Source organism: Leucoraja erinacea, chromosome 26 (assembly GCF_028641065.1).
Source record: "Leucoraja erinacea ecotype New England chromosome 26, Leri_hhj_1, whole genome shotgun sequence".
NCBI lineage: Eukaryota > Metazoa > Chordata > Chondrichthyes > Rajiformes > Rajidae > Leucoraja > Leucoraja erinaceus.
The window spans coordinates 28,119,059-28,263,237 of record NC_073402.1 but is presented as its reverse complement, the minus strand read 5'-3'; the positions used below and the strand labels follow the sequence as shown (position 1 = coordinate 28,263,237).

The 144,179-nt window shown below is 39.3% G+C and overlaps 2 protein-coding genes across 14 annotated transcripts in view; one reads left to right on the top strand and one right to left on the bottom strand.

The window, feature by feature from the left end:
• Positions 1 to 16,117, top strand: part of LOC129709886 (transmembrane protein 200A-like) — a 17,638-nt gene extending 1,521 nt beyond the window's left edge. Inside the window, exon 2 of the mRNA XM_055656552.1 lies at positions 14,276 to 16,117. Coding sequence (XP_055512527.1) covers positions 14,294 to 15,601 — 1,308 coding nt within the window. The 5' untranslated portion in view covers positions 14,276 to 14,293 and the 3' untranslated portion in view covers positions 15,602 to 16,117. The remainder of the gene's footprint in view (positions 1 to 14,275) is intronic.
• Positions 16,118 to 27,152: 11,035 nt separating this feature from the next.
• LOC129709885 (protein 4.1-like) lies at positions 27,153 to 126,362 on the bottom strand. 13 transcript variants are annotated; one of them, XM_055656539.1, is made up of 23 exons: positions 126,244 to 126,362; positions 121,022 to 121,101; positions 82,083 to 82,575; positions 79,982 to 80,194; positions 78,377 to 78,481; positions 74,833 to 74,875; positions 74,069 to 74,144; positions 70,619 to 70,837; positions 69,176 to 69,263; positions 67,305 to 67,457; positions 63,917 to 64,011; positions 63,040 to 63,215; positions 59,288 to 59,502; positions 57,076 to 57,135; positions 56,922 to 56,960; positions 56,571 to 56,633; positions 52,497 to 52,676; positions 33,508 to 33,921; positions 31,926 to 32,051; positions 30,206 to 30,307; positions 29,848 to 29,928; positions 28,433 to 28,538; positions 27,154 to 27,447 (listed from the first exon to the last, which is right to left on the bottom strand). In XM_055656539.1, the coding sequence occupies exons 3-22, from the start codon at positions 82,566 to 82,568 to the stop codon at positions 28,440 to 28,442; spliced, it is 3,033 nt and encodes a 1,010-aa protein (XP_055512514.1). In that variant the 5' UTR covers positions 82,569 to 82,575; positions 121,022 to 121,101; positions 126,244 to 126,362; the 3' UTR covers positions 27,154 to 27,447; positions 28,433 to 28,439. The 13 variants fall into 13 exon arrangements, with proteins under 13 accessions (XP_055512519.1, XP_055512514.1, XP_055512515.1 ...); XM_055656540.1 differs by lacking the exons at positions 121,022 to 121,101; positions 126,244 to 126,362 and adding an exon at positions 110,536 to 110,816; XM_055656538.1 differs by lacking the exons at positions 121,022 to 121,101; positions 126,244 to 126,362 and adding an exon at positions 110,338 to 110,493.
• Positions 126,363 to 144,179: the final 17,817 nt, after the last annotated feature.

Here is a 144,179-nt window from a genome sequence, read left to right as displayed (position 1 = left end):
ATCGTTCCCAGATGTAGTTTCCAAAGCTCTGGTTCACTTCTCTCTCAAACCCACTCTCTGTGCAAAGTGACTTTGTGGAATTGCAAAGTCTCTCCTCTGGCAACACAATTTGGAATCACCTTATCACTCTTGGCAACTTTTCTAAACTCTGATCAGCGTTGATACTGTCCTTTTAAACAAATGTCCTTGTACACAACTGTGAGCCGAGAAAGTGGTGCAAACAGAACTTGAAAATAAGCAATGTAGGAAGGAACTGCAGATGCTGGTTTACACCGAAATACTGGGAGTGACTCAGCGGGTCAGGCAGCATCTATGGGGAGAAGGAATAGGTGATTTTTAGTCGAGACCCTTCTTCAGAAGTAGGGACAAGTAGAGCTTGTAGATTTCTTCTACAGCTGTACAATTTCTTCCCGGCTATGATATTAGACATCTGGACCACCCTATCACCAAATAGAGAGCCGTCCTGACCTACCATCGACCTCATTGGAGACCCTCGGACTATCTTTTATCGGACTTCACTGGACTTTATTTTGCCCTAAACGTTATTCCCTTTACCCTATCTCCGTACAGTGCAGACGGCTTGAATGTACTCCTATAATCTTCGCACTGACTAAATAGCACGCAGCAAAAAATATTTTCACTGTACCTCGGTACACGTGACAATAATACACTAAACAAAGATTGAATAGAAATGTAAAAAGGATAATGTTGGAGATATTAAGATTTAACGATAGATAAATCCACCGGGCGTGATGATATTGAAATAAATACATATCTTGCAATGTATTAGTCGAGAATTGGACCTGGATTTTTAAAAAAAATGACCACTGTTATATGGGAAGAGAAGAAAGGTGAAACTGGGAATCCATATACCTTTGGGGTGAGGATGTTTGGGGTGAGGGCTGGGATAGATTCTTTATATGTGCATGAAAATGCAGAGATCATGATATATCACCAGAGATGAGAAACAGCTAACATTTCTCACAAAGATGCTCTCGGTGTCCAAAGGTCTGTTCATCTCTTTCTTAAATAATCTCAAAGAGAAGCATTTTTAAGGCACGCTGGGGTGGAATATTTTAACTACCCAAATGAAAGAATGTCTCCTCATTTCAGTCACGGGTAGCTGAGCCCATAACTGAGGTTTAGATGGCTCCTAGTTCCACACCCCCAACTCAAGTGAAAACTACCTTTCAGCAAATTCCTTGTTGTGCACCAATAACCTTTGTTTCAATAACATTAAACACCTTGAGAAACTCAGCGGGTGAGGCAGCATCTTTGACTGGGTCTCGACCCAAAACATTGCCAATTCCTTCTCTCCATAGATGCTGCCTCACCCGCTGAGTTTCTCCAGCATTTTGTGTCTACCCTTCGATTTTATCAGCATCTGCAGTTCTTTCTTAAACGTGGAACACCTTCCTCTTTATAATGTACTGTATAACCAATCTCCTCAATATCTCCTCTTTGAAACCACACTCTCATTCTGGGACCTCACATCGCGTAAAATTCTGCTCTGCTCCATCTCTTCTACAATTCGTGTTGTGAAGTAACTGTTTTTTTTAATAAATCTGTACGGACAATGTAGGGATGACCATGCTGTATTAATGATTGATGCAGAATGCTGGCACAGCTCAGTGGGTCAGGCAGCATCTCGGGAGAAAAAGAATGGGTGACATTTTGGGTCGGGACCCAAATTAAATTTCAAGATCCTCCTCTATGTCTACAAAGCCCTCAATGGGCTTGCCCCCACCTACATCGAAAGTGCCTACCCACCTCACCACCTCCAGGTCCCTCAGATCGGCCGACATGGGGTTGCTGAACATCCCGCGGTCTAGGCATAAGCTCAGGGGCGACCGTGCCTTTGCGGTTGCAGCTCCTAGACTGTGGAACAGCATCCCCCTTCCCATCAGAAATGCCCCCTCCATCGACTCCTTTAAGTCGAGACTTAAAACTCATCTCTACTACCAAGCCTTTCTTGATGTCCTCGGAGTGAGGGCTATATGTATGTATTTGTGTATGCACTTAATCCATGAATCACTGTTGTATAACGTTAGTACCTCCACCAATGTAAAGCATTTTGGCCAACGAGAGCTGTCTTTTAAATGTGCCACATCAATAAAAGTGACTTGACCTGACTTGACTTGCTTCAGTAGTCCTGTATTAATGTTGGATGACATCGCACAGAATGAATCCCAGATCATCCCACCATGGTGGCCGATTGGGAAAGGGGGAGATGCAGCGAGACCTGGGTGTCATGGTACACCAGTCATTGAAGGTAGGCATGCAGGTGCAGCAGGCAGTAAATAAAGCGAATGGTATGTTAGCTTTCATTGCAAAAGGATTTGAGTATAGGAGCAGGGAGGTTCTACTGCAGTTGTACAGGGTCTTGATGAGACCACACCTGGAGTATTGCGTACAGTTTTGGTCTCCAAATCTGAGGAAGGACATTATTGCCATAGAGGGAGTGCAGAGACGGTTCATCAGACTGATTCCTGGGATGTCAGGACTGTCTTATGAAGAAAGACTGGATAGACTTGGTTTATACTCTCTAGAATTTAGGAGATTGAGAGGGGATCTTATAGAAACTTACAAAATTCTTAAGGGGTTGGACAGGCTAGATGCAGGAAGATTGTTCCCGATGTTGGGGAAGTCCAGGACAAGGGGTCACAGCTTAAGGATAAGGGGGAAATCCTTTAAAACCGAGATGAGAAGAACTTTTTTTTTCACACAGAGAGTGGTGAATCTCTGGAACTCTCTGCCACAGAGGGTAGTTGAGGCCAGTTCATTGGCTATATTTAAGAGGGAGTTAGATGTGGCCCTTGTGGCTAAGGGGATCAGGGGGTATGGAGAGAAGGCAGGTACGGGATACTGAGTTGGATGATCAGCCATGATCATATTGAATGGCGGTGCAGGCTCGAAGGGCCGAATGGCCTACTCCTGCACCTAATTTCTATGTTTCTATGTTTAGGAATTGACTGAACTTTGGGTCTTTGAGGACGTCTCTCTTTGATTCTCATCCTGTTCTCGAGTTGCGAGTGGAACTGGGCCAGCGAAGTGGTGAGATTTTTTAATATGAGTGCAGGAAGATGGGGTTATTTTTGATGGGTAATCATTTAATATGCACACCTTGTGGCTACAGCAATTGAAATGATAACACCTTGCGGGAGGATGGGTAGCATATGCCTGGCTCTGCAGGGAACAAAGCAGAAATGGTCCGGTTCCCTGCTACTTGTGCAGAAACAAATCAGTGGCACAACATGCTTTATATAAGCAACATTTCACATGCCGTCAGCTTACTGGGCAGGCTACACCCACTCAAAGGTATTTCTGCAATTTCCGGTCTTGAGCAAGTGCAGGAATTTGCTTTCCGAACTTTACATGAGTTCAGTGATAAGGGACCAGTGCTCATCGCTGCCTCTTTTACTCTGCCTGTCTCTGCCTCTGTCTCCAACCCACCATTGACTCCATCTACACTTCATGTTGCCTCGGAAATGCAGCCAACATAATCGAGGACTTGTCCCACCCCGATCATTTCTCCGTCACCCCACTGCCATCCAGCGGAAGGTAGAGAGGATTGAAAGCTCGCACCACCAGATTCAGGAGCAGCTTCTTCCCCTCTGTTTTTAATCAGGCTTCTGAATGGTTCTTCCATAAGCTGGGGTACTGTACAATCTAAGGTAGACAAAAATGTTGGAGAAACTCAGCGAGTGCAGCAGCATCTATGGAGCGAAAGAGATAGGCAACGTTTCGGGACGAAACCCTTCAGGAAGGAAATAGGTAACGTTTCGGGCCGAAACCCGGAAGGGTTTCGTCCCGAAACGTTGCCTATTTCCTTCGCTCCATAGATGCTGCTGCACCCGCTGAGTTTCTCCAGCATTTTTGTGTACCTTCGATTTTCCAGCATCTGCAGTTCCTTCTTAAACACTGTACAATCCACCTCTACCCTATTGAGGAAATTGGTCTTTGTCTATGGAACTGATGAGAACTATATACAATACAATACCTTTTATTTGTCATTTGAACCTCACATGAGGTTCAAACGAAATTTGGTTTCTGCAGCTGTACAAGAAAAGAACCAAGACACACACCAACACAATTTACACAAACATCCATCACAGTGAGTCTCCTGCTCACTGTGATGGAAGGCAAAGTCTTATCTCTCCCCTGCACTCTGTGTCTTCCCCCTTGCTCTATCTCTCTACGAGACTTGGACTTGATTGTGTGTGTATATATAGTCCACATGATCTATTTGGATTGCATGCAAAACTGAGTTTTTCACTTCCCTTAGTACATGTTACAATAATATTAAAGCTAAATAACATAGTGTCAATTTCAGACTGTGCCATAGTTGCCCTTGAGGGGAAACAATGTCTCAGCAGATCTTTGACAAGCCCCATTAGATTCTTATGTTACCTTTTTGTTTTTCCAAATTCCCCTGCTGGAGGGAAGGCAGGAGAATGAGGTTGAGAAGGAATGGCTTGATTGAATGGCGCATTAGACTTATAACCATATAATAACCATATAACAATTACAGCACGGAAACAGGCCATCTCGACCCTTCTAGTCCGTGCCGAACACATAATCTCCCCTAGTCCCATATACCTGCGCTCAGACCATAACCCTCCATTCCCTTCCCATCCATATAACTATCCATTTTTATTTTTAAATGATAAAAACGAACCTGCCTCCACCACCTTCACTGGAAGCTCATTCCACACAGCTACCACTCTCTGAGTAAAGAAGTTCCCCCTCATGTTACCCCTAAACTTCAGTCCCTTAATTCTCATGTCATGTCCCCTTGTTTGAATCTTCCCTACTCTCAGTGGGAAAAGCTTTTCCACGTCAACTCTGTCTATCCCTCTCATCATTTTAAAAACCTCTATCAAGTCCCCCCTTAACCTTCTGCGCTCCAAAGAATAAAGCCCTAACTTGTTCAACCTTTCTCTGTAACTTAGTTGCTGAAACTTGATGGGCTGAATGGCCTAATTCTGCTCCTTGAACTTCTGCTACTTATGAAGAACCAACCTTGGGCATCTTCTCTGGATTGTAATCGTTGAAGAATATTCTTCTTTAAAATGATAGCAAACCTGTAGGTTGTCCTCCTGGTGTGGTCTTGCCAATAGCTATTTACTACAATTCTCAAATTATTTCCTATTGCTGAGCATTAACTTCTTATGGTTCATGTATAAGGACCTCCAGCTCTTGGTATCTGTAGACATCCTTCATTTAAACAACCGACCGCTTTCTATTCTTCCCACCACAGTGGATCACCTCACATTTCCTTACATTAGATTTAATTTGTCACATGTCTTCCCCCTCACTTTACCCACCGGTATTCTTTAGCAGAGTTTGTGTCATCATGGCCAAATACAGGCCAGTGGGACTAGTGTAACCGGGATATGTTCGCTGGTGTGGGCAAGTTGGGCCGAAGGACCTAGTTCCGCACTGTGTGAAATCTATGACTCACAAATTGCTTGACTTGCCTAATGTTGCAGCATCAGCAAATCTGGAAATCAACAAAGGTTTTAAAGAAAGCATTTTTTCCTAAATTTTCTGGCTGATTAATTAAGATCACCGATCTCTGAAAGAGGAGCTTAATTACATATGCTAAGTTCAAAAGCAGGATCTATTATTAATGTCGACTTGGGAACTTATTAGCGAGGAAGTTGAAGTATAGACACATTTTGAATTACATCAAATTCATAATCACAGCTAGATAGTTTTCACAGAATCTGTGGAGTTCGCTCACAGAAATGACGTAAATCACAATGGGTTTGCTATGTAGAAAAAAGTTAGTGCAATAAACATTTATACAGCAATAGAATGTGCCGGAAAGAACAGTAGAATGTGTAGGAAGGAACTGCAAATGCTGGTTTAAATCGTAGACACAAAACGCTGGAGTAACTCAGCGGGACAGGCAGCATCTCTGGGGAGAAGGAATGGGTGAAGTTTCAGGTCGACACCCTTAGAAACTAGAAACATAGAAATTAGGTGCAGGAGTAGGCCATTCGGCCCTTCGAGCCTGCACCGCCATTCAATATGATCATGGCTGATCATCCAACTCAGTATCCCGTACCTGCCTTCTCTCCATACCCCCTGATCCCCTTAGCCACAAGGGCCACATCTAACTCCCTCTTAAATATAGCAAATGAACTGGCCTCAACTACCCTCTGTGGCAGAGAGTTCCAGAGATTCACCACAGAGATTTCACACCTTACACTTGCTTATCTATCTACCGCCCACCCCCCTGACACCAGTCTTCAGACTGGTGTCAGGGGGGTGGGCGGTAGATAGATAAGCAAGTGTAAGGTGTGAAAACAGGACAAAGGGAATGGATTAGACTTGATTTTCCCTATTTTGCATATCTTCAGCCATAATGCACAGGGTGACATGCTACTGATTACAGGTATATTATTGGAAATGGGAACAAGTATTTGACAAATTTTAAAGTGAAAGTCTGATTTTCCACTGACCACAGTTTGAGCAGATTGGGCGAACTTTATAGTTTCCGAGAATTCTCGTAAGATTCTTGCCAACAGCAACAATTACAGTTTTTACATAATTAATCCATCCCAGCCTTGCGCGGAGTTTTGTGGGAAATAACCAGGGAAAGAAAGATCAAAGATGTTGGAAGAAAGTCACTTGGGTGGTGCAGCTGCTGCCTCACCGCCCGCGCTAGAGACCCGGATTTGATTCTGACCTTGTGCACTGCCTGTGTGGAGTTTGCACGTTCTTCCTTGGGTCTCCATCTTGGTGGTCTGGTGTCATCCCACATCACAAAGACATGCGGGTTTGTAGATTAACTGGCCTCTGTGAAATTGCCCCCAGTGTGTAGTTTGTATGGATGTGACATAGAGCCAGTAGTGTGAATGGGTAACCGATGGTCGGTGTAGACTAGATGGGCCGAAGGGCCCCTTTCCATGCTGTATCTCTGACCACTAAACACCAAACATGAAGAAGTTTTCAAAAGGTTTTCAAAACAGTTTGAAGGCAGGGTGCATGAGGAAATGGAGGAAATTCAAGAGTGAACATAGCGGGCAGCTACAGGTACCAGTAACAATGGTAGACTGAGGTGACAAGCGTGTCACTGGCATCAGATGAGAACTTGTACACTCTGGAGTTTAGAAGGATGAGAGGGGATCTCATTGAAACATATAAGATTGTTAAGGGCTTGGACACACTAGAGGCAGGAAACATGTTCCCGATGTTGGGGGAGTCCACAACTAGGGGCCACAGTTTAAGAATAAGGGGGAAGCCATTTAGAACAGAGATGAGGAAACACTTTTTCTCACAGAGAGTGGTGAGTCTGTGGAATTCTCTGCCTCAGAGGGCGGTGGAGGTCGGTTCTCTGGGTGCTTTCAAGAGAGAGCTAGATAGGGCTCTTAACAATAGCAGAATCAGGGGATATGGGGAGAAGGTAGGAACGGGGTACTGATTGGGGATGATCAGCCATGATCACATTGAATGGCGGTGCTGGCTCGAAGGGCCAAATGGCCTACTCCTGTACCTATTGTCTACTGTCTATTGAAACTGTTCGTATGGAGATTGATGAGGGTGGCGAATGTAGAGTTGAGGTTGCAGAGTGGAAGATAATGAAAGGGAGTGTGATTTTGTGAAGAAACAGGATCTGTATAATCTGATGATAATCTGCTTTTCATTTAGGTATCCAAAAGAAATGTAGGTGAAAGGATTGGACTTTATTCCGTGGAGCGCAGGCAGATGATGGGTGATCTTATAGAGGTGTACAAAATCATGAAAGGAATAGATTTGGAAAACACACTGTCTTTTGCCCAGAGTAGGGGAATTGAGAACCAGAGGACACAAGTTGAAGGTGAGGGGGGAACGATTTGATAGGAACCTGAGGGGTCATTTTCATGCACAAAGGTGCGTGGAATGAGCTGCCGGAGGAGGTAGTTCCACCAGATTCCCTCTAAACCTCTCGCTCCTCGCCTAAAACCATTGCCCTCGGGTCTTAGACACATCTGCTAACATAAAACATGGAGCATAGAACAGTACAGCACAGGAAACGGGCCATTCGGCCCACAATGTTTGTACTGTACGTGATGTCAAGTTAAACTGATCTCATCTGCCTGTACATGATCCATATCTATCCATTCCGTGCACTTCCATGTGTCTATCTAAAAACCTCTTTGACACCACTATCGTATCTGCCTCCAATACAGTATCCACCATAACCACCACCCCTGGCAATACGTTCCAGGCCCCAACTACTCTGCATTAACAAAACGCCCGCCCATATCCATTCAACTTTCCCCCTCTCACCTTATAGCTGTGCCCTCTAGTGTTGGACACCTCCACCCTGGGGGAAAGGTTCTGACTGTTCACCCTGTCTACGCCTCTCATCGTTTCATAGACTTCTATTGTCTCCTCTCAACTTCCGACGTTCCAGAGAAAACAATCCAACCTTTAAGTTGAAACCCTCTAATCCAGGCAGCATTCGAGAAAAGTACAAGGGTGAAAAAATTCTCACAGTCTATTCCATCGATGCCTCTGCTGACGTTGTATTCCTATTTCATGTTGCTCGCAGTCTCCTCTGCTCCAAGGCAAACAAACCCATCTAATCTGATCTCTCATAAAGGAAGCATTATGTTCCAGGCATCCTCTCAAGTGCAATCACATCCTTCAAGCTCCATTATAGTCTTACAACATGATTAAAAACATATTTAATACCTACATTTAATCACTACATTAATTAGAATTGTTTCTTTAAACCTCTGGCTATTCGATGCTATGATACATCGTTAACAATATCATTCTCAGCTGCCCAGCGTAGTTCCGTTTTCCACAGTGTACATTTCTATGACCATATAATAATATAACCATATAACAATTACAGCACGGAAACAGGCCATCTCGACCCTTCTAGTCCGTGCCGAACACATAATCTCCCCTAGTCCCATATACCTGCGCTCAGACCATAACCCTCCATTCCCTTCCCATCCATATAACTATCCAATTTATTTTTAAATTATAAAAAACGAACCTGCCTCCACCACCTTCACTGGAAGCTCATTCCACACAGCTACCACTCTCTGAGTAAAGAAGTTCCCCCTCATGTTACCCCTAAACTTCAGTCCCTTAATTCTCATGTCATGTCCCCTTGTTTGAATCTTCCCTACTCTCAGTGGGAAAAGCTTTTCCACGTCAACTCTGTCTATCCCTCTCATCATTTTAAAAAAACCTCTATCAAGTCCCCCCTTAACCTTCTGCGCTCCAAAGAATAAAGCCCTAACTTGTTCAACCTTTCTCTGTAACTTAGTTGCTGAAACCCAGGCAACATTCTAGTAAATCTCCTCTGTACTCTCTCTATTTTGTTGACATCCTTCCTATAATTAGGCGACCAAAATTGTACACCATACTCCAGAATTGGCCTCACCAATGCCTTGTACAATTTTAACATTACAACCCAACTTCTATACTCATATGAGTCCGCTTGTTGGCTCCCTCCTAGTGTTGGGTCCATCACTGCCTGTTGCCGTCTCGGTCACGGTTATTTACCGAGCTGTTCTTCACGATGTCCTCACCTAGAATGCATCGCCAGTTGTCCTCAGAACCTCTACCCAGCAGGGCTAATTTGATTGAAAATTACAGCATGGAAACGGGTCCTTCGACCCACTGAGCCCATGTCCCCCATTGATCATCCATTTGCACCAGTTCACATCCACTCTCTACACACTCGGGGCAATTTACAGAGCGCCAATTAACCTACAAACCCGGGTGACTAAGTAAGTTTATTGGCCAAGCATTCACATACAAGGAATTTGCCTTGGTGCTCCACCCACAAGTAACAACATGACATACAGTGACAGTTACGGATGACTCAGAAAACACTAAACATTAATAATAATAAAACATTAATGATAAAACACCATTGATCAAGCATGGGAACCAACAAAATACCAGATCAAATGGAGGCTACAGATTTTTGGCTGTTGAGTAGAGCAACTACTCGTGGATAAAAACCGCAGTACCTAGAGAAGCCCACAAGGTCACTTCGCACAGACAGCACCCGAGGTCAGGATCGAAACCGGGTCTCTGCCGCTGTGAGGCAGCAGCTCTACCTGCCGCGCCAGTGTACAGTAATTGATGAGTTGCTGGAAGGGGATGGATGGTATCGGAAAGGCTTTCCTTCCCTGGACTGACTGAGTAGAAGCAGGGTCCTGGCCCAGCTAACATCTGGCCCTCCTAATATTACTGTTTCAATTTTCGCTAAGGAACAGGATTTCATTCCAAAACACGTTTCCTTGGGCAGAGTTGTACCATTGGGCTCTCAAATACATCTGCAGTCACTTTTCCTTTCACAGTCTAACTGGAGTCATTATTAATGATTACTTTTGGCCGTGCTTTTGTTATGAAGCCTGTCCCCTAACTTGTGATCTGTGTACAATGATTTCCTCGTTTCCAACTGGGCAACATGAACAATGATGTTGGTGAGGCCTCGCTTGGAACACTGCCTATGGTTTTGGTCCTGTTACCTAATAAAATATGTAGTGGTATCGGCCTGCTGAATCTCCCAGTTGCTAACCACTTGAACTCCCATTCCCATTCCCAAGCCAATCTTACTGTCCTGGGCCTCCTCCATTTCTAGAGTGATGCCACAAACTGGAGGACCAGCATCTCGTATTCAGCCTGGGTAGCTTACAACCTAATTGACTTCTCCAATTTTGGGTAACACCCCCACTCCCTCCTTTCTCTTACCTGTGCCCCACCTGGTGTGTATACATTCCATCCAAAATCCTACCCCTCTTTTCAGCAGGACAGGCAGCATCTCTGGAGAAAAGGAATGGATGATGTTTCAGGTCAATACCGTTCTTCAGATGATGCTGCCTAACCTGCTGAGTTGTTCTAGCCCTCTTTTGTGTTTTAAAAATAAATAGGAACATTGGTGACAATGTGAAGGAGATTCGCAGGTAAACAAGTGCAAAGTCACTTGAGTTGCTCTGTTGGCCTGTTCCACAAGTCGTATCATAGAAACATAGAAACAAAGAAATTAGGTGCAGGAGTAGGCCATTCGGCCCTTCGAGCCTGCACCGCCATTCAATATGATAATGGCTCATCATCCAACTCAGTATCCCGTACCTGCCTTCTCTCCATACCCCCCGATCCCCTTAGCCACCAGGGCCACATCTAACTCCCCCTCTAAATATAGCCAATGAACTGGCCTCAACTACCCTCTGTGGCAGAGAGTTCCAGAGATTCACCACTCTCTGTGTGAAAAAAGTTCTTCTCATCTCGGTTTTAAAGGATTTCCCCCTTATCCTTAAGCTGTGACCCCTTGTCCTGGACTTCCCTAACATCGGGAACAATCTTCCTGCATCTAGCCTGTCCAACCCCTTAAGAATTTTGTAAGTTTCTATAAGATCCCCTCTCAGTCTTCTAAATTCTAGCGAGTACAAGCCGAGTCTATCCAGTCTTTCTTCATATGAAAGTCCTGACATCCCAGGAAACAGGAATCAGTCTAGTGAACCGTCTCTGCACTCCCTCTATGGCAATAATGTCCTTCCTCAGATTTGGAGACCAAAACTGTACGCAATACTCCAGGTGTGGTCTCACCAAGACCCTGTACAACTGCAGTAGAACCTCCCTGCTCCTATACTCAAATCCTTTTGCAATGAAAGCTAATATACCATTCGCTTTCTTTACTGCCTGCTGCACCTGCATGCCTACCTTCAATGACTGGTGTACCATGACACCCAGGTCTCGCTGCATCTCCCCCTTTCCCAATCAGCCACCATTTAGATAATAGTCTGCTTTCCCGTTTTTGCCACCAAAATGGATAACCTCACATTTATCCACATTATACTGCATCTGCCCAACATTTGCCCACTCACCCAGCCTATCCAAGTCACCTTGCAGTCTCCTAGCATCCTCCTCACAGCTAACACTGCCCCCCAGCTTAGTGTCATCCGCAAACTTGGAGATATATCTCTAAATCTCTAAACAGTTTCTATAAGATCCCCCCTCAATCTTCTAAATTCTAGCGAGTACAAACCGAGTCTATGCAGTCTATCTTCATATGAAAGTCCTGACATCCCAGGAATCAGTCTTGAACTTGAACTTTTGTCATTTGTATGGGGAAGCTATATCTGAACACACCATATATTGTATTTTAATGTTGCTGTTTTTACCTGCACTTTTTTAAAAACTATTCGCACTGTTTTATCAGGGACTGGATTGTTTTTATAATAGTTTTTATTTTACGCGTGAAATGTTTAAGTTTCATGTGCGATGTTCAAGTATTCCCTGAGAAACGTCTTCTCATTTTGCACTGTACAACTGTTGCTTTGCAAGAATGACAATAAAGGACGATGATGATGAACCACTCCCTGTAGATGGGAGATTCACATTCTCATTGCCGTAAAGATAAGCCATGATTTCCATCACTTGATTATTGTGCATTGAATCTCTTTCCCAGAGTAGGTGAATCGAGGACCAGAGGACATAGGTTTAAGATGAAGGGGGGAAAATGTAATGGGAATCAGAGGGGTAACTTTTTCACACAAAGGGTGGTGGGTGTATGGAACAAGCTGCCAGAGGAGGTAGTGGAGGCAGGGATTATCCCAACGTTTAAGGAACAGTTAGACAGGTACGTGGATAGGACAGGTTTGGAGGGATATGGACCAAATGCAGGTAGGTGGGCCAAGTGTAGCTGGGACATGTTGGCCAATGTGGGCAACTTAGGCTGAAGGGCCTGTTTCCACACTGTATCACTGACTCTTTGTGGCTGAGACATTACTAACCTGGTGCTAAACTCTCCCATCTGTTCTCTTTGCCTCTTGCATTTTAAAATGTTTGTTTAAACTTTCCAGCAATGAAACAGGCCATTCAGCCCATCAGGTCTGTGCCAACCATCAAGCCACCTACATTGGTGTTTTTTTTAATTCTCCCCCATGTTCCCATGGATGACTCCTATCAGATTCCACCACTCGTTAAGACACATTTACAGTGGCATTAACCGACTGGCCTGCACATCTTTGTCACTTGGGAGGAATCGGGGGCTTCTGAGGCAAACCAACATGGCCACAGGAAGTACATGCAAACTCCACAGAAACAAAATCCGAGGTTGGGATTGAACTAGGATCACTGCAGCTGTACAGCAGCAGTACCACTGCACCGCCCAAGTTTGAGATATCTTTGTGTAGGATGGAACTGCAGATGCTGCTTTAAATCGAAGATAGACACAAAAAGCCGGAGCAAAGGGCCTGTCACACTTGGGCGTTATTCAGGTGGCGCATGAAGATTTGGACAGACCCTTAACTCGTGGGACAGGCAGCATCTCTGGAGAGAAGGAATGGGTGATGTTTCGGGTCGAGATCCTGCTTCAGACTGGATCTCTTTTGCGGTTTCATGGCAAATTCTGTATGGTAACTTTTTAGTGAAGCATTTGGGAACGTTAACTGTATTAAAGCTGCCAAACAAATTGAAGTTATAAATGAAATGTTTCTGAGTTTTCAATATTCACTAAGACGTCACAGGTACATTTCTGAGTCTGTTCCGTCAGATCATTTTCACTTGATATTTATATTCAGTGGAATTTTCACTGTTCCGACCCCCTTTCATGTGCTGTGTCCTTTATTTTTATTGTATGGCTGTACGGGAATTTCATTTCACTGCCATCTGGCACATGTGACGAATAAATGTATCTTGTATCTTGTATCTTTCATAGAAAATAGGTGCAGGAGTAGGCCATTCGGCCTTTCGAACCTGCACCGCCATTCAATATGATCATGGCTGATCATCCAACTCAGTATCCCATCCCTGCCTTCTCTCCATACCCCCTGATCCCTTTAGCCACAAGGGCCACATCTAACTCCCTCTTAAATATAGCCAATGAACTGTGGCCTCAACTACCTTCTGTGGCTGAGAATTCCAGAGATTCACCACTCTCTGTGTGAAAAATGTTTTCCTCATCTCGGTCCTAAAAGATTTCCCCCTTATCCTTAAATTGTGACTTTCCCCTCCCTTCCCCATTTTAATCTTGTACTAAATTGTATATTTGATAGTAACTTTCCTCAGATTGTTACTGTATGGATGATGCTTCTCAATTTTTAGATTGCAATGGGTAAGATAAAGATTAATGTTACCCTCTCACCCCCCCCCCCCACCTTCTGCCTTAATACATACTTAATACTTAATAGATGGCACTTTATTGAAGTGCAGAACTTAATAGCAAAAATGGGAAAGAATTGAAAAGGTAATATTTGTAAATATGTGACATTTTTCTCTTTAAAGTAACTTTATCCCCTTTTATTTTAAGTGAACTATAGGCTCCAGAATGACGAGCACAGAAAATAAACCAGCCACAAAGACCCAGAAAAGCATTGGCCAACCCGCTCTTCACTCCCGTGGTAAAGCATCAAGATCAAATTATATTTCCAGAGATGATAAGAGTGTCAAAGGAAAAATTAATATGCGCTCGCCCGCTGGGCTCTTCGTTATACTGGGCCTGTTGATTGTCTTGGTGGGGATCGCTATAGCAGTTGCTGGCTACTGGCCTTATAAACAGTATATAACAGTACAGGCGCCAGGGAATCGGCAGCCAACAAACAACAGTGAATTGGCCGTCAACATTCAACTTGCCAGATCAAGGCTCCATCCTCGACCGGGGCAAAGGAACGAGAAGCTGAAACTAATTGGCCCACTGATCATGGGCATCGGGTTATTCGTGTTCATCTGCGCGAACACGGTCTTGCATGAAAATCGGGACAGGGAAACCAGACTCCTGGCCCAGGGAAAGATCTATTCCATCGCGGGCCAGGCTGCCAATGGGGATGACAGTGAAGCGGAGAGGACTCTGCAGGATCCCATTCCGTCTTCCACTGAGACCAGCGCCATTGAAGAGACCAGCAGCGCCATCTACGACCCCGAGCGCTCCTGTGACAACTCTGCAAATCATAAAATGACGGCCCAGTTCGAGCTCCATCACAAAAGACCGTCCCCGTCCGTCTCCCTTTGTAGCGTGGCCTCCGAGTCTGGCAACTCCAGCGAAGGGAACCTCAACGTCCCTTTAAATTACGGCAGTGAGTCAGTCTCCACCGCGGTCTTGTTGCCGGTCATTAAACTCAACAACTGTGTGATTGATACTCCAGTGGTCGCTGATGTGGTGGAAGATACTGAGCTCGGACAGTCGGTGACCATGTTATTGTCCACAGAGGAGCTGAGCAGGTTACAGAACCACGGATACATCCGCTCCGGCAGCATCCGCAGCGCCGATGATGCTCCTCGCATCGTGGACACGGACCAGCCCTCGCCTCGCCGGTCCTTCCCCAACAGGTTTATTGGGAGGTTGTTCTTCTCGGGGGCCACCAGGAAGACGTACTGCTCGGACATGCAACTCCACACATCCTGCGGCCACCCCGGGGCCCGGGACCTCGGGATTAACGCCAGCGAGCTCAGCCAACAGCAGCAACATACAGAGAGGCAGCAGCACAGGAGTTGGCCACGTTTGGATTGCAGCTACATAAAGAAGTATCTGAAGCTGGAAAACCGAGAGGACAGCGTGGACAAGTTACTAGAACAGGCCGAACGCGAGTATGCAGGCGAGGAGCAGAATGTTAAGGAGCTAAGGAATGAAAGACTCTGAACATTAAACGCATTTGCAGATGGGTTAAGATATTTATCCAGGCAGCAATTTCTGAAAAGAAAACCTTCCGATGTGGTCTACTGAAAATATGGATTGCGGATTGGAAGCGATTCGCAAAAACATTGCTCCTTTTTGACTGAACTGTACCAAGCAGTGTTAGTCTTCCCACACAAGTCTAACTCTCCTAACCTGGTGGACAATCAGCTGGGGAGGACAGAATTGGATCGTTTTCACTGGAATGTTGGAAATTGAGGGGAAACCCAACAGAAGTGTATAAAAATGATGGGAGGCCCAGATAGGCTAGACACTCAGACCTTTTCCCCAGGATGGACATATCACATACTAGAAGGCTTAGCCTTAGGGGGCAAAGTTTCAAGGAGATGGTTGTGGAGGCAGATACGGTTTAAGAGACTTATGGATAGGTACATGGATACGCAGGGAAATAGATTATGTGTAGGCTGATATCAGTTGATTTTTGCTATAATGTTCTGCATTGACCTTGTCTCTCTCTCCCCCCCCCCCCCCCCCCCCCCCCCCCAACCAACCGCGCGTTGAGGGGATGGGACCCAACGGGTCCCCCTTGGTCTAGTGTTCTATAAAAGTTTTCTAATACTCAATTTGTCCCTAACTAGTCCCCGGTTGTCTTGCAGTGAATTCTTCACATCCCACATGGTTGGCTCCTCTTGTTATCTCTAGGCTTCCTCTTGTTAACATGGCGTCAATGCAAGTCAGAATTTATCGACGACTCATTTCCAACGCATAGGCTCGTCTTCATTTACCTGATCATGTGGTCTCTCCCCCCCCAGCCTCCGTAATCCCCAGCAGTGCTGTGTTCCAACATGCATCCTCTGTTCTTCTAACACTCACTTTTTCAGCAGCAACTTTCTTTCGTTCCATTTCTTCAGTCAGCTCTTTCCTTCGTCTTGGCACCTCATCCTGGAAACCACTGAATTAGATAGTCCTTCCTTGCCAACTTGCCCACATTCAAAAGCCTCCTCAAAACCCACGTGCAACTATGTCGAGGGCACTGGATAAATGCTTGTGGTTAATGTAGGAACAAGAATGTCTTGTTATTGCTACTAGATTAATGAACACATGCAAGAAGATAGACACAAAATGCTGGAGTAACTCAGTGGGTCAGGCAGCATCCCAGAAGAAAAAGGAATAGGGTTGTTTTGGATCCAGATCTTCTTCAGGCACATGCATTAGTGTTTTTCATTGTTGAATGTTATTCGGTATGAATGGATGCATCAACAAGAGACGATCAGATTTCACTGTCTTAAGCATCAATGCTAATTGAAGCTTCTCAGAATTTTGAGAAAATGGTTTTGTGTTTCTTCTAAAGTTTGATATAAGTGGGGGTGTAAAGATATGGCAGGCGCCTGTGGAATGTTTGACATAAAGGCTCCATTGAATAATGTGACAGCATTTTCCAAGGAACTCACCCCAATGTCCATAACTTGGCTGAGGAAGTCTGGCTGTAGAGTACACATCCCAACATCAACTTACAATGTATTTTTTTTTCTCCAGAAAAACACTTTAACTGTAACTTTGGGTGTATGCATATGGTTACATTTATCGACCCATTGGCTGAACTGTCAACTGGTTGAATGCCAAGTCTGGTGTTGTTATTTGAGACCATGTTAAATGCTTGTAAATCCTCATTAAATTGTCTTTTTCTATGCCTTTCATTTTCTATCACATAACATATTTGCATTATTATTATTATTATACATAGCTATTTACATGATGACATATTCAGTAATGTAGTTCAGCCCACCAAAGTCAACCATTCGGAGTAATACCAAATTCATCTAGAATACAGGGTGAAATTAAATCGATTCTATATCAAATCCTATGATTTGACCTCTACTCACTTGGTATTTAAAAAAAAATCACTTCAGTAAAAGAACCTCACTGTTTTCGACATTTGTTAAAATTTGAAGCAATCCTATCTGCTTCAAATTATTGCCAGACAACACTGTTTAAGGGCCTGGCCCACTTATGCGATTTTTTTTGCGACTTGCCGGCACCCGTCATAGTCGCGGTGGGTCGCCGATAATTTCCACCAGAAAAAGGTTCGACTCTTTGGGCGACTACTCACGACCAAACAGGCGTTATGTGTCGACATGTTGCGGCTCGCGGGGTGACACTTTGGCGGTGAGTAGTCGCCCAAAGAGTCGTACCTTTTTCTTGTAAGTCTTTGAAATGTGGAAGGAAATTGGAGCACCAGAAAAAAATCCACACATTCACAGGGTCAACGTACAGATAGCATCTGTAATCAGGATTGAACCTGGGTCTCTGGCACTGTCAGGCAGCAACTCTACCGCTGCACCACCTAAGGTTAAAATGAAGGTCCCTTGTAGCTTTAGACATGGGGCTCATTTTCATTTTATGCTGGTGAAAACAGTCCCACCTCTATTTTCCTCGTTGATTTTAGTAGATTGATTGGAGATGGGCTCGGCAGTGCCAAAGTAGCAATACTAATGCTAACTTAAGCAACAGGAAGCTTGACATGGTCTATCCAACCAGATTCTCATGAGCCAACTATCTCGGTGAGCAACCTCCTCAAGTGTTGTATTAAACCAGGCAGTTGCAAATAGGTAAACTAGAAGTGTGGGATGCCCAAAAAGCAAGATACTTCATCATATTTCTGGCTGGAAAATAGTGGGGTAGTCACGTATAAGCAAAGACCGCAAGTAATAAAATAAGAATTATCACTAATAAATGTAAGAAATGTTTAATTTCTCATCATTGAATCAAATAATTGTCCTGACACGATGCCATTTGGCCCATCAATTCCACTGTGGCTCCTGGAAGGGTGAGCGAATCAGTTCCATTCCTCTTCTTTCTCCCATATATTATTGTCTCTAATTAACTGCCTTTCAAACGTACTGAATAATGCTCTTTCCACCATCCCTACAGTTAATGAATTACAAATCAAGACAAGTCTGAGTTAAGTCTGAGATTTTTTTCCATCTGCAGGATTTCATGAGTAATTTTCATAGCTCTAAATTAATTTTTGTTACTGCAAGCTAAAGCTACTAATGGCTGTGCATTACATTGTTTCATAATCACTTGACAAGTGTCAAGAGAAAGGAAGAGCTTGTCAGTTATAATCCCATCATCAGTGAAACTGATAAAAACTGTTCTCTAGCGACGATGGTGTCTGATTACTGTAGGGAGGTTACATTCAACCCCCCCCACCCCCCCCAACACAGACTATTTTCTTGCAAGACAGCTTTCTTCTGCTAGTCAATTATCAAAGTATTCTTTAATTGGCTCTCTAGTGTCTGCAGAAAATTACAACATATCCAATTCAGACTAGATTAAAAAATGGTGTGTCCCCATCTATTCATCCATCGGGTTTAGAACCAACTCGTGGTATGTTATAGCAGAACTGTTTGTTCAGGTTTCCTCAAATTCCTGTCCTATGAACCATTCCAAGGATAACATGCACTATTTTAAAAAAAAGATAAAAATACCGTAACTTAAATTTGATGCCAAAATGGCTTTGGCTATTTTCTCAGAACAGTGCCTAAATAGGTTTTAAACACTCAGTCGGTTCATTGCCAACTAACAAGTAGACAAAACAAGATTTCCCTTTTTAAATTTTCACAAGGGTTTACCTACCTTCTGCCTATACAGATGCAGGCAGGCCTGCTGAGCATTTTATTTTATCATTTCAAATTTGTACCATTGAACTTTTTATTTCTCCTTTCCTTGGGAATACAATAGAATTGCAACAACAAATGCCATTACACTCTCCCTCAACTCCACAGTTCCATTCGATTCTTGTTCAGTGCCTCATGTGGTGAAGATTCAATTTACATTAAAGGTTGAACAAAATATCCTTACATTTACATTCCACGGGCTTTTAATGAAAGAGATGAGCTGTGGGCACTTTTGAAGAAATCAGCTGGAGATCTTTGATTGTTTAGAAGCAGTATAACAACAGTAATGTTGATTTGCATAGAACTTCAAAAGATTTCAGAAAGGCAAGCTGGCTGCAATTAAAAATGACCAGATCCACTTAGAACTTGAAGTAACACTGTACTGGAGGAGGCCCATTTGCTTCCGTTTGCCTTTGGTTGCTTTTTGAAACTGCTTTGCAATTGGGATTAATCCTCTCCTCTCTCCATGGGTGTGGGTTTTCCACTCCCTTTTTAAATAATTATCTCATTTTTCAAGAATGTTTTCCAAAGTTTAGTTTAGAGATACAGCGCGGAAACAGGCTCTTCGGGCAACCGAGGCTGCACCGACTGGCAATCCCCGAACACTGACACTATCCTACACACAGACACTAGCGACAATTTACATTTATACCAAGCCAATAAACCTACCAACTGGTACATCTTTGGAGTGTGGGAGGAAGCCGAAGATCTCTGAGAAAATCCTCGCAGGTCATGGGGAGAAGGTACAAACTCCATACAAGCAAGCACCTGCAGTCAGGATCGAACCCGGGTCTCTGGCACTGTAAGGCAGTAGCTCTACCTTACACCATTGTGCCGCCGCTCAGAAAACAAAAGTGTTTTCCAAAGCAAACCACTGTTGCTCTTACAACTGGTTTCAACAATAAGACCGAATCAATACCAACATGACCTGCTCATTCATGTGGGGTTTGCATTAGAATTTTCCCTGGATGTTTCTTTGCTACTCAGTTGGAAATGTAGGTGAACATAATGTTCCTAACTCTTGGATTACTTGCTTGGTCACGGCCATACCTGGGGTTTTACAAATGGTTTTGGAATAATTTGTGACTTAAGAGAAAGACCCTACAGTGCGAGTGAGTGAGTGAGTGGGCTGCACAGTGCAGCTGGGCCCGATCTCATCCCCACCCAGTGTCAGACAAATAGTCTGAGACAATTGCTTTCTGTAAATAAACATCCACTGGGGCAAAGGAATTGCAGAGTTGGCATCGCACAGACGGCTACATCTGGGAATCGGTTCAAGAGAGGAGAGAAATTTTAATTTAAAAAATTCATTTGGGAACTTGAATTCTGAGTTTTCCCACCAGAAAATAAAAGCGTCATAAATCAGAATATAGTTAATCATGGCCAAAACATGTTTATCTACCCCATATACAAGATGACGCACAGCAGACAGCTGTTTTGTAAAAACATGTCGAAATAAGAAACTGCAGATGCGGGTTTACACAAAAGGACACAAAAGCTGCTGGAGGATCTCAGTGGGTGAGGCAGCATCACTGGACAATATGGATTGCTGATGTTTTGAATTGAGACAATTCTTCAATTTGAAGGGTCCCGGCGCAAAACGTCACCTATCCACGTTCCCCAGAGATGTTGCTTGACCCACTGAATAACTCCAGCACTTTGTGCCCTGCTCTCATGCAAGAGTTCATTCTTGAAGCATGAGAAAGACACGAGAAACTTCAGATGCTGGAATCTAAAGCAAATAGACTACTGGAGGAACTCAGTGGGTCAGGCAACATATGTGGAGGGAACTGGACAGATTGGGGTTGGGGTGGATTGAGATGGAGCAAGGACGGGGTAGAGAAAGTTGGAGAAGAGAATTAGGGGTAGGGGAAAAGCCCGGCAAGTGATAGGTGGATACAGGTGAAGGATTATTGCATCTTATTAGGTGTACAGAACATGACTTCTCTCCTGTCCTGCTGAGTTACTCCAGCATTTTGTGTCTATCTTTGATTTAAACCAGCATCTGCAGTTCCTTCCTACACATGATAATTTGGTTACAGCCTTGAATTACAAGTATAGAGCAAATACACAACAGATATAGATGACATCTGTTGTTTGTACCATAACTATATCCCCTGAACTGTCGCAGGAGATCCACAAACTATCCAAGTACTGAAAACCTCTGCCACCAATTTTATTCCTTGAACAGCAGACTTAACACCTCTCTATGTTTGCAGCTCGGGCAAGGGAGGCACGTGGTGCTGAAGTGAATCAGATGGCTTGTTACAATTGGGAGAAATCCACAGCAAGGCACCTGAAGCAGGTTAGATCTGGAATGGAACCGCTCCCATCCAAATGAGCCATCACCGTGTTCATTAGTAATCGGCCATTATTGCGTTTTTAAGGAAGGCGCATTAGACCATAAAATTCCCAACAAGTAATTATGCACCTCAGCTGGAGCAGTGAGAACCCTGTCTCGACTGTCCCTTTTAATCATATCAGGGGCTGTGCGGCAGAGCTAGGCTGCATGTTGCTTTATATCAACTTTTCCGCCTCGTTGTGGCAACTAGTTTAAATCGCAAATTCAAAATAGTGGAAGTTATAGAACCAAAAGTCAGGAGTTTACTGCCATGTCATGGATGTGAAATACAATACTCTCCATAGCAGGCTGGTGCAATAGGATGATGTTTCCAGATGCATAAAAGAGGAGTATTTACTCTAAAGAAAAACTGCTTCATTAATGTCCATCGGGGGAGGACATTTCCCAGCTGACCCTGACCCACATGTTCATCGATTAATATCCATCAATTACCTTGTCGGAGGTGATAGACACCACTTGTCACCCATAGACAAGACCAAATAAATAAAGCATATATACTTGTATTGGAGAGTTACAAGTTCTCAAATGTAACAGTAACAATTTGCCTCCTTGCACCATGCAGATATTGGCAAGACGTACAATGCTCTGTCCACACCATGTTGCCTCTTGTACAAATCAGTCACTGACTGGCAAAGAACGAAGAGAATACATCTAAACAGACCATTTGGGCCTGTAGTCTGCACTCTGCAGGAATTTCTTTCCACACTCGTTTTTCCCTTAACCTTTAAAGACCGATTTTCTGTTCTTAATTCTCCTTCGTTTCCAGAAAGGGTCCAAAAACAATTCACGAGGATGTTACTGGGTTTGGACGGTATGAGTTATAAGGATAGGTTGAGTTTTTTCTAGGAAAAAAAGCGGTTAAGGGGTCCACAGATTATAGCAGTGGAATTAGAGGGCTCTTAAAAATAGTGGAGTCAGGGGATATGGGGAGAAGGCAGGAACGGGGTACTGATTGGGGATGATCAGCCATGATCACATTGAATGGCGGTGCTGGCTCGAAGGGCCGAATGGCCTACTCCTGCACCTATTGTCTATGATTAGGCTGTTCGGCCATAACGAGTCTTCTCCGCTATTCAATCATGGCTGATCTCTGCCTCCTAATACCATTTTCTTTCCTTCTCCCCACAACCCTTGACACCCATTCTAATCATCGACCTTATAGGAGGTGTACAAAATCATGAGGGCAATACAAGGTGAACAGTCACAGTATTTCCCCCCCTGGGGTAGGTTATTCAAAAACTACAGGATATTATGCTTTAGGAGAGAGGGGAAATGTATAATATTTTATAATTTGAGTAATTGACAAGGATGCAGAGGTGCTCGAACGGATTCTAGATGAACTGAATGAGTGGCAACTACATGGCAGATGAAGAGTAAGTGAGAGGTCATCTGTTGTGGCACATAAGAGCAAAATCAGAATTTCTTCTTAACGTTGACAGATTGGGAAATATTGATGGTTATAGGAACCTCGTTGCACTTGTACACGTCGCCAGTCTGTTATTGTGAGGAGGTTTGAATACTCACCATGTGTCCACTTGTTCTGCAAGAATAAATGTACATTTGACAGCTATATATGGGCTAAAGCTAGTGCAGAAAAATGAAAATAACGAGTACAGTACGTGAGTAATGGAATCTATTTATTGTAATAATTAGATTTACTGTTCTAAATAGATCCACTGTGGGAATTGCAGTTTTCAGAGAGTCACAGCAGATGATGCACAGGAGATGACTCACTGTAGACTTTAAAGATACAGAGTGGAGACAGTTCTTCGGACCAGCGAGTCTGCGCCAACCAACAATCACCCCATACTCTAGCACTACCCTGCACACTAGGGACAATTTACAATTTCACCGAAGCCAATTAACCTACAAACCTGTACGACTCACCTGGAAATTGTCTTAACCACTTGGTACAGAATAAGCAATGAAAATTTTCAAAGTTAACCTCTGGCAATGATTTATATAATAGTTGTATATGCCCGTCGTCCAATTGAAATTGCTGCTTATTAATTTAAAACACACTCAAAATCTATAAATACCTTGCACACAATACGTCAACATTTCGCACATTTACTTAACGGATATCTATATTTGTTTCTCTATTCACCCAAGTTGGAATTTTGGTACGAGATATATTAATGCAGCTTCTAAGATTTTGCAAGGCATTCCTCAATGAATCACTGACTACAGTACAATCTCTGGCACAAACTGATGGTCTTGTCATGCACTCCATCCAGCCACAATGCGGTTGAGTGTTACTTGACTTGTGTTACATCAATGTGTGTGTAGCTGCTCATTATTTGCTGGTAAGTAGTTATTTTGATAACAGTCGTGACACGGTCGTTTGGTAATTCATTTTTCACCCACCATTATGCAACTGAAGACTGCTCTTCACTGGAATGAAAGATGTTGCTAAGGACAAACTGCACCCCCTCCACATACACCTGGATCTCCTGCCATCAGGCAAGAGATATCGAAGCATCAAAGCCCGGACTACAAGACTGCTAAACAGCTTCCTACCACAGGCTGTGAGGCTGCTAAACAGTCACTCTGTACTCACAGTCACTTGATTCTGCGGCTGGCACGGACACTTTAATAACTGGCACTGGCCACTCAAATCAGCTGCCCCGGACATTTTTATGATTGGTTTACTGTATTTTAACGTTGTGTTTTACCTGCTTTTAACTATTTATACTGTTCCATCAGGGACTGGATTGTTTTTAGTGTTATTATGTGTGAAATGTTTTAAATTTCATGTGCGATGCTCCGCTATGCCCTGGGAAACGTCTTTTCATTTTGCACTGTACAACTGTTGCTTGCAAGATGACAATAAAGGTTGATTGATTGATTGGTTGATTACTAAATCCTTTCACATCACTACAGAAATTTACCTGCATACTTTATGGAGCTCCAAGAAATTTCCACAAAATAGGTGCACAAGGAGAGGATGAAGCATTACACATTGTCTTTCAATAGATGCTGCCTGACCTGCAATGTCTCCAGTATTTTTACTTTTTATTTCAGATTTCTGGCATTTCCATTAAAAAAAAAAATTCAATGTGCATCATAACTGGCTAGTATTTGATGACAAATCTGCAACGTGTGATGCAACTCAATTTTGCTCTCTGCATTTGCTGCCTGCCCTGCTAGATATTTACTTTAGATGTACAAAGGCAACTGGTGTGAATGGGTGATTGATGGTCGGCCTGGGCACAATGGGCCGAAGGGCCTGTTTCCATGCTGTGGCTCTAAACTAAACTATAAAAAACTATCATCGTACAAATCATTGGTCATTGTCAAATTGTCAAAATGACAGTGGTCATTGACAAATCCACAACTGACTCCTGAAGAGTGTTTCTGATCTGTCGGATAGGTGTTTGGGGATTTTTCTTTATTATAGAGAGAATTCTTCTGTCATCAGCTAGGGTGGTCTTCCTTGACCTGCCAGTCCCTTTGCGATTAGTAAGCTCACCAGTGCTCTCTTTTTAATGATGTTCGAAACAGTTGATTTTGGTAAGCTTAATGTTTGGCTGATGTCTCTAACAGTTTTACTTTTGTTTCTCAGTCTCATAATGGCTTTTTTGACTTTCGTTAGCACATCTTTGCTCCTCATGTTGATAAACAGCAACACAAGTTTCCAAAGGTGATGGAAAAATTGGAGGAAAGTTTAGGTGCCGAGAGCACTCTTATACCTGCATTAAGGAGGCAATTAAACACACCTGAGCAATTACAAGCGCCTGTGAGGCCATGTGTCCCAAACATTATGGTGCCCTGAAATGGGGGGACTATGTATAAACACAGCTGTAATTTCTACATGGTGAAGCCAAAATGCATAAAAATGCCCTTTAATGAAATCTGACAATGTGCACTTTAACCACATGTGATTTTTTTCTATTACAAATCTCAAATTATGGAGTACAGAGGGAAATAAATAAATGATGGGTCTTTGTCCCAAACATTATGGAGGGCACTGTACATGCAATGAATTATAAATTGCAACAACGTTTCTGCAAATTAACAATGATTACATGGAAACGGTATTGAACATTTCTCTGAATTCCTTTGGGATCATTAAAGGTGCCATATTAACACAATTCTTCTTTTGAAAAGGAAGAATTAAGGCAAACAAACAGTCACAAATAATACAAAAGTTCGGCAGTTCAGTTTATGATCAAAAAGGTTTATTTCTTTAAAATTTGTATTCAAAAGCCATAGAAGGATGATTTCATTTCAACACTTTCAGCTACCAAATGCTACAACTGAAGTTTCCTATCACATCATCAATATGATCATGGTTTAACTGAAGTCCCACAGTAGTGTGATTATTCCCACTAATTCATATCTACAAAGACTCCTCGATTCATTTTCATGATTACATGTTCTAAAAGTAAAACCTAATGGAGTAAAAGTTTGAGTTGCTAATTCTATACAATATAAAGAACTGTACAAAAATCCTTCAAATCAGTAGAGCCCACATCTAAAAAATGGAATTTAAAGTACTGAGCTGATTTTCATAGTAGGATTGGGATCATAAATTTAAATGACTTCTTTTTTCCCCCAATACTTCATGTGGCTCACAGATCAACTTTTGACAATACAAATCTATGTGCATGATAAATTAAGGTTTTCTTCCCCTTCGGATTATAAAACTACTAAAAGGTATTCCAGTGCCTCGATATTGTTTCGATATCTAAATCTACAAGCACAGTTTTGGCGAGGCACATGAAATTTACCAGCAAAAGTCCAGGCTGGATATACTTCACTTTACATGACACATTAAAACACAGATGATCAACAGTGCGAAAAGGTATTAAAGATTATATTATCCAGCCAAGACCATGCAATGCATATTGAGAATTTTCCCCATATAGTAAACAAAATCTGGAACATAAATAAGATAGCAATTCTCAATAATTTACTCCATATTACTTAATTTAGAACTTGATGACCACAATTCTACAAAGGCCATACCTTTTTTTTTGGCTGTTCATTTAAGCCCGATACAACTTCCGGATAATATCAAAGCTGTAATATCCCTTTTCCAAAGTTGTTAAAAAGATTTTCTTTAAAAGTAGAATGAAAAATTAAAAGATTTCCTGAACATTAGCCTTAAACATTGGAGTTTCATTTTAACTTCAGCGATTCAATCGCCGCTTATAATCAAAAACCCCACCAGAATCGACCAAATTTTAAGAAATGCCAGCTGGTTTCTACTGCTTTCAGAAGGAAAATGTGGAAGGCTCCTCCTGATAAGTAAAAATTAAGACTCCCTTTGCTAAAACATTTGAAAAATTAAATGCCAAGTTCACAACTATTCACAGCTCCTTTAATTCACAGTATAAAATGGTTCATGATTAAAACTGTGCTGCGATTTTATTTCTCCACCCTATCCAAATTACTTAATTTCCCTTTCTATGCATTGAAAATTCATTCTGATATCTTCTGCACTAAAACAGGCTGTGGGATCCCACAACTCCCCCAAATACAAAGCACCCCCCCCCCCCCCCTCCCCCCCCCCACCACCAATCTGTGTTTTTAGGTTCTGAAATATGTAAAAATCTATGGATCTAAAACTGTATCAAATAGGATGTTTCCATGTAATAATAAAAAACAAAAAAAGTCCAGGATTATTCCTTGGCTTAGATATCTCTTCTAGTCATAGGTTCTTTGTCTAGTTGGTAATTATTGAAGGGCTGCAAAGCAAACACAAATGGCAGTGAGCAGATCCTAAAAAGAGGTATAAAAATCTTCTAATGAACGGCCAAGTAGCAGGACTTGGAAAGCTGCTCCCCGCTGTATTTTCTTTACCGCTGTAAAACAAAAAGGGGAAGTTATTATCACCCTGATGCCAAAGGGAATACTAAATATAGGCATTTTATTGCCAATGCAATCCAAGATTTCAATCTGCCGTAACTGCAATTCAGTTTGTCTACAAATCATCTTAGTTTAATCCCCCCCCTCCCCACAAAAAGTGGCAGACAGTTAAATGTGGGGTGATCTTCCAGAGGTGTACAAGATCATGAGGGAAACAGGTGAACACACAGAATCTTTTACCCAAAGGAGGGGAATCAAGAAATAGAGAGTATAGGTTTAAGCTGAGAGGGGAAAGATTTAATAGGAACCTGAACAGTAACTTTTTCCACTCGGAGGGTCCACTCGGAGGGTGTATGGAACGAGCTGCCAGAAAAGGTGGCATTATAATAGCCAACATCCAAAATGGCACCTTCCGATTCTAGACATCCAAGGCATTATTGCACTGTGTTAATTATTTATAGGTTTAGTTCAGTTTAGAGATGCAGCGCGGAAACAGGCTCCTCAGCTCTACCGAGTCCGTGCCAACCAGCGATCCACAGCACTAGGGACAATTTACAATTTTATTGAAGCCAATTAATCTACAAACCTATAGGTCTTTGGAATGTTGCAAGGGAGGAAACCGGAGCACACAATTATCTTAACATGAGGATGTACCATTGGACAATTTTTGACGCTGCAATGAGGCAGTATTGTGTAATCGATTGGATCCGAATTGGCAATTTTCTGCTTGCTATTCAATATTATTGATTGATCTGTAACAAAACCTACCTGCAGTTTATAATCTTTGCTACAGTGCAGTACACTGTATTATCAGCTCAAAACTACACCCACATAAAATTAGAGGGATATTGATTTCAATTCATCACATAACGTGTAATCTTGCCAGAAAATCCATTAATTTAATAATGTTTGCAAATACGGTTGCCATTTTTTCACAATCCCAATGCCAAAGGCAGTGGAATCTCTGATTAAATGCTTTACCTGGGTTTTATTCCTTCTCCACCTCTGTTTCCTGATGCACCACCACCTTGGTCACGGACATATCCGGATGTTGCTCTTTGGCTTCTTTGATGGCTTGTGCCAAAGCCTGCCAAAGTACACAAATGTGAAAAAAACATCTCCAAATATTTAATCAAACATGTTCCTTGGAATGCTTCAGTATGTTAATTACACATGGTTTACATTTTAGAAACATAGAAAATAGGTGGAGTAGACCATTCGGCCCTTCGAGCCTGCACCACCACTCATCCAACTTGGCTGATCATCCAACTCAGTATCCCATACCTGCCTTCTCTCCATACCCCCTGATCCCATTAGCCACAAGGGCCCCATCTAACTCCCTCCTAAATATAGCCAATGAACTGGCCTCAACTACCTTCTGTGGCAGAGAATTCCACAGATTCACCACTCTCTGTGTGAAAAATGTTTTTCTCATCTCCGTCCTAAAAGATTTCCCCCTTATCCTTAAACTGTGACCCCTTGTTCTCGACTTCCCCAACATCGGGAACAATCTTCCTGCATCTAGCCTGTCCAACCCCTTAAGAATTTTGTAAGTTTCTATAAGACCCCCCCCCTCAATCTTCTAAATTCTAGCGAGTACAAGCCAAGTCTATCAGTTTTTTCTGATCCAGTCATTTTCTATTTCTTCAGAGTGTCAACGGAATATTTCCCTAAAAAGAGCAGATTGCTAACCCACCAAAATATTTGTCGAATAACAAAAATGAAGTACTAAGGAGCAATCTTGGTATACACTGACAATATATTGCATCCTAATCAGGCTTCAGTGGTAGGATGGTTGTCGCAGGTGCAGCATACTGTGCTCCAGCCTCCTGCACCACAGGATACAAGGATCATGATTCTATACTAGGAAATCTCATGACTGAGACTAATTCTGGGACCTAGGAAGCCGAGTGTTTACTTGGATGACCTCCTTAAAGCTGGGGGGAAAAACAATTTCATACACCTGGTTGCAATAAGAATCTTGCGATCGGAAAACTAGAGACCAGGCTAAAGCATATGTTGTCCAGAAATATGATAATAATTTATCATTTCAGTGTGATAAAATTCTCTGGAACTAATTAATAACATTATCTAAGTCAGTCTGAAAAAGGGTCTCGACCCGAAACGCCAACCATTCCTTCTTTCCCTAGATGCTGCCTGTCCCTCTGAGTTACTCCAGCATTTTGTGTCTATCTTCGGTGTTTATCCAAGTACCTTGTTATTTATGAAACTAATCACTCGCGGACAGTACCAGGTGTATTGAGAAATACTACCACTATTAATTGAGAGATAAATACTATTTGCATTCATACGAGGATTGATATCTTTATCCAAAACATAGTTTTATAAATATAATCTATCAACTCACGGCACAGGGAACAAAAAAGGGCTTTCACCTGATCATGGTCAACATTTGCATCTCCTGTGATTACAATTCGTTTCTCAATTCTGGTTTCTGAAATTCCTCCTTTAATAGTCTGGAACAAAAAAAAATGAAAGCACATTATAAATGTTACTGCATTGAATATAGCGATGTCAAACTAACTGGGATGTGCACACTCACTGGTGTCATTACCGAATACTTCCTATAACTGACTGGGAAACAACATTGACAAATACCACTGCGCATCTTTTTACACATTGTAAATTCATTCATCTTATAAATGTATTATATTAGAAAAGTTACATGCAACATTTTTGAATCAGCAAAATATTCAATGGAAATCTTTTGGAATTTGGATACGTTACCCTTACCTTTGTGATCTGTGTGGTTGTGGTGGTGGACACAGTCTCAGCTGTGATAGTTTGAGCAGACATCAATACCCCAGGCTCACCATCACTATTACAATCACCTGTCTGCACCAAATTACAACAAACCAGAATGGAGATTTATTAAAATGGGTGTTCAGTAGTTTAATGGCAATTTATAACCAGCACAAGAAGAAGGCAGGCAGTGGGATTTAAGAAATACATTTCAGAGCTTTGGGCCCAGATGTTTAACGCCTAGCTGCCTCTGCTCGATAGGAGACAGCGGGCACATAGGCCACAACTGGAAGAACACCAAGTTCTCAAAGTTTTAATACTGGAAAGGATTGCAGAGCTGTGGAGGGAGGGCTGTCTATAAAAAGGATCTGAAAACCAGGATGGGGATTGTAATACTGAGGGGCTGGTGGATATGAAGGCCAGAAAGCATAGCAGTGAAGAATAAACAGGATTTGGCATTTGTTAGGATACTGGCAACTGAATTAAGAACAAACTCAAGTTTATGGATTGTGAAAGATGTGTGGCTGGCCAATTGTGCATTATATTAGCTGACTTTGCAGACAATGTTATTCTAGAGCCAACAGATCCCATCTAAAACACTCAAAAAACCAATTTAAGATTACAGAAATTGAACAGGTGACATAACTAAAAGTTAAACAGTGACAAGTCTCCAATACTATGTCAAATTAATTAGTTTTGTGGGAGGAAAGCTTTTACTCCTCAAAATGTCAAGGGAATCAAGTTAAGACAGTTTAATTGTCATATGTACAAGCAACGGAATAATGAAATTATGTCTTGCTGTAGCTTTACAGGCCCAGTAACACACAATAAAATGTCAGGCAGTTGAACTGAAAAGTTGGTGTACATAATGCAACATGTCACAGTTCTTAATATTCTATGTGGGGCTTTCATGGAGTTGAATCCTACAGAATGGCACATTCAGAGGTAAATTAAAATAAATGTCCCTTGCTCTCCTGCAATCCGTGGTATTTGCTAGTTACCCACACCCTTATTATATGCCATACCGGTAAGAGTAATGCAAGCAGGTACGATATTTATCCCAGGAGGGAAATTGATCTGCCAACAGTCGTGAAAACACAAAAATACATGAGACAGGTAATTAAAGTGAGGAGTAGAAAGGATTGGGGATGTGCAAAGATGGGGGGGGGGATGTGAAAGGGGGGGGGGGGGGGGGGGGGGGGGGGGGGGGGGTAGCCACAGGGAAAGAAGGGGATTGGGGGGGGGGGGGGGGGGGGGGGGGGGGGGGGGGGAAAGAAGGAAGTCTCAGTCTATCCCACGACAGAAGGGGGAGGAGTTGCACAGTTTGATAGCCACAGGGAAGAAGGATCTCCTGTGGCGTTCTGTCCTGCATCTTGGTAGCAGGTATTTGAGGTCACAATGTCCCCAAAATACAAAGTCCTCAATTTAAGACCACAGAATCACAATCCAATACAGATAATTTACTGGTGAAGACAAACAGAACTGTGACCAAATTTTAACACTTTAACCCAGAGGCATTAAAACCAGCTGCTTGACATTAATAAATAGCAAAGACGGCAAGATCAGACCTGAGAGCTTCCCCAAGTTGTAAGGCTCAACCTGTTCACTGAATAAGCTTTGTGTGGTGACGCCTTCCCCAAGAGGTGCCACAAAATTCTAATCGAATGCTCAAGCTGCGACGAAACAAATTAATCTCAGAATAATTGCAAACCTGTGCTGCTTCATAGGTGATGGTCTTTGTTTCTGTGTGAACAACAGGAACTTCATTGGTAGCAATTTCATTTTCAGAGGGTGGCACGTCAGGGATGGTCACAGTTTGAGTCTTCACAAGTGGCGGCTGTTCCAAGTGGAAAAAGAAAGTCAGATTTGCTGAATTTTCCCCAAAGGACATTATATAACTGGCCACAGTAAGCAACTTTTACCAATGACATAACAAATATCAGTGCTGCATCAGTATTGTAGAGCACAACAGTGGGAGCTCTTCCAAATCGTCTTTCACTGCATACCTAAAATAACTTAGGGATTGTCCAGCAGTAACACAAAACAGCAGTAATTAATGCTGTGATTGAATCCAAATTGACTTATTAATGCAGCCTGCATTTTATTTTGCCATTGAAGTCAGTTCAGGCTTTACACAGCAATCCCCCAACACAAACTGCAATATTCATGTCAAAGGAGCATTTCTGACACAGGCCTTTAATTTCACCATTGGTATCAATAACTGTCAGCGCTTATCTCTCCAAATGTAAAAAGAAAAAAATCAGATGCTAGTGATATGTGTAAGTATTCATGAATAAGTACATTTAACAAACCCAAGTGATAAGATTCCAAAGGGTGCATCAATTATATTGTTCAATATTAATAAAACCAGAAATTGCTGGGATCACTCAGCAAGTGAGGCAGCATTCGGTGGAGAGAGAAACAGAGCCAGCATCTCAGGCCAATAGCCCCGCCTGTTTCCACAGTATGCTGGCCGATTTGGTGAGTGTTTCCAGCACATCGTTTTCATTTCAGATTTCCAGCATCTGCATATTTTTGACATTCAATATTTATGGGGGGGTTTTTTTTAGGAGCAATTTAATAGTAGCTGTTGTATTAAGCTGTCCAAGCAAGGTTCGTGAGGAAATAAAACTGAAGGTAAACATGAAAACACAAATTTGTTTTTCATTCATTAACTGCTGGCAATGCAGTGTAATCACCACATTGCACAACCTGTGGGAACAATCTTCTTATAGTTCAACTCTGGCCAAAGCCAATGATACCGTACAGTTAAACTTGAACAAATTGAAAAAAAATGCATGGCCTACAAATCAGTTGTGTCAGATACTGCTGCCCACTGACATTCATGAGATGAGGATCAATCTTTGATAGCTCTTTTACTTGGATAAATGAAGTGTTAATCATCATAACTGCCACCATTTATAACCACCATTAATAAATCACCGTGCAAAAGCCAACATTAGTATCAGAACTGGTCAGAGTTTAGAGAGGACAGAGATCAGGCAAAAGGCAATATTTGTTGCAGTTTTCAAATTGGATTGACAAGTACTTTACCGACATCTCCCATGTCCAGAAACCATCAACACTGAAGCAAGTAAACACCAAGAAACCCTTTGCTTTCTGTAAAATCGATATAGAAAGCAAATTGCATTTTGAAGGTAGCTAAAATTAGTCAGATTCACTTGGAGGTTAACGTTAAATCAACATGCTGCAGTGTCTTGCTTTAATGGTGGAAAGCAAATCCGTTTGATGGAAGTTGAAAAGACCCAGTGGTTTCCTGATTTCAGTTTTACCTGAAAGCAGCGGATTAGCCGAGGAGGTTCATTGTAATGAAAGGCATTTATCTTTAAAGGTCGTTCTTTCTGTTCACCTTCCTGCAGATGGTGGTTTAGTTGAGGAGAAGCAGAGCTCATGAGGGCCTTTGCTTCAATCTCCTCTGAAACCTCAGGCTGCATGTCCAGGCCTATATCTGCCCTGCTCTGCCACTTCAGCTCCTTGTTCTGAAGGAGGCAGAATTCTTCCTCCTCCTTGCTGTTACTCAGAAAGGAAGGGTCAGAGTCATGTCTCAGTGGAGACTCCAACGGGCCAGTCACTTGGCTCATGCTGAAGCCATTTTCAAGCTTCAGTCCCTCTATTTCTGCCTTGTGATCAATCTTTACACACTCTGACAGCTCTTCAAATTCTGATTTCAGGTCGTCATCCATATTCTATAAGAAAACGGGCAAATGTAAGGCCTAAAGAAAATTATTATTAAGCAGAGTTGTAGTTGAAATTAAATATCAAGTTGGCAACCTTGCATTTAAAAAAATGTTCTGGCTACACTGAGGAGACTCATGTTGTGTAAATGAAGGACTGATTACAATTTGGATTCAAATATTGTCCGTGCTTTTGCAATAATGAGGCAACACTAAAACCTTTAATTTAATGAAATTTAAGGAATAATTAACGTAAAAACATTAGCAATTTTATCTAATTTATAAAGGGGAAAATACGCTCCATGCCGTTCTATAATAGCATTTTTATGGGTAAGTAATATTATAGCAAGGCTCAGTGATATCTTATAAGAGGTTTCAGTCTTGGCATAATTTGTTCCAATATCAATAGTACCCTTCACAGATGAAACATTCATTGGAAAAATACCTCCAACAAATAATAGCACATTTTCTTTCATCAACTTATAAAACCTAATTAATATCAATTGGCATAAAAATCAAGCTATCAATCAACGTGTTTGGATAGACCCCTCCTCCATCCCAATTTTATCTTCACAAGTTGTGTCCAGATTCTGGTGCTAATCATGAGTGAAGATTCAATCTAATAAAAGTAAATTGAAAGCAGCATTAAGTGCAAGACCTCGCAGTAAATATCAAAAGAATTAACACATTAAAATGTCCCTATTTTATAAAGGACTGCTGGAGTAAAAAGTTGCTCAGTTTTGCACTGTAAAAGTCACTGCATTTTTGAAAATTTATGCTATGTGGGTAGAACTTAGTGGGCACATGGCCAAAGAGGAAACATACCCTCAGCTACATTATTGGCAAAAATCCAATGCAAGCAACAAGAACATGAATGCTGCAATTTGATGTCCACGTGCTAAAAACATATCTCTGGGTTAAATGGTAGTTGTATTTGATAAACATGAACTAATTTTGGTCTTTAGGAAAATAAATCTTGTATATTATTTCACATTGTGTTGGTGCGGAAAGTGGAGTCTAGCCTAGATTTGAACATTTTGCAGAGGGGAGAAGATCTCATTTACATTTTTTAGCTTAAAGATTGACCAGCTTTTAAAAAAAAGTGTGAAAGCATATGCCCTTATAAAATAAATTGTGTTTATGAATACAAGTAGAACAAGTAAGTTGAGAATAAAAAACATATATATATATATAGCACCTGAGCATGAAAAATAGAGGAAGGCAAAGCAGTTTTATTTGGAGTCTGCACTTGTCCTTCCCTGGCAGTCTTTTCTGGTGTTGCATAAAAGAAGCAGGTTGCCTGGAATACTGCTGGCTTTTCATTGGCACGCAAATGTCCATATAGGCCTTCTATTAATTTCTAGACAGTTAATAGGAAAGAATAGAGAAAAGGAAAGAAAGAGAAGAGAGAGTAATAAGGTAAGTTAGACATCAGACAAAGATTGAATTTAAGGATTAAAATGATAGTAAAACATAAACAAGGCGTGCGTTCGAATTGCTTTCCTTCATTTGCAAGACATAGTTGCTTCATGCAATAAGGGAATGTTTTAAAACAGATAATGGAATCAGAATGCTACTTTGTTAATACAGAGCATTGTCTTTAGCTTAAACCAATACTTAATTTATAGTCGCAAATTGTGAAACGTTAAACAAATTAATAGATATTTAAGAACATGCTACCTAGAAGTCCTTTAATCTAACCCTTCTCCAAAGCTCTATTCTTTAAAAATAAGATTCAAAAACAGATGGATAAACCTGTCAAAATATTTAAACTTCATTATCCCTTTTTCCCCCCCAAGATTTCCAGACTTAACAAGGTGTGTGAATGTTAAGTATTTAATTTGCTGAACTAACCCATTTACCAAGGTCCTATTCTTAAATCAGTTTGTCTGAAGTGGTTACAATTTTGTTGATCTTAAACATTAGAGATACAGAAGTGATATTTACTGATAGAGGGATATTGCAGCCTTGTTATGTACATCCATGTGACAAGCAGCATGCTCTGAAATATGAACCAATTACAAACCTGTTGCAGAAAATAAAATAAACTGCATAATTAAGTAATCAACTGGGCAAAGAGACACCTTAACAGGGTTTAAAATACTTGGGTGCCCATCAAATCTATTTTTGAAAGACCAGGAAGATGAATATGTCATGACTCCATTGATCACACTGTAGGCAACAAAATATCAAACACAAAAATTCATCGTCAATTTTCAAACCCATGAGGTAGGTCTGTACGTCTTTACGGCAATAAAGAAGGCAATTGCAAAATAACAAGTAGCAACCTAACATAGCTACTGTTAGTTTCAAATACTATGAGGTAGATTGTGTGGGGCTTATTCAAATGAGATCTTGAATGATCGTGAGGGACGAGAACAAAAACAAAGTCGAGAGATAATAGATGTTCTTAACCTATAAAATAAGATGAATTTTAGGTATCACGATTATTCATTTCAGGATATCGGACCCTGATTGTAATCAATGTTAAGTGAAGTATTCTTTAAGAAAACAGAGTGTGTTTTGACATCAAATTAATCTCAAATAAAAAGATAGGAACCAATTACAAAGTTATGAACCATCCATGAATAAAAGTGGAATATTTGGCATCCAAAAGACAAAAATGCATTATTAGCCTTAATGGTTTATCAAAAATATTATCCTGCAATGACCTGAGATTAATTGGTTCTCCAATACTGTTATAATAGATTCAACAGCAGTGTTTAAGTCAACAGTAAAATGGAAAATGACCAATAAAACAAGTAGCAGATGGGCATTTCCATCTGTTTCAAATTCACTGTTCCAGAGTAAAAGCTTCTCACATCTCACAGAAACCTTTAACTTGTTTCAGTTTTTAAAAAAAATATATAAATAACTGTAAAGCTAATATTTGATGAATAAAATACCTTAAATAGTAGATTTCACAATATTATACTATTAACAGAGGGTAAAAGATAGTTTGTGAATTTTAAAAATTATTCATTTCCTACTTTTAAAAATGTGTGTATAACAGCTTACAGCAATTATTTTTTTGCCTCGCGTTCACCTAGGCCTTTCTTGTTCCCAATATAGTGCTGTGTCTTAGATATAATTTAAAAGGGTTGCATCTGCTCAGACCAGCTGTACAAAATCTCTCATCCAACAGGTCAAGGAAAGTGATTATGACATTATGACATTATTTTGGCCTGGAAAATAAACTTGTTTTACATTATACACAGATGCTCAGAACTTGGACAGTGGGTTTTGGGCCAATGTTTAATGTAAAAGTCTTCCAAAGTATTACCAAAGAGCCATAATGTTCCATGAATTCATCATTCAGATGGACACTCTCCATTTTTCACAAGTATTTTAACCCCTCTTGGAATAAGTTCTTCGTCGATCTTGTAAACAATTATAAATGCTTCAACCAAAGTAAAGGCCTCAAAATAAGATTAGCGTGTGCACCAGCTATTTGGTCAGCAGAAAACAAGCAAAAGGTGATGCCGCATGACATTACTTTGTCATTTTGTTTAAATTCAGTGGGAAAGGAAAATAAATTGTACCAAAGCAAATTAGAGGCTCTTCCTTGACCTACGTAGACTGCAGTTTTGCTAAAGTAACTACGTGCTATTTCTAGCCCCACTAAAATCTGATGGTGAAAGGAAACAGAGGTTATCTGATGCCCTCGAGTAACTGCTCCAGACCACAGTTACTTTAAATTGTACTGCTAACATAATATTGCCAAATCCCAAACTAAATTTTAAAATGATAGTGAACCGCAATCTAATCTACCATTAAAAATTCAGTAAAATGCATTTGCATAGAAGTTCACGCTGCCAACGAAAACTTTGCCATATAGTTTTCCACAAGTTAATGAATAAGTAAAATTTAAACAATGTAGAAGAGCTGCCTAAGTAGGTCAAGACAAGGATATTGTTCATCAACTCCATTCCAAGCAAACACGAATCATTGGCTATAACAGATACAAATAAGCAATGTGTCGGGGAAAGCCATCAAAATAAAAAGTAAACTGCGTTGCGCATAGTATTACGATTCACTCACCAGTAACTATTGTAGTTTCACCTGTTGGTTGTGCAACACAGTGAATGTACAGAGTAGGAATGACTGAAGTGCTTAATTAGATATCATTAAGTAGAATGGTGATGAAACTCACCTTTTGTCCAAAAAAGGAAGACCAACCACAAAGACAATTAACTTAATCAACAAGACGCCATTCACATTAGCAATGCAATCTGGACATTCCTTATACAACACAAACAACCTCCTTCTTTCTCTTCAATGTTTTAATTATTAAAAGTCACGGCAAGAATGTTGCACCTCTTCAGTCTGAATCACCATTAGTGTCACAAAATATGAGCGCCATTTGCAGAAGCTACAAAACCAATGCTCTCAAGCACTGGGGTTCCAAAATTCACTGACCATCAACTTCTAATGTGCAGAACAATGCACACATTACTATATCACAGGAGCAAGGGGAGACAGCAGATTTCTACCTCGTCAATTCCATAATCATGTGATTTTAATAAATGTTAATAATAAATGTTATATACTGAACAATAAATACGCAATATGAATTACAGACCTGATTTGTAGACTAAAGCAGTCTCCAACCCCATACATAAACAAATCACTTTGCGACTATGTCAATCATTTTATATAACACACAGAGGGTATTTTTTCGTAATAGTGGGTATAATTCCAGGAGAGGAGAAATCATCTGAAATGGTCAACATTGATCATGTGAAATCAGGGGTCCAGGGAACCAAATTCAATTTCACTTCCAAAATGATCATTGTAGATGGTCCAGGTACTGTTATATTGTAAAATACTTTTAGACACTAAGGACATTTCAGAATGAAACTGTTAAGTTTATTCATGAAATGTTCCTAAGTTTAAATAAGGTTTTAATTAGGAGCAGGGATAAATCCTACTTCATGAACAATTTTTAAGATAAACTATTTTGAGCTTATCCTTTACAGTAACAAGCAAATTTGAAGTACAAGCAAATATGGCTAACATAAGATAGCAGATCATAATTTTGCATTAGTTTTTGTACCAGAATGATGTTTGGCAGCAGAGCCTTTTTAGCACAACCAGGATCAAAATATCAGCAACATTTTATTGCAAGAAAGATAGTAAATAATTTAACACGTTGCAGCTGAGTGCAAAAAAGTTGTATTCAATGCCTCCTAATGCAAAGTAAATAAGGATTGTATGAGAAAAGCTTTTAATCATGCTCACACATTATAGAACTTGTTTTACATTATACACAAATGCTCTGAAACTTGACAGTATGTCTCGTTGTAAATGGGCCAAAGTTTAATGTAAAGTCTTCCAAAGTATTATTATAAGAGCAACATCAATATTTAATGCATTTAATGTTGGCAAACTTGACCAAAATTAAAAGTTAAAATAATCAAAACAACAATCCATATTTTAGATTTTAATGCTGCAGCGGACTTTGGCAGATCTAAGGTTCATATCCATGGCAACCAATTTCTATGGAACTAAACTGGCTATTGCAAAAGTTGGCTTGACATTATTAGCAACACAAAGAATATTCAAAATAAATACTCTCAAAACTAATTTGGCTTTGATAATTGGCATTAACAAATTCTTCATTAGAGAATGTGATCACATTATTCAGAGCTTAAAGATTCAAGTTAACTACTGTATGTGCACCATTCCAGGGGAACAAGTACAGTAAAACGCAAAATCGTAATCAGGAATGAACAAGCATACACATGTAAACAAAAACACAATTTGTTTAGTGTGCCATTTTTAATTAAATTATTAAATCTCATTTAATATAGGTCTTTCACTATATTAAAGATAGACACAAAATGCTGCAGTAACTCAGCAGGCCAGGCAGCATCTCCGGAGAGAAAGAATGGGTGACTTTTCGGGTCGAGACCCTTCTTCAGACTTTCACTACACTAATCCCCTTTTTCTAAAACCTAGCTTTCAATCTCCAAAGTCACTTTTTTGATTTTTATATCATGAATAAGCATTCATTTTACACTAGGAACTACTAAACAAAGTAATGGTTTAAAGAAAAAGTGCTTAACAAACACAGATGCTGCACAGGCAGCATCTATGGACGACAACAGACAGACGATGTTTCAGACTGAAGGAGGGTACCGACACAAAATGTCTGTCCATTTCCCTCCACATATGCTGCCTGACCCACTGTGTTCCTCCAGCACATTTTTTTTGTTTGCTCAAGATTCCGGCATCTGCAGTTTACAGTGCCTTTAAAATAATAAATCATTGGCCAACAACACAAAGAAAAAGCTCTTTCACATTCAAAATGTGAACTGCAGCCTTCTGTGTCCTCCGTTGCATGTACTTCCCTCCATTGCCTACACTGCAGCTATTACCAACTTTACGTTGCTTTGCCAATCTGGTTGTGTACAAGTTAAAATTAATAAAATTGTAATCAGGAAGGCTTACTACCATATTTTCTGTGCACCTCAAATTTCTTTAATCCAACATAATTATTTATTTTAAGTGTAGACCATCTTCGGATACAGGGCTATACACAAATACTCTGCATCTCTTTTCATTAAAGCATTCATATCATCGCACCCTTCAGTTTAAAGAACAAGGTTTGAGTAACTCAATATCAAATTGCAATCATCTTAACTAATGTGCAGATGCTTGCCGAATGTACAATCCTCAACTAACCACAAAACACCCGAACATAATAAGGCAAATTAACACAATAAATAGAATATTCATTAAAATTAGAAAATATTTGACGTATTCAAACTTCACAATTCACTGGTAGTTTATATTAAGTCCAAATCCCTTGTTGATTTTTTAATAATCAAAGTCCAATCATCTAATATTACACTAATCAAAGTCCAAACATCTAATATTACACTATACTTTCTATTCAATTTCCTTGCAACCAATTTTTGGATTAGTCTTAAAATAAAAGCATAAAATTGACTAAACTTCCATTTGCAAAATAAAATACCAACTCTATCTCATCATGTCCTTCTAAATTATAGTGATTACACAACACATAATCCGAGGAAATCTGTAGATTTTCTGACGGTTGAGGTCATTTGAATCACACAATTCGTTAAAGTATTTACATTATTCTCTCAATATATTGGTTTGCCAATTTTAATACATTTCTGTAATGCATTATGGTTAACATGCAACAATTTGAAAGCAAAGTGCTGATCTATTAGCACAGTTCAAAATAAAACAATAAGTCGGCAGATCTAGTTTTAACAACGTGTTTATTTTCCTTACACATGTACAAGAGAGATTCAGGAATATACAAAGTTCTACTGCAAGGGTTCATTATATTTAGTTCTTGTTCTGAGAGATAATATGTACTGCCAATGATTTAAATCAATTTGATAGATTCTGGAAAGTTGTTTACAGGAACTACTTGAGGGAAGAATTCCACTGTGGTAACCTCAATTATTCACATCTAGATCATCGCCTCAGTACAATTTACAGTTACTCTGTATTTATCATTTGATTTCATCAGGTAAGCAAAAACAACAAGTTATACCAAATGGAATTTTTAAATCAATCTAATTTACAATGAAGATAACTTCATTAAAAAAAATTGGAAGTTTTTAATGTCCTATCATTTTACAATGCTGTCAGCTAGACTCAGAACTCTCTCAAACTTTGAGGAAGCACTACAACTCATTAAAGGAACACATGCTATCTACACTATCTGACGATACTCAGTTAAAGTTCAAACTATGTGTATAAAAATAAATTATTAAACTAAACTTTAGATTGAACCTTTGATTTTCTTTCAGATTGACAATTGAAGTATCTGGTTTAGTTACAATTTGTTTCCAAAAGTTGCTTTTACAGTTCACGATTGCCTCCTAATATAATTTTCCCCACAAACCAATTGCTCTCCCCCACCCCAGTGCAAAAACCTTCCCCTGTACGTTACAACAGCTAAAAATATTTATACACAGCTGCCTGTTTTACACCACCACACTCACAACAATTCTATTTGCAATCTGTATTTCACAGCCACCTGAGATGCAACTGTGAAGCACCTGCTCATCAACGTGAAAGTCCAAAGGAACACCTTTATTTGAATAACTTTTCTGCAGACGAGTATCATCAGAGAGCTTCCAGTTTCCATCCTGAACATTGCACACCCAATTCTGACTTGGGACTTCCAATAATCTGACCAAACTTCAATGACTGCTGATGTGAACTTATCAGCTGGGTTCTTTTAAGATAACTTACTCAGTCTTACATATTATTTACATGCTATTTGTTTAGATGCTACATACATTTACCTTTGGCACATCAGTTCGCCATTTGAAGACAAAGCTATCCCAAATTTGTGCCTCTTCTTACAGATGCTATTTATGTAAGCTATATTAATATCAACCTTTTAGTTTCAAGTAACAAATTCTAATCCATCATCTTGCACAAGATATTTCCAAAATCAAGTACCATAATATTTGCAGTTACTGCTGCTACGGAGTAAAATGGTATCTTCACTTTTGATCGACGTAGGTGCTTAGCAGGAAGAGCAACTTCTGTGACTTCAATTAAAAGGCTGAAGTACATAAACTAGTGCTACTTCACTACAATATTGCTGTAGGAATATTGCCACAATTATAGATTATTTCCTTTCTTAGCTTCATTTTACTTATTAGAAGAAATGTTATACTGGCTTACTGCACTCGTATGTTTTGTTGACGGTTGTGGGTTTTATAAATAATTAACCCCTCTGTTTAGGTTTCTCTCCCATCTCATCCAAGAAAAAGTTTAAGCATGGATCCAAGTGAAAAATTATCATGGCAGGATGTAATTGAACTGTGTATTGGAAGGGGAGATTTGTTTTCTCTCCATTTCTAAGAATTCTGTGATGCTGCTGAAATAATATGGGCAGTTTATCATTGCAAAGGAATAGAGGAACTCGAGCATGTTGGATTTTTAACGGACAGGCCTTTTGTTTAATTTATTACGTCTTATCTTTTAGTTTTATCATTATGTCCAATTTGTGATCTGGTTGTGTTCTGCAACACTTATTTAACTATATATATCATTTTAACTGATGCAGACAAAGTTAAGGAAAAAATATGAGGGACAGTGCCCTCCATAATGTTTGGGACAAAGACCCATCATTTATTTATTTGCCTCTGAATTCCACAATTTGAGATTTGCAATAGAAAAAAAAAAAAAAATCAAATGTGGTTACCGTGCACAGATCCTAAAAAGTGAATAAACAAGATGACAATACACTTGACATTCTATAAGAGCCAAACAGATTTCATACGAACCATTAGGCATTTACATTATCACTAAATACTTTTGGAATAATCCTATTACAAATTTGCAGCCCTTTTCCTGGAATTTCACTTTGTATTACTTAGAGGAGGAAAATGCAAGCTATTGATTGACTGGTAGAATTTACAATTTATCGGGAAACATCGCAGCTTGGTTTGGGAACAACTCCATCCACGACCACAAGAAATATCAGCAAATTGTGGATGCTGCCCAGACCATCACACAAACTAACCTCCCTTCCATTTGACTCCATTTACACCTCACGCTGCCTTGGCAACGACGAGTCGCACCCTGGCCACTCCCTCTTCTCCCATGAGGAAAAATATATAGAAGTGTGAAAATGCACACCTCCAGGTTCAGGGACAGTTTCTTTCCAGCTGTTATCAGGAAACTGAACCATCCTACCAAAACTAGAGAGCAATCCTAAACTACTATCTGCCGCTCGGACTATCTTTGATTGGACGTTGCTGACTTTATCTTGCACAAAACGTTCTGCCTTATCATGTATCTGCACACTGTGAATGGCTCGATTGTAATCACGCATTGTCTTTCCGCTGACTAGTTCACACACAAAGGCTTTTCACTGTACCTCGGTACATTTGACAATAAATGAAACTGAACTGAGTTTAAGAGATTCAGCAGGTATTTTTCTAAGTTGTACAGCTCCAAGTTCCTCAATTACATACCTTTAATCTATTGCCTACTTTGCACAAAATCCTCCTACATTTTACAAAGGAAAAATCTTTTGCTGAAACAAGATTCCAGTTGGACATATATTCTTTTAACAACCTCCCAACTTTAATCTTGATACTATATTCACCCCTTACCAATTTTTCCAACAAAATAGAAATAATAACTTTGTATAACTTAAGATTTAATTTTAACTTAATTTTTTCAGATGAAAAAAACAAATCAATTTAATCTTTTCCCTCAAAACTATGATTTCTAATTTCTGGCATTGTTTTCCTGAACTCTTACAGAACATGGTTCTAATATATTTTGAAATTCCTAGAAGTGCTGATGAATGCAACCAAGGCACATTTTTTTTCTATTAATAGAAAATTAATTGCCCATACATTAAACAAAATTCTATTCACCATTTTTTCTGGCCCTTCTTGCTTTTTAAAATCTATCTAGATTCCCGATAGTTCTATTCTTTCATTTGTAATAATTTCAACATTATATAAGCCTACATATTAATTCAGATTTTGTCCAAAAAACTCTGATAACGGGTAAAAGATCAGTCTCCTTTTCATTTTATTCAGGACTTGTTATGCACTTGACCTTGATAGTAGCAAACACTGATCTCACTCCTTTCATACCAAGGCTAAATCGTTTGGATAAATGAACATAAATATAGCCTTGAATTCCTCAGGCATGCCATTACCCATGTTATGCTAATTCACAAAAGCATCAAATTGCTGATATCATGGTGCATGTATCATAGCTTTATACTTGCAGGCAGAAACAACATCCTAGCTTAGACATTTTCTGCATCTCAAGAGGCAACTTACACAGGCCGTATGCAGGTAGTCTCGTCCATACACACAAAGCTCCTCTCACAATAATACTTATGCCTAATAACAATGATCATATGAAGATCAAGGCAATGGCTATATTAGATATACACCATGGGTCTTGCACGCTGTTTAATCATTGCACGTGACTACTGGTCTTTGTGTACATATTATATACCTGAAACAAACTTGCCACACATGATATACACACAAAGAGTTTTAGACTGATTTCTTCTGCCTAGAGTACAAACTTGAGGTATGCCAGAAAAAGAAAAAAATAGGCCCTGGCGATTCATCAATCTAAAATGGCAACTGAGGTCTCATTACATTTTCTTGGGTTTACCACGAAATGCACAGCAAACTTTATAACAAAATTAAACTGCTTTAATCGTGAACTCCTTTACTTAAAATTATAAGAAAATTTACACCTGACTGAATAATACTCTTACTGTATCTGTCTTAGTGCACTTGGCTATCCACTCACAATTAAATGTAAACTCTTGCAATTAAAATTTTGTTTTAAATTTGAATATGTCTTAATACTATCTTTATTCCTAATGGAAACTGTAGTATTTTTGAAATATTGATGTGCTGCAAATACTAATATAGTAATTTATCAACTATTCTGTCCTTAAATACAACATTCTAGATAGAGATGTTAGAATATTTTTGCAGTTCACCTGTCCTTAATTAACTGAAGCTGAAAGTAGTATCTTTCTGCCATTAATGCTAAATATTATACTTTGCTATAGACATTTTTAATATACAATCATTGGTTCACAGCATAGCACCAGTAGATAAGTGTCAATTTCAAAACCAGATCAAAGAAAAACATTCAAAATTGGCTGTATTTCTTAAAGAAATACAGAAAATGTGAGTGCCACCTTTCAAATTATTTTACTTCAGTAACAAGAGTTTGGTTAAATCCACCTTTGAAAGGGATTTAAAGTGTGAAATGTAAATGGCAACATCTTCATTAATGTTGTATTGAAACTGGTTACAAATGACATGGCATCCCATAGCACAAACATAAATAGATATCTTCACAGGAAAGAGAGGAGAACATTGATGATTTCATTCAATTCAGCGTAACAGAAATAAACATGTCAGTACAGTTTAGTAAATGACAAACAAGAAAAACAATTTGGACAAGGATTTTGTTAAAAAGAGAGGAATTTCAGAACAATGTAGAATTTTTAAAAAGTACAGCTCAAAAAAGAACAAGTTTTGAAAGGTTTCAGCTACAGCACCATTTCTTGGTCATATAAAGATAAGCCACCAGACTGCCATCATAAATATTATTAGGAGTGACATTATGAAGGAAACACCAGGGCGATGAAGTGCAATTGAATAGGGGTGACAAGGTTTTGTTTTACTTTTGTCATCAGGCATCTGAATGGAAACCTTTTGAGAAGTGTCTTCATTGCTTTCTTGTGCAAGCGCAGTCCCTGTGGTTTCCTGCTCTTCTTTTACCTCATCTTCTTCCTGTACTAACAGAGGCATTTTCTTTGTCTGCTTTTATGACAGGAGACCAAGAGAAAGAAAAGAATTGAACAAATGCAAGATGGGAAAGTAAGTATGAAATTTAAAGAAAAGGTGTGCAAAGAGAAAATAGAACAAAGGTGGCAAATGAGGGAAAAATATCAAAAGAATGTGGTGAAGACTTGGGTTTCGGGGATTTTCCTAGGTGGATATTTAAATTTGATCTTCAAAATTGAAAAAAAAAAAATGATAGCAAGAGTGACATTTTAGAAAAAAAAGGAGGAAAGGAAAAACAAGAATAAAATGTAAAATATTATAAACACTTGCATTCACTTGCATTTTGGTAGCTTTTATTTTGGAAAAAGTATGGTCATTACTTCATGCAACCTTTAACCAGCCATGCACTGTTTAATAGGCATTCATAAAGCTGTAGCATTGGGAAATCTTCAGAGTTAGTTTTTGGAACTGCAAGAATAGAAAAACCGATGTCTCTTGTCTAGCAACTAAAATAGAACTCAGCGCTGATGGGATCTGCTTGAGCAAATAAAATATCAGCATTCATAGGACAATTGTAACCACTTTACCTCTGGCCCACCAAGCTTCTTTTCAGGATGCAATCCTGAAATTACCATGGCCTGTACGTGGATAAAGTTATTAGTTTTAGATACTATAAGATACAATTACCACATGTACTTTTGCTTTAGCAGCAACAAAGAGATGGGTTACTTATCATACACCCAATTAAAAGACAAATCCAAGATTAGTTTCTTAAATCTAACAGAGGAAACTACCAAGTTATAAGCAGCATTGTGATTGAGGTTGTTTGGAAAGTTCCTTAAAAAAAAAAAGCAGGAGACAGATAATTGAGAGCATTTAATTTTTTTTTGGCAAATCCAGATATTCTTTCAATGCACAAAACCCCAACAGGAAATGTCTGTGGCCAACAGGAGAAATTAAAGATAGTATTGTCGCAGGAAAGGGCTTGTACATTTGCCAGGAATAGCAGTAGGCCTAGAGATTGGAAGCATTTTAGAACTCAAAGGTTGGCCAGTAAACTGATAAGGTAGATAATGTAAACTACTGAGAAACATCTAAACTGACAGCAAGAACTTCAGTAGCTATGCAAAACCGAAAAGGCTAGAAAGTAAAAATGTGTGTTCCTAACAGAGAGAACTTATAATGTGAAACAAACAGTTTCTGCCTTCACAGCATATGCAAACCTAATTGTTAGAAAGAATCAAGGGACTGATTCAAATTGCCATTAGTTAAAACAAAAGTACTAGAGAAGTTGATGGTAAATGAAAGCCGAGAAGCCACAAGGATGATCTATATTCCATGGTTTTGAAAACCATAACTATAGAGTTTTCCGATGCATTGGCTATCATCATTCAAAATTCTACAGGTTCTGGAAGGGCCCCCATGGATTGGAGAGCAGCAAATGCGACTACACTAGTTGAGGAAGGAGAGAAAAACTGGGAACTAATGACCAGTTAGCCTAAATGTCAGTTGTTGGAAAACTGGAATCAAAATGAAGCCAGTAATAATAGAACACTGAGAAAGAAGAGCAAGATTGAGAAGAGTCAAAATTGATTTATGATAGGAAAATCATTTGTGGCTAATCTACTGGTTAATCTAAGGGGGATGATGTCGAATAATATGGGAATAATATACTTAGATTTTTGGTTGGCTTTTAAGATGGTCCAGAGAAAGTTGGACTACAAGCAGATGGAATTGGGAGTAATGTAACATTAATGAATGAGATTGGTTAATGCACAGGAAGCAAAGAATGGGAATCAATTGGCCTTTAACAGGTTGGCAGGGTGTGATCAGTGGCTTTCTGCAGGGAACCAAACATCATAACTCCAAACTAGATGATGGTACAAATATAGGTGCAGGATTATAGACGGGTTGAATGAGAGCATAGCTGATTAAAAACAACGTGGAATTTATTTTTAGGTAATTCACGTTACTTATACAAAACCAAAAAAGGTGACTGAATGACAGATGTTGATGTTCAGAAAAGAGTTGAGAACACAAGTCATGAAATGCCAACATGTAGATGAGGCATACAATTAGGAAAGCAAATGGCATATGACCCTTTTTTACTAAATGGCTTTGAGTATAGGATTACAGTGGTATCACTGCAAACATATAGAAAACGAGTAAAACTAAACCTGGATTACTAGGTACACTACTCCAGTTCTAGCAATGATGAATTGGCCCATGATGCCCAGTCTATTAAGTTGTGACCTTTTAAAATTGGAATTCTTATAGGGCACAACAGGCTAGATCTTTCCCCACGGTAGTGGAATCTAGAACCAAGGGTCACAATCTCACAATTATGGGTGGGTTAACCAGGACTGAGATGAGAAGGAGTTTATTCACTCAGAAGATGGTGATTTTTTTTTGAATTGTCCATTTGGGATGGTTGCAGAGATTCAGCCATTACTTTCATTTAAAAGTGTTATTTATGGATATTAAGTAATCAAAGGACATGGGCACAATGCAGCCATGATCTTAATGAACTGTAGAGCAGGATCAAATGGCTGAAAGCTCCTAATATTTATGTCCTTATCTACATCAAATGTCAGTTATACAGCATGGAAACATCCACGTTCCCATCAACTGCCCTCACCCACCCCAGATTAATTTACTAAAGTACAATTTATAGTGACCGAACAACCTGCACGTCTTTGGAATGCGCTAAGAAAATATAACACACTAAGGAAATCAAGGAGGGAAAATGCAAATGGTAGAGGCACCAGAGGTGGAGCTGCGAAGTAGTAACTCTATTACCTGCACCACTGTTCCGCATGTTCTTAAATTCTTACAAAATTCTTAAGGGGTTGGACAGGCTAGATGCAGGAAGATTGTTCCCGATGTTGGGGAAGTCCAGAACAAGGGGTCACAGTTTAAGGATAAAGGGGAAATCTTTTAGGACTGAGATGAGAAAAACATTTTTTACACATAGTAAATATTACGGGTGAATCTCTGGAATTCTCTGCCACAGAATGTAATTGAGGCCAGTTCATTGGCTATATTTAAGAGGGAGTTACATGTGGCCCTTGTGGCTAAAGGAATCAGGGGATATGGAGAGAAGGCAGGTACAGGATACAGAATTGGATGATCAGCCAGGATCATATTGAATGGCGGTGCAGGCTCGAAGGGCCGAATGGCCTACTCCTGCACCTATTTTCTATGTTTCTATGTCTATGTATTATGTGGTCAATGATCTTAAATCAGAAAATAATTACATCACACCAATTGTTATTTTGGCATGAATTTTGTAATTTAGATAGTTACGAAATGTCTACCTCACAGCTTACAATGGTTGTACATATTTTAAACAACGTATTAATTGAATAAGTTACAAAATAAATTCAACCTAATTAATAATGCTCTGTTATTGCTCCTTTTTATCTTGCGGCGATTTTCACTCAAAAAGCAATTCCTGAGATGAACAAATCTAGTTAATTTTCAACTGCAGCCAAAGTGAAAGAAGCCATACTCAGGAAATAAGAGATTAGTTACTATGGGATTTCCTGAATAATGATGATGGCAGCAAAAGTTACAGGATCTTTTTTGGGTTGGTTTCTAAGCAGGCAAGCCTTTTCAAAACATTTTATCGGATTAGGCTTTCAAATGATTAAAGGAAAACACTCTTGGCGAAAGATCACTGCATGAAGTTCTAGTTCCAAATCAGGTCCTCCCACAAAGAGAATGGAAAATGTGTTAAGAACAAGCACGTAACTGCGTGGGCCTGGTTTCTGATTCAGAATACATTCAATTGTGACTAGTGGGTCCATAAAGGAGTAACGTTAGTTAACACTTTGCCTTGCAAACTCTCAGAAAATATCAGCAGCAGTAAAGGCACTATCCCCAGACAACCAAGCATGACTGGCACACAAGATACCGAGGGGAAAGAGGGAGGCTGCACAGAAGACGCGTCTTAACCATTCTGCATTTTTATACCCCCTCACTGAGAGTCAGTTGGGTTCCTACATTGTCTGCCACAGCTAGTCTGATCCTTGTGTTGCCTGCAAACAGGATGATCATAGATGTAAATTTTCTCACGAGTTACCTTTTCCAACAATCTCTTTATGCGAACACAGAGGAGCACCTTGGACTGCCTCCAGCAAGTATTGGAGTTGCCTTGCAAATTGTCCTGATGTCAGCAGGGTGACTCTTTAAATGGCAAATAAATGAAGAACGCAACACATTGTGCTCTGCATTTTCTTTTCCCCCAGTGATAATTCAATGATGGCTGTTTTCTGGATCTGGGACTTCCAAGCAGTTAAAACATATGCTGCACATCATTGGTGCACGTCTGATAATGGAAAACATTGATTGTGCTACTGGAAGTGCCCACATCGATTTAAGAATTGACAGAATTTTAACCTGAAAACGATCACTAACATGATTTACTCTTGCTTTGGATCACACTGTGCCAAAATAAAACAATAACCAATCCAATTTCTGAGCAGATACATACGAATTAAAAGCACATTTCAAACTGGTAAAGGATAAGATTTCAAACATTGTAAATATTACGGGGGTAAATGTGGAACAAGCTACACAAAAGAATATCTTAAAAGGTTAAACGTTCAACAAGATTGTACAAGGACCTCGATTTTTATTACCATCCATTCTTTCAAGCACCACTCAGTTCTAATTAATCACTGATGTAATATCTTAATCCCATCTGAATCAATTTAACAAGATCATTTGTTACTGCAGGCCCCTCACTCGAGAGGTTAAAAAACAAGATATGCAATGTAAGCTGACTTACACGCACTGAGATTTGAACATTTCTTGGAATTCAAAGTTCGATTTAAAATAACTTGGAAATACATCAAACAGGAATTTGTATCACACCAGCATTTTGTGTTTATCTTAAGAATTTATATAAAAATATACATGCCATTAAAGGACCTGCGAGAATACAGGTGGCCACTGTGTTATATTGGGAGAGGGGAGAGGGTTGCACTCCTAGAAAACAATCAATATCGTGATTCTCCATAAAATCAAAGTCTTTTATCTGCACATGCGTCAAGAAACCAGAATTGAAAAAAAAAAAATTACATTTACCTACTTTTTTTCTCCCCACATAAATTCAAAGAGAGCGAATTTTTGGATTTATGAATTGAGGGAAGCCTGTATGTGTTTTCATTATAAATACATTAAAACTGGTCAAGTAAGAACGGTGGATACATTTTTTGGCCGGATTAAATGTGATATAGCTATGGTGGCAGGCACTTTAGATAAGAGCTTCTAGAGGCAGCTGTGGAAATTATTTCAATTTCTAACTCCGGCAGTTTTCACCTCAAGTTCAGCCTGTCTTGTTTTGCTCCTGAACTATGAAATTTGTTTTCCAAATCTCTGCAAAAAGTTTGCTGTATGATCAGGAACTCTACAGCCACTGGCCTACTGTACCATTTACTGAGATCATGACTGATTGGTGTTTCAACATATTCCAAGCCTCTAGTCAATTCTCAACTATCCAGTTCTGCTATAATGTGAGCTTACATAAAGCAATTGATGAATTAGGGAATACTGTTTGTATTACAAGGGCTGAAATGGTTATAATGCAATTTTGATTGGGAACTAGACAGCCACTTAAAAGTTACTTTGGACATAATGAGCAGAAAAACCCCATAATGGAAAAAAGAGTTGCAGCCAAGACCTTTACATATAATCTCACCACAGCATTCAGGCGCCACCATTTCATAAAAACACAGCTACTAGATTCACCATGGGGAAGCCATTTAAATTGACAACGATCACTTCTATTGATACTTATGCAATGATACTCCATTTAACAATGTAATACACAGCCTTTAGTATTTTTACAGTAAAATACACAGCCTTTAGTATTTGTATTTTATAGCAACAAAAATAAACTTAACTACTTTAAAAAAACCCTACTTTTGAAAATGCTGCAGGAAAAAATGTTGTTAGTGAATCTGAAACTCTCTAGCCCCCTAACCCCACTTTCCCCCATTGATACAACTGGTACGCTAATGCAATTTTCTATAACACAAGATTTGTTCGTAATACAACTATGATATAGCAGAACTACCTGTATACTTCCAATAAGTCCGTCTTAATTGACCCTGCACCCAGATCTTTTGGCAGAAAGAGTCATACATTTCCAAGGCATTTGGAATTGAAAGAAAGTCGAAAGAGTTGTTTTCTGCATCTGGCTCTGTGATGTATTATTGCAAGAAAACTATATTTTAATGAAGGAACAAAATATCATACATACTTGGCTAATAATTACAATTACAAACTTACTTCTTCTGTGCCGGCTTGAATTGGTCCGTTGACATTCGTGGTCCTAAAAGGCGAGTGTGCCGAGAGGCGTTTATCCCATTCACTGGGGCGAGGATCAGGTACAGACTCCATAAAGTTCCGCTTTAGTTCACTGATACTAGCATGATGTTTCATTATTTCATCCTGGGTTTTGTCGAGATCCTATTACAAAACAATTAAGCAAAGGAGAAAGATATTTTAAATTTCACTCATTTTTATTAAAAGTTGAAAGGCCTGCACCATTCTCAAAGGACCATCATAAAATTAATTTGTTAATCGCCATGTTTTAGAGAAAGCAAGCGAATACTAGATATTTTACAAATAAATTTAAAGATACATTTCTGTATCATTAGCTTTGTTATTCAAATTTAGTGCAGAATTTTATTGGAGCATAGTAGATGCATTCTATTTTTAACCACTTTTTTCCTTCTTCCCAAGGAGGATAGTCCCCTTAATGAGGTTGGGCCTTGTGGTGACCCTCTAGTATCTTACCCAACTGGTCAATCTTCATGCATGAAGTTGAAAAATGGCTGTTGACAGACTATGTGTTTTGCTCAGGTATTCTAAACTGATCCCAAATCTATTCTCAGCCAATCCACCCACTTTCTAGTCAGGGTCATGGGTTGAATATTTTCCTGGCTCAGGGAGGTATTAAGGAATTTAAATTCTTTCCTCCCCCCTCCCCCCTCCACCACTGCCAAAAAAAGCAAATAAAAATTTGACTGACCATTTCAGTGTATACCTCTGCACAACGTCAAAGTCTTCAAGTAAACTGCTCACTAGTGAACACTCTGAAAATCAATGAATCAATATGGAAAGGAGAAAGCAACAAATCTTCCAAGATGTATGGTGGGGTCATTAAGCAGCTGTACCACAAATCCTACTTCTCTTTCAGCTGCCCTACTAACTTACCACAATGTTTGAACACAGGCACAGATGAAATGGAACACACACAATGCCAGAAGCAACAAAAAAAACGTTCTGTTTTCTTTATAAGCTTATGGATAGGAAGTTGGCAAAATAGTACATTGCAGCATAAAGAGACAGTGAAGAAGGAGCATTACATTTGTGTTTGATATGTCCAAAAATTATAAATCATTGATTCTTTGCACTTTACTCTCCTGTTTTTGTGCAATAAGCAGCATTCTGCTGGTCCATAAGTAAATTTTGCTGCTATTTGTGCGAGAACACAAGAAACAAAAGTGGGAGGAGACCATTGAACCTTTCAGGCCTACTCCAACTTTTAAGTCGGTCATGGCCGAATTTTTTCATCTCTCAGTGACTTTTCTGCACTTTTCACCACTCGATTCCCTTTATGTAGAGGAGAACCCAAAATAAGCTGCTGAATGTTTAAAAGGAAGCCCGATCTGAGAGTAATATTTTACCATTTAAAATATTATTTAATATTTTAACATTTAAAAGTAAAACAAAGGTAATGGGAACATTGCTAAATACCAAGATCCAGAATCAATCCCAATTAGACCATAGGTGCAGGAGTAGGCCATTCGGCCCTTCGAGCCAGCACCACCATTCAATGTGATCATGGCTGATCTATGGTTGATTCTATGGTTGATGCTGAAACTGACGTGAGAATAGATTATTTATTGTGTAATTTTTCAATGTAATGATCCATGATGAATCGACCGATCTTTATCAGACTGCATCAAGAAATCCTGTCTTATGGGAACTTAGATGCAAATCAGGTGATTAGATTTAGAAAGTCCAGCTTTCATGATTAAGTCTGAAATATACGGGGAAAAAATGATGAGGTAATAAAACACCACAATTCCAGTTCCTATTCCCAGTTTGTAGTGAATTGACAGAATTCAGCACAATTTGCAGTTTAAAAAAAAATAATCAAAAGGTCTCCAATATTTTATCACTATTCATAATACCTCCTGCAAAGAGCCCATCTGAACACTAAATAAAAAGATCTAGGTATAGCTGCCCTGATGTGGAATATAGAGTAGCTAACCCCACACATTTAAAAAGCACAATCTGCGGGAGAATGGCTCAAGGAAAATATTATCAGGGTGTTATTGTCATGTGTCGAGATACAATGAAAAATATTGTTATTGTTACTGAATGTAAGTGAATGTCATCAGGAGAATGAATGTTTATAAGGAGGTATATAAAAGGTATATATAAAAACCTTGTTATTCTGTTGATGGAAAAATACACCAGTTAAGAATACACATAATTGATGAATTTACCTTGGTGCACAAAAGAGGGTGCTGTTCTGCATATTTTCTTTCAGCTTTCTCACACTACATTGCCATTGTACAATTATTACACATTTTTTCTGTGTCTTAGTTGCCTCACTAAAGTACTTTTCTGTGAAACTTCAGAACAGGTAACATCTATTCATCTATTTTCTAAAATAATTAGTCTACCTATACGGTACAGCTGTCTTACAGCTTCCTCACAGCTCCAGTAACCCAAGACTGAATCTGAGCTCTGATGTGGTCTGTGTGGAGTTTGCTTGGCTTTGTCTGTGACCACACGGGTTTCCTCCGGTACTTTGGTTTCCTCCCATATCACAAAGATGTGCTGATTGGGGGTTAATTGTCTGGTGTATGTGGCTGGTGGAAAATTGAGGGGGTGTCAATGGCCCCATGTGAAAATACTTGCATGTGGAGGAATTGATTGGTTTCTCTGAGGGATAAAGTAGACTCAATGAGCCAAATGGCATCTTCTGTGATATAATGAGATGTGAAATATGAAGCTCAAAGCCTCATTAGCATTTACAATTTCTAGGAAATAACTTGCGAGATGTTGAATTTCAAATTCATCTTCTTTAAATATAAATTCAAGATATCTTCATTCTCATCTTCAGAAGCCTTTTCCCAAGGTGGAGATGTGAAAGGCTAGATGGCATAGCTTTAAGATGAGATGGATAAAGTTTAAAGAAGGGACAAAGTTTAAAGATGCGTGGGGGCTAGTTTTTATACACAGAGAGTGATGGGTGTCTGGAGTGAGCTGTCAGGGTTGGCGATGGAGGCAGATACCATAGTGGCATTTAAGAGGCCTTTGGATAGGTACATGGATATACAGGGAATGAAAAGATATAGATCACATGCAGGCGGAGAAAATTAATTTAACTTGCCCTCATGTTCAACTGTACTGTTATATGTTCTCTACATGGCAAGAGAGGAGAACAACAACCATGGAATAAAATGCACAGGTCAAACATAAGTGATAGTCTTCTGTAGATACCATACATTTTATGTAGTTAGCAAAAAAAGTTTAAACTCAAAAGGAGATAAGGTCATATTATGTTTCTGATGTTTTCTCCTCATTCATTTGTTCAGGGTACAAATACACCACTGACAATGCTGGCAATTATTATCCTTCCTTAATTGCTCCTGTATGGAGGAAGTAGTTGAGTCAGCTGCACTGCTGGATCTGGGGGTCACATAGAGGGCAAATAGGGTAATGATGCCAGGTTTCCTTTCCTGAAGGACATTATGATATTCCAGTAGATCCATTTCTTTAAAAATAATTCTAGATTCATTTCCTGAATATACATTTCTCAGCTGCAATGGTAGGATTCAAATTTGTGTCACTTGATCAGGAGTCCAGAACTATGACAGCTCATTCAGTAACGGATGTAAATTACCCAAATGGAACACTGTCTCTTTAAGCCAAAATGCATCATTGTGGTTTCAAGAATCACCAAAATGTGAGCAGTGAATCTTACTTTAATTTATTCACGGAAATACATTGCGTGCAACATCACCAGAACAGCGTTGCACAGGTTCCAAAATAGTTCTCATTTTGTTCAATTGATCTAACTACACACTTACAAAATGGATCATCTTAATAGACCACTTTCCCATCCATAATTTCAAGCAGCTTAAAGGAAAAAAAAGCACAAACATGCCCATGCTTGCTTATAAAGAAAGAAGCAGGGCTTTTATTAACAAAAACATAATAATGTATGTGTCTTGTTTCACATGCAGCACATGCAAAATTGTGTTAATGCAGCCAAAGAATGAATGCAGAACTGTAGGCTAAAGACAACTTGATGATAACAAGCTTTCAGTTCATACAAACCTCCAACATTAAATTGCTATGCCTGACATAAATGTTTTCACCCTCAATTTTCTTTGATCTCTTCTGCGAAATGAAAGAAGGGAAAAAAGAAAAGCACAAAAATTAAAATGTTGTTCTTGTGGCATTGCAAAGTAGCAAATAAAAAGTGTCCAAAAAAACTTCCATTAGCGCAGCAGAATCTATACGGGATGATCATGGAACCACAAGAACACTCCCAGATTTGATCAAAAAAGAAAAAAAGCAGAATGTGGCAATTCATTATTGATGAACAAACATAATGCTATAAACCAAAGGAAACAATTGTGGAAACAAGGACAAAGACCGAGCTACAAAAACGCCAATAATGCTAACCTTGCGCATTTTAACGACTTCTTCTCCTTCAGGCTTTTGCTGTATAAATGTTGTGGAAAGAGATGAAATTTAGTGAGCCATGTCCTCATGACTTCCAAAAAATTTAAAATGATCTAATACTTGAACTGGTTTTCATTCCAATTCGGAAACAAACCTGTAATTTATCATTTGCTGTGGTAGGAATTGGAGTGGTTTCAGTTTGCTGCGCAGGGGCCTAGGTCATCAGAAATAAAAAAGGAAATACTCAAAATTAATTTTATTTTCAGGAATCTAATTTTACATATTAAAATGTTTCAAATCTGGGTTGAGTAAAATTTTGCATTTTGAAACTTTCATTGTAACTTTCATTCAATAGCAGGTTAATTGTTCCATTTTCAATTGATCTAATTTGATCTGTTGACAATAGATATGTTTTAACTAACTTTTCAAATTAAACTGACAGTTTTCAATAGAAAGGAATTAACTTCTGCACATACAAGAGACTGCGGGAATCAGAGTTAAAGGGCCTGTCCCACTGTACAAGGTAATTCAAGAGATCTCCCGAGTTTCCCCCGATTCGAACTCGGAGAATTATGGTAATAGCCGCTCCTAGGTACTCGGGGCTCTCGTGGACATTTTTCAACATGTTGAAAAAACTTCACGAGCTTACCGCGTTTCCCGAGTACCTGCCGTTAGCGTTACGAGCCGCTAAGAGACGTCCCGAGCTCCGACGTACCTGCTACGTACATTCTACATACTTACCACGAGTTAGATTTTTGTTTAAACTCGGGAGAGCTCTTGGGTAAACTCGTATAGTGGGACAGGCCCTTTACAAACCATCTACTGGAAGAACTCGGCATGTAGAGCAGGATTCATGGAGAGAAGTGGATGGTTAACTTTTCAGATTGGAACCCTTTATCTGGACAATCCAGGTGAAGGTTTCTGACCTGAAATGTCGACTGTTCATTTCCTTCCACGGATGCCACTCAACGCCTCCACTCCAAACCGAGTTCCTCCAGCAGATTGGTTCCTTCTGTTTATCCTTCATAAATATATGTAAACCTTGATGTACACAACTGCATCCGATATCAATAAGCTTCAACAAATCAAAACAAAAACCCTCATGTATTACTGTGAATACACTGCAGTAAAAAGGTAGCATCTGCTGTTTCTTTAATAAAGGCAAAAGAATTAAGCGATACATTGAGCAAATGTGGCTCTTCCCGCAAATCAGTTGCTGCTCCATTTCAAAGGCAGTACATGTTCAAACAGGTAAAGCACGTTATCAGTTTGACACTCAACTACCAATAATGAATAAATAATTAGAAAAAATATTTGCACATAACCATTAAAAATCTGGTGGAGGCTTGTGTACCATTTTGACCATAAAAGAAAGGAACAGAATTAGGCTATTTGGCCCATTGTGCCCCACCATTCGATCTTTTATACTCTCCTCGTAACCTTTTATACTCTTGCTAATTGAGAACAATTAATTGGGCTTCACTAAAAATACCCAATGACGGCTTCCACAGTAGTCTGCGGCAATGAATTCCACAGATTCACCACCCTCTGGCTAAAGAAATTCCTCCTCATCATTCTGGGTGGCGCATTAGCGCAGTGATAGAGCTGCAGCCATACAACAGCGGAGAACCTGGTTCGATCCTGACTGCGGGTGCTGCCTGTACAGAGTTTGCACATTCTCCCTATGACCTTATGGGTTTTCTTTGGGTGTTCTGAGGCCATGCCCTCTGGTCTCAGACCCTCCCACTACAGGAAACATCCGCTCCACACCCATTCTACCTAAGCCTTTCATTATTCCATGGATCTCAACAAAATCCCCCCCCATCCTACCAAACTGCAGTGAGTTCAGGCTCAGAGTTATCAAATGCTCTTCAAATGTTAACCCAATCAACCCTGGAATTTTCAAACAGATTGCTAGGTTTATTTTTAGGATGCACTTCCAATTCTTCCTTGACAGGTTTATATCGCAAAGTGAATAATAAAGTTGATCTGTTAACAGTAATCATTCAGCTCACATTTTCAGTCCTTTCATTTGGCAAAGAAAACATGAATTATTCTTTCTTAAGTAAAAACACACATCTAGAATGCAAATTGCTTAAAATACCACAGAAGGCTGCTAAACCGTACCAGATAATAAAACCTGTGCTCGGACTAGATTCTGGATGATTTAATTACTAAAAAGGTTTGACATATAGATTTGTAGGCTAATTGGCTTGGTACAAGTGCAAAATTTGTCCCTAATGTTTGTGTGTGTAGGATAGTTTCAACGTGTGGGGATCACTGGATGGTGCGGACTCAGTGGGCCCGTTTCCACGCTGTATCTAAACTAAACTAGACTAAAAACATAAAATCAGTTCAGGGCATACCTTGACTTCTTGGGCTGGTTCAGATCTTCTGTCAACCAGACGTTCTTCTTGTTTTATTTTACCCTTTGCTTCCTGTTCAACTGCATTCGATTCAGTCACTCTTGTTGTATCAATTGTGGGGGGGCTACTGACTTCCACCGAATGACTCTGAGATATTGTTGGCACAGAAGTGGTAACTGGTCTTGGACTTTTGTCCGGAGTCACAACTACTGCAGCTGTAATGAAATGCATCAAAGTCACTCACTGGTAATATGAAACATTATTTTAATAAAGTATTTGGTACTTATTTCCATTCGCTAATTGCTTTGTTTCCTGCTCCACTGATGCTGCCTGACCTGCTGAGTGCTTCCAGCACTTCCCGTTTTGGTGACTTGACTCGTGTACATTTTTTAAATATTTGAATATTTAAAAATATAGAGACAACATCTGAGTAAACATAGTGAGGTTCCACCGCAGCTAACTGATCAATGCCTTCTTTGGAAACGTTGGGACAGACTCTACAATTCCTTAAGGAGGGCAATGATATGTGGCAGCATCTTGCACTAAACATGTAGTGACTAAACCCCTGAGTGGACTCTCATACAGATATGCTGAAACTGTGGCTGTGTACATTTATCTTCATGTCAAGAGCTTTGCCAAAAGATATGAGACTCCTCCTTGCAGGCAAAGCAGACCACTTCCAAAAGACGTGGTCTGCATTTATTGATTTACCACAAGTATAAGGTGCAACAGTAATTAAAAAAATAAATGGTGCCAGGATCTGGTAATGGAGGATGAAAAATATGAAGTTGGTATATCCCTTTTTGCGTGTTTTTTTAAATAATAGAGCAATTGTTTCTCTTTCTTTCTTTCTTTCCTAGGGTCTATTTCTTAACTTTCTTCGCTAACTCTTCCTCTAATGGGCTTTTTTCTTTCAACACTTTCTTGCACTATCACGACTCTTTCTCACTTTCTTTACTTCCTTTATTTCTATCTTTCTTAAAGCTCAAAACATGAAGGGGTACAACAAATGTAATAAGATATATGTGGCTTGTACTACTGTAACTTATTGTACTTCTAATTTAAAAAAAAAAAAAAAAAGCTTTGCCATTCATTCAAAACTACAAAAGTAATTACTCTGCATTTTAGAAACCAGCACAAATTTAAGCATGCACATTTATTATGTCAAAGGCTTTGTTAATCATTCAAAACTACCACAAAAGTACTCATTACCTTGTATTGAAGAAAACAGCTGCTATTGATAAATCATTCTTATAAGAGCATTTGATTTGGATGACTATTTAATCCACACTTTGTGTTTACTTGATTGCAAAATCTTTCACAGCACCAAAAGCGAGTGGTTAAAAATAATAATTTATCTCCAGTTTAAGTTCTAATCATCATGTTTAGAAAAAAAAAATTACTACATCAACAGAAGAACTTCAGATGGCGAGTGCAACCAATTTCTTGTTGAGAAGGATAGGATGAAGAAACAGGAGCACCACAGAGCTTCAAGCCAACAAACCAGTACCTGGCTGCTCTTTGGGTGCTTCAATGCATCTGTGCTCAGGATCCTCGTCCACTGGTAATTCAATGCAAGTTTTTGGAAGCTTACGTTTAGCTGGAGAGAATGTGTACATTTTACCATTTTACATGCACACATGGTTAGCAGAAATATACCATTTACAGTTCCTTTTATTCGAAAATCATGTTTTGTCTTAATTAAGACAATAGACAATAGGTGCAGGAGTAGGCCATTCGGCCCTTCGAGCCAGCACCTCCATTCAAAGTGATCATGGCTGATCATCCCCAATCAGTACCGCGTTCCTGCCTTCTCCCCATAACCCCAGACTCCACTATTTTTAAGAGCTCTATCTAGCTCTCTCTTGAAAGCATCCAGAGAACCCGCCTTCTGAGGCAGAGAATTCCACAGACTCACCACTCTCTGTGAGAAAAAGTGTTTTCTCGTCTCCATTCTAAATGGCTTACTGCTTATTCTTAAACTGTGGCCCCTGGTTCTGGACTCTCCCAAAATCGGGAACATGTTTCCTGCCTCTAGCGTGTCCAAACCCTTAACAATCTCATATGTTTCAATGAGAAGAAAAACGTTTTAAAATAATTTAAACTTTATTAGCATATCGTGGATTTGAAAAGTTCCAAGGGAAATCATTAATTTCTGGAAAGGAAAATGCTGCTTTCGGATTGTAATTGCAAATGTCCAAAAACACAAAATATATTGCAAATGCTAAAAAACAGAAACTTCTCAGCAGATCAGTCAGCATCCGAGGGCGAGGGATGCGATACGTTTCAGGTGAATAATGAAAGGATGCAACAAACTATCACACAGCTTGAGCTTGCTCTGCCATTCATCAAGATCATGTTTGATCTTCTACCTCGGCACCTTTTTCCAGTACTTTTCCCCTATTCTCGTCATGCCCAGTGATCTGTTTTCAATGAACACGATTAGTGAGCTCCACCGCTGTCCCAGGTAGAGAATTCCAAAGATTCACCATTCTGGAAGTAGAAATGTCTTCTCATCTGTCTTAAACTGCCAATTCTTATTCTGACACGGCACCCCCTGAACTTCCACTCCTCAGCACGAGAAACATTCCTCCTCCATTAAGCCAGTCAAAGCCTTTAATCATTTACTCCAATTTCCTCCAATTCCTCTGCATTCGATAGAATGAATTCCAATCTACTCAATCATACAGCAAACCTGCCAACCCTGCAAACAGGTTGGTTGGTGCTGTGCCTCTTTAATGGCAAGTAAAATCTCCCTTGGGTGACCTCAATACTTCAAGAGTGGGTTCATGAAGGCCCAAGACAATTGGAATAAAACACCTTTACTTCCATAATTAAACCATTGTGTGATAATGGCTACCATAACATTTACTATCTTAGTCACTTGCTATAAGGGTAACCCTATAGAGATACAAAATCTTGAAGGATGTTGATCAGGTGAATATTCATTGTCACTTCTGCAGGATGGAAAGAGACTAATACCTCAAAGCAAAGGTTTAAGGTGAGAAGGAAAAGATTTAAAAAGGGATCCGTGGGGCAACTTTTTCCATACAATCTGCCAGAGGAAGTGGTAGCTGCATTTAAAAGTCACTAACAGGTACATGGACAGAACAGGTTTGGGAGCATGTGGGGCAGATGCAGACAAATGGGACTACCTTGGATCGACATCTTGCTCGGCACGAACAAGTTGTGCCAAAGAGCCTGTTTTGGTGCCGAATAGCTCTGATTGCCAGAACCACTTGCAATTTCTAATGTCAAGGGAAACGGAATCAAATCAACTATATGTATTTAATATCCCAAAGAGATAGTTTCATTTTAGAATGCAAAAAGGCTGGTAAGAACATCATGAGTGGAATTTTCCCAATTAAAGAAAAAAATAATGTAATAACCAGCAAATAAAACAAGATTTTAGCACCAGCCACTTCCTAGGTTTCAACAAGCTGTTGGACAACTACATTTTCACACATAGTACTTATTACATATGTTAAAAAGTCAATTGCTATCCTTATCTAATAGATACTGTAGCTTTCTGGGAAACTTAGTAACTGCAGAAACGATTTGAATGTGTGATTTCTATTGAAAGCAATATAATTTGATAAAATAAACTAGCCATCAACTTGCTCTGGCTATCTTCAGTAGTTTCAATTAAAAAACCCACTGAACATTACATTGGTAATAGGTGGTGTTACCCTATAGTTTCAAAGATACTGTGCAAGTAAGGATGTTTTATTTATAATCCCAGATAAAGTTACCTCCATCAAGGCTTCTGGATGCCCGCTTGCTTGCAGTACGTTCAAAACGGGGCGCTGGTCTGTCAATTAGGGCACTTGCTTCCCTGGTCTGCGCTTGTGTTCGACCACTGTAACGAAATTTGGAACCCAGGGACAAGAACTTGCTTTTTGCCGAGGATTCTGGAGTTGTTAGCCTACTGGGGAAAACGTCAAGTTAAATAGCATATGGAGGCAAAGCATACAAGAATATTCTAATATTTTTCTCTTTACTGTGAAGGCAAAAAAAAAAAATCAAAATGTTGTCAAATAAATCTTTATGGGTACTTTAGGCTTAAAGTTTGTTTTTGTTTTCCTGGCCATGCAAAGAATTCATACACACAACTAAGGAACTTTAGTTCATGGTAGTACAGCGGTTGAGTTGCTGTCTTACAGCACTTGCAGCGCTGGAGACCCGGGTTCGATCCCGGCTACGGGTGCTGTCTGTACGGAGTTTGTACGTTCTCCCCGTGACCGCGTGGGTTTTCTCCGAGATCTTCAGTTTCCTCCCACGCTCCAAAGACGTACAAGTATGTAGGTTAATTGGCTTGGTGTATGTGTTAATTGTACCTAGTGTATTGGGTGGTGTTAATGTGCGGGGATCGCCGGTCGATGCGGACTTGGTGGGCCAAAGGGCCTGATTCTGCGCTGTATCTCTAAACTAAACTATATTAATTATTCAATTAAAGTCTTTTATGGGATAGCTTTTAGGTTTTTCAACTTGAATTACCGACAGGCTGAACTTATAGGCGATTGCAAATGGGAAGATCATAATATTAATGTTAAATATTTGAATCAATAAACATTTACATTCTCTGCAAATTATTCTTTACTCCTCCAGCTGTGTGTTGTAGATACATACCTGAAAAATGTATGATTTTCCACGCATACTTTCCACAATTTTTTGGCAGCACGGTAATTGGCCAGCTTAAACCCAATAGTACTTTCACACTGATCCTGATAAATGAATGCAGAACAGATAAATAATTCCATCATCACTAACTTGCACAAAGAGTTGGAGTAACTCAGCAGGTCAGGCAGCATGCCTGGAGAACATGGATAGGAGACATTTCGGGTTGGGACCCTACTTCAGGTCTGAGGAAGGTCCCCGACACCAAACGTGGTCCGAAAAAAGTTCTGAACCGAAGCATCGCCTAGCCACGTTAGAAACATAGAATATAGGTGTAGGAGTAGGCTATTCGGTCCTTCGAGCCAGCACCACCATTCAACATGATAATGGCTGATCATCCAGAATGAGTTCACTAGGGATGCTGCCCAACACGCTGATTACTCCAGACTCCAGCACTGCCTTTTTTGTAAAGTTCCTGGTTTCAACACAAACTTGCAGCTATTTTTTTTAAAGCGTTACAAGAATCGCCACAGCTTGAAGTACTGACAATAGACGTCACACGGTTGCTAAAGCACTGAGAATATGACCCATCTTTTGTATTTTTACACATTTGCTGTGTAAACATGTGCTTAATTAGTACTACAGAAATATAATGGATCACATTCCATAGTCAATGACAAAGATACCCTACTTGTCAATGACACCTGACGAATACCCTTTAAGTTACAAACTATTCGGATTTGGGAATATATCTCCATAAATCCTCAAACCTCATACTCAGCAGCATTGTGGCTTGCAGTTCTGCTTCATACTTTTGTGCAATTAAAAAAAAATCTATCTCCTTTCTACAGAAGGCCTTACTCCAAATTTGGCCTCACCCATAATTGATTGATTAAAAGATACAGTATGGAAACGGGCCCTTTGGCCCAATGAGTCTGCTCTGACCAGTGATCACCTGTTCACACTAGTTCTATTTTATCCCACACAATAAGGGAAATATACACCAGGGCCAATTCTAACCTACAAACCCGCACTACTTTGGGATGTGGGAGGAAGCCGGAGCACCCGGAGGAAATCCATGCGTTCTTGGGAAGAACAGTCCACCTCCAAACAAACATCGGAGGTCAGGACCAAACCCAGGTCTCAGACACTGAGACATCTGCTTTACCATCTGCACCACTGTGCCATCCTCTACAGGAGATATTTGTTTTATTCTAACTAACCAACTAGTTTTCTTATTTTTCTATTTCTAAACAAGTCTTCAAACTGAAACATTAAGTCTTTCTACCAAGGAGGTCTGACCTGCATTTTTTACTTTTATTTTACCCAAGAATAATATCCTAAAACAGGAAGGATTTAAAAAGTAGGTGGCACTGGGTTAAACACAATACCAGAGATATTACTGCTTTCACGAAAACATAGTATAGGGCAGAGCAGAAAAGAAAAAAATCTTAATGAGATCTAACAACAATTTATTCTGCCCACAGATGGCGCTACATCTATTTTTTTAAACTCAAACATTTATAGTCTGGTTCATGTTTACTGGGATTATTCTCTTAGGGCCCTGTCCCACTGTACGAGGTAATTCAAGAGTTTTTCCGGGTTTCCCCTGTTACGAACTCGGAGAATTACGGTAATAGCCACTCGGGGCTCTCGTGGACATTTTTCGACATGTTGAAAAAACTTCACGAGCTTACCGCGTTTCCCCCGAGTACCTGCCGTTTGCGTTACGAACCACTAAGAGACGTCCCGAGCTCCAACGTACCCGCTACGGACTTACCACGAGTTTGATTTTTTTTAAACTCGGGAGAGCTCTTGGGTAAACTCGTGTAGTGGATCAGGCCATTTAGTTTCACATCACACAACTACACAACTATGGGCACTTATATGGACAACAATAAATTGTCCATATAAGTTCTATAAACAACAATACTTCCAAACACCCACTATGTCCTGAGGAATTGAGAAAGACACAAGAAAACCTTGTGCATCAAACACAACATTGTACATGACGACCATGAGGTAAAACAGCTTTTTTGGCTATTTATCACATTATTATTTCCACTTTGCTAGCTGTAGAATTCTTGTTGATTTTACTTGCATCAGAACAATGATATCTCAAAAGCACTCAATTGACTGTCGGTAACATCAGAAAGCCCAGATGTTATAAAAATAAAACATGATACGAATTGAAACTTCATTATTTCAAACACCAAATTAAATATAATTAGTTTGCTTGGATAACTTCTGAAATGTTTTCCCAACTCTACTCTGTTTTCCAGTCTCTTCCCATTAAAACAAATCAAAATATTGTGCAATGGCAATTTCTCTCTTTTCCAATGTCCAATTTTCCCTTGCCATTACTACACAGGTGAGTAGGAGTGATCGTATGCAGATTAAAAAGAACAGAATGACTAACATTTAACCAAATACAACTAACAACAAGTATGTATCTCTTTATAAGAGCTATGGAGACTTGGTGACTGAATATATTCAAGATAGGGATTGTTAAAATTTTGGATATCATAGGAAACAAGCAGGAAACTGGCAGCCATAATGACAAACAATTAGCTACAATCTTCTTTAAATGCAGACCAGGCACAAGGGTGCAAATGACCGAACCCTGATTCTATTTTCTATGTTAAACTAATGTTTAACATTGTCAAATAAAGAATATCTATAATCCTTGTTTTCCTATTTCAAACTAGCTAATGGGTAGTTATTTTCTAGGAATTCAATAAATGAATGTGTGATATACAGCTAACATCGCAGAATATAGAATTCATAAACAGTGCAGGAGTGTGATACATTTTGAATATAGCTATGGCAGTGTCATGATTATGCTACTGAACTAGAGTATTTGAATTCCACTTTCAACACTGTAGCATTAGAACTTCAATTCGCTGTAAAATAAATCAAGGGATATGAAGCCACCTATAGAAATGGATCAAGACAGTGTGCTTGTAGAACTGATTCACTGCCATGTCCAAGCATTCGTCTTCCTGATCTGATCTGGTTTACGTGCAACTCCAAGAGGCTATGTTGTTCATGCGTAAATGCCTTTTCAAGTGGTCGACCAAGTAACTCAGCTGTATGAAACTATAGAACAGCAGTTCAAATACAAAGATTCACCCACAGCTCCTCAGGACCGCAAGGCTCGGGCAATTAATGCTTTTATTGTGCTTAAGTACCCAAATGTGAGCATTAGCAAAACTCACAAATGGATATTTAAGCACAACAAAATATGCTTAGAACAAAAATCTTTTCAGAAAATTCTTAATACAGAACATCATGATGGAAAGTACTTGCTTAAAGTATGTAGATGCAAGAGTTAATTAATATTTTAAACCAAAATATGAATAATTTCACATTGTAAACTTGTATTAAACTGGAGACATACCTCTCCCGGACGAATTTTAACGAAGAAACTGCTGCGTTTATATGAAATTTTCAGAACCTTAGGCCAGGCAAAGCGATTTATTCGGAGTCGGTCTTTATACACAAGGAGGCCACCAGACGATACCCCAAGCATGATGTCCACTCCTTCCAAGTCCTAAAAGCCAAAGTAATTAAGGGTAGTGAATACAAAGAGCTGTAGTTTGCACCAAGGAAATATATTTTTTGTTTATCCTCTTATGCTAAAAGATTATGTATTTGTGGAATTAAAAAGGTCAAAAAAAGTTTTAAGTCTTCTCATTGTGCACTTAACAATGATTGGTAAAATCTGTTCAACAGATGCAAGAATGAGAGTCATTTCTTCATTCAAACTTTGCTTATAACTATCATTTTTAAATTATACATCTCCCCAATTACAAAACTCTAGACCCAAGGCACTCTGAATAGGTCTTGCATATTTCATGTGTCGAAGGAATTTCATCTGCTGGGGGATGAAAAATGGGTAGTTTATAAAGGGGACAAACTGCTTCATCTCTACACAAATTGACAGTTTCTGACATTGCCTGGGTAACCTATAAATTTCACCAAAGCTTGGTAATTCATAACATAAATGACCTTCCACCACGCCTTCACCGTATTTATCTGGTTTCAATTAATTTAAGTGGTTAATAAAATTATACAAGTTACGTACAGTATATAGCACATTTATAAATTAATGTCATGGGGGTCAAAGGATAAAAGCTTTTTGTGGGTAAGAAGGATTAATAAATCACTTGAAACAACATGCTGCAATGCAAGCAAAAAAAAAAAAAAACTTGTATTTTTCCTTATTTTGGTAATATTTGAAAATGCAGAAATAGACAAAGATTCACGGGTGACATTACCAGAATTGAACAATTATAAATAAGAGTTCAACTGTGGTAAACAGACAAAAAAAAAAAAGATAATGTGACTGAAAATGCAACAACTATAGCACTGAAATGCTTTCTGCAGAATTAAGACTTGTTGAACTGGGATGCTATTTTAATTGTTCCAATTAGCATTGATACAAGCAGTCATTCAGCTCTACTAATTTTGAGATAATTATTACAGCACAGGAGGCCACCATTTGGGCAAGCTCCTGGAAGAGCAATCCCATGGTCCCCCCCCCCCCCCCCCCCCCCCCATCTAATTTCTTTGTAGCCCAACAATGATATTGAGATTCTGCATTCCTACTATTTGCAAATGTTACCTGTAACCAAAATGGTTAAAATATTTGCATTTTTAACTATTGCATTCAACTATCTATTCTAATTGAAAAACCAAATGATACATTAATACACACTGGTCTTCAAACTATTCAACAGTGCCTAACATTATGAATCGTATCCCACAGACGTTTAAACATTGGGAAGCGTTATAAGCTGCATATAAAATTACATTTCAACCATTGGACTATCTTTTGCACACATGCACTATTGGTTTCTGTATTTCACTTTTCATAAGCAAGGTTGGGCTACATCGCCCTCAACCATTGCAATACTGGTTTCTGGATCTTAGTATGTTTCCTCTCTTGTGACACCCACCAATGTTTAATTGTGCATTTCTCCTAATAGCTAAATCACTGCTTTGCTAACAATGGTTTAGAAATTGGAACATTTAAACCGCAGTCATTAACAAGATTGAATTATACTGCTAGCTCCAAATATTTACGTTAAGCAGACACAAAAGGCATAGACAGACATTATGAAATTAAACATTCTGCACCAGTTTCTTGCATTAGTTCCTACAGATAAAAGAGACAAGCAAATGTTTACAATTTGACCTGCAATGTTTTTGATGAGGAAAACTGAATATTTAGTGTTTTGTAAAAGAATTAATGAACAGATAGTGTACCTTTGCAGGATGAAAATCTACACCATACATTGAAAGCTTCTTAGCATTCTCCAAGAATTGCAGATCTGCTTGTGCAGGTGTCATGGCCCTAGGAAGAAATAGTTTAAAATACTTAAGCACTTTGATAATCGAATGTCTCAATATCATAAGAGATTAATATTTCCTTTGTCTTTGAAGGAGAGCGTCTGCTTTTTTAAATATAAACAATGTGACAAGTTACCCAACCAGTGTAATGGAGACCCAGTCCATAACAGTCACCACTGACAAATATCCAGTAGCTATCATAATGGTATTATGTCTGTATGATCAGTTCTCCCGACAAAGAAAATACGATTATATCCATGGTCTATGCTGTTAGCTCATTTGAAATGCTTCAATTGATGCTTGGATTAGATACGAGCAAACTAATCACAATTTTCAATGTCCTTCACCACAGATACACATCAATGCAGTCTGGCTTTGCCTCGTCATCAAAAATCACAGATGTCGCCCATCCACAGAATATATACAGCAATAATGAGAGCAAGCAAATTTTGGAAGTTGGAAGGAAAGGCATAATATGGCCACTTTCATTATTTCACTTTTCAGAAGTGAAGGGTCTAGTGGGTTACATAGACCTCACCATTCAGTGAGACCTGCTGCGGAGCTCACTGGCTCCAACCTTTGACCCAGCTTGTTATTGGGACCTGGTCAAAGGCCTCACTGAAGGCCACAAAGGCAACATCAATTGCAATGGCCTTGTCAACAAATATTGTTCTCTTCGAAAAATTCATTTGTGTTGGTCAGACAGCATTTCCTCCTAACAAGGCCATGCTAATTATCTTTGATTAGTCCCTGCCTCGGTAAACTAAAACTAAACTTAGATGAATTGATCAATAATTAAATACAGAGCAGTTTCCTACTGTCTACCCACACAGAAAACCATTGTCTTTCATCCTCCAGTCTACTTTCAAGTTCCTGTATATTCAATGACAGACCCTTCAAATCTTGAGGTATCAATTTTGTAAACAAACATTTGGTGTAAGGCTTTATTGAATGCCTCTGAAAATCCATCTTCCATGCTCAGTTTATCAACATTCTCTAGTATTTCAGCAGAAGAATTCAAATCAGGTTAATGAAACACAATTTGTCTTTAAATATATGTTTTTACAAATCTTTTATCAACTCAACCTTGTCCATGTGCCTGTTTTTGTTTGCTTTTTGTTTACCACTTTGAAAAGCTTCCCCTTAACCATTAGTATGCTAATATCTATAGTGCAACTAAGATACTGTTAATTTCCAAAGTGCACCATGAACAATAGGTATAACCATATTTAAAAAATGACTGACCAATTTCCAAGATGGCACCAGAGATATTTATCGAGGAAAATAGAATTATGGTCACATGAGCATTTCAACCAGCAAACTTCCAAGTTAAAAGGTTTTTAATTTAAGAATGAATACCTGTGGGTTTTATGAAGCTCCTTTATTTTTTCTTCCAGTTCTTTTGTTTGATTTGGAGCCAACCTTAACTCTGTGAGATAATCTGTTCCATGTAGCTCTGGATCATATTCGCCCAGCTCTGACTGAACTGTATACGATCCCAAAAGGGCAAGAGTAACAAATGAACAAGGCAAACATCCAGTAATTATGTCCTGACGCAGCTGAAGACATAAGTAATATCTGAAAGAACACATTTGTAATCAATTGTATTTTAATAAGCTATTGGAAAGAGTAAATTTAAAGCACAAGTAAATTCCACGTAAACAACCCTAAATCATTTTGAATAAAGGTTAAATAAACATATAATAGATAACTTGGGTAATGACATGTGTTGCAGCTTAACTGTGTAGCCAATCGTATTGGCAATGGTTTGATAATGTATTATAAAGAATACATCCCACTTCCAGTGGAATAACACTAACTGCATGTTCCACTCCAAGCCACAATAAATCCCAATTTAGGAATACATAACTATTCTATCATCCTCACTGGGTCTAACTACCATGAGTAGATGAGCGCTACTTGATCAGTCACATACTGTGGGAGAACCGCAGCAGTCAAGTAGCTCATTAGTACTTTCTCAAGGACAATACGTGTGGGCTTCTCTACATAACATAAATGAATGAAAAAGAACAATGAAAAATAAGGAAGTAACAGGTGTTTGGAAATTCACAGGTTAAGGTACAGAGCTTGATCGTGTTCAAAGCAGCAAGTGAGTAGCATTATAACAAAAGCATGCTGCCTGTACAGTGCATGCACAGGGTGACTGGTAACAGATGAAAGAAAAGCAGTTATCCAATGAGGGTAGAATATAGTTTGCAATAATTGTAGGGAACATAAAAGGAAAACGACATATAAATGCAAAACAGTCCAGAATAATCAATAAACAAATATAAAAAAGTCTGACAAAATATCACAAATTATAATAAAGTTGCAGCTGTGTCCTTGGAAGAATTAGTCACAAAGTTGTACAACATGGAAACAAGCCCTTTGGCCCAACTCATCCATGCCGACCAAGTTGCCAAATCAAGCTGGTCCGATTAGCCAGTACCTGGACCATTTCCCTCCACATTTTCCTATATATACACCTTTCTGTGTCTTTTATGTGTTCTAATTTTCCCATGCCTATCACTCCCTTCAGCATGGATAAAGGACTCCTATTGTTTACCCTTCATCAACAAAACATATTTCCCATCCACCTATTTTCAGGCTTAGCAGATGGCTCATTTTCTGAAAAAAAATGACCACTCATTAAATATCTACACTGAGATCTAGTGTTTAGTACTGCATCCAATTTGCTTTCAAATCTGTCAGGAAAAATACCCAAAAGGAAACTGGTCAAAGTAAAGATTCCAGAAACATACAATTTGGATATTAAAAGGATTAACTTGCATAATATGATTCTTAGTTTAACACATTAAAAAAAATGTGAACCCTCAAAATCAAAACAAAAAAGGCCCAAGGATGCCGACTGATTAAATATAAGCAAAAAGGGGTTTGAAGATTATATGCAAATTAAAAGAAAAACATACAAAAATTACAAATACTTTGCAGAATTAGTGAAAATTAGCAACATTTTCGAATCAACTAAGTTTTAGACTATTGGGAACGAGAAGAGATTTTTTAGCCAGTTGGTGTCAGAGAGGCATTAAATATTTTATGGATCCACCAAATGATGCTCAAGGACATGTCATAACGGAATATAACCTAAATAAAGATTCTGCACTGGTCTTAGCTCTTAAATATGATCCTCAACTATCAGTATTATGTGATGGGAATACTGTTAATGTTATAATAGAAGGGGGCAAATGGTTTAGAAAAAGAAACTAAAATAGATCAAGCTGCTTACTTGGACCTGAATACAGTGCCTGAAAAAATGGGCAACATGCTTAAAAATGCAGTAACATTCCAGGCAATTCTTTGAATTATTTAGAGAGTCAATTATCCAGGGGGTAAGCAGCTCAATTTCAACAAACAATTTAAATGTTTTTTTCAGAACATGAATTAAGAAGTGCAAAGTACACAAAATTTGGCATTTCAGCTTCCTACTGCTATCATAGTGCATTCTGTTTTTGTAATATTTGACTGAGGGAATTATAATACACATGGATATGATTAGTTTATTTATGGGATAAAGAGTTCTCAAAGCCATAATCGTGACTCATTAGCCACATGGGGAATGGAGTGGCACAGTAAGTAGAGCTGCTGCCTCTCAAAACTAGTGACGAGTGTGCAGATTTACTGGCTATTGCAAGTTGAACACAATCTGTAGATGAATGGTAGAGTTTGGAGGGGTGGGGGCAGAGAGAAATATGGGGAGAGTAATGGACACAAGAGACTGCAGAAGCTGTAGTTATTAACAAAAAACTTAGTTGTGGAGGATAGTAAATCAGGCAGCATCTGTGAAGGGAATGGACAGATAACATTTCAGGATGGGACCCTTCAGACTTATTGTTGTTCATCCCCTTTACAGATGCTCCCTGATCCTCTGAATTCTTACAGTACTTTTTTTTTTTTTTGGGGGGGGGGGGGGGGGGGGGGGGGGAAAGAATAAAATAGGTTAGGTTAGGATGGGTGTGAAAAAGCATGGGTAATTTTCAGTCCTCACTTGGTGTGCTGAAGATGTTTCGCTTATTGTGTTGTGTCTTTCTAGGATTCTATGATGCTTAAACGCTTAGCCTCATGTAACTGGAATGAAATATATGCAGGGTTTAACCATTACATTACTTTTTTTTTTTTTTTCAGGAGTAAAGTCTAATGTTTTCAGGGTACTTTGGAGCACCAATATTTGATAAATACATGAGGTCTGCATCAACTGATTGTTGGAGAATATCATGGGGGTGAATTGCAAAACAGTGCTCTCTGTCGGGAACAATAAATCACCAAAATATTTATGGGATTTTCTCAACTATCTAAATATGTATCCTAGTAACTGCAGTCAATTTCACTCTAATGACTGTGAATACCAACAATTTTGCTGGCGTTATTACCACAAAATCCAGATCTTTCATGAAACAGATCTGGAAATAGTCGAATCAACTACAAATGCCCGTTTCATTAGTTTTAAATAATCCGCTTTCAGTACGCTATGGAATATTGTAAACAATAGTCTTCTAAATAATATTTTGAGCTACCTATAAATAGTTGTTAAAATCCTAACCAAATTACAATCCAGCCCAGCACGTTTTTTATATTTAACCATCTTAAAATTATTCTATTTTCTACTGCCGTGAAATGAGTGTACTTGCACAAGATTTCAAAATTTACATTATTATTTTACACACATTTGTAATTACATGGTAATTATATTTAGTACCCATGCATACCCAAGCAAAGCACTTAACATTTTCAAAAACATTATGATCAAATATATGATTGATTAAAAAAAATTAAGAGAACACAGCTGTACACCTTGTTATATCTTCAGTCAGCTGTGCAGGGTCTGGAGGGTAAAACTTCACATTGAAAGTAAAATCCCATGGACCACCTGAAGCAGAAAGAAACAATGTGTTGTCATTAAACCCGGACCGTCTACGATCCACCAAACCTCAACTCACTTTCTAACTTAAGTCCACAACCCCCAGCCCACCCACCCCCCCAAATCGTGACCCTGGCCCATGGATCACAGCACCACTACACTTCCCATTGACTCCACCCTACCTGCTCCATATTTTAGCTCTGATCACCAAGTTCCCAATTGCTCTACTGCAGCTTTGGCCCTGTATTACCTAGATTCCCTTCTCCGAGTCATTGCTTACTTCCAACTCTGGCTGTGATCCCCATCATCCCCCATCAGTTGCAAGTTCAGGATCTAGACCTGGCCTTCAATGATAATTTATTTTGCAAATATTCAAGGCATTAAAGTCAGAGAGACCATTGAGAGAATGCGTCCAAGTGCAAAACAGAATTTCAAAAAAATCCAAGCCATCATGAAATCCCTAATGTGTACAAAATAAAAGTACTGCTTATGCCAATGTTACATTACCAACATGTTCAGATTTATTTGGTGAGGAATTTATAAACAAGTAGCTGTGGGCAATCCTTCAAGGATCATTTAAGATCTATGTTGCACAGACAAACTATTAGAAGCTTTGGAATACATCAGACAATAGAATCCTGCTATTGCGTAAACCAGATAAGTGATTTTAGATGGATTGGATGAGAAAATATCTTACCCTGCATTTGCTTCTTAATCTCTTTGGTAAGATCCAGCCAACTCTGAAATCATAAAAAATTGTTACATGAACTGCTTGTTTGACAAATATAAATCACATTGTGGACCAAATCCTGAACAATAGGTTCAACATATGAGTGTAGTCGCCACAACTATAATCATAAAAGAAAGCTCCTTTAGCATATTCAAAAGGAAGAAAAAAAATAAAAATAACCTGTAGCCAATACCTCCTAATCCAGGCATCATTCTGGTAAACAACCTCTGCAGGCTTTCCAAAGCCTCCACATCATTCCTGTATTGGGGCGACCTGATCTACACGCAATACATAGAAACGTAGAAAATAGGTGCAGGAGTAGGCCATTCGGCCCTTCGAGCCTGCACCGCCATTCAATATGATCATGGCTGATCATCCAACTCAGTATCCTGTACCTGCCTTCTCTCCATACCCCCAAATACTCCAAATGCAGCCTAACCAAAGTCCTATAAAGCTGCATCATGACTTCCTGACTCTTATACTCAATGCCCCAACCTATATACACAAGCGTACCATTTACTTTCTTTACCACTATCTACTAGTGTTGCCACTTTCAAGGAGTTATGGACTTGGGACCCAAAATCCCTTTGTACATCAATGCTGTTAAGGGTCATTCCATTAATTGTGTATTTTCCACTTACATTTGACCATCCAAAGTTCAACACCTCACATTTGGTCGGATTAAACTCCATCTGCCATTTCTCTGCCCATTTTTGTAGCTGATCTATATCCTGCTGTATACTTCGATAGCCTTCCTTACTATCCACAATCCCAGCATCTTGGCGTAATCTGCAAACTTACTAATCAAGCCGCCTACACTTGTGTCCAGTTCATTTATATGCATCACAAAGATCAGGGATCCTTGCGGAGCCTCACTGGTCACAGATATACAGCCTGAATATTGTCCTTCCACCACAACCCTCTGTATTTTATCAATAGGCCAGTTCAGAATCCATAGGACCAAGTTACTGATAATCTGCAGTTCACAACTTTTCATACAATATTTTTATAACCTCCTGATAATTTTACATATCAATCAACCTTTAAACCAATACCTCTTTAGGGCAACTCTGACATAAAACTTTATTTGTAAACCCAGAGTCCCCAATTTACCATCATGAAATATTATGAGCTGAATTGCCCACATGGAGTTCAGAGTGCTAAAAATGCCAGATTATCAAATGGATTATAAAATTAATTTCAAATGCACAAGATATTCCGTTTTGGTGCCAAAAATCAATATGTTTTATTTTCCATAAACATGTTCAATATATGGAACTAATAAATAAAGATCAGGTATACCTGGTGTTCTGATGCTATGAGATTCTCATTAATGACAAATAATGTGCACTACAACTCTGGCTCACAATTGACTTCATGTTCAGTTATTCAGATCACATTCAGCTCTCAAAAGCCAGGGATAATGACAAGTGTTTGATAGCACTATTTAACCTTACTCATCAAATAAACCAAAGCCATTCAAATGGTTCTAAATAGAAATTAAATTATCTCTGAGGGTTCATTCATCCATTATTCTTTCCCAACTGTGATGGAAAGTGATAACTGAACTCCTTATATAATCAAAATCACCGTGCAGACCATTTAACCAGTGAACAAAATACTTTGGATAAAAAGTATGATTTCTCAAATTGCACAGCAATCACATCTCAATAGGAAGCAAAATTAATGTGATGCTTCAAATGACACAACATGCATAAAGTGCTCAGTATTTATGTTATGTGTATAATCCAAATGCAGACCAATCACGACTTCTTTGAAATACACAGCAGGCTCAGTCACATACATCACCGACTACTGGAGGAGCAAATAGGAAAAATAGTCTAAATACTAGTTCGCCAGCACTTTATCTTTCACAATGCTCTGTTCTGCTTTTACAAGTCTGATAGCATCTCACAGGTATCTACCAACTTGATATTGCCATGCAATTTCCTTCATCATGGGAATATACTGAGCCCCATTCTATAAAACCGGCAACAGTACTTTAAATGGTAAACTGTGCCTCATTTAGTTGAAAGCCAATATAAATCCTGAATATAAAAGCACTAAAGTAACAGAATACCGGCACCATTATTGTTTGTTGATAAATAATATAAACTACCAATCTATCCATTTATTCACCTTCAGGAACATTTTCCAGATACACCTTTCCTGCCAAATCTTATTAAATATTTGCTCAACTTTCTTAACATCTTCATCATTTAATACCAACACAAATTTTCAGAGCAGATTTGTTTAATACAAGGGGCAAAGGACTTTCTTTACACAGAACATCTTAAAAACAAAGTTGTCCTTTGCTGGCACACAAAAGATTACAGGGAGATTTAATAGAGACAGATGTTCAGAATAAGAGAGTGTTTTGATGAGGTAAACAGATAGATGTAAGCGACACAAGGGTCATAGGTACAATTTTGGAAGCTGACTGGTAGAAGGACCAGAGATAAGATAACTTTTGTTTTTAGTTAGTGAGTTACTCTGATCTATAATGAGTTAACTGTAATGCAAGTGCAGTGAGAACAGATTTAATAATTATTTTCAAAAGGAAATTGGATACATTCTTGAAGGAAAAAAATGCTAGACTATGGGGAGAAGAGTTAGTGAATAATAATTGGTTGGGTCTTCACAAGACTTGGCTTCCTTATGTGTGGTTTGATTCTGTGAAATGTAGGAAAGGAACAGCTTGCAAGAATATATAAATTCTGGCACTTTCCTACTATACCATTCACATCCAGAAAAGTGATACAAATAATCCATTATTCCATTATGTCATAGTTTTCTTTATATTCAAGAAGTTCTACTATAATACGATAGTTGCATTCATAAGAAATTTTATGTTATAGGAAAATCACACTGTAAAAACTATTGTGTTAGTGGGGAAAGGAGATTAGCAGTAACATAAGTTATTTCTCTCATAGGGTTTCAAAAATAAATATCCTTTTAATAGCTATAACTTTTTTTGTTGCTGCAGGTTAAAAACATTAATGGGTGTACATTACATTGTTTCATAGAGTATCATTGCACCCATGTCAAAATAAGTGATTAGTTGTCAGTTACAAGGGCCACCTGTAGTGAAACTGACAGACTGTTTTCAAGGGACAATGTCCGATTACAGGGAGATTACATGGAAACAGTTTTTCCCCCCCCTAAGGGTTTTTTCTCCTCCAATTCAGTTTTTCTTTCTACTTTTCAATTTTTGAAATAACTTAAGTGTTTCCCTTAGTCGGAATAGAAATTGCTTCATAGCCAATTTGGCCTGCATAATACAAATAGTGCTGCCTGATTTATCAATATTCAATTTGTGGTATGAAAATACACATCATAGCAGAACTTCCCGCATTTACAATTCAAAGATGAACATTGCTTGCTTACATCTGACAGGTTATTAAGCTGAATTATCAAATCAAATTTTGAATGCCTCAATAAGACAGAAAAAGGATAGCTAGATTTTGACATGAACATTGCCTGATTTTGAAAATAAAATAAAGTTTCTTACTCTCTGATTTGTTGAATCCCAAAAGGCCAGTCCAAAATAGTCCTTCTCCAGAAGATTAAGATGTTGACACACTTTAGTGAACAGCTCATGCCCCTTGGAATGTCTCTGTATCAACAAGGATATATTACAGTATTTTAATATGTATCAGTTTGCGGTACCACGATTTAAGAGGCGGAATACTTTTAATGCTCAATATTAAAGCCAATTCATACAACATCATCAAGTATTGCACATGCATTATTGCTGTGTAATTACACATGTTGTCACTAGGTTTTGGAGAAGCATAATTTATAGTGCAATTTCTATTACAGCGCCCATTTAAACTGTGAACAACAATTGGCGGTGCAAGTAAAGATTTTGTTCCAGCAACAGTACCTTGAGTAATACAATACTGAAATAAAGACTTGTTTGTTGTAGCATCTGAGAAAACAGCACTTATGTAATCTGCAACTTGCCAATATACAATTAAGCCTGGTGACAACAATGATTGGGGTGACTTTGTCAATGATTACTATCATCCCTTTGTCAAGTCAGATTTTTTTTTAAATAGAATGACATTTAGCTTTTGTATTTAAACAGAGGCTCCCGTCAACTGGCAAAATTAATGCATCTCCCTGGATATTACGATTAGATAGGACCCACTGTTCGGCCATGCTAAGAGCACTTCAAGCAGCTATAATGCACTGTGTGGGCAGTTCAGCTCTGGGGTTTTGCATCCACTGACAATCAAAGGAAGGTTAGGCTCAGACGTCTAGTTCACGAAAAAACTAACATGCTCTAGAAAAACCAAACTATCTATATTGGATAGAAATTCATTCTTGCTATTTTTGAAAATTGCTTACCTGCATTTGATGCAAAATAACCAACTTGTGTGTAACAACACTGAAAAATTATTTTTCGAGACAAGTGACTTTACCACTGAAAGCCTACAGATTCTTTCCCAGAAATATAAAGATAAGACAAAATTGCCATAAACAAAATCAGTATTTTTCTCCTGCTCCCAGCCTTATAGTTAGTTCATCCATGGCAGGTTAAGCTATTCTGCTCTCAAACCTTTTTCAAACCCGCCAGTTTATTACAGTGTAGGTCTTGGCAGTTCATTTGTGGTTCTCTGCTAAAATAAGGTGGCTAGACTCATGATAGTGAGCTGGTGTCCCACCACACTGCAGAACCTCTCTCATATAACTCATCAAATAGTGATTAAGCATTTAAGTTTACAACAGAGAAATTGCAAACCAATGGTGCAGAAGATTTTGTGAAGAGAAGATTAGAAAAAGAGTGGAACACCCCAGAGCATTCTTGCACACCTAGTGGCTAGTTAAATGGTGCAAATACCTGGAGGCAGGTTATCGTCCCATCCTCTCAGTTGGAGAACAGTGCAGTACGACCAAAGAGTAGGCGGGAAAACAAATGAAAATTTGTTTCACACATATTGCTTTGAAGTTTATCTTCAATGCAGACTATTACTGGGCAGACCCCCTTTTGGTTACAAGGTTTTAGAAGTATCTATGAACCTCCCTGGCCAAGTTGACACCTAAAATCTTAGTCATCAGTTGAAAGCCACAGAGAAAATATTAAATGCAAGAAAGAGTGCATTATTCTTACCTCAACATCACACTGAAATTCAGTTTCATCCAAAAGAGTCACCTTACAGTGCATGGTTTTTGATTTTTTGGCAACCTTGAGTGGTGGTTTTAAATCCTTACTGGTTTTTAACTCTGTACTTTCAGTTTTTTCCTCAGTAACATCTAGCTTTACTTCATCCTTAACTTCAGAATCCTTTTCTGGGCCAATATCTTCTTTTTCCTCTTGGGCTGGCTGTAACATCTAGCTTTACTTCATCCTTAACTTCTGAGATCACATTTCCTTTTCTTGGGCAATAATTGACAAATTCTTCAGATTTTAAGACAACACCTCTAGAATCAATGGCTGTGGGGAAAAAACATCCAAACAAAAAAATCTATTTCTTGGGATTAACAGTGGAACTGTTACAAATTATCCACGTTTCAGCATTTTTTTTCAGTGAACTCTAGTTCAATAATCAAAATAAAAAGGTAGCCCTGAGAAACCGATCACATTTTTTCTTTTTACAGTTAAATTACATCTGTAAATCATTGCTTAAATGTTAGTCAGTTAGTTTGGAGGGCTTTTATGTGAAGGGGGTATACTTTAGTCCCAAAATTTTGGAGGGCTTTTATTTGAAGAGCAGGGGTAAAATTGACAAATTACCTTCAGATTTAAATAAGCCAACACCACTGCAGTAAGCTCCGCATCAATCGCAACTCTGCTGCGGGGCTCCAAATCCAGCGCGGCCCGCGGCCCGCGGCCGGAAAAGCTCCGCACCAGCGGGGTGCGGGCAAATATGAGCTCCGGAGCGCTGTGGCCGCCGACAAAAAGGAATCTAGTTTCTTGAGATTCACAGCCCCCAGCTCCGCGGCTCCAAATCCAGCGACGCTCCGCGATGTTTTGAGCTTAACGGCACCCGGTAAGGCATTGCCCGCAACGCTGGTGCGGAGCGTCCGGCCGCGGGCCGCGGGCTGCGCATTGTCGCAGCCAGGGGTAGAGTTGCGGGGTCGGATAACGGAGCCCCCAGCTCCGCGAGGTTTCACTGCAGGGTTGAATTAAAGTTTTTGACCCCTCAGGTAAAAATCCCTCCTACTGACTAACATTTATGCAATGACGGTCTCCGGGGAGGAAACTTTTCAAGCCGCCCGCGCTACCTACCTAATATACGCTATCTTCCATTCTGAAATCCGAAAATGTCCGAAATCCGACAAGTGTCTGGTCCCAAGGCTTTCGGATAAAAGGTTGTGCACCTGTATTCTATTTCTAAATATTTATTTTCCACATTTATCAGTAAATCATCAGTAAAGCTCTCATCCACAGGTAAAACTTTACAAGCTGTGCACTAAAATAAACACAATTATTCTGATAAATGGATGGAGAAACTAGTATCCATCCAAAACCATTCTTGAAATGGAAAAAAAACCCTCCTTATCCCAATCATTAAGCCCTGTAGCTATGCGTATGATCTTGGTTTAATCATCATTTATCAAGGACCTATAGCCCACCTATGGGTGTATTTATTTAAAATGAGTAGCAATTTTTTAAAAGATGTACGAAAAGGTTCATTCCTCTCTCAAGTCTTATTGATTTTGCACCATTTTATGAGGTTTATTTTCAATCAAACTTCTGATTGCATAGAGGACAAATATTAGTCTTGCAAACTTGCAAAACAGAAGCAACTGTCTAAAAGTGACTTGCAATGTTAACATACATTACATCTATTCAAGAGTAAAATGGTAAACAAAAATGGCAGCAGGTGAGAAAATTCAAGAATACTTTTAAATTATAATTTTAACTAACATTGACAACGAGTTAAATGTTTGATATGTAATGAAAGCTTTTCCCCCAGTAGCTTGGCTACAATGCATATGGTATTTATTTCACCATTATAGAGCTTGAGCCAAAGTTTCATTCAATTCAAAGAAAGCAATTGCTCCACACGGAGGAACATTCCACCGATTTGGATTTCTTTTGCACGATATTGCTATTGCAGAGTAGTTAGTGCAATTGTGGATGAAGCATTGCTATGTTGCAACAAAAAGTTCCCACTGCATCCACGACCAGACTTAAAACAATCAAATACATTTTTACATCATGTGGCTATTAAGCACAAACGTATTCTAATAAAAGTATCAATTACCTGAGTTTCAGCACTGCTAACAGAATGCAAATCTAATGTTGCTTCTTCGTCAATGTTATCATCCAGCTCCTGATCTGCGATAGGTGCTCCTTGCTCAACTAATTCGCTTTCTTCTGTTTGCTTTATCGAATCTAGTGGTTGCTCTGGTATTGCGTTGCTGGGTTCAGAAGCAACACCAACCTCCTTTCCACTTTCCTCTTCTGAAATCTGAGACTTGGGTCTTTTAAACCAGCCAGGCAAGAAACGAGACAAGCCTTTGCTACCGGATGACTGCTCCTTCGCTGCCTCCTCTTTGTTGGTAGGAATACCATTGACTGGTGTTGTTGGCGTGTTCTGGTCTCCACCCGCTTGCTTGTCCACCACCTCTTCCAACTGCTGATTCTCCTTTGGCTGACTTTCCGGTTTGTCAAACTTGGGAGGCTCTTGTTCAGAACTTGGCTGCTGTGGATTTCCTGTGGCAGCACTCAAGCTAATTTCTGTTGTCATGATGAGCCTTAAAATGAAACAAAATAAACACTTAGATACATGTCTTTTCTAAAAGTTGCGCTGCAACACATTATATTTTTCAGCGTCAGTACAGCAGTTCCAAAAGAATTATGTGAAAATAAATTTGTGAATTGAAGGAGGAATGGTGTTCAATAAACGAGACATTCAAATCAGACTGTACAATGGTGTAACTAGAATGAGTGCTGTCTTCCTCCAGTGACTCAGGTTCAGAATCCAAGTCAAGTCAAGTCATGTTTATTTGTCACATACACATACGAGATGTGCAGTGAAATGAAAGATCCTAATCTCCAGTGCCGTCTGCATAGAATTAACAGATTCTCCCTGCAATTAACTGGGAAAAGGGATTTCCCACTGAGCCAGAAGTGACCGATGGGCCAAATATCACAAAGAAATATGAAAACACAATAGCTCCCAGGAACAACTTTTAAGCACTATTTTTAAATGAACAAAATAAACCGCAAGATTTCAGGATCATCTGATTTCCCAATGTCAGATTAATGTTTTCCTTATGTGCAATGTAGTTGGAAAGCAAATAGTAGAAGCTGAGAGAACAGTTTAAAAAAGTTTAGACCTTAGGCATTTAACACCAAAGGCACATAATGCAAAAAAAAGTTATGATGAATATTTGTAAAACATTAGTTTAGACACTACCGTAAGAAAGATGTAATGGCCTTTGAGAGGTTGTAGGAGAGATTTATTAAAATTATGCTAGGATGATAGAGACTCTAATTACAGGAAGGGACAAGAGAAGCTTGAGCTGTTCTACTTCCAATGGGAAAGAATGAGATGGAACCCTGAGAGAAGTAAAAGAAATTCTGCTATAATGCACATTTCCAGAACATTGAAGGGTGTGAAAAAGGGTCTCGACTGGAAACAACACCCATTCTTTCTCTCCAGAGATGCTGCCTGTCCCGCTGAGTTACTGCAGCTTTTTGTGTCCATTTTCAGTAACATTAACTGGATAGAAAGTGCGTGATGATTTAGGAAACACTATATGCATTATGCAAGCAAAGTTGGTTATACCGCAATTTTGATTGAGAACTAGAGAACCACTTAAAAGCTATTTTGTGAATTAACAGGCGGAAAGAAAATAACCTAACCCAAAACTTGTTTTCATGCAACCTTCCTGTAGTAATCAAGGCACCATTGTCTCTTAAGACAGCTACCAATGTAACCATGGCATGTTATTGAAAGTGACATGCTAATCGCTTCTATTGACACTTGTGCAATGAACAATGTTACATTAAACAATGTAACATGCAGCCTTAAGTATTTTTAGCTTGCAGTAATAAATATAAGGTTACACAAAAAAGCTGGAGAAACTCAGCGGGTGCAGCAGCATCGGGCCCTTGGGTTTCGGCCCGAAACGTTGCCTATTTCCTTTGCTCCATAGATGCTGCTGCACCCGCTGAGTTTCTCCAGCTTTTTTGTGTAACCTTCGATTCTCCAGCATCTGCAGTTCCCTCTTAAACACAGTAATAAATATAAATTTAGCTATTAAAAAACCCTTTACTTTTGATAATCCTGCAGGGAAAATAACTGCAGGACCCCCCCCCCATAGACACAATGGTCTTTATTAAGCAATTTTCTATAACAAGGTTTCTTAGGAACACAACTATCACATTAAAGCAGAACTATCCGTTTATTAAATGTAGCGTAGTTGGAGAGAAGCCGCTCTGACCAGTAGAAGAATCAAGAGCTAGAAGTCACAGTATGAAGGTGATCTTTTAAAAGAACCCAAATTGATGCAAGGATCAATAGCTTTTCTTTAAAAGGTTATGGTGAAAATCTGGAGTCTGCTGGTGTTGAGCAAGGGAGGCAAGTTCAACCATGGCATTCAAAAGGAAACTGCAAAAGTATTTTAAAAGAGAACATTTGCAGGGGTATGGAGGGAGAGCAGGAAGAGAGCAGTTAGATTGCTCTTGCATGGACCCAGCAAGCACGCGATAGCCTCTTGCATCTGTGCGAGTGTGTGAAATTGTATAGCACATAAAACTAAACCTAAAGGAATGCTTTAATAATTATATAACAAAGCTGTTTTTTGCAGCAAAGAGGGTGGTGTTATCAAGAGAAAAAAAACATTTCAAAATACGCACATTTGCAGAAATGCAGTTACACCCCAGTTCTATGGAAACCAGTAACAAAACAAGTCCACAGTATGTCCAAGGAGACCCATCACTTGGTCATTCATTACCTCCCTGCACATCAATTTAACACCCTTAAGAGAACTCCCCAAATTATCAAACATAATTGTATCCGACACATACTTGGACACTGCACTCCAATAAATACCAAAATATTTTATGTAACACTCATGTCAGTACATCTGGAACAGTCACTGCACTGCTGGAAACTAATTTTGACTGCCTTATAAAAGCCACAATATACGCCACTTGGGGCACCAATGGTTCATTTAGATGATTGATATATTTGAGCCAAATCTCGCTGAAGTAGCACATGGCACACCCCATCAGCTTTTGGGTTCCTGCATTTTCTCCAATTACAAGATTCGGTGTCATAAAAAAGTACAAGTTGAGAAGGGCATGCAAGCACAACAGTGCATCTGAGATTATACAGAGTAATATGACTATGGACTAACCAATGCAATTTGAGAATTAAGTCGTAAAAACAGAAACCAATCAAATCAGGTACAAAAAAAGAAATTAGATGAATGAAATGGATTGAGAAACAAAACAGTAATATTCACATAAAATTTATTTACATTATGCAGAAATACGATTAAACATCTAAAATAATTTTCTTTCAAGGTTGAAGAGGTTGAATAGTACTTGACTAAATCAATATACTGTGGCAAATGCAACTGCCCAAAATCTAAGCCCAAGAGGAGAGAATGAGGCACAAGAGATTACAGATGTTGGAATCTTGAAAACAAAAGTACAGGAGGAACTTGGCGTGTCAGGCAGCATCTGGGGAGAAAATGGACAGGCGAAGTTTTGGAGAGTTCAGCAGGAATATGAAAGACTATTCCTCCAGTTTACGTGCGGCCAAGCACTGAAAGATTGGTATGGGAATGGGAAGAGAAGTTAAAATGGTTAACAAGTAATTACTTAAAATTCCGTACATTCCCACCCCAGATGCTGCCTGAGTTCCGCTAGCATTTTGCATTTTGCCCGAGAGAAGAAAACATGGCTATATGCCTTTAATTTAATCTAATTTAGATTCTGCCAAAAATAAGTTGAAATTATATTTTGTGGCAACTGTCCCAGAGTAAATCAATTTTAAGAAAAGTCACTACTTTTAAAGTTGGTATTCCAAGAACCAAATTTAACTTTGTCAAATTGGTAAGTTTGTGATTTTACCAGTAGCATTTTCTTAATAATTCTCATAATGAATGATTTATAAATGTGTGTGGCTGATTGATCAGCAAACCTGTTTCGTGGTTTTATGTGCTTCCCCAGCACCTTTACAAAGTGGGATCAGGAAAGTGCAGGGATGTATTTTTATAGTAACGGAATGTGCAAAGTTAGAATGCTATTGGGGAATGGTATTCCTTCAACATTAGCTCCAAGCAATTCAAAGTCAACATTTTATAGCATAGGACTCTCCTGCTAGAAATACAAAGGGGAGGTTTATTATTCTGATCTGACAACACTCACTTTTGGTTGGCAAAGGTTCAACAACCCTCTTGTACACTTGAGTATTCAGAATGTTTGCAACTGTTAATCTACATGAGTAAATACGTCTGGGTCCACAAGAAAATTATGAGCAATCAATAGTTTGTTTCAAAGTCGACAGTTATCATAAATTTCGCAAACCAATCAAGGTTAACTGTCAAAACTCTGAATCAATTTATACAATAATGTTAAGCTGCTCGCTGAACTTTATTGTTGTCGGATGCATAATGAACCACTATATCCAACTTCAATCTTAATAAGTACTTCTATAGGCAAAGGCTGCCAGAAATTTGAAACTCTTCTGCAAATTGAAATCTATGTTGAAACATTTGTTAATTTTAAATCTACAATTGACAAATTCCTTTAACCAAAACATATGCCAAGCATTGGTAGGTTTGTGAGTTGGGTCAAAGATTAACCATGATCTCATCGAATGCCCTAAACAAACTATTTTTGTTTCAACTGCATCATCACAATGCAATAACACAAGGAACATTGAAATGCTATTATTTTTAATCATTTTGTTGGCATATAGAAATTTTTTCATATAATTTTATTAGGAAAATAAAACAGAATAAGATTGTCATCTTTTCAAAGTACTACAATTTAGTAATGGTTTCATAGTATTGTGTGTTTCCCCAAATGCCATTACAAATTTGGATCAGGAAAGTGCGGTGGTATGTTTTTCATTGGCAGTATATTCTGAGAACTCCATAACCTGGCGATGTTAGAGTCCTATTTTTATGTACATGCAAAACCTGGCACTAACTTCTCCTGGGAACTCATTCCATATATCCACCATTCTGGTTAAAAAGCCTGTCGTTCTGTTCTGACTTAAATCTCTCCCTTCTTACCTGACTATATCGTCTAGGTTTAGACTGCCCTCCTCTGGGCAAACAGACGTAATCATCTACCCTATCTATGCCCCTCATAATTTTGACAACCTCTACACAGATATCCCTTAGCCCTATCGGCTCCAGGGAAAACGGTCTATTCAACACTAGCCCTCCTGTCCAAACAACATCCTTGCGCATCTTTTCTGCACCTTCTGAGACAATGACAATTCAGCTAGTCATCGCAAAATACAGGAAGGAAACAATATTGCCTGCAACAAAGATCCAAATCCACAAAGAAGATCCACATCTCTCCCAGGCCAACATTCCCATCACTAAGATCCTGATTATACTTCAACTTCCAGCACATCACATTATCCCCAGAAATCTTCCAGGCGTGATAGACGTTGATGTGCACCTGATCTAACCTCTCAACCATATCTATTGTTCCCAGTTTGGCTTCCTGTACATCGGTGAGACTAAGCGTAGGCTTGGCGACTATTTCGCCAAAACCTGCGTTCGATCCATCAAGGTCGACCAGATCTCCCTGTTTCTAACCATTTTATCTTTTCTTCCTAATTCCATGCTGACCTCTCTGGCCTGGACTACCAGGGAACCCATTCACAAACTGGAGGAATAGAACCTCATATTTCACAAATATTCACAATATTTCAACAAAGTATGAACAACTAATTCTCCAAATTTAGGTAACTACCAAATTTTGGTAACCCCCCCCCCCGTGCCCAACCTGGGCACACATCTATTTCTCCTCTTCTACCTACATTTCTTCCCCCAGTTTCATAATATGCAGTATTCAATCCTTTTCTCTCACATCTTCTGGCTTTTCACCTCTGGCCTTTATCCAATCACCTGTCCATCAACGCCCTCACCTGTATCCATCCACCTGTTACTTGCCTTTATCTTGCACTAAATGTTATTCACATTATTCCCTTTATCATGTATCTGTACACTGTGAATGGCTCGATTGGAATCATTTGTAGTCTTTACGCTGACTGGTTAGCACACAACAAAAGCTTTTCACTGTTCCTCGGTGACAATAAACTATACTAACCGAGGTTTCAAATTAAATACTCTTCAGTGCATGCAGCTGAACTTACTCTAATGTGTACCCCAATGAGTGAGCAACCTGTCATGTCAGTACACCTATTAATGCACCCAGATCAAGTGGGGTCAAGGGCGTTCACGTCGCGGCCCTGTTTCCACCACCACGTATAAGAGCGCAAGAGGTGCAAGGCAGACACCATTGTATGTAGATGCCGAGAAGTGTATTCAGCTCTGGCTGAACAACTTCTAATCTTGTATGTGGACTCGATAAGAAGAAGACCCAGATCAAGTAACACCCATGAGCCTACCAAACTGGATCAGAAAAAAATCATCATATTGGTGGAGGACACACCTAGAAGACAATAGACAATAGGCACAGGAGTAGGCCGAGCCAACACCGCCATTCAATGTGATCATGGCTGATCATCCCCAATCTGTACTCCGTTCCTGCCTTCTCCCCATATCCCCTGACTCCACTATCTTTAAGAGCCCTATCTAGCTGTCTCTTGAAAGTATCCAGAGAAACATGTTGGTTGGAAACCTACCAGGACGGCCCCTGGAGACAACAAAACCACACTAGTTTACCTTCAGCTAAATGAGCAACAACCTCCAATACAAAGTCAGAAGTGGGTTTCTTCACGGATACATTAAATGCCATTGACAGAGTGAGGCCACACGCAAACTGGAGGAACAGCACCTCGCATTTCACCTATGTGGCTTACAACTCAACGATATGAACAATTCTTCAATTTTAGGTAACCAAACCACCCCCCCTACCGCCTACTGTAGTGTTTAATAGCCTGCTGGCTGTAGGGAAGAAGCAGTTCCTGAACCTGGACGTTAGAGTTTTCATGTACCTTCTTCCCGATGGCAGGGGTGAAATGAGTTTGTGGCTAGGGTGCTGTGGGTCTCTGATGATGCTGTCTGCCTTTGAGGCATCAACTCTGATAAATCCCTTCGATGGTGTGGAGGTCAGAGCCGATGATGGACTGGCAGTGTTCACAATTTTGAGGTTCTTCCATCTTAACTAAACTTTGTCCTTTCCAGAAACACCCATATTCCAAGAATTAATTTGAAGAGATATCTCCTAAACCACGAGGACCTGACCACAAGTTATCTGTATCTCTTTCCAGCACATTATACACTTTTCAGAAGCAATAGAGGTGAAAAGAAATGAACTCGTTACAATTATTTTCCACGATACACTTTTCTATAAATAATAGATATTTTATTGCTCATTTAGGATGAAAATGACACAACAAATATTCACTATGCAAAGACATTAATTCATTTTCCAGAATTATTTTACAGAAAACATTCTTGGCACTTGGGTTACTACTGATAATCTTTTACTGATGTGGAAAATGGATTATGGGTTTTGCATATTCAAAATGGTCAACTACAAATACTGTAAATGCTTCGGAACTTTTATCAACGGATACACACAAGACAACAAGCAGCAAACTTTCTGCAAACTCTTGTGCATTGGTTATAAATGCATGCATTATAAAAATTTGCATTGAACATAACACTAAAAACATAACAATCCAATAAATGCTTCCTTCAACATTAGGAAAGTTATTGACTCCTTGTTGGAACATAATCATTAATGTCAGAATCATCCGAAGCCAGAAAAGTGATCATTAGCAGACCATCAGACTCCAGACGGCACCTGAGAAGTGAATTCAGTCTTTAACCTGCATTATAACACTCGGTGCCTTGATTTGCACAAGAACACCCTAGGCTAATTCTTGGGATGAAATTATGAGCAGCTAAATAAATTAGAATAAATGTGGAAGTTCTATTGTTCTACTGAAACATAAAACAGCTACACATCAAGATGTTTCCACTAGTGGGGAGAATCCCGAATGTGGGAATATGACCACAAGATAAGGAGGCAGTCATTTAAAAATGACATTACATAGGGTGTTGAGTCTCTAGAATTCTTTCTCCCATACGCCCGTGGAGGCTGGATTATTGAGAGTAGTGAAAAATACATTTTTAAAATAAAGATCAGAGAATTGAGGGCGAATGGGAACTAGTGCAGAAGGGGAGATCTGGGAGAGATTAGCAATGATTTCATGAAATGGCGAGGCAGAACTGAGGGGGTCGAGTGGCCATCTACCGATTTTATTTTGCGTTCTTACATTTTTATAAAAGGGATAAATAGGAAGAATTGTTTCCTGTGGAAATCATCCTAACAGAGATTCTGTTCGAGACGGGAGGAAAAACTGCAAAAACAAACAAAATCTCTGCAGTTCTCAGAGGATTAAACAAATCTGATAATCTCTCTAGATTGCTCTACAATCTGGCCCAGTATTCATTTGAGGCCAATCCCCCAAAGTACTCCCGTAACAGTTATGTAACTAGTTTTTCTATAATAATGTGCAGAAATTTAGTTAAAGCAAATGTGCAAACTATTTTTGACAAATTTTACAGCAAAATGATAAACCATAAATTGTACCACTATAATAGAAATCAAGGAACTAACCGAGCTGAATACATATATGCAAAGGTCTTTGAAGTTTTTTTTTTGTTTTTTTTTAAATTTTTTTTTATTAGAAGTACGGTAAATTACAATACTACACAACACATATATCTTAATACATTTTTTGTACCGCTTCATTTTTTTTGAGCTTTAAGAAAAAGATAGAAGTAAGGAAAGTAAAGAAAGTGCGCAAGAGTCGTGAAGTGCAAGAGTGTTGGGAAAAGAAAGCCCCTTAGAAAAGAAGTTAGGGAAGGAAGTAAAGTGAGAAAGTAGACCCTAGGAAAGAAAGAAAAAGAAAGTAGGAACAATCGCTCTATCATAACATTAAACTCCGCAGAAAGGGGACTACCAACCGAGTCTGTTTTTGTTGTTTTACCTCCTGTTACCAGGTCCTGGTACCATTTATTTATTTATTTATTTATTTATTTTTAAAAATTACTATTGCACCTCATACTTGTAATAAGGTCTTTGAAGTTGGCTGAACATCTCAAGGTAGACACAAAATGCTGGAGTAACTCAGCGGGACAGGCAGCATCTCCAGAGAAAAGGGGCAGCACGGTGGCACAGCTGTAGAGTTGCTGCCTTGCAGCACCAGAGACTCGCGTTCGATCCCGACTATGGGTGCTGTATGTATGAAGTTTGTACATTGTCCCCGTGGCCGAGTGGGTTTTCTCCGAGATCTTTGATTTCCTCCCACATTCCAAAGACGTACAGGTATGTAGCTTAATTGGATTGGTTTAATTGTAAATTGTCCCTAGTGTGTGTAGGATAGTGTTAATGTGTGGGGATCGCTGTTTGGTGCAGACTCGTTGGGCCAAAGGGCTCTTTTCCACACTGTATCTCAAAACCAAACTAAAAAAGGAATGGGTGACGTTTTGGGTCAAGACCCTTGTTCGGACTGATGTCAAGGGAGTGGGCCAGATTGAGATAGAATGTAGTCGGAGACAGTAAATCTGGTGGGGGAAACTGGGAAGGGGGAGGGGATGGAGAGAGGGAAAGCAAGGGCTACTTGAAGTTAGAGAAGTCAACATGCATACCGCTGGGGGGTAAGCTCCCCAAGTGAAATATGAGGTGCTGTTCCGCCAATTTGCACTGGGCCTCAATCTCAACACATCTTTGGAGGCATTGAGAACAGTTAATAAAGCATATGGGTCTCTGGGCCATATATGGATATAGAATACAAGAACAAATATTTTATGTTGGAGATAGACATCTGGTGACAAGGAAAACTCCAGTCTGAAGCAGGGTCTTGACCCGAAACTTGACCCATTCCTTCTCTCCAAAGATGCTGCGGGCTCCGTTGAGTTACTCCAGCATTTTTTGTCTATCTTCGGTTTAAACCAGCATCTGCGGTCAATTCCTACACGTTATGTTGGAATTTTGATTGAAAGTGGTTTGGCCACAACTAGACGGTTATGGTCACCACACTGCAGGAATTAGTCCCAGAAAGACAGCGAGCAAGAACGATCAACCAGAATAGTTCCAGAGACGAGGTAACACATGACGGAAAAAGAGTTGCGAGTCGTAGTTTTGCATCCTTGCAGCAGAAACAATCAAAAGGAATTCTGATAGGTATGCAAAGTCTGAGCAGGTTTAGATAAAACATACAACATAAAATTCCCAGTCTAGGCCACAACTAATTATGTCCTGGAATGCACTTGCCTGAAAGTACGAATAAATATTTGAGTGTATATGAAAAATTGCAGGGTTATGAAACAATTGCAAGTGAATAGCACAGACTGAGTTACACAGCCAAGATCTAGCACGGACATGATGTCCAGGAGAACCTCCAGCCACACTGGAGCAGTTCTATCAATCAATCAATCAATCAACCTTTATTGTCATCTTGCAAGCAACAAGTACAGTGCAAAATGAAAAGACGTTTCCCAGTGAATAGCGGAGCCTCGCACATGAAATTTAAAACACTTCTCACATAATAACACTAAAAAAAAAACAATCCAGTCCCTGATGGAACAGAATAAATAGTTAAAATCAGGTAAAAAAACACAATGTTAAAAACAGTAAACCAATCATAAAAAAAAATGTCCGGGGCCGCTGATTTGAGTGGCCAGTGCCAGTTATTAAAGTGTCCGTGCCAGCCGCAGAGTCAAGTCAAGTGACTGTGAGTGCAGAGTGACTGTTTAGCAGCCTCACAGCCTGTGGTAGGAAGCTGTTTAGCAGCCTCGTAGTCCGGGCTTTGATGCTTCGATATCTCTTGCCTGATGGCAAGAGATCCAGGTGTGTGTGGAGGGGGTGCAGTTTGTCCTTGGCAATTCTCTGTGCTTTCTTCAGACAGCGGCTCTGGAACAGTTCTTGTACCGAGGGTAGGGAGACGCCAATAATCCTCTCTGCTCCCCTCACTACCCTCTGCAGAGCCTATGCTTTTATATGAATTTCTTTGTCCATAATGACACTTATCCAGATTCCCCTTCCATGCATAAACGCTAGTCCTCTTCAACCACTCAATGTGGAAGCAAATTTGATATTTTCAACATCTAAGCATACCCTGAATTGTTCCTTGGGATTTATCAGTAAAGAATAAATGTTGTAGTTTTGGACTGCTAACCAGCATCTCCGCCCTTTTACATCTGTCACATGTAACCTTTCATAGTTTACAAAGAACATCTTAATAGCTGATGTGGGATTTTATAATGAGAAAAATGTGTCAGAAATGCCAACAGTAAAGTATAACCAGAATCAAATTCTAAGTTGTGTGGCTGAATGCGAGAGAATAAGTTTGCTGTCTTCTGTTTTTCATATGTTTCCAGTGCCTTCTTGAATGCCAGGTACAAATGAGTTGGGACTAATAATGCAATAATAAAAATTGAAATTGCGAGATAAACAGTGTTTCAAGTTAAAGAAATGACATGATTTGTGAACTTCAATGCTGGATTTGAAAACTGCTCAATTGTTCCTCGAAGAGACCATACATATTGCAATTCATACAACACATGAGCTGAAGAACCTTTAAATAAACTGGTGGGCTTTAAGATACATACAAAATCGTTCTTCCTGCATATAAGAAAGACAACCAGAAAGTTATTTACAACAATAAGATCCATATGTGTGACCTGAGGGAGGTTAAGTGCATCTTATATCCTGTGTATCAGAATCTAAAAAGGACAAAGTCCTGGAGTAACTCAGCAGATCAAGCAACATCTCTGGAGAACATGCAGAGGTGACGAATATGGATAGGTGACATTTCAGGTCGAGACTGTTCTTCAGAACAATTGTAGAGGGAAGGGGGGGGTGGGAGGAGTAGAAAGCTGGAAATGGGGGAGAGGCAGGACAAAGGTTCGGGTTGGCGGGTGATAGATTGGCATAGGCAAGGGGGGTATTTTGTCAGGCAGATGCTTGAAACAAAGGCCAGAGATGAGAATAGATGTGAGACAGGTTTGAAGAGTTCCAGACTGCGAAGTCCGGAGGAGGAAAGTAGCAGGAGGTTTGGGGGGGGGGGTAAGAGAGAAATGGGAGGGAGTTCAAGTTGGGCACGGGGGTGAGCATTAGTTAGATGTTATTAAAATTGTAGAATTCAATGTTCATACCGTTAGATTGCAAGCGGAAATCAAGGTGTTATTCCTCCAGTTTGTGCATGGACTGACGCTGGCATGGAGGCAGACCAGTACAGAAAGGCCAGTGTGGGAATGGGAAGGGGAGTTAAATGGTTAGCAACTATATCTACGCATGATAGAGGTGAATAAACAATCTACAAAATACAAGAGAGTGATGTTGTCAAACACTAAGACAAATAACATATACAAAATGAGAGAAAATAAGAACTGCTGAAAGAAAACAAAATGGGCTTATCATCTGTGATATCAAGTCATAGGAAAAAAAATAATTATTCAATTTAATACAGGCTCTGATATGGGTAATTCAGTAGGCATAAAGCATATTTTGTCTTAACAAATAGGAGAGGCAAGAATAAAAGTTTTGCATTCAAACATGTTGAAGAAACCCCAATCTTTGGACAAAGGCTCACTGAAAAGGCCCAAAATTTAGTTTTAAATCAGCAAATGGTCTCAACATGCATTTCCAATTGATTTTCGTGCCACATGGAACGCCGTGGAATAAGATGACAGCGAGTATTGGACAAGAAGAACTCAACTGATCATAAACCAGCAGAGAAATATTAAGGACTCTTCAAAAAATTAGTGACTGAATGCATTTAATTTTCAAATCGTGTATTTAAGGTGGATAAAACAAAGCTACACTGGTGGTGTTCACCTCCTACTCTTCCTGATGCTGAAGAATTGAACAACATGTCTATCAAGAGCCGATAGAAACTCAGGGAAACTTTCAGTGATAACAAAATACTAACCATCTGAAGTTCCAAAGGAGTGAAGCATTTGCCAGTGGAATACAGAAGTTGAGGCAACGCAACTGTCATCGAAATACAATATATCTGATACATCCCATGGACTCTTAGTATAATTCAAAACATGCTGTTTTTAAAGGATTATGGCACTTTTTGAAATTTCCAGTCACTTTGCAGCGTTAAAGACAATATATATTGTTGGTGCCCAGGACTCAGAAGCAAGATGTTATAAAGATTTAAGAAAATTGTGACCCATAGGGATGTTTGTTGAAGGATCTTTTGATGATGAATATGAATATTTTCAAAGATTTCAACCAGAATAAACAACCACAGCAGGAATCTTTAACTTACAATTGCGCATAAATGTATGAATTGAAATAGATAAAGTTGAGGTTATACACATTTTAAGTGATTGAAATTATAGTAAATGTACCAAATCCATGGAAGATGAAAGGAAATGATAAAAAAAAAATTCTGAAGGTGATCTTCGAAGAGAATAAAACGACTTTGACTAGTTCTGCTTCTGCATTCAATACAGTCTTCAAATCTGTATTTGAAATACAACCTTGCAGTTCAGAATAGGGGGAAAAAAACCACCAAACAGGCAGTCATATGCAATTTATTCAAGGGAGCTTCTACTGGTTGCCATGCATTTCCAGACACAGATCACAGGGAAGTGCAGTAAGACATTAGGGAAATGCAAGAACCCGAGGAAGTGCAACAGCACATAAAGGAATGGAACTGAGATTTATCTCATATGCATTAGCCATTTGATTAACAATTATTTTACTTGACCAGTACACATCGTCAGATGCTCCCCTGGTTACAAATGCATTTCGTTGTCTCTGTACTGTACACTGACAATGACAATTAAAATTGAATCTGAATCTGAATCTAATTACGGAAATTTGACTTTACACAATTTCTCCGATATGTTTTTAAAGCATTTTTAACCTAAACAATAATAAAATGATAAACAACTAGATTAAAGCAAGTGTATGCAGAGTGATGCAATATGGGTTACTAAAGAAAGTGGACATTTTACATGCAGGGAAATTATGGAGAGGTCTCAGAAATGTAACGTAACCTGGGAACTGCCTGTAGAGCAGGATCATTTTACACTTCTGCAAAAAAAATTATGATTTCCAGTACAAAATATAAATAAATCCTTTGCGATATTTTGTAAGTGATTTGTAAGTAATTTACACAAGTCATTGATATTTTGTAAGTCATTTACATAAGCCTCCAAATGTTGATTCAATATTAAATTTCGTCCATATTTACTGAAGTTTCTGTATCGAGACGATGGTTTTTAAAAATTTTTTTTTAATTGTTTCAAATTGGCATATTGGGAAGATTCCTTCCTCCCCCCTCCCCCAAGGTAAAAAGGAAGCAAAAACTCACAAACGTCAGTTAAGAGAACTAAAATCTCTCCACAGTTTAACTGAAAACATTGGTAATCTCAATATGCCTTTCCTAAGGTAACACAGTAATGCCACATTAGTCACAAGTTAATTTGTTAGGAAATCTTAACCGTATCGCCTTTTCGACCTATTTCCCCATTACTCGATTTACAGAACAATTCTACTGTTGCAGCATTAACCCACTCATTACTAAAACCCATTTCAGTTCATTAGCCAATACCCTCATCCATGCCAATTCAGTATATTACCCCAACCCTCTGTGCTCTTATTTTATGCAATAACCTTTTCTACTGCACCTCGTCATCTCTGTAGCTACTACAGTTACGATCCTTGGATCGAGGCTGGATCTGGCCCAATTTGATAACTGCATGTGGCAAGAATTTTATCTTGGCTTATCAGCTAAGAGAATCAATTGCTTCACAAAATATGAAATTATTGACATGCAAAATTTAGTTTTTGACGTAGGAAGAGTAAAGAGAGCATGGAGTAGGAGCAGGACATTGCCCACTAAACAGTCCTGCAACTTAATAAAAATTAGATATCTTAATAATCAATTTTAAATTAGATATCAATTAAACTGCATAGACAGTACTTTCCAACTACGATGTCTCAATTTTACTTTGCTCACTTTTCTTACAAATTTTACCTCTATTAGTGTTATTACATTATGGATATACCATAAAGCAAGAATGAACCCACCCATATATTTGGCAAAAGAGCACATAGCTAAAATACAGTAACCTCAATATTATTTTTCTTTGTATAAATTCATATCTACAGCTACAAACCCCTGGAAGTGTGTTTATTTCTGATAGCTCAGCAATATCTTGATTCTGTGACTGCCTACATGCAAACACAAATTGCGATCCATCTGTATAGGGGGCAGTCTGAAGAAGGGTTTCGGCCCAAAACGTTGCCTATTTCCTTCGCTCCATAGATGCTTCTGCACCCGCTGAGTTTCTCCAGCACTTTTGTTTACCTTGTATAGGGGGCAGAACTGGTCTGAGCATTTCAGGCTGTTTCAGGCAGAACTTTAAAAAAAATTAACAGTTGTAAAATTCATCACCTAACCAAAACCAAAGGTGTTGAAGCATAATTTTCTATTGCAACACAACAAAATCACAATACAAGTCGCATGCCCCTGTCCCACAGGCGATTTTCCCGGTGACTACAGGCAACTAGGCTGTTTTCACGTGGTCGCCTATATGGTCGTGAGTAGTCTCCTCAAGTCGCCTAAAGAGTCGTAACGTTTTTTGGCCCCCGTGGATTTTGAAATGTTGAAAACTTTTCGGCGACTGTGGGCTTGACGTAGCAACGTCTTCTCCTGTCATGGGTGCTGTCGTAGGTTGTCGCCAGGATGACACTAGGTGGCATTGGTTGTTGCCGGGTGCTGAGCCCGGTGAATTCCATTGGCAACTACCTATGTCAACCGGCGACAGGTACTGGCTACTGAAATGTCTTCAGTTGTTGCTGACAGGGTTGTTGCTTATAGTAGCTTGTCGTGGGTGGACGTAGGTTGACTTCGGTTGTCGTATGTTGTCGCCTGTGTGGTTGTAGTTTGTCGTAAGTGGGCGTCCTGTCGCGACGATTGGGTCGCCGGTTGTGGGTAGCTCGACATTGACTAGGTGGTAGGTTGTTGTAGACATTGTCGGGGGGGGGGGGGGGGGGGGGGGGGGGGGGAGGAGGAAGGGGGGTCCAGTCGCCGCTTTTTCAGCGACCTGCTACGACTGTGACAGTCGCCGAAAAAAATCGCCTAAGTGGGACAGGCCCTTCAGATTCTTGTCGAGTTATCTGTCCCAAACTGGAGCAACAATATGACACAAAGTGCTAGAGTAACTCAACAGGTCAGGCAGCATCTACAGAGACCCACTGCTGACCCACTGAGTTAGTCCAGCACTTTGTGTTGCCTTTTTTTTCTGTAAACCAGCACCTGCACTTCCTGGTTTTTACAATATAACAATATGCTTCAGCAACTCAATGATACATAATAAAAGGAGTTAATTCTACTTTAATCTTTCAGATCAAGTTTCCTGCACATCCTGTGACTCACCAAATAAAAATCAAATTGCTGGAGTAACTTAGTGGACCAGATAACATCGATGGGAGGGGGAAATGGGCAGATGATGTTTCAGTCAGAATCTTCTTCAGACTGATCAAATGAACAAATAGATGTAGAGATTTTATTCTTCAAACTTAACTTTGAAGAAAAAGACTTCAGTTTCCAGCCTTTCATTAATTATATTGCCCACAATTGTTCAGTATTAAAAGTAATTAATTTGAATACATAAAACTATAGGATTCAAGAATACAAGAAAAACCTCGTTATAAATGACACTAGAAATACAAGAGTTGAATACTAATTCATCAAAACCCACACTGGGATTACAAGAACCAGATATCACAATGAATGAGATGCACAACTGAAGCACTTCTCAATAAGTGAGCAGGCAATGGTAGCTGGCGTGATTAATAAGAGTTGTATTGCGTACAAGCATTGTTCACAGTTAACTATAGCAAAGTCGAACTAGTATGGTTCACAAGTGAAACTTCAACTGATTTCAAGGTTACTCCTTAATTGTTTCCGTCTTCACACTTCATCTCTTGAAATAACATTCCTTCATCAATGCAAGGGTTCTTCTCCTTCTGACACAAAGTAATGGATAAACAGGGGATCCAAATAAGATAACGCCTACTAAAAAGACCGTTGCTATTTTTAGTTTTTAGTTTGCCTATTACAAATCTTTTACCTTATAGTTTTTCTTCTTGTTCCTCACTGCTTGAAATAGAAAAGTAATAAAGAGACTCAAGCTGAAAAGTCCACACTAATAGAAGCTTCAGCAGTTCTCCAGCCTTTCAGTTACTACTCTTGCTATTCAAATTCAGTCTTATTCAATGGCTGCCCCTGATATATGCTCTTAAAAGTCTGTATATTCCCCAAATTTACTAGTTTCTCGAGTGACCTTTTAATTGATGCCTTTTCGTCTACTTGCCAATCACACCGATATAAAATACGTTCCTTTGCAAGCAGAGCACTGAACCAACCTCCAACAAGCTCCAAGAAAGACAACGAATGTCAACTGAAAAGCCTAAGGTTGAAAAGAAAATATTTATAAACACATCAGGCTCCCTTATAATCAACGGAGCCAACTAATAGATGACCACCTGGAACTGATCCAACTTACAAATATTAGAAGACATCTGTGGCGTGTTTCTTGACCAAATCAGAATCTAGTTACATTAAAAGAACCACCCTAGATTCTGAGAAAATCCAAAATTCCTAGAAAATGGAAAATGAAACAGAAATACTGATTTCAAGTTGATAGTACCAACACATGCCCATCCCATCTCATCCAGCACAAATCTATTAAGCTTAAGCATTTTCTTCCAAAGAGATACAGTCTTCTGGAAACAACATCATTAAGGCCAATTTATATGACAAATGAGAGTGAAGGAGAGAGAGGTTATGAAGATTAATGGAGGCACAAGGAACTGCAGATACTGCTTTACAAAAAAGACCCAAGTTGCTGGAGTAACTTGGCAGATCAGGCAGCATACCTGGTGAACATGCATAGGAGATGTTTTGGGCCAGGACCATTCTTCAGACCAAATTGGATTGAGTGGAGTATTCAGAGTCTAAGGAAGGGTCCCAACCTGAAACATCACCTGCCCATGTTCAGTCTGGACTTTTCTCGTCTGCCGAGTTACTCCAGCATTTTGTATCTGTTAATTATGTTGTCATGCATCAACCAAAGACATGAATGCAACTTGCTCCCACTACTTCCCTCTCTTCCAAACTCAGTTCATCTTTAGTGCTGCATGAAACCGATTACTGAAATTTTGCCAGCATTATTTTATTCTGGGAACTTTTGTCATCTGATCTCCCTTTGTGTTAAGAATAATCTTCTCATGCTTGCCCTAAAATTGCCATTTGGTGGTTTCAACCTGTTCTTTCACTTGCCTACTGCCTGCTCACTTGCACTTTATATGGACAGTTAAGTGTGCATATAATCAATTACTTTGTACATGAAGGTCACTAGTTAAATAATTCCTTTCCAAGTTCCACCAACAATCAAGCAGTATGAATTTTTTCACAAATTTCAAGTAACTCCTGCTTTCCTTCCGTTTCCTGAATCATCATACCACAACCAGAGAGCACTGCTGAACTGAACTGTAAATGGCTCAATTGTAATCATGTATTGTCTTTCTGCTAACTGGACAGCACACAACAAAGGCTTTTCACTGACAATAAACTAAACTGAACTACTAGTTCCACTGTTCGCATCCTTGTATCCGTGTCATTAGCAGATCTTCCCTAGCCAACAATGGGCCATTATGGACTCCACGCTTCCTGAGGTTATCTGTTGCCAGCCCTGTTTTGTTCTGGTCTTCTGCCTTTCAGTCTGAAGAAGGGTCCTGACCCAATACATTACCTATTCCTTTTCTCCAGAGATGCTGCCTGACCCTGAAATACTCCACATGTTGTGCCTCTCCAAGTTAATATGCTCAAGTTGTTCAGTCTTTTTACCTCCAATTGTGGAGATCAAACCCTTGGGTCTGCACAGCACTCTGTCAGCATTTCAATGCCTCCCCTTCACCTTAGTAACCAGAATTATTTACAATATTATGACCTTTGCATTGCCCTTTCATATTTCTGTCTGTCAACAGGCACGGGTTCTCTATACTTATGGACATACACTGTACTAACATATTATGCTTACTGTTATGTAGCAATTTTTTAAAACTATCAAGGCTACAGTTTTTCTTTTGAAGAGTTGTCAATAAATTTTAGAATTTAGGGTAGAAAGTCTGTGCTGATACTTAACATTTTAAGAAAAAATGCACACTCATCAATGGGAAGTGTCAAATATTGTGTTATAAAATAGAATATTTCTATTGATAGTATCCTATTCCTGATGTCAATGCTCCTCCTGCAGGGAAGGGAAATGAACACCTGCTTGATGATATGCACCTATATTCAGATCTTTATATTTAAAGAAAAATACATCTGCAAATAATTTGTAAAACCTAATAAAAATACACACCAACTATTATTTACCCTCATTCATTTCAGAGATTGGGATATCGGCATTTTTCCATCAAAGATCAATGTACCCAAAACGTCAAAGACAGTTATGATAATTTCCCCCTTTGCTTATTTTCAGTAAAATCGTTAGATGCCCCAGTGGGACCAACATAAAGGCAAATGCACAAGTGCCTCTCAAACCGTGAAGGCACAGTTAGATAGCAAAAGCAAGTACAATGCTCAAAGTATCAGAGACTACATGTTGGAAACAGGAACTATTCAAGAGGTGGTCATCTGGCATCATTAATGCTGCAAGATTACATTTCAGATCAATGGCATCAACTGGAAAAGTGGGAAAACTGGCTTGTTTTAATTCAAAGGGGAAGGGGAAGGGAGGGGGAGGGGGAGGAGGAAGAGGAGCAGCAACTATGGTTAACGTATATCAACAACCTTTAGACCGCACAAACAGCCATTTTCCAAGTTATCTCAGTCTCCAACCTTATCCACTGTTTTCTCCACAAATCTACATGCTCTGTAAAAGTTGTTCTCTCACTTTTGAAGACCTCGTGATCACCGATTTGAAAAGTTAACTCCTTTTTCTCTCTCTGCTGATGCTGCCCAAACTGTTCCAAGTATCTCTTTTTATTACACCATATTATTATTTTGTTTACAAATGTGATACCGAGACCCAATTTTTAAATGTTTTGGAGATTTGTACAATCATTATTGTAAAGAACTGCATAACGTTATTCACCACATCAAAAATTGTGAAAACATGTGGCATGGCCTCCAACTGTCGATAAAGATGAAAAGATCTGTGACATCAAAAACATGCTTAGTTATTGTGCATCAAACCTTGTGCATCAAATCTTGTGAAATTATTTAGCACATTATACGATTCCGTGAATTGTCACCTTGTCGTGGTGGAGAAGCTTGGGTGAACCCAAGATCCTGAGAGTGATGGCGTCTGGAGCTATGCTTCTGTTGAGGCCACCCATGGCGGTAAGGTCGAGGGGGAGGAATCCAAACAAGACCTCAACGGTGGAACAGGGGGAGGACGATGGCTGACCTCAGTGGAGCGCCACAACAGCTGGGAAGGCGGATGAAGGCTGCAGCATAAAAGGGTCTCTGGTCATCTTGGACTCCATGCCACTGGTTCCTGACCCAGATCTGCCTGTGCACCAGTCACCCCACGTTAAACAAAGTCACACACAAGCTTCGTCCATATAAGGAATAGCACCCTGGAGACACCCATGGTCAGCCACGACCGAAGGGGTCCTAAGAACTTTCACTTAGGTGTAAAACATGCCACTTTCTCAAAAAGCTAAGTGCAAGTGTCAGCCAGTAGTTATTTTAATAAATGGCTGATGGCTCAGTTATATTTTTTCCTCAGCATGAACCAAATAATAGCTGTCAGAGAGGAACAGAGCCCGTGGCATGAGGATCTTACTGAGCTGTTGTGGATCAAAAACAAGAAGCTGCAGAAATAATCTGCTGATGGCAGATAGACCAGCACATCTGCTTAACCTTCATGATACTGGAGATTAATTGCAAAAAGATTTTTTTTTAAAAAGGCTAGTAGTTAAAATGTAAAAAAAGATAGCATAAACATCGCCCGAACAAGGTTTGTGCATCTCCACAAATTTTCAAAAAATGAGCTATTTTGTTGCCAGGATTGCTACGCCAAATAATGTAAACTGAAATAGTAACCTTTACTAGCGCAGACAAATGCTTTTCATAAAAAGGAAAAATTAAGTCTATTTCAGGATATCCTGTGGTTTTGGGTTTTATTTACAGGAATGGTTGAGAGGTGAAAAATATGTGTTTTAAACATACACTTTATTTTTCTCTTAGTCATTCTTGAAACTGGAGAGCATGGCTATGATTTGAACGTGGGATTCAGTTTGATGACGAATTTCTGAGGGTCAGAATTCAGGCAGCACAGAAAGCACACTGGCAAAATTAAGAGCAATGGAAGGAATGCAGTGATGCCTTGTCTAAATGTCTAACCTATTAGAATTCAGTCAGGGTTGGAGTGGAACCAAAACAAAAGCTTTTCCTTCTCAACCTGCTCTCTCTCCTCAGTGACATCTAAAGCACAAATATTTGGAACGTGCTCTGAACTACCCGAGACATGCTGTCAGGGTGGCGATGGAGGCAAATGCATGCTTAGCTATTGTGTAGCAAATTTGTGAAATTATTTACCATGTTATACTTTCATTTGTGTGTAAAGCATTGCATTTTCTAAATAAATTAAATGCAAGTGCTAGCCAGTAGTTAATCTTTTGGATTAGCACATGGATATGCATGGAATGGGGGATATGGATTATGTGCAGGCAGATAAGGGTTGATCTTGCCATCATGCTTGATACAGACATTGTGGGTTGCTCCTGCACTGTACCGTTCCATTTTCTACGTCTTTATCAAATATAACAGAAAGATAGGGGATATGAGCAATATTAACCTGCGAGCACAAAGGAATTCTTCTGATGCACATAGAAATGCAACCTTCCCCTATTGAATTACATACCAAAAAAGCAACGGTCTCCAGTCAACAAGCACAGATAGAGACATTTGAACACAATAACTGTACCCAGTGGTAGACGATCAAATATATTTTCAAAATTACAAGGACTTGTGGCTTTCACATTCACACATTTTCGCTCACTCTTGGTATTACTATGCATTCAGACTCATACTTCAGTACAGTATTGGTGTAATGTGAAAGCAACTTCTCACTTACGTTAAACTTAGTGTAAATTAGTTCAGAGGCCCAGACTGAGAAAGTGAAATGAATTCTTTTGCATGAGCATCAAAGCATCAAATTTAAAAAATCGGGTTTTCACCAAATCAGCAGTAAAAACACTTATAGTTATTTACAGATGTTGTAGTTTAAGATATTTTCTAAACAGCACAACAGAAAGCAGTAAACACAGGTGCTCACTAAATATAGAATTATGTGAGTGTACAGCACAAAAACAAGGCCCACCTCGCATATGCCAACCGTGATGACTTTCGACATTAATACCATTGTCTGCATTAGGCCCGAACGCATCTACTCTTTTCCTCACTGTGCATCTGTCCAAATGACTTTTAAACATTGTAATTGTATCCGTCTCCATCACCTCCCCCTGACAGCGCGGTCTAGATGTTCACCACCCTTGCCCTTCAGATCTCCTTTAAATTTCTCTCCTCGTTTTAAACCTGCTCTCTCTAGTTCCCTGGGAAAAGGATTCTGACAAACCATGCTATTCAAGCATCTCAAGTTTTTTTAAGGTTGCCTGTCAAATTGTCCTTCAAATATTAATTGTCAATGGATGGTTGTGATCATCAAGTACATTTCAATTGATCAATAGCCAGATAAATGACATTCATATCAAGACACAGAATCTAATAAATTGTTGAATGACTATTTATAGCATACATTATGTACTTAATAACATGAACTGACAGATATCTATTAACATCCGATTTTATTTATTGATATCTTCATAAACAAATTTACTAATAAAGGGTACTTAAAAATAACTAGAAAATTAGCAATCTGCAGTTTACAATTGCTTTGGAAATTTACAATTAATCACAGCCACCAGCATCATCTTTCCAGGCATTCATGCAGTGGAAGAGACATGCTGTAATATCATCTCCTGTGTTACCTGCAGGTATAGAAACAAAAAAATGATTCCTACAATTTTCATATTATTACAAATTCCAGAACCAGGCCATAAATGTTATTGCAAGATTAAACTGATTTTAGCCAACAAAATTTATCTTTTCATGTTAAATTCAATGATGAAATTATTCATTTTCATTTTAAAATAATCATAATATAGACAGCACTGATACTCTTAAGGTTGTTGATAACATTCGCAGGATATGAGGGCAGGATATGAATGCCCAAGGCTGACAGTTAAAACAATGACAGAAAGATGAAATTCCAAGCAGAGAAATTAATCCATGGTAGTCTACCATATATCTCAATAGAAATATTATCATTACAGGTCATCTTCAGGTTACAGCAAAGTTCCATCCCTATGAACTGTTTATAACCCAAACAATTTGCAAGTCAGAAATGCAGCTACAAACCAAGTTCCAAAACGGCAGAAGATGCCTACAGGCCCACGGCGAGTGTTTAAATTTGTTTTATGAAGAGATCAATATATGAAATCTAGATCGTAAAGGATACCTGTCAGTTCCCGCGAGTAAGTACATAATGTAGTCATTCAGTGATTTATTAGATGATCAAGAATTAAATGTTGGCAATACATCCATGGTTGTAAATGAAAATGCTAAAACTGAAGAAAAAATTCAAGAAGGATACGAGCCAAACGTAAGCAGGTGGCTGGCACCAGTGTAGATGGGGCATCTTGGTCAGCATGGGCAAATTGGGCCGAAGGGCCCATTTCGTGCTATGACCCAAATTAAAAGATTCCCATTTAAGAAAATAGGTTAGTCTGAAGAATATGTCCATTGATTTCACCCACAATGATTTGCAATATTCTTGAACACTTCCCCATCAAGCCAGGGATACTATCTTTCTGCACTTACTATTGCAAATCTTAAGTGTTGGGAGTTCTATTGAGCAACCTCACACCAGACGTTTACACCGGAAATTATGTTGCAATGTAATGGTATCATAGTTTAGTTGCATCACTTTGTTATTCTACATAATTACAATCTAATTTTAATGTAACAAACAAACAAGGTAAACAAAATCAGTCTGAAGAAGGGTTTCGGCCCGAAACGTTACCTATCTCCTTCGCTCCATAGATGCTGCTGCACCTGCTGCGTTTCTCCAGCATTTTTGTGTACCAAACAAAATTACAATATCGATTTACCATGCATCACACAACAGTGCAACTCATCTGTGCTGCACAATGGCACAGCCAGCAGAACTGCTGCCTCACAGTGCCAGAGTCAAGTTCAATCTGATCTCATGTGCTGTCTCAGTGGGAGTTGCATGTTCTGCCTATGACAGTTTGGGTTTCTTTTGGGTGATCTAGTTTCCTCCCACATTCCAAAGACATGTGCATTAGCAAATTAATTGACCACTGTAAATGTTCACTAGTGAGTAGCCAAGCGGTAGAATTCAGAGAAGGTTGGTGAAAATGTGGGGAGAACAAAAAATGGGATTAACATAAGATTTGCGTAAATGGGCATTTGATGATTAGCACACACTCGATGTGCTGAAGGGCTGTTTCTCTACTATACCTCACTATAACCAAGACAGGCCATTTTATCCATCACCTTTAAAGGGTCAAATTTTCCCTTGTAGGTCATAGACCAAGCCAATTTGAATACTTGCTTCTTGAATATATCAATAATTTTTCCCCTGTCAAAGCAAATAAATTCCTTGTTAACACAAAAATGTCTGCTTCAACGAGAACTAATATAGAAAGTTCCAACCAAGTTCTGCCAGATTAAACACAATATACACTTTTTCTTATTGATCTCGTCGAGTTATACTTTTTGCAAACAAGTTAAAATTTCTGTCCTTGATAATCTCTCGTTAAGAAAACCTCCATCAAAACTACCTTCAATTCCCATAACTTCTTTCATTGCAAATACACCTTCCCATCCCCATAAAATATTGGAATTTTGTCAATATAATGATTCCACTGTTGTTAGAAACTGTCCTATAATAGAATGTCCAAAACGGTAAATAATCCCACAACTGAATGAGAGACTTGTCCCACCGGTGTTCCTCTTTAAATATTTTACATCCATGGACTCTAAACAATGGATAAAAAAATCATTTTGACTGTTTAACTCGCATGTTCACATGGAGCATTAAATTTATGTAAATAAAAATGGAACAAATCCCAAATCTGAGGAAGGACATTATTGCCATAGAGGGAGTGCAGAGAAGGTTCACCAGACTGATTCATGGGATGTCAGGACTGTCTTATGAAGAAAGACTGGATAGACTTGGTTTATACGCTCTAGAATTTAGGAGATTGAGAGGGGATCTTATAGAAACTTACAAAATTCTTAAGGGATTGGACAGGCTAGATGCAGGAAGATTGCTCCCGATGTTGGGGAAGTCCAGGACAAGGGGTCACAGCTTAAGGATGAGGGGGAAATCCTTTAAAACCGAGATGAGAAGAACTTTTTTTCACGCAGAGAGTGTTGAATCTCTGGAACTCTCTGCCACAGAGGATAGTTGAGGCCAGTTCATTGGCTATATTTAAGAGGGAGTTAGATGTGGCCCTTGTGGCTAAGGGGATCAGAGGGTATGGAGAGAAGGCAGGTACAGGATACTGAGTTGGATGATCAGCCATGATCATATTGAATGGCGGTGCAGGCTCGAAGGGCCGAATGGCCTACTTCTGCAACTAATTTCTATGTTTCTATGAGATTTCAGAAATGTTCAAAGTGATGTTTGAAAAATAAAAGCTTCACCTATATTACATCGAACCACAGAATCTTATACAAATTTACAAGGAGCTGATTATTCAGAGGCTGTCTGAGCCAACCAATGTAATCCCACATTCAAGCATTAGACCCAGAACCCTACAGGTCACAATTTTTTTTAATTTTTATAAATAAATTGGTGAAGGTTTGTCTTTCCACTCGCCTTTCTGGCAATGAGTGCAGACTTCCACAATGCCCGGATGAAAATATGGTTCCCCTCATTTTGTTAAATCTGCTACCAATTACTTTTAAAAACTATCTCCTCTATTTTTGGATCCCTTAGCTGAAGGGAAATATTCTTATTTACTCATCTGGATCCCAGAGTCAATTTTGGTGGCAAAATCAACCCAGATTGCATTCACACACCTCTTTAACAAAGTTGAATGTGTTGACCAATGCTGTCACAGGAAGTTTAATAAAATCCACGTGGAATCTTCCTACGCGAAAAGATTCAAACCTGTGTTTTGAATTCTTTATTTTTAGAGCAATTTAATGTGACAAACTGATGGAATGACAAGGAATGTAAAAGTACAAATATTGAAACATTTGTGATTTTTTAAGCAAACTCACAACAAATGTACATTTTAGCGTTCATGTACAAATGGTGTATGGAGTGCAACCCAAATACTAGAGTGCATCCTACTTATTCATACATTGCTCATTATGAATCACACCTTAAAATGTGGTGCTTTACAGGTTGCCACTGGGATATAAAGCAGCTTAATGCAAAATATTAGAGAAACTGGACCTTTCAACAGGTGCAAATCAAGAAATTGCACGGTTAAGAAGACAGTTTGTTTTCACAAAAAGTCATCTTCATTTTCACAAAAAACCTTCGTGAAATAGAAAACGATTTTAAAACCATTAAAAACACCCCTTAGTGATTGTAAGGGCAGCAATTATACAATTTTATTATTGTGGGTTGAAATGGGTTCAAGTCTACAAAAGCAAGATGTTTTAATGCATCCAGAATATCATCAGAGACAAACCTGGATGAATACATATAAGACTAGAACATGCTGAAAACACTTGTCTTGGCAGCATCTGTAAAGAGTTTTATCTGGTTTTAAATTTCAGATCATGAGATCATCCATTTTACTTTGCTTCTAATTAAAGTAAACTAGTTAAACAAATATTAAATTTAATGTAAATTAAAAAATTCAATATAAAATATAAGAACATAAAGATAGTTATCTAAGTAAACTATCTTTATGCTCTTATATTTTGTCAATCATTAAGTTACCCAACTTAATGATTGACAAAATAGCTCTAGAAATTGGCATGTGGTCTGTAAAAGGCAACGTGTTCAGAGCCATAGAAATTGATCATTCACGTCGGTCCAACATTGGGGCGTGTACAGCATTGTGGGCGAGGCCTAAATAGGTATATTGAATCATGAACCGGTAGTACAGAATGTTGTCGAAAACGTGTGGTTTTGGTGCAACTCACGTTCTCAGTTCCTCAGTCATTTATACAGGTGCATTTTACTCAAACTCCAATGATACTATGAACGGAAACTAAATCCCGCGATTATTATTTTTTTAAAATATTTTGAAATAGCATTCTGTTGAATAGGGGGGAGCGCAATTTGAATCTTACAATACTACTCCTGTATGTCTAAAGACTAGTTGGAAACTGATTCATAGCCTTGTCTTATTCTAAAATCACCAAGATTTCTGAACTGTATGTTCTAATTTAGAATATGTATTCGCTTACGCTACCATACAGTGGGTTTCAAAATTGGCCTTTTATAACGTGGGGATTTTTTTCACATCATTTTGCACACTGCATTTTGGAAACACGTTCAAATCCACAAGGAACTTGTAGTTAAATCGGTAGTCCAATGACAACAAATACGTTAGAATGAAGTCACCCCACCCCCATCCTCCTTTCCAGACAGCAGGAGGCTGGCAACACAAAAGACGAAACAAAGGACACCCCCCCCCCCCCCCTCCCTCCCCACTGACCAGCCTATTTACAAATAGCTCCAAAACAACACACTCAAAAACAATGCACAGATATATATTTTTTAATTGTGTTCACTTATAAAGGAGGAGTGACTTGCCCTGACCGGTAACGACAGCTAAAGTTCATTGTTTCTGGAAGGATACTGCAATTGTTCTAAACAAACAAGCGGTCTCACAGTCAGAGCAAAGGGTAACAGATGTAATGGAACAGCAAGAAGCTCACTGTGCTGTCTTTCTGCATGCGTAATAAGGCATGATGGTTTAAAATCTTACATTTACAGAAACTACGTGGAAGTTAATAGAAAAAGGTTAACCGCCAGAACAAGGTAGAGGGATATTTCTATAAGGAAGCACGTCCCCAAAACAGAAATAAAATGTATTTTGAACGAAAACTAAAATTATTTCATTTCGTTAAATCGCATGCGCTGGAAAACTTGTACGAAAGATGCTTCACTGAAGGATAACGCTATACAATTAATACATCGGTGCAAAATGGCGTCTGTTTAAAAAACATCACAACAAAGTATCAAAATGAATAAGGAAAATGCCCACAATACAGAGCTAAACTCGGAGCTGCTCACCTTGATTTGCAGAAAGCAACCCCATCAAAAGAAGAAAAGCACCCAAGGATCTAAAGGAAGCCTCACTCACACAATACTATATATTGTACGAAAGCCCCAAACTCATGGCAAGTATCAGTTTCTGTTGTGGGTGGATCAGTGCATGCAAAAAAAAGCAGCTATCGACTCAAACGCACCAATCACAATAACCTAACTCACCTTGTATCCAATCGCCGAGTAAAAGACAGAATGGCATGGAGCGTGCCAAAGCAATAGCAAACAGCGCAACAGTGAGCACCCCGAATCAAGGCATGTCAACAACTCGGAAACGTAGCAAGGAAATATTCCAGCACCTCTCACGCCAGGTGTCACTGTTCGGGTCCACTCCTCTTTCCAGTTACCTTAGATATTGTAATCACTGTGTGTAGGGAGTACATGCCTTAATACATCTGACATGTCTATTGAGGCATTTGAGGTTACTGCAATACTATTTACTATGTTTTCCTCGAGTGCCGTTCTGTATTCGTCCTCGCTTTCCGGGTCCTTAAGGCAGCAACTGATTTCAACTAAAGCTTTTGATACCTCACAAAAATGCCTGTTCTCTATGCTTGGGGCGTGAACATTGGAAGAACCACGGGAGTGTCCATTGATATCCTCAAACAGGTTTTCAAATTCAAATTCACCGAGGTAGCTATGAACAATTCATTGCGACTTGAATCTTGTGGCGTGAATAGGCATCGTGGTGAAGGCAAACATGCATATTACTGGAATTAGAATATCAGTTTTTAATGAATCGTTGGTTTCACATAATGCTACTGCATTGAAGCTAATGAAAAAAATGTGACGTTAAAGGAGCACATTCAGGTACGGTGGTTCCGAGCCAAGGAACATTATACAGCTATTGAGTGTGTGTTGTTGACCAATGAAGCTCACAGATGGGGAGGGGCAAGAAACGGCAGGACAATAAAACATAAAATGAACAGCTGTATTGTAATGCAGAAAGGCCCAGAGAGAGAAAACGCTAACATAGCATCTGCTTTCAGAAAACCCAGTAGTTACCATAGCAATAAGGATCGGAACAGTGCAAAGATGGCGATCTGTTTAATCCTTACAAATGATGTAAAGATTGTACTCGTAGTAACACATTAATAATAAGCACAGAAGTAGTGTTAATACTCTTTAATTACCATCTATTTGACTCTGGAAAGACTATACGGTTACATAATAGTATTTTGCTCCTATTTCATGCAGTCAACTGTTATCTGACGGGGGGCGAGGGGAAAGGATATTAAATGGGGATATCACGATTGCTTTAAAAGCCTTGAACTTGGGTTTGGATAAGTCGAAACGTATTTTTCCCTTTCAGTCAAATATTCAAACGCTACAAAATGCATGCAAGTACTTCGGCTACCACGCGTGTTTCAACAACAGGAATTGCATATAACGCGATCAATGAATTGGGGAATACTATTTACATTACGTAGGTCTAATTGGTTATACAGCGATTTCCGTCGAGGACTAGAGAACCACTTAAGTTATTTTGGAAATTGGCAAACAGAAAAAACTGTCTTGGGGGAAAATGTTTACATTGTAGCCTCCGCCAGTAATCAGATACTAGGGACACAGAGGTTACTTTCATTGTGCGAGGCCATTGAAATTAACAAGCGATCTCTTCTATTGATACTTGTGCACTGCTGCTCCATTAACAATGTAACATACAGCCTCTCGTATTGTAGCTTGCAACAAAAATAAACTTAAAGCTTTGAAAAGACCCTTGTTTTTGAAAAGCCCGCTGGAGTGGGGAAACTTTGTTATTGTCAGTCTGATCCTCTCCCGCCCCTAACCCCATTTCCCCAATTACCATAATTGGTTTTATAACAGATTTTCTTTAACGTAACGTTTCTTAGGAATGCAACTATCGATGAATGCAAAACTACCAGTCAGAGAGTTACTATATCTTTGGAGATGTTCCACACGAGTTATTGTATTCAGGAGAGGAAGCAAAGAGCTGAGAAAAAAAAAATGCCTTGTAACTATTTGCATTTGTTCAGCATTTTCCAGTAGCAGTGCAATTAAAAATACTGCCAATTCATATTTTTTTAAATCCAGATGGTTAACGAAATGTGAATTTCTTGGCCAACTTTCCCCAATTGTTTTAGATTCTGTTATAATCTTAAATAGTCTTCTTCACTATATTGCAATTTTAGTGTCATCTTAATCATGCAAACTACATTTTCATCCAAATTGTTAATATTGATGTCGGACAACATGGGACCCAGCACCCATCCCGATGGCATACCACTGGTCAGAGGGCTTCAATTAAAATCTTCCACTGCCACCTACTGACTCCTAGTACCAATCCAATTTTGTATCCAATTGGCTTGCTTGCTCTGGTTCCCATGTGATCTAACTTTCTAGATGGGCCTACTCCCATCTAAATCTTTGTCAAATGCGGTAGGCAAGCCCGTGTGGACAATGTCAATCCTCTTGGTCACTTCTTCAAAACTCAAGTAAATTTGTGAAACATGATTTCCCACACACAGTGCCGTGTTGACATCCTTAAATTGGTCTTTATCTTTCTAAATGTAGATACATCCTGTCTCTTGGTATTCCTTCCAGTGACTTTTTCACAATTGAGCTACAGGCTCACTGATATTGTCTAGCTTGTCCTTCCAGCCCTTCTTAAATAAAAGTACAATATTAGCCACCCTCCAGAACCTCACCTATAGTATGTAACAATGAAAACACCTCTGTCAGGTCCCAGCAATTTCCTCCATAGTTTCCAACAAGGTCCTGGGATACACTTGGTCAAGTCCTGGATTTTTATCCACCCTTGTATGTTTTAAGACCACCAGCTCCACCTCTTTTGTAATGTGGATGTTTCCAGACAAGACTCTTCTCTGAATTCCCTAGCTCTCACAACCTTCTGCTTGGTAAACACAGATCAGAAATGTTCATTTAAGACCTCATCCATCTCCTGTAGCTCCAACAGAGATGACCACTTGATCTTTTAGAGGACCTATTTTTCCCCACAAATTACCCTTTTGCTCCTAATATACCTGTACTCTTAATGATCCTTTCTCTAATCTGCCAAAGCAATCTCAAATCCTCTTTTTGCCCTCCTTGTCTCCCTCTTACATGTACTCCTACATTCCTATAGTCCTCAAAGAATTAGCTTGATCCCAGCGACATAAACCCACCATTTCCCTGACTAAACCTTCAATGTCCTCCTTCGTGAACCAGGGTAACCTAATACAACGAGCTTTGCCATTCACTCTAATAGGAACATGCCAGCCCTGAATTCTCTCATCTCACTTTAAAAAGAAAAACCTCCCAGATGTTCCTTTACCTGCAAACAGCCCCCCCCAATCAATTTATGCAAATTTCTGTCCAATGTCATCAACATCAGCCTCACTTAAACTTGTATACCAGTCCCATATTTTTTCCACAACTATTTTAAAACGAATAGCAGCCTCAAATGAGGCCATCTCATATTTCCACAACCTTTTTTGGAAGAGTGAAAGACAGGCAGAGACATTTTTACCGTATCTCCATCGTAAATGTGTGATCCTTATTATTAAACTGTGGCCCTCAAGTTCCAGGTTCTCCCAGGAAGAAACATCCCATCTAAATTAAGACTCCTCACAATTTTATATGCTTCAACCAAATTCTCCTCTTATTTCCACTGGACATAAGCATCAGTCTTTTGGTCCAGTGAGCCAATTCCCAGCTCTCAGTAATCCCAATTCCCCCACCTACTTCACTGGCAATCTATTCTTTCACACAATCCTTTAATACCACTAATTTTACAGTCACCCATCTAATCTCATGGTAATTTACAGTACCAATGACCCACCAACAAGCAAGCCTTTGCGATATGGGAAAGTATGTAAATACTTTTTCTTTAAGGATGAATCTTGGAAACAATTCAAAAAGCAACAGGCTTGCAAGAAACTGGACCTCTTTTCAAATATCAGTGGAAAGTCCTTCTCCACAATTGTAAACCATTGTCAATACAGAACAACAAAAAAATACTATGCAAAAAAATACTTGTAGTTGTCAAGAGTTGGGATGTTGTAAAAAGTTCTGCATATCAGAAGTATTTTTGAAATTGACAGGATATGCGTAGTTGTGATAATATATAAAAATTATCCCATTGTTATAATCTTACAGTCCTGTATTTTTGACATTCTCAATTCACTGGCATGAATAACAATGATATCCTACTGATATAACACTGCTCCAGGGATACAAATTCCACAGCTGCAATGACTGGAGGCAGTAAAAAACAATTATTATTATTATTTTATTTATTTTTAAAGAGCTCAAACTTCCAGCATTTATTGGATTTGTTCATCTTTTGTGCTACATTGGGATTCTCAAACTCCAAAATTTTGAATTTAATGTTCGGGCCTCACAGCTCCAGTGCTGCGTTTTTGGAGTTTGCTCATTCTCTATGTGACCATGTGGGTATCCCTTGGGATCTCCAGGCCTGCATGCACTCAAAGATGTGTTCATTGATGAATTAATTGGAAAGTGCAAATTACCCCAAGGGTGTCGGGAAGTGATAGAATCTGGGGTGGGGTGGGGGGGGGGGGGGGGGGGGGGGGGGGGGGGGTTGGTAGGAGGGGCAGTTGTTGGAAATATAGAATTAAATGGGATTAGTGTAAATGGGTGACTTGTGGTTGGTGTGGACTTAAGTTTTGTGGATCTCAAAGGATCAAGTTTTGTATGACTCCATATAGAAACAAGGACTTGCAGATGCTGGTTTATAAGAAAAGACAAAGTGCTGGAATAACATAGCAAGGCGGGCGACATCCGTGGTAAATATGAATAGATGACATTTCGGGTTGGGATCCTTCTTCAGACTGAAAACTGTATAACTCCAGTTTGCAATCATATTAAATCAGTCCATTTAAAAATTAATAATTTGCTTTAGAGGGGTTAGGTTTTTAAAAGTAGAAGCTCATGCCAGGTGTGTTAGGAGTTTGAGTTAATTTGCAGGGGTTGTCCTTCCAAGTAGGTTCTAGATCTTAACAAATTAAGTCAAAGTTAACATGTATAACACACTCTGTCCAAGACCAGACTGCCCAAAATTTACAGGTATTGCACACAACTGTCCATTTAAAAACAGAAATTCCACAGGATTAAATGTATGTGTCTCCATGTGTTGTATAAGGGAGAAGGAAGAATGAGGGGGAAAAAATTAAAACCCCAAAGTAAGAAAATAATGATACGTCTCCATCCCCTCAAAAATCTGATGGAAGAGATAATTGCTCCAATCCCACCATTCCTCCTCACCCCGACATACAATTTCTACTACTATTAAATACCACCCATGGCCCTCTATTTCTACACAGATTGTTTCAAAGTATCACAGCTTAAAAAAGGAGGGTTGGTGCAAATAGTCAAAACAGTTCCTTTGTACAACTTTCCAAGCACGAATACACTCAAGCATCTGGTTCCACGCTCAAATTGGCTGTGGGTCGTGCATAAAATTAACACAAGTTACCTCATTCAGCAACTATTCCTCCCCATTGGAAAGAAAATGGGTGTAGTTAAAGAACGATTGTAATCACAATATTCATCATGGTTACTACTTTTGGAGATGGCAATACAATAATTATATTTTAGCACCTAATTAACTGGATTATAAAGTTAACTCCACCCCATTTTGCACTATTTTAATAATACTATTTCCATGGAAGTAATTTAACAACAGTTCCTTGACTCAGGAGTTATGGCAAAATAATCAACTTGGGTGAGGGGGTGGAAATAGCACAAGATCAAGAATGTCATTGTGCAGATCACTGTCAGATTCATAGATTGTACCACAACAATAAAATACTCTTTGGTAGCAAGCAGCATTTCGCATGGATGGATAATGATGAGGTTTTCCACTGGCTGATGACAATTGCTCAGTTTGTTGCTTGCTTGGGAACAGAAGCTCACTGAAGGCAAGGTCATGGGGTCTTCAGTAACGGAGGTATACCAAATAATTGTAAATCTCAAGAGAGTATATTATTCTAAATGCATTGGAATATCTGAATATTTGAAATCTCTTACAATAATAAAAAGATAATGAATGCAGAGCTTGAAAATAATATGATGGTGTAAAAGTTGCAAGTTACAGATAATTCAGCAGCAAAACCACTCCATCATAAGAGAATCTTATCGCAAATTCTAAATCCCTTCTCCCATATGCCAAGTTCAGTTATGTAATGGAAAGTTGTTAACAAAATGAGGTATAATTGCCTATGCAATTTATTCACTACATATTTAATGGAAATCCCAAATACCAAACAAAAATTTAAACAAGGACTAAATACTACACTGAAGCAAGTTACATCAATGGTACCTCAATAAGGGAATCATAAATATGATTCCACTTCATGGTTCGGGAAGCTAAAAAGAATAAAGTTGCTTAGTAGCCTTGGCATGCAGTAAATAATTACTGTACAACAGAATATATACTATAAATTCAATTGTAATGCAGCAGTAGACACTTTTCTGTTGCCTACTTGACGTGATCCAATGAAACTCCGTAGATCTGGCATGTCACATAAAATTAATTTTATCGTTAATTCTGAAACATTTCTCATCTTCCTTGAGAAAAATAAAGGGCCACTTGATTCTGTTATGTTTTAAATAAACATTGCTTCCACTTCAAACTCCCCTATTGATGTCAGCCGAATGACAAAGAGCACAAGTGTAACATGCAAAGTGTTAAAACTGGTTCTGATACTGCTAAATATCATACAAATCAAATTCAAATTCCAATCTGCAGTTAACTTTTCTTGTCAAATTCTTCTGAAATTACTGTGTTCACAGGATTAGTAAATGGAGAACTTGTGCATCATAACTTGAACAATGGTACTAACATCTAATTGTTGCTTAGAAATAGCACTGACAAATTAGGAAGAAAATGGTCAAGGGGGACAAGTTGGTAGTTTTATACAAAGGAAATCAAGTCAGCATCTTAGAACTTAGACAAACAGGTGGTTGTCAGTTAAGGTTTCCAATGAATACAAGACATTGTTTTCTCTTTTCTCCTGGAGGATGACAAATTATTCAGAATTAATATAGAATAGTTAGGCACAGTAAAATTAATTTCATGAGACATACCAGATCTACTGAGGTTCACTGGATCAAGTTCCCGTTGACTGGAGTGAGAAAAGGCTATCCAGCCAATTAACTCATCCCTTTTCAAAATCTATCCAAAAGCCCAGGTGAGACAAGAGCAAGAAAGGACATTTTAGGCAGGATTTAGCATAGTACGGCATGAAGGAGACCCAGAAGAACACAAGTTTATGGGAACCAGCTTCAACGCAGCATGAAATGTGGAATTAACCAAATAACCTTTACACTAAAATCAGAGTAAAATAATTTTAACCTGTGGTAACAAATTTGAATGATTTCATTGCAACTGGTTACTGTTGCCAAGACCAATAAGGAAGTGGCAATTTGAAGGAACAAAAATCATAAAGATCAGGTAAATGAGATTAAAGTAGAGAGCACAGCTCTTCCTTCTACTGTACTTGTCATAACTTTAAAAACCTTTAAATATCCCTTCTCTCTTTCAGTGGCAACCACCTCACACCTATCCAACCAATACCATCTCCAATTAATCCCAACCTTAAGGGTTCTTATAGATGAGAAGCTTTACTACATCTACGCTTGGTATAAAAGCATGGTATATTCTGGGTTCTTTGGAATACTTGGCTCAAACCATTGATCCTGAATACCTGATCGCTATCTATTTACAAGGTTCCACACCAACACAGCAGTTCAACATCAATGATTTGCCCGGCTGGGTGTAATGGCATCAATAATTATAAAGAATAACAATTCAAAGTGCTGCAATCAACCAAATCAAAAGTGCCCTAAACAGTGAATTCAATATATTTTTAACCTATACAATTACTGTCCATACCATCTATATGTGGTGTGACATAAACTCAATAATGTTATTTTTACAGCATTGTGCCCTCTAAACAAAGAAGGACAAAAGCAATGAGATGATCAAAATACCAACATCTTCATGATTGACTGTCACGCAGACATTTTATTTTCATCGTCACTATTAAAAACGGGGATTTTCCAACAGAACATCAAGAACGGCTCAGGTTTGAAGAAAACAAAGTAACTGCATTCTCATTGTATGCATTGTTAAACTCTAAGAGACTAATTACAAACTCATGACTGCTTATCTATAGTTTGATTACAAGGCTAGTTTTGAAGGGAATTAAATCAACACACAGACTAATGATGGTCACTTATTAAGATCTCCAGCAAGATTTAAATCAAGTTTTAGCGTAGTTAGCAGACTGTTACCAGATCTTTACTCATTGGACTACTGCAAAGAAAATATTAAAGTAGGTTTTTATGCTACAATATTAGACACCAGTTTTAGTCCATTTGAATTGACAAGAACTCATTGAAATGTAAAATATGACAATTGTGTAAGCTAAGCTATATGGACGGGAAAGGAATGGAGGGTTATGGTCTGAGTGCAGGTAGATGGGACTAGGGGAGAATACGTGTTCGGCATGGACTAGAAGGGCCGAGATGGCCTGTTTCCATGCTGTAATTGTTATATGATTATATATATATATATGATATGATAAGTAACAGGTATTATAAATCCAAAAGTACATAGTTTCTCCTACAGATAATAGACAACAGCAGCTCAAAGAAACTTACTTGACTTAGCCCTAGAATCAAACATTTTTAGGATTGTGGTTGAACTGAGATCACAATATTGAAATTAAAGTCACAGTGAGGTAAAATAAATTTAATTGGAGTAATCAAAAGCCCCAAAAAGTTGAGAATCAATGAACAGGAAGGAGTCGGTTTAGAAATGAAGGATTGTTAAACACTGGGTAAAGAATATTGGAATTTAATAGAATACACCACTAAGACCAACATTCTACATACTATCCAATATACTATCATGGTTAAATGATTCACATTTTACCATCAGTCTGAACTGCATCAGTTTGACTCTGGAACATATTAAAAAAAAGAATTTGGCTATAACTTTAGTAATTTAAAAAAAACATATCTTTCTTAAAATAAGAGACTCCGTACTCACCAAAATGATGAGCATTGAATCACACCATTTGTGGAACAGCCATTTTCATCCAAAATGTTGCAAGGAAAATGAAGGGGGAAAAATATTTCAGCTGCGCAATCCAACAATCAACCAGTATCAAAATTTACATTTAATAGTTATGAATCCTCACTTCAGATAAGTGGAAATCAACAAAGTCACAATGGACTGCAAGTGTGCTATTTGATCATCGAGTCTTCAATTGTCCCGTTCCAGAAATTATACACATTTAAATAGCATAGACATATTGGAATGGATATCAAATAATCAACCTCCTTTATATTCTACTCAGAAAGGGTACAATTCCTGGTCAATGTTCCTTTAAATAGAAATAATTGGAATACAAGTAAGCAATTTCCATATTTTTATGGCACTGCACCACTCCCAGAGAGAAAAACGTAATGAATAATTGATACGATAAAGAAAATGATTTGTTTCTATTATCACTTATTTGTTGCAAATGGAATATGTTCCAAATTTGACCGTAACATTTTTCTGAGCTTTATGATTCTGACATAATATAGTCTGATTTGAATATTAATTGAATGCAACATCTCCAAGTTTGCGGATGACACGAAGCTGGGGGGGCAGTGTTAGCTGTGAGGAGGATGCTAGGAGGCTGCAAGGTGACTTGGATAGGCTGGGTGAGTGGGCAAATGCATGGCAGATGCAGTATAATGTGGATAAATGTGAGGTTATCCACTTTGGTGGCAAAAACAGGAAAGTAGATTATTATCTGAATGGTGGCCGATTAGGAAAGGGGGAGATGCAACGAGACCTGTGTGTCATGGTACACCAGTCATTAAAAGTAGGCATGCCGGTGCAGCAGGCAGTGAAGAAGGCGAATGGTATGTTAGCATTCGTAGCAAAAGGATTTGAGTATAGGAGCAGGGAGGTTGTACAGGGTCTTGGTGAGACCACACCTGGAGTATTGCGTACAGTTTTGGTCTCCTAATCCGAGGAAAGACATTCTTGCCATAGAGGGAGTACAGAGAAGGTTCACCAGACTGATTCCTGGGATGTTAGGACTTTCATATGAAGAAAGACTGGATAGACTCGGTTTGTATTCGCTAGAATTTAGAAGATTGAGGGGGGATCTTATAGAAAGTTACAAAATTATTAAGGTGTTGGACAGGAAGATTGTTCCTAATGTTGGGGAAGTCCAGAACAAGTGGTCACAGTTTAAGGATAAGGGGGAAATCATTTAGGACCAAGATGAGGAAAACATTTTTCACACAGAGAGTGGTGAATCTGTGGAATTCTCTGCCACAGAAGGTAGTTGAGGCCAGTTCGTGGGCTATATTTAAGACGGAGTTAGATGTGGCCCTTCTTGCTAAAAGGGATCAGGGGGTATGCAGAGAAGGCAGGTACAGGATACCGAGTTGGATGATCAGCAATGATCATATTGAATGGCGGTGCAGGCTCGAAGGGCCGAATGGCCTGCACCCATTTTCTATGTTTCTAAAATATCAAATAATTGTACCAAGCCATACAAAAAAATTTTTTTTTTTAAAATCAGATAACAAATTGGATAAAACTTAGTAGATCAAAATATTTCCAGCATTAGATAGTGGAAATGAATACATTACTTACACGTCACAATGTTGAACAATATTTAAGGTCTGCCAATGTTCCAGTCATTCATTGGCCGCCTAATCTTTTGCAGGTTTCACCTTCAAAATAAAAGTGGTTTAAAATAATGACTATCAAATGAAGATTGTATGTGCATAGAAAGAGATTACTTTGTCATACAATCGACATTTGTTTTGTTAGCAAATGCATTGACCCTAGATTGAATCTCATAGCTATCCAGTTGCATAGTAATATTGGTGAAACAGTTGTATATAGAAAAAACTATTTTACATGCTATTGTGGTTCAGATCAATAATCAAACAACATGCTCCTGATCATTCAAACTGTACATGTTAGTTGTTCTGATAAAACTAACGAGTTATAGTAATACAGGTACATTAATAATTGAACAATGACACTGGCAGTGATAATCACAATCAGTTTGCTTTGTAGAACAGCTCCAGATCTTATATCCACAATTAGCAGTTGCTTGATAAATGCCAATCTGATGCTGGGTTAAATTTGTACATGGGAATCATTCCACAACCAAAAAATGTTCTAAAAATTTAAATAAAATGTTTTTTCAATGATCTGTTTAACAATATCTAAAAAAAAAAACAACTTTGCCAATAATGGCATTAGTAGCAAATGTGTCCGCAATGACCTTCACATCATTAATTTTATCACCTTGTTTTAATATACCAATAATACAGTGAAGTATTATTAATACCAACTTTTCTTGTGGTACCCAGGCAAGGATTTGGTGTTGCAAGTCTACAGAATGATCATATTGATTGGCGATGCTGGCTCAAAGTGCCGAATGGCCTAACCCTGCACCATTTTCTATGTTTCTAATAAATTTAACCTGTCCCATAGTTTGTACAAGTCTTGTGACATCATGGGAAAGCAAAATGAGTTATTTCTACAAACTGTTTAAAAAGATAATCAAAGTGCACAGTGGCGAAGCAGTTAGTGTTGCTGTCTCAGTGCCCCAGGGACAAAGATTCAATCATTAGGTGCTTCCTGTGTGGAGTTTGCATGTTCTCTGCATGGGTTTCCACTGGTTGCTCTAGTTTCCTCCCACATCCCAAACATGAGTTAGTAGGTTAACCGAGTAACAAAAGGGAAGCTAATGACTGACATAGTTGCTCTACTAAGAGGCAACACAGAGCTGATGGGCTGAATAGCCATCATCACTGCCAGAATATGCAAGTATAAAAAACACACACCCAGATCAATTATTTGGCTATAGTACAACACAGAAGGCCCTTAGGCCCACAATGTGTGTATTGAACATAAGACCATTGCTCATGCCTAGAACCAGGCTACACATGCAGAAATAAAACCGGATCTTTATTCAGATTCAATGAACAGAGCAAATTATCGTGATCAGTTGCTGGTGCCGACATATATTAGGAATGTAGACAAAAAAAACTGGAGAAACTCAGCAGGTGAGGCAGCATCTATGGAGTGAAGGAATAGGCAATGTTTTGGGTCGAGACCCTTCTTCAGATTGATGTCGTGGGGGAGGGCTGTGGGAGATCTGGGAAGGGGAGGGGAAGGAAGGAGAAAGCAAGGACTACCTGAAATTGGAGGTCAATGTTCATACCACTGGGGTGTAAACTACCCAAGCAAAATATTAGGTGCTGTTCCTACAATTTGCGGTGGGACTCACTCTGGCCATGGAGGAGGCTCAGGACAGAAAGGTCGGATTCGAAATGGGAGAGGGAGAATAACTAACCTGAGCCACCGGAAGATCAGGTTAGTTATTGCGGACTGAGCGGAGGTGTTGGGCAAAGCGATCGCCAAGCCTGCGCTTGGTCTGACAGATGTAGAGCAGTTGACACCCAGAACAGCGGATGCAATAGATGAGGTTGGAGAAGGTTCAGGTGAACATCTGCCTCACCTGGAAAGACTGCTTGGGTTCTTGGATGGAGTTGAGGGGGGAGGTAAAGCAACAAATGCAGCATTTCCTGGGGTTGCAAGGGAAAGTACCAGGGGAGGGGGTAGTTTGGGTGGGAAGGGACGAATTAACCAGGGAGTTACGGAGGGAATGGTCTCTGCAGAAAGCAGAAAGGGGAGATGGGAAGATGTGGCCAGTGGTGGGATTCCGTTGGAGGTGTAGAAAATGTCAGAGGTATAGTCAATTAATGTCCCATTATATTTTGCACTTGAAATTATGGCCTTAAAATCTAATAAAATAATAGAACAATAGCTAAAATTACCAAAACTAAAATAGTTTTTAAAACGGATTCAGTCGGGGTAAAAGATGATTGCAATCTATCTGATTGGCCTCAGAAAACGAATTGGTTCAGTTCTCAAACCTATTGGAAACAATGAAAATAACATTGTTCTGTGCTCAACAGAACTACTATGAAGATGGAGTGTCAGTGTATATCTGCCAGTAGACTGAAGTTGTTCATGTGTATAAAACCAGTTTTGAACTTCACCACATTCCTCATTCTGTTGACAGTTACGGGTGTAAAGCAACACTTGCTAGATCAATTGATCTCCAGTGTCCTGTTCGGCTGTACATTTTTCTAATTTACCTCAGAACGTTCCGGAAAACATTATTCATGCGCTAACAATGCAGTCATGGGATTGTGCATGATACTCGTGTACATACAAACAATTGTGGCAACTGTGCTAATGCAAAATTATAATTGAGAACAAACTCAAGTAGTGACTTAGTGCCAAATGACCTGTTGCTTTTCAAAGGTTTTAAGTTATCCCAAGTAAGAATCAGTGAACCTTAACTTTACAAAGACTTAGTAGGTCAGGCAACATTTGTGAAGAAAAGTTAACATTTCAAGTCATTGACTTTTCACCAGAATTGGTTTATAACACAATTTTAGCATATTAATATGTTTTGATGTGTTTAATTTGCATATTTGTAATATTATAGTTGACCACTGTAACCTGAAATGCTTTTACACGGTAAATCTGACTTAAAAAAAAAGGAAATATGATAATAGTAAATCTATGCTCTGCCAACAGCTGCAATGAAAGTGTTTAGTTCCGTTACTGCTTTAAATTAAAATACATCCTGTATCTAGGAGAGAGGAATGTATTGGAAATGTATTACCAATTTGATAGATATTTAAATGTTATTGGAATTCAAAGAATAATTTAGAAGACTGGAAACCCCATCAATTGAGACTTCAAATAAATTAAACCACACATTAATGTGAATCCCCTGTATAGTTCTATTTTGAATGCACTTTATGATTTTTAACATTTACAATTTGGTTTGGGTTATACTGTTATTGTTCAATAAATCTTTATTTTCTCTGTTATATCAATGGCATATGTTGGAAGCATAAACATGTTCAGAAGAGATTATTCAGGTGTTTTTAGCTATTTTTTATTAAACTGCAGAGCATTTAGAACTTAATTTGACTTTTATGCATTTTCCAAAACAAGAAACGTATTTTACAGCATTTTATATGATATCCCAATCAATTCACACAATCTTGAAATGGCAAGTATGCCAATATTGGAAAACTCTGAAGAAGGGTCCCTACCAGGACATGGGGTCACAGCTTAAGGATAAGGGGGAAATTTTAAAACCGAGATGAGAAGAACTTTTTTTCACACAGAGAGTGGTGAATCTCTGGAACTCTCTGCCACAGAGGGTAGTTGAGGCCAGTTCATTGGCTATATTTAAGAGGGAGTTAGATGTGGCCCTTGTGGCTAAGGGGATCAGGGGGTATGGAGAGAAGGCAGGTACGGGATACTGAGTTGGATGATCAGCCATGATCATATTGAATGGCGGTGCAGGCTCGAAGGGCCGAATGGCCTACTCCTGCACCTAATTTCTATGTTTCTATGTTTCTACCCTGAACATCACCTATCCTTTTTCTCCAGAGATGCTACATGACAAATTGAGTTACTCCAGCACTTTGTGTCTATCTTTGATAAACTAAGGTTGAATGTAAAAAGTCACTAGTTGAATAGTTATCTTGAATTGATTCTGTGAAGGTTGATTTATTAGAAAGTGTGGCTAGTCACTTCTGCTTCTCCAGTGCATGGGGAAGGAGAATCAATAAACTTTACAGCGTGTCACACATGAATGTTGTGATCGTAGCTTGGTTATTTCATCATTTGGTTGAGAAAGGAATTGAAAACTTCTCAAAAACCTTTGTTTAATGCAAAGGTCCGAATATAATTTTATCTGATCATTTAAACCCAAACCGTTTAGTTATTGGTGCATTAACTTTTGTATTTTCAAAGCTGAATACAATATCTCATCCCTCAAATAAATACCAAACATATTAGCAGAATCAATATGCAACAGCAATCAGTAACGTCAGTTATCTATGAATGACAGACATTAATGTACCAGGTTTCTGTAAACGCCATACAAACATTGAATAAAAGCCAACACAACAACAAAAAGTCGTGCATTTTAAAAGTTAATAGAAAGTTTCAATAGCAGTTTAATAGATGCTTTCGGGGGAAAAAAAGCTCGAAACATTCCTGAACATTTGAACAAATAGTCAGAATTCAGTTTCTGCAATAAGAAGCAGGCAACTTGGAAAAAAAATGGTCTATAAGTTTATTCTTGGAACTTAAGCATTACTATTTAATTACTATTTAAAACTGCGGCAGCACTGCAGCTTTTTAAAAAAAATCCAAGCGATATTTCATTTATACTGATACAGAGAAAGGGAAATATTCAATAAAGATAATTCTCTCCAATCCTGACAGTCCATCCCACCCAGTTATTATTTGAAAGATGAGCAGGAAAGATGCAGCGGTTTCCTGGTTTAAAAGTTTCTCTTGTTAAAAATAATTAAAAAATAGTGGGCAAAAAAGACAAATGCAAAGGTGGAATGTCAGAGCAGGACGCTGGCGTGGGCTGGAAGCGTGCCTGTTGTTGCCCGCACCCACTGCCACAGCCTGTGCCTGGGGGAGTGACCGAGGTGCAAATTCCGCAGTGCTGCTGTCGGTGTCTCTCTCGCCTCCCCATCCATCACGCACACCATCTAAAGGGTCCATTAAAAGTCGGCGGCGGAAATCTCACCGCGACCCGCGGCAACTGCGCAGCGCTGTCCTGGCAGCCCCCCTCCCCTTTACCTGGGCCGCAGGTGAGCGTTGAGAAGAAGCCTTGGCAACCAGCGCCGACACCCCCTCTCCCCCTTGGTTACGCACTTCTAAACCCGGTATTGCCAGGTAGAATCACCGTGACAACACCGCCAAACGCCCCGCGGGGATAGTTCGTGAGCGAGGGGAAGCCTTACCTGAAGTCGCTGGCAGTTTATGCTCATTTATTGCCTCTTCTCTTTTCCCTTCAACCGTTAGTGCTCTCCCGGTCTGACAAACCCTCCGCGCAGCCTACCCTGCTGGCTGCGCCAGTCCCGCCCCCATCCGCCGCTGATTGGCGGCCGCAGACGCTTGACGCGGAACTCCCCGCATCCCATTGGCCGCCCCGAACGTCACTCAAATCCAAGGTCCAAAGTTGCGTTGAGTGACAGACAGTGGGAATCTTGTCTTGGGTGCAATCATTTCTTTTGGAGAGAGGAAGGGGAGCCGAGAGAGAGGAAGAAAAAAAACCTCATCTGTGCATTTCTTTAAAAAAAAAACACGGTGCAATGCAGCTTCAGGTCAGACATCTGAGCAGTGAGGGTGCTTTTGCAACATGACACCTGCACTTCTCCAACAATAACAAAGCCACGCAGGGCTACTCTGTGGACAGTGGCACAGGTTGTTCTGTGCTCTAAGGCAATAAAGTGCCTGAGGGTTGAGATGACATTGACAAACCGTACAGACCCCGTCTTGTGCTCCATGACATCATCCCAGCTTCTTCCAGCTATATTGCGTTCACACGTTTTAAATCCCAATAGCCTCTGAATATTAGTAAAATATATAACCACTCTGTAATTCATTAACAATCCACTGTTTTGCGATTTCAGGAAGTTAAAGTAACAAAGTATGAATAAAAAAAGCATTAAAACGAAAAGCTAGGTGACTTAAAAATAGACATAAAAAGTGAAAAATTAAGCAAAAAGTGTATTTATGTTTTAATTGTTTTACTATTTGAATCACAAACAATTTTTTAACCCTATACATGAGGAGATGCACTACTTTAAAGTGTTTAACATATTAATCAAAACAGAAAAGGGCTGGAAACACTCAGCATCTCTGGAAATATAAAAGTTTAAGTTTTGGGGACGGGGCCCTTCCAACATGAGCTACTGAATATTTTCTGCGTTTTCTGTTTCTATTCTAGCATCTGCATTTTTGATATTCAGTTGGTGGTTACATTATTCTCTTTCTACGTGCCTGATTTGTTGTATTCAATAATGCCTTTCTCTTTACTTGACCAAAGGTAGTGTCAGCATATTGAATGTTCTGCAGATGCTGGTTTACAAAAAAAGGTACAAAGTACTGGAGGAACTCAGCAGGCCAGGCAACATCTCTGGAGAATATGTATAGGTAACATTTCGAGTCGGGATCTTTCTTCAATCTGCGTAAATGCGTTTCGTTGTCTCTGTACTGTACACTGACAATGACAATTAAATTGAATCTGAATCTGATCTGACCTGAAATGTCGCCTATCTATGTTCTCAAGAGATCCTGTCTGGCCCACTGAGTTATTCCAGCACTTTATGCTTTTACCAGCCACAATGAATGTACTGGTGACTGTCATTATCAATATCTGCTTTTCTGAGAGCTGGATTCCAAAATATGGGAAGTGGACTGCAGTTTCCAGGCTCCAGCTGTAAACCTTTATTATCGGAGGTCAGTGTGCATGCAACAGGGGCAGGTTAGTAGGGGACTACTATTATGCCAAAGTTGAGAGTAACACCTATCCTCTCATAAATTTCAGTGAAACTTTATCAATGGGCAGAGGTTGGCTTCTGAACATTGTTGTCTGCAAATGTTTATTATTGTCATGTATACCACGATACACTGAAAACCCTTGTTTGCATGCTATCCAGTCAAATCATAGAATACACGAGTACAATCAATCCATTACGCAAGTATAACAGGTCGTGCAAAGAGAGGAATGCTAGATTGCAAAATATAATGTAACAGCATTAGAGCTACATAGAAAGTGCAAGTTAATTTAAAAAAAGGACAATGAGGTAGGCTGGAAGATCGGAACTACACGCTAGCTAATGGGAGGACCGTTTAGTACAGCAGAGAAGAAACTGTTCCTGAATCTGATGGTACATGCTTTCAAACTTTTGTATTCTTTTCCCGACAGGTGAGCGGAGAAGAGGGATTGACTGGGGTGAAAATGGTGTTTGATAATGTTAGCTGCTTTTCTGAGACAGCATGAAGTATAGATGGAGGGGGTGGGGGGGGGGGGGGGGGGGGGGGGGGAGAGGATTAGGGGGAAGTCTGATCTGTGTGATGGTCTTTACTGTCTGTGATTACTTGTGGTCTTGGGCAGAGCTGTGATGCATCTTCATAATGAATGTTTTTGTGTTTCTGGTGTAATCACTGCAGTTTGACCATTTCTCCATTAGTTCTAAAATGCTGGTGGTGCAATGTTGTTGCAAAACAGATTGAGAGAAATGTTGAGGTGATGATACGGCATTATTTGGGGACGAGGCTTTGGAGTGTTGGAGGCTGAGGGAAACCATAACAAAACATAAGAGCCAAAGATAGGGGAGACAGTCAGAATCTTTTTTCTCAAGATGGAAATTTGGAGATTTGCAAGGCAATTCTTTTCACACTGAGAATGATAGGTGCATGGAATGTTCTGTTGGGGAAGGAGATAGAAGCAGATATAAAAGCAGAGTTTAAGAGACATTTAGACAGACGCAAACAGACTAAGACTAGGGAGATACAGACCATGTTTGGGCAGATGGGATTAGTTTAGATTGGTATCCTGGTCACATAGACATAATGGACAATTGCCTGTTCCTGTAATGGGCTGTATTGTTCTATTTTCAATGTCCTTTTTTCCTAGTCATGAATATATTATGGGACAATATCAAATTTGGTATCAAAGTAAAGGGATATAATAGTTATTCACAACTGAAAGTATCAAGATTTTGTTATTCAATGAACTTTTCATCAAAAGACTCTAAGCTGCATTTTTATTTATATATAAAAACTTCCACACATATTGTCACTGCAACTTTATTAAGAGCCAGAGCCACTATGGTATTAGTCAATGTGCAAAGAGCAAAAGGAGCGCACTGTTTCCTAAAAACCCATCGACCTACCCCATGAAGTACCATTTGTTGTACCTGTGACAGAGTCCACTGATCACAGACAGTACTTTACTGCCACTCGGGAAAGGGAAACAAATAATCACTGAGCTCAAGAGAATGTCTAAGAAGGAAATACTTTACTTATAGACACAAAATGGTGGAGTAACTCAGTGGGACAGGCAGTGTTTCTGGTGAAAAGGAATTGGTGATGTTTCGGGCCGAGACCCTTCTTCAGAAAGAGTCAGGGACCTTTCCATATCTCCAGTTTCCCTCTCCCCCGGCTTTCAATCTGAAGAAAGGTCCCAACCCGAAACGTCACCCATTCCTTCTTTTTAGAGATGCTGCCTGTCCCCCTGAGTTACTCCAGCATTTTGTGTCTACCCTCAGTGTAAACCAGCATCTTCAGTTCCGTCCTACACTGGACTCCACTAATGACTGTCTCAATACGCAACAGTGGGAGGCTGCACTTGCAAAAGTTAATATAATTGTGGCCAAAATAGCTCTGCAGATCGAGAATATGACATCCACCCAGTGATTTGTGGTTTTGCTTTATGCCTGAACACCCTAACATCTTTTTAATGGCATATTTCACGATGTAGACATACTGAAACACAGTCAATGGTGGTGGATGTCAGATATTTGGAAATATTTCGCAATTATAAAGTTTTCAACATTGAAATCATGTAATTTTAGTAAGCAATGAATTAGCAATACATCCTCTCAGTTTATAATAACTTTTAAAGGGACTATTAGCTTCAGAGAGATATCTTGATCGACATGGATGAGTAGTCATGGGATTGGTCGTGCCCTATATTACTCCATGATCTCTGTGACTTATCTCGATCTCTACCTATCCCTCTATCTAATGTTCACTAAATCCTCAGGCACTGATCACCATTCAACCATGATATATGCAAGTGGCAGATTATGCTCTCTCTGGCAGCACAAGATGGTACACAACTGTCATCAACAACACATTGCAAAAGATATTGTCAGTGGCCCCAGGGACAGACATTCACACATTTCACGTCTGCCTTCTTGCTTCCCAGTTCCTTACTTCATAATCCCTTCTGACATTGTACACAAGTAGACCCAAGGGACTGCAGATGCTGCAGGAAATCAGTTGGTCTGTGAGCCAACGTTTTGGGTCGAAACCCTGCGTCAGGACTGAGAGTGGAGAGGGAGATTAGCTGGTACAGAGAGGCAAAGTGGTGAGATAGAAACGAGTGGAAGAGCATGACTCAGTTTGACAGGAGAGGCATTAAATTGGCATTGCATGAAGACTGACTTCACACACTGCCACACAAAACAGGATCTGCACTTTTTAACTTACTCAGTTTTACTAAACTATCTCTAAACTAATTCCAATTGTGTGTTTTGGATCCAGTAATGAAATTCTGAAGAAATAGGCATTGTATCATCAAAATAAAGCATGGGACAACTTAATTTGGTGGCCAAACTATTTTATTGAAATAAATACTTAAACTAAATTTAGGATTGCCAGCCATAAACCAATGGTGGCCTTGCTTCTACTAAATAAATGGACTAATCTGCACTGCACACAGAATATTTAAAGTAGCTGAGTCATTGGGTTGGGACTCATACTTTTACTGATGACTCACTGCCCAGAAAGACATTATGCTCAGCAAACAGCACAACGAAGAAACATAAGATATATTCCACTGCATTGAGAAACGCGTTAATAAAAGATCAATGGGATACAAAGCATTAAAAAAAAAAGAATAACAATTGTCCCATCAATATGTCTTCAGAATTCATCCAGGTAATGGCAATATATTGTGCAGCAAGGAACTGCAGATGGCGGTTTATACCGAAGATAGACACAAACCGCTGGAGTAACTCAGTGGGTCAGGCAGAATCTCTGGAAAAAAAACGATTTCAGATTTGAACCCTTCCGTATGGAGAAATCTGAAGAAGTGTTCCAACCTGAAACATCCCTTTTCTCCTTAGATGCTACCTGACCTTCTGAGTTACTCCAGCACTTTGCATCTATCAATTGCCAATATATTGTTTACTTTGAAATATTAACTGTTATTGGCAACTTAAGGATATTATTTGAATATTTCTTTTTAAATATTTCAATAATGACCATTGCTACCATACCGCCTCCAAAGCCATACATGCATACAACTTCTGGGCTTGAAACAATAGCAGAATTTTGAGAGAAAAAACTGGGAGGAAATGTTTTTTTGCATCTTGCCTTATCTGCACACTGCAGTCGTAAATACGTAGCTAGCTCAAGGGACTTTCTGACTCTTTTATAGGAAACCCTCATAATCTTGAAATCAACACATGAAACAGCTTAAAGCGGAACCATCTGCTAGTGTCTTAAATCATGAATGACTAAAACAAATAGTTGCCCTCAAGATATATTTAATTTCTTTATTCAGAATAGGCAATGGTCGAACTCAAATATAAGTAATAAAATAACAAAGAACAAATAGCAATAGAGATAAAATATCCCACACTACTGCTCAGAACTAAGTGTTCCTGCGGCTGCTAGTTTTTGTGGCTCATATCTCATTTGCAGTAGGAATTTTAAGTAATTTAACAACAATGCCCACTGTATTGGTTTTGAGATATGGTAGTATATGTAGGACTTTCCCCTCAAAGTCCTTAAGGTCAATATACACCGACTAACCCATCACTGTGTATAAAAATCTAGATTGGCTGCCATTTCTTCTACACAGAAAGTTTCAGAAAGGTTAAAAACTGGTAATCTCCCAGGTTTATTTTTCCTATTTTCTGCTCATACAATTTGAAAGATTTAAAATCCAAACTATTCTTCAGATCAATATAAATTTCCACCCCACTGCAGATTGTATGCTGCGGATCAGATGAAGACGGCCTTTCAATCCATCTTGTTTGTGTATGGAATGCAAAACAAAGAATTTCACAGTTTCATGTCACATGTGATAATAAAGTAAAATAATTCTAAATTCCTACCTTGAGCACTGATTATTTGTCTTAAATTATTCAGAGATATTTGTTCAGGCATTACAGAGGCTGAAGATGGGTCCTGACCTGAAATGTTGCCTATCCATTTTCTCCAGAGATGCTCTTTGTGCCTTTTTATGTCCTAAAATGTTCACTTTGTTTCTCTTTCCACAGAAGCTGCATAGCCTGCTGAATTTCCCTAACATTTTCTGCCTATTATTAGACTTTATTTTTGTGATATCATTGCCTCAAGGGAGTAAAGGACTCTGAAGAAGGGTCTCGTCCCGAAACGTCACCCATTCCTTCTCTCCAGAGATGCTGCCTGTCCCACTGAGTTACTCCAGCATTTTATATCTTTCTAAGAACTCTAGACCAACATGAGATCTTACACCTGTTTTTTTTTCCACCCAGAAGCTTTTGAATGTAAACCAGGAGGAGAATGAAATATTGTGATTTCATTTACTAATAGATTGGAGTGCTGTCTTTTAGACCAGCCATCTGCTCCCTCTATGCAATCAGCAGAAGTGCTGGGACAATTCACCATCCAATATTTAATTCTTCAATCTTCCCATCACACTTGATAGGAAAACATTTATTTGTGAAACTTGCTACTGAGAAAGTGGTGGCTACAATTTTCTCTCAAACTTCAAAAGATTTTTTATTTCCTTTCATGCGCTTTGGAATATTGAAAAAGATGTTATGTATTGTAAACATTCCCTTTTGTTCTTTAATTGGGGCTTCCTGATGGTGGCACCTAAAGATTAGAGTATTAGAGAAATTCCTAAAGGCTGGATCTTTCACAGTGCCCGGATTAAAATTCCACAGCAGTTTTTGGACATTTTATCCACTTTGCTTGATTTTACTGGACGAGTTTCTTGGATTTACTGCTTGTTAAGTCCTACTCCAGCCTTAGTTGAAGTCAAGTCAAGTCAAGTCAAGTTTATTTGTCACATACACATACGAGATGTGCAGTGAAATGAAAGTGGCAATGCTCACGGACTTTTGTGCAAAAGACAAACAACAAAACAACCAAACAAATTATAAACACAATCATAACACACATATTCTTTTACATAATAAATAATAGAAGGAAAAACGTTCTGTAGAGTTAGTCCCTGGTGAGATGGGCGTTTACAGTCCGAATTGCCTCTGGGAAGAAACTCCTTCTCAACCTCGAAGAGATGGTGTCAATAGAAGAGATGGTGTCAATAGCATGACAGTGAAGCAAAGGCACAGACTGTTCAAAAGAACACAAAGTGCTTGAGTAACTCAGCCGGTCAGCTGGAGAACATGGATAGGTGACGTTTCTGGTCGAGACCCAGAATGTTGGTGGATGGATTTGATGACCTTACCTTTTGTAGGGTTCCCTATGACAATGATGACACTCTCTCATCCTGGGTTCTTCCTCAATAGTATGATTTCCAATGCAAAGTGCCCAAATGACTCCTGGCATAAAGGGCAAATATGTCACAAGAAACAGGAATCATTGAATGAAGAACCACACACACCACGTTTCAAAGTTCATGCTTCTACTTTTGCATGTGATTTGGCTTATAATCATAGAGAAAGCCCAAGATTCATGATTCATATTTACATGCTATATTTTATATCATACTTGAGCTAATGTCACTATTATTCTTGGAGTTTATTGCTTGCATTTTCCTCTTTGTTTTGGTCTAATTGAAATTTTGCTTTTTTGCTGAGTAACAATTGACCAGTGGCCATTATGGACAGTAAAGCTTTTCAGAGTTCATTAAAAGGAATTATATCTGAACAGCATTAGACTTTGGATGAAAGATCACTGATCTGAAATGCAATTCTATTTTTATTTCTCAACAAAAAGCAAATTGCTGGAGGAATTCAACGGATCAGGCAGCATCAATGGAGACAATGGACAGACAGTGTTTTGGGTCGGGACCTTTATTCAGTCTGAGTAGGGTGAAGAAAGGTCCCAACTCTAATTGTCGTCTGTCCATTTCCTCCGGAGATGTTGCCTGCAGCTTCTCAGGAGAGCATTTATAGGTGATGTTTTGGATCAGGACCCCTATTAATACTCAAGAGTCATACATACACACACATATATATATGTAGTGGAGTAGAGTGTGAAATGTTTATAGACACAAGGAACTGCAGATGGTGGTTGACAAAACCCCCCATAAAATGCTGGAGTAACTCAGCTGGTCAGGGAGCATCACTGGAGAATATGGACAAGCAATGTGTGTGTATGTGTATATGTGTATATGTATATATATATAAATAAATAACACACACACACATATATATAATAATATATACACGTACACACACAGACACACACACACACATATATATATATACACACATGTGTGTGAGTGTGTGTGTATTATTTATTTATGTATTTTATATATGTATACCAGCATCTGCAATTCCTTGTGACTATAAACATGCCATACTCTATTCTCATTATTCAACACCCTTTTGTCTCCTTTTCACCTCAAGCCTTTGTCATTTATTTACATACAAGGAGGTACAAGCTAGCAAGGACACTTTTAATATTTGGTAAAACACAACATGTTCCATGAAAACAAACAGATAAATTCTTGCTCTTGAGGAAGTGCAACGTGGGTTCACCAGGTTAATTCCTTGGACTGATATAGGATGAAAGAATGGATCGGCTAGGCTTATATTCACTGGAATTTAGGATGAGAGGCGATCTTATAGAAACATATAAAATTCTTAAGGGATTGGACAGGATGGATGCAGGAAAAATGTTCCCCATGTTGGGGGAGTCCAGAACCAGGGGACACAGTTTAAGAATAAGGGGTAGGCCATTTAAGACTGAGATGAGAAAAAACATTTTCAGCCAGACTGTTGTGAATCTGTGGAATTCTCTGCCACAGAAGGCAGTGGAGGCCAATTCACTGGATGGATTCAAGAGAGAGTTAGATATAGCTCTTAGGGCTTACAGAATCAAGGGGTATGGGGAGAAAGCAGGAACAGGGTACTGATTCTGGATGATCAGCCATGATCATATTGAATGGCAGTGCTGGCTCGAAGGACCAAATAGCCTACTCCTGCACCTTTTTTCCATGTTTCGATGTTTCTAAATGAACAGATAAAAATATAGAGTTGCCATTATACCATTGTGACCACCCACACACAGACAGCAGGAGAAAATCCAGCAAAGAACCCAAGGATAGAGTGTGAGATGCAAATAATGTCAATAAAATACTTCATAGTCACCACATGGTAATTATGCATCATTCATCCAGCTGACACACACACACACACTGAACGAGGCTATGATTATGCACACACATTGTGTGTGGGTTAGTCTATTCATAATATTTTGTCTTATTATGCTTGCATTCTGTTAGTAATTATATCCTTGGATCAGAGGGAAATAGCATTGATGCACCTAAAAGGAAATTACACCTATCTACATAGGCACTACACATATCTTTGCATTGTTACTTTTACCTCTTTGGAGATAAATTCAAGTATAACGATTTAAGGACCATCATTGACCAGACACTGCCAAATTTCACAAGAATGGTCCCAATTATTTCTGGATTCTGTTATAAAGCCACCTGAGGTTTTTAGGTAGGCACGTGGATAATCAGAGACTCACACCTCCCCCAGGCATCACCTTCATATCACTCCTGCCTTCAGGAAGAAAGTAGAGGAGTCTGAAAGCTGTAACATCCAGGTTCAGGAGCAGCTTCTTCCCAATAACTATCAAGCTATCTCCAGCCTGAAGAAGGGTTTCAGCCCAAAACGTTGCCTATCTCCTTCGCTCCATAGATGCCGCTGCACCCGCTGAGTTTCTCCAGCTTTTTTGTGTACCTTCGATTTTCCAGCATCTGCAGTTCCTTCTTAAACAAAAAGCTGGGGGACAGGCAGCATCTCTGGAGAGATGGAATGGGTGACGTTTTGGGCCGTGACCCTTCTTCAGACCAGCTTTTTGGGTCTATCTTCGGTTTAAACTAGCATCGGATGTTCCTTCTTACACAGGCTATTGAACATGGTGAACTCCAACTAAACTCCGAACTGCTTGGATTGCACTAGGGACTTTGGGTTTGTTGTGTTTTTTGCACTATATTGTTTTTTTTAATTTATTGAACCTTTTTTTCATTGTTTATGTCATCTATTGGGCACTGTGTTTACAGACATATGTTGCTGCTGCTGATGCAAATAAGAATTTCATTGTGGTGTTGTCAGTGCACATGACTATAAAACACTCTTAGATATGCAGGGAATGGAGGGATACGAATCATATGCAGGCAGAGGAGTCTACTTTGGTTTTGTGTACAGCACGGTCACAATTGTGGGCCAAAGGGCCTGTCCTGTGCTGTACTGCTCTATATTCATCTCTCCCCCTACCATTCTGTCTAAATTTGTATTTAACAATTTAGGGACTGCCTTTGCCAAATGCCACAAGAATGTTCCCTAAATTATTTCTTGATTCTATAATAAAGTCATCTGTTCCCCTAACCTGTTGCCTCGTTCTTCTAATTGCTTAAGCCATACCTCTTAGTGTAACTGCCCTCTTTACACTTTTTTTTTCTGCATTAGTTTTATGGTTATTATTATATTTTTGCTGAATGATGTTTGTGGAAAGAATGTTGGCTCGGATATTGGAAGAAATTGATGCCCTTCAAATGTTGTCAATGGATCTTTTTTCCTCAAAATATACTTTATGTATAAAATATACAAATACTTACAATTCAATACGTCATACGTTGTCATTGGTAGTACAAGCTGTATTATTCCAAGATCAGTTTTTCGTTATATATATTCCTCGAGTCCTAGGGTTTTGTGCACACTGTCAGAGCATGCTGACCGGTTGCATCGTGGCTTGGTTTGGCAATTTGAGCGCCCTGGAGAGGAAAAGACTACAAAAAGTAGTAAACACTGCCCAGTCCATCATCGGCTCTGACCTCCCTTCCATCGAGGGGATTTATCGCAGTCGCTGCCTCAAAAAGGCTGGCAGTATCATCAAAGACCCACACCATCCTGGCCACACACTCATCTCCCTGCTACCTTCAGGTAGAAGGTACAGGAGCCTGAAGACTGCAACAACCAGGTTCAGGAATAGCTACTTCCCCACAGCCATCGGGCTATTAAACCTAGCTCGGCCAAAACTCTGATTATTAATAATTATTTGCACTTTACCAGTTTATTTATTCATGTGTGTATATATTTATATCATGGTATATGGACACATTTATCTGTTTTGTAGTAAATGCCTACTATGTTCTGTGTGCTTAAGCAAAGCAAGAATTTCATTGTCCTATACAGGGACACATGACAATAAACTCACTTGAACTTGAACAGAATTCAGTGCCTAAGGTTGCAATGATAAGAGGGACCTTAAACTGTGACCCATCTGTATGGAGCCTTTTTGCCTCCTGACATGCATGAAGGATCTGATGCTGAGGGCCTCTCCTCCTGATCAGCTACCCAATGTTGTTGGGTGTGAGGTTCCCTGTGATGACGTATTCTGCCCAAAGGCCCTAGCAGTCCACTTGGGGATAGACACACAGTGCTGGAGTAACTCCGCTCAGTAATGGGTCAGGTTAGCATCTCTGTAGAAAAAGAGTAGGTGATGTTTCGGGTTGGAACCCTTCTTCAGGCAGCATCTGCAGTTACTTCCTACACATTTAGTCGGCCCCATAGCAGAAGTGTCCACGTGGCGGGGCTGGGAACTGGAGCTAATCCAGAGCTAATTCTGCTACCACCATCATCTATTGCAATGTGACAACTCCCACTGATTGTCACCGGAAGCTTGCGTCCTTTTCAGGATGGACAATGACAGCGAGGTCAACATTTGAAACATGGACGATGGACACGAAGGAAGACACATTGAGTCTCCTTGGGGAACCATCTGGCACTATCCACCATGCATTCTCCTCCAGGGTTTTGAAGACATTCTGTGCAGAACTTGGTCTGAATGGCATTCTGGTCATAGATGTTCTTCTGCATAACTGTCCTAACATGGACATGCAGTACTGCATTGTTGAACATTGTTCCTGCCACACCCGTCATTGCAGACAGAACCTCAGCATGAAGTGATACATGGTGTAGCCATGTACAAGGGTAGCCATTCGAGTGATGTTTTCACTCCACAAACCCTCACCAACTTTTCTCCTTGTCCTTCTATGGATACGGTGCATTTTCAATGACCAGATAAACCATTACAGACTGTTATGTGGTGACTGTTCAGAGAAGGCACTAGGGTAAAGGCCACACGCACAGAAACACAGAGGCAATACTGAGAACACTCCCATCTGATGGTTATGTTCTTTCCCACGGTCAAGAGGGAATGTCGCTGCCATAATCCCAATTCCTGCTTTTCCTCTTGTAAACGCTCCATCTGATTTTTGATGCAAACCCTAATCCTCCCAACCTGAATCCCTAGCATCACAGGTACATAGGGAGGTCAAAAAGGCTTTTGGCTCTTTAGCTTTCATCAGTCAGAGCATTGAGTATAGGTTGGGAGGTCATATTGCAGTTAGTAACATGGTGAAGCCACGTTTATTGTGTTTAGTTTTGGTCACCATGTTAAGAAAAATGTTGTCAAGCTGGAAAGGGTACAGAGAAGATGTACAAGGATGCTACCAAAACTCAAGGGTTATAGGGAGCGATTGTAACTGAGCTATAGGGAGAGGTTGAGCAGGCTGGGGCTTTATTCCTTGTAATGCAGAGGATGAGGGGTGATCTTATAGGTTTAAGGTGGGGGAGGGGGGAGGAAGATTTAATAGGAACCCAAGAGGTAATTTATTTTCACACAAAATAGTGGTGGGTTTATCAAACAAGCTGCCCGAGGAGCCAGTTGAGGCAGGAACTATCGCAACATTTAAAAATGATTTAAACAGCTACATGGATAGGACAGGTTTAGTGGGATATGGGCCAAATGTAGGCAGGTGGGTCTAGTCTTTCCCTTTCCCCTTCTCCCACCCCCCCCCCCCCCCCCCCCCCCCCCCCCCCATCTTTGCACATCCCCAATCCTGGACTTTCCATGTCACTTTAATTTCATATTTCATGTCTACTGTTGTGTTTTTGATGACTGTTGGCAGACCAATTTCTCTCCCGGGTCATGTCATATCTATGAACTTATCAGACCCATGTGTGAGAGAGAGAGACAACAGATTGGAGGACCATTTGCCGAAATAATATGGGCTCAGGTAACTCCGTTAAAAGGACACAAAGTGCTGGAGCAACTCAACCAGTCAGGCAGCCTTTCCGTAGAACATGAATATGTTGGGACATATTCATGTTGGGACCCTTCTTCAGACTTATCTTTAAATCAATTAAAAAAACGTTGCTTCCAAAATTTCTCCAACACTGGAGTTCTCCTCGTGCCATTTCTCCATCTGATCAATATTGATTGTTTCAATGAATCAGAAAATACAACCAACAGCATAAGACACGAGGCTCTGTTATTCTAGCGATACAGGAACTATTGGAAAGACCAACATCGTTTGGCTCCCAACCTACCATGATGTTAATGTGTAGGGAGGAACTACAGATGCTGGTTCATACCGAAGAGAAACACAAAATGCTGGAGGAATTCAACGGGTCCGACACTGGGTTACTCCAGCACTTTGTGTCCAGTGATGCTGCCTGCCCTGCCGAGTTACTCCAGCACTTTGTGTTTATCTTCGGCATAAACCAGCATCTGCAGTTCCTTCCTACACATTAACGGCATGGTAGATTGTAAACCAAATGATTTAGGTCTTTCCAATAATTCCTGTATTTCAAGAATAGTATGGCTGTCAAATCACTCCATCACATCCTGAACCGCAACTTTAATATATTACTTTGGGAAATAAAAATTTGCAGGAAATTTCTGTTTGCCAAGGATGTAATCGTAATAATTGTTTCTTCAGTTTCCAATTGACCTTGTCAGTTATATTTAAAATAAATACCTTTCCAGATGTTCAGCAAAGCTATTTTTAAGATCATTTCCTTAATGGGCAAAGGTTAGGTTCGTTAGATCAGATTTCAACAAAAGCCATTCATATGCCAAGATATTTATTTACAGAAATTCATGGGAAAGGCTCTTGCGTACTCATTTATTTGTGTAAGGAATTTGCTTTGGGCTTGTATGGCAGGAAGTACTTTGGAATCTGTGAAACAGAATAGCCAAACATGCTTTGCTGCTGATGTACCAAAGCACCACAGAGCAAATGGGTTGGTGGCAACACTGGGAAAGTTGGTTAGTTATGCCCGTCCCACTTAGGCAACCTGAACGGAACCCTCTGGAGACTTTGCGCCCCACCCAGAAGGTTTCCGTGCGGTTCCTGGAGGTTCCCGGAGGATTTTTGTCAGTCTCCCTACCTGCTTCCACTACCTGCAACCTCCGGCAACCACCTGCAACCTCCGGGAACCGCACGGAAAACTTGGGTGGGGCGCAAAGTCTCCAGAGGTTTGCGTTCAGGTTTCCTAAGTGGGACAGGGGCATTAGATAATTAGATTGGTTTATTGTCACGTGTACCGAGGTACAGCGAAAATCTTTTGTTGAATGCGAATCAGTCGGCAGAAAGACAATACACAATTACAATCGAGCCGTCCACAGAATACAGATACAGGATAAAGGGAATTAGGTTTTGTGCAGAATAAAGTTCTGTTGCCTGATACCTGTCCCTGGATCTGGAGGTGTGCAGTTTCACAAGGTTTGGTCAGGCTTATTGTTAAGTTTGAAGATTGTCTGAGCAGGCTTTATGAATTTACAGATTTGTAGGGAAGACTCTTTCTGATAAGGGAGTAGTTGGCCATGGTCCTTGAAGGAGTCATTGAGTCTAGAGGGCCCTGAAGTGTTGAATTGGTTCTTTGGCCTAAACAGGATCCATATTCACCATTAAGATGAATAAGATGTTCAAAAGTTCATTTAGTAGCATCAAATAATTTACCACTAAGCCAAGACTGAATCCCAACAAGCTTGAGGCAGCATCATTATTCCCCTCTCAACTCTATTGAGAGCCTACAAATTAATTAACACATTTTATAATTTTTACAAAATCTGCTGTTTATGTCCCTGCACTACACCATCCAGATCATTCAAATTTAATTTGGAAGTTAATGCTTCTGCCTTCAATAACAAACCCTGTCAGTCAGCTATGATTCAACATTATAGAGTTATCAGCAATCATCAATTTTGTCATGACAGGATGCTTTGTTTAGGGATTATGAGGTTATCTTTGTTTTTTGGGATGGATTTTGCTGGCTGGATGGTCTATTTTAGAGCGACTACAATTGAAAAGAGCGAGAGAGAGCGAGGGAGGTGTGTGTGTGAACGTTTTATCATAATGTGCTGAATAGCAATTAGCACAGCTGCTCGTGTTAATGACACAACAATGTTCTCGAGGCCCGCAAGCGCACAGTATGGTTCAGCATTTTCCATTCATCTACGACATATTTATCTGCAATGTCCAAGCAACCCCAGCCAGAGCCACTTTCAGTAGAAGGGGAACAGAGAGACGGAAATCAGTCCCACACATCACTCCGATTGTAAACAGTCACAACTGCACTGCTACTCAGATTCCTGCTGTTTTGCAGCAGAAGTACCAACGCGTGTCAAACCCACCCAAGCATCAATTTGTTGTCCAACAGCACCGTTTCACCTCTGACATAAAACAAGTTGACAAACCCAACAAATGCAGTAATGCGACTTAAAAGCACGATTCCCATTTGAGAATAAACGGCAAAGCTGTTGAAAAATTTACACGTTATCTATAAAGAATAAAACCAGGCATGGGGTAGCTCTTCAAGGCTTCTTGGGTCCTTAAATACATTTCAAGGACATATACTTGCAATAGGAAGATAGACACAAAAAGCTGGGGTAACTCAGCAGGTTAGACAGCATCTCTGGAGAAAAGGAATGGGTGATGTTTCGGGTCGAGACCTTTCTTCAGATGGAAGGGCAGCTTCATATCTCACTCTCTGTATCTGTCCTTATACTGTTTGTAAAGTGCCTTGGGGAGTTCAATGTAGCTGATAATATTATGGATGCCATTGTTAGCTATTCTGCAATGTATTCTTTGAATTTAGACTTACAGCATGGAAACTGCCCCATCGGCCCACTGAGTCGTCACCTGTACACTAGTTCTATCCTACACACTAGGGACAATTTTACTGAACCTAATTAACCTACAAACCTGCATGTCTTTGAAGTGTGGGAGGAAACCGGAGCACCCAGAGAAAACCCACGCAGGCCACGGGGAGAACGTACAAACTCCACACTCGGACAGCTTCTGAGGTTGGGGTCGAACCCGGATCTCTGGCGCTATAAGGCAGCAACTCTACCGCTGCGCCACTGTGCCGCCCCTTTTACCCCACCCTTTTTTTTAAGGAAGCAAACCCTTCGGGCCCACCGAATCCACACTGAACCATCGATCACCCGTTCACACAAGTTCTGAGGAATCTGGGGAAAGACTTTCTTGCCATAGAGGGAGTACAGAGAAGGTTCACCAGACTGATTCCTGGGATGTCAGGACTTTCATATGAAGAAAGACTTGGCTTGTACTCGCTAGAATTTAGACGATTGAGGGTGGATCTTATAGAAACGTACAAAATTCTTAAGGGGTTGGACAGGCTGATGCAGGAAGATTGTTCCCGATGTTGGGGAAGTCCAGGACAAGGGGTCACAGTTTAAGGATAAGGGGGAAATCTTTTAGGAGTGAGATTAGAAAAACATTTTTCACACAGAGAGTGGTGAATCTGTGGAATTCTCTGCCACAGAAGGTAGTTGAGGCCAGTTCATTGGCTATATTTAAGAGGGAGTTAGATGCGGCCCTTGTGGCTAAAGGTATCAGGGGGTATGGAGAGAAGGCAGGTACAGGATACTGAAGGTCTGAAGGTCTGGAGAAGGATTTCGGCCCGAAATGTCGCCTATTTTCTTCGCTCCATAGATGCCGTGGCACACGCAGAGTTTCTCCAGCAATTTTGTGTACCACAGGATACGGAGTTGGATGATCAGCCATGATCATATTGAATGGCGATGTAGGCTCGAAGGGCCGAATGGCCTACTCCTGCACCTATTTTCTATGTTTCTATGTTATCCCAATTACTTATTGGGGTGCTACACACTCGGGGCATTTCTCTCCAAGGCAAGAACCTCATTTAGTCTCATAACCTTTTAATGCCACCTGCTCGACATAACCCTGGTGTCATTGGAGGGCCCTCAATCATTGCATCTCAATTGTCAAAGGGCTATTTCCCAAACAACTCCCACAGGTATCTCCCATCCCGCCCATGTGCATTGTCCTGCCTGCCATCTCAGAGCCCAGAAGCAAGTCATCTTCAACCCAAAGTGTCCACTTGAGAAGATCATCTCATGGTTTACATCCTTCCCCCCTCCCCCCCTCCCCGCTATCCTTTCTCTGCAGCCAATTTATTACTGGGAAACAGAGTGGCAGTCCAAATGCCAAGAGCACTAAATGTGGCCATTATAAATAAGAAAAACTATAATTGTCACATGCATGGAAGAATATATCAAATATATTTAATATGCACAACATGACACGGAACAAAAAGTAATAAATATAAAAGTTATGATTTGAAGATGTAATTGTATTGCTTCCCTTATTGCAATCTACATTAAAAAATGAAGGTAGACAAAAGTGCTGGAGAAACTCAGCGGGTGCAGCAGCATCTATGGAGCGAAGGAAATAGGCAACGTTTCGGGCCCAAACCCTTCCGGGTTTGGGCCCGAAACGTTACCTATTTCCTTCCTGAAGGGTTTCGGCCCGAAACATTGCCTATTTCCTTCGCTCCATAGATGCTGCTGCACCCGCAGAGTTTCTCCAGCACTTTTGTCTACCTTCGATTTTCCAGCATCTGCAGTTCCTCCTTAAATACAATAAAATATGACATTGTTTTTAAAAAAAAATATTTTATTTTATTAGAAGTAAGTAGTCATATGGCACCAAAGTGCCTAATATATATTTTCATAATACATTTTATGTACAACTTCTTTTTTTTTTTGTTACATTGAAAAGAGATGAGAATAAGAAAAAGAAGTTAGATAGTAAAGGATAGAAAGATGTGAAATATATAGTGTGTGAAGA

What these genes read in the sequence shown, in the direction of transcription:
- LOC129709885 (XM_055656539.1), bottom strand. Translation starts at nt 82,568, where the DNA reads ATGACAACAGAAATTAGCTTGAGTGCTGCCACAGGAAATCCACAGCAG. An exon ending in GATTAAGAAGCAAATGCAGG is followed by an intron (nt 74,145 to 74,832) that starts GTAAGATATTTT and finishes TTTCTGCTTCAG; the next exon opens with GTGGTCCATGGGATTTTACT. An exon ending in AACCAGCCCAAGAAGTCAAG is followed by an intron (nt 57,136 to 59,287) that starts GTATGCCCTGAA and finishes CTGATGACCTAG; the next exon opens with GCCCCTGCGCAGCAAACTGA.